This window comes from Schistocerca americana, chromosome 3 (assembly GCF_021461395.2).
Source record: "Schistocerca americana isolate TAMUIC-IGC-003095 chromosome 3, iqSchAmer2.1, whole genome shotgun sequence".
Taxonomy (NCBI): Eukaryota; Metazoa; Arthropoda; class Insecta; order Orthoptera; family Acrididae; genus Schistocerca; species Schistocerca americana.
Window position 1 is genome coordinate 933,627,335 of NC_060121.1, and position 144,179 is coordinate 933,771,513.

General features: G+C 40.9%; 1 protein-coding gene across 4 annotated transcripts; it reads left to right on the top strand.

The window, feature by feature from the left end:
• Nucleotides 1–3,088: 3,088 nt before the first annotated feature.
• Nucleotides 3,089–87,452, top strand: LOC124605325. 4 transcript variants are annotated; one of them, XM_047136927.1, is made up of 7 exons: nt 3,089–3,221; nt 12,580–12,775; nt 26,909–27,056; nt 37,334–37,746; nt 62,435–62,690; nt 77,220–77,685; nt 85,751–87,452. In XM_047136927.1, exons 2-7 carry the CDS (start codon nt 12,643–12,645, stop codon nt 87,032–87,034), a joined length of 2,700 nt encoding a protein of 899 aa, XP_046992883.1. In that variant the 5' UTR covers nt 3,089–3,221; nt 12,580–12,642; the 3' UTR covers nt 87,035–87,452. The 4 variants fall into 4 exon arrangements, with proteins under 4 accessions (XP_046992883.1, XP_046992884.1, XP_046992882.1 ...); XM_047136928.1 differs by lacking the exon at nt 3,089–3,221 and adding an exon at nt 3,230–3,358; XM_047136926.1 differs by lacking the exon at nt 3,089–3,221 and adding an exon at nt 3,517–3,668.
• The last annotated feature ends 56,727 nt before the right edge of the window (nt 87,453–144,179 follow it).

Below are 144,179 nucleotides of genomic sequence, written 5' to 3' on the forward strand. Positions count from 1 at the left end.
TAGCCCTTTTTCTCTACCCTTCGTGGCGAGCCATCCTGCGCCTTGACTTCAGCAGGATACGCCCATACATGGCGAGAGTTTCTTCTGCTTGCCTTCGTGCTTCGCAAACCCTACTTGGCCAGTAAGGTTGTCAGATCTTCCCCAGTTGAGAACGTTTGAAGCATTATGGGCAGGGCCCCGCAACCATCTCGGGATTTTGATGATATAACTCATTAATTAGACAGAATTGCCGCGATATTCCTTAAAATGACATCTAGCATCTCTATCAGTCAGTGCCAGTTCGCTTAACTGCTGGCAGAAGAGACAGAGGTGGCGCATCACATTGTTGACTTTCCAAAATTACAAAGCTCTTTTTCTTGAATAAATCATCCAGTTTTCCCGGAACTGTAAGCATTTGTTTGTCAGTACACGAAGCTCACATCTACTGATTTCGGTCCCATTTGGATAATTCCTTAGATGTATGTCACTTCTTTGTCTTAGAATGTAGAAATATGCAAGATGCCTTGTTATTACAAGTACCACTGTAAAATCTGGCAACTGGTATCATTGCAATTGTATTGCATTCTGAAGAGCATTATTTCTAAATTTTTATGTTATCTACGAGATGCTGAAGGCACACCAGAAAGTTGGGTTGTTGTGCAACAGTTCGGCTTTGTTTTTCTATTCAGAGTTAGTCATGTCCTGATGGGTCACAGAGGCTGTAAATACACTCCTGGAAATGGAAAAAAGAACACATTGACACCGGTGTGTCAGACCCACCATACTTGCTCCGGACACTGCGAGAGGGCTGTACAAGCAATGATCACACGCACGGCACAGCGGACACATCAGGAACCGCGGTGTTGGCCGTCAAATGGCGCTAGCTGCGCAGCATTTGTGCACCGCCGCCGTCAGTGTCAGCCAGTTTGCCGTGGCATACGGAGCTCCATCGCAGTCTTTAACACTGGTAGCATGCCGCGACAGCGTGGACGTGAACCGTATGTGCAGTTGACGGACTTTGAGCGAGGGCGTATAGTGGGCATGCGGGAAGCCGGGTGGACGTACCGCCGAATTGCTCAACACGTGGGGCGTGAGGTCTCCACAGTACATCGATGTTGTCGCCAGTGGTCGGCGGAAGGTGCACGTGCCTGTCGACCTGGGACCGGACCGCAGCGACGCACGGATGCACGCCAAGACCGTAGGATCCTACGCAGTGCCGTAGGGGACTGCACCGCCACTTCCCAGCAAATTAGGGAAACTGTTGCTCCTGGGGTATCGGCGAGGACCATTCGCAACCGTCTCCATGAAGCCGGGCTACGGTCCCTCACACCGTTAGGCCGTCTTCCGCTCACGCCCCAACATCGTGCAGCCCGCCTTCAGTGGTGTCGCGACAGGCGTGAATGGAGGGACGAATGGAGACGTGTCGTCTTCAGCGATGAGAGTCGCTTCTGCCTTGGTGCCAATGATGGTCGTATGCGTGTTTGGCGCCGTGCAGGTGAGCCCCACAATCAGGACTGCATACGACCGAGGCACACAGGGCCAACACCCGGCATCATGGTGTGGGGAGCGATCTCCTACACTGGCCGTACACCACTGGTGATCGTCGAGGGGACACTGAATAGTGCACGGTACATCCAAACCGTCATCGAACCCATCGTTCTACCATTCCTAGACCGGCAATGGAACTTGCTGTTCCAACAGGACAATGCACGTCCGCATGTATCCCGTGCCACCCAACGTGCTCTAGAAGGTGTAAGTCAACTACCCTGGCCAGCAAGATCTCCGGATCTGTCCCCCATTGAGCATGTTTGGGACTGGATGAAGCGTCGTCTCACGCGGTCTGCACGTCCAGCACGAACGCTGGTCCAACTGAGGCGCCAGGTGGAAATGGCATGGCAAGCCGTTCCACAGGACTACATCCAGCATCTCTACGATCGTCTCCATGGGAGAATAGCAGCCTGCATTGCTGCGAAAGGTGGATATACACTGTACTAGTGCCGACATTGTGCATGCTCTGTTGCCTGTGTCTATGTGCCCGTGGTTCTGTCAGTGTGATCATGTGATGTATCTGACCCCAGGAATGTGTCAATAAAGTTTCCCCTTCCTGGGACAATGAATTCACGGTGTTCTTATTTCAATTTCCAGGAGTGTATATATCTTTTCTTACCAGTATTGTATTTAATTTTGTAACCAAACACTGTACTACTGTGCAGAACAGTTATCACTGAATGATAGTGCCAATACGAAACTGTTATATTTTTATAGAATTTTGTGAGTGTGAAGAGTAGTTTTAAATGTCTAAAGCTACAAATAAATTCTCATTTCACAGTAATATGTACACTCATAAACTGAAACAAAAAATTATTACCATTATACTAAAATAAAAAAATAAGTACGGTACCATATTGACTATTCCGCAATAATACCAACCTCTTTAATCCATTTCATCACTTCAAACACTGTTCCATTTAAGTGAATGTAAGGAATGGCAGAAGGCTTGGATGATGTTTCTCAAGCACTGTTTGATAACATTTTGCCGCTTTAGAAAATATTTAATTTCTTAGCAGAAGACTAAGTTAATTATTTGATGCGGTGCTAACTTTCCACGTACATAAACGATTCTAGATAAATGCTCCCGTACGAACCAGAGCAGAATGAGAGCAAATCCACCTATCGGCAGATGCTAAAGCTCGCAGGCGATGCTGGGGAAAGCGACATCGAGCATGAAAGTAGAACTGCTTTCAACTATCGTAACTTGCATTGAAGTTGGTATGACAGTGTGCAAGTATATGTTTCCACATGTACGCTCACTTACGCATGCAGGGCGTGGGGCGAGTTTGCACGTGTAAGAAATTCATGTCTGCTGATACCTGACTGTGATGTGTAGCGGTTTTTCTTGTCCGGCAGTACACGGTTCTACAGTGGTTGGCCACTATCACTTTGTTGCACATTAATAGAACAGTATTTTGCAGGTTTTTAGAAAGAAGTATGACATTATATGAGTTTCTCTATATAAAATTTGTGGTCTGGGCTTGAATTATTTGTTACAACCGAATATAGTATATTTATGTCAAAGATAATTCTTTTTCAAAAAGCCACTTCGGGTTGCAGCATCTTTGGAAGTGTCAGAGAGTGCGGCTTTATAAAAATGATGTATGGAACTGCGCATTATAATTTAATGTTTTTATTACGTTGACACTAAAAACAGCTGTTGGTTTACAACTTATCCATGTACTCAGCAGGTGATCTGATTTCATGTATATTTTTAAAATACAGCTGTTAGATTGTAATTGGTTGTTTCAAAGTGAAAAAGGGGTTGTCTGGGATTCCCCGGTAACGTAGTAAAAATAGAAAAAAAAATTATTGATTAAAGCGGAAGGTAAGCACAACTGTAGTCTTCTTATATTTTTTGAGCGTAGTTGTTTTAAATAATCAGTTTCGCAGTTAGTGTTGACACCAACCAGAAATATCTAAATAGAAGTTTGATTTATAATTAAAACTTGATAACACATCTCGTGTCAGTGTTTGTAACACTGGGGCCGTATACTTAGCAATAGTGTTGGCGTGAATGCGTAGTAATTGTGGGGAAAGTCTTGCTTAATATAAATTGTAAAGTAAGGAATACGGAGTGTAGGCAGTGGCAGAGCGTCTAAGGAGAAGCACTGCATTGATGTATATATATCACAAAGGTGTGTCATATTCGAGTACGATACAGTAAAGTTAGTGCTTTAGTTCCATTTGTTTGCTCGTCTTGTCCTGAAAAACCATGTCGCGACGCGGATTTGTGTGAGTTATGATTTTAATAACGGTTAAGGGAAGCAATAAAGTTTGCCTTATTTTAGATGATTTGCAATTGTTGGTGGAATCTCGTAGCTTGTTAATTCAGTGCCCGCGTAATTTTTTTTTTTTTTTTTAAATTGACGTGGTGACAAGATGTAACTAGTAGACGGAAAATTTGTTGGCATACCGGGAAGCTTTAATGTGCAATTGTAAAACTTGTGTTTCAGTTACAGCTGTTAAAAAAAAGAAGTGGTAATATACTGATTCACGATCTACAGCTCAAGATGCTTACTTTCATCAGTTTTATGTATATAACTAAATATACGTAATATACAGTAACTGCCCACCATTGTACTGTATTTGGAGTGCTATTACTGTCGGAATAGGAATTTAAACATAGTCCATATATTATACAACCTTTTCGTTTTCATGTGGGAGTACTTGTTTACCATCCATCAGTTAACCTGTAGATCATTCTACAACAGCATTACAGAGATTCGGTGGAGAGGGTTCTGTGTAATGTTGAAAGAAGTCAGGGTTGTTCATTTTATTTAACAATGAAATGGCTTAATATTTTGACATATTGTTGTATTATAGTGTCTCTGATACTTAAAAATGCCCAAAAAACAGTAAGTGTTTATGTTAAGGCAATTTTCATTTTAGTTGAAGAAGTTGTGCAAATCAGATGCAGTACAGAAAAGGTATTGTGCTGATCACCATTGCTCGAATCAAGGCTGCTATATTATGTCCATCCCAACCTCGTTGAAGTGTTTGATGATATGGAATCATTAGCAGATGCCAGATTTGTGTTTTAAGTTGTATTCGTTATTATGCGTTGTTTCAGTCTTCATATTGTATTTGAATATTAGCTTTTTGCTTTAGTATAAATGCAAATCTTCGGCTGACTTCTCAGGGGCAAGAGACAAGCACTGTTTTTCTGTACAGCAGCTGTTTTGCCTTTGGCAAATGAAACTGGTTTGTTTGCCTTTGTAAACAGAAAATTGAAGGGAACCTTCTCGCTTGCCTCATTTGATACATTACATGCTAAAATACTGTCAGTTTACTCATGGCAGTTCTATGTATTCCTCGACAAAAGTTATGCTAACTTCACTGTACATCAAAAGATTGTGAGGAAAAAAATTATAGGCCTACAATAATCTTTCAAACTGTATTGGAATTCATAAATGTTCATGATGCGGCAGTGTACCACATCTGAAAATTTTTCTATCATGTTAATAAGACCCGTTACTTCCATAGATCAGTTTTTTTAAGACAAATTTGCATTCAGCATAGTATTTGCAATATCTTCCAAGAGATCAAGTGCAGTTGCTGTTGAATCCTGCTCTCCCTCTTTCTCTTTTTTCATATTTGACTCATTATGCAGAAGCATAATGTATTTTAGTTCTACATTTTTTTCCTTTCAATTTTCATCCCACCTTTGTAAGATCGGCTTTACAAACTGTACCATCTTACTCATGTTAACCATTCACTGCTTCACACCATTCCTTGTGGGAAGAGAAAAATTTTCAATCCAGATGATCTTGGTAATCATATCATCAGTATGATTTCCTCCTTTTTCAGTAGTTATGTGCTTATGTGGCTTCTTCTATTTGTAAACATTGCTTGTTGAGCAGTTTTGACTTGATGTATCCCACTTGTTATCCCAGCCAAATACCAGAGTAATTTTATATTTTAAACACATTACTGTCATTTACCAGGTACTTTTAGCCAGCTTGTTTCATCAAGGCTGCAATGTTGATACTTCATGGTCAAAAGTGGAATCTCTATTGCTTTTATGTTTAACTCATGATGTGGCTACTTGTCATCTACATAGTCTCAAAAGTTTGTTTCAGAGTACCGTGGTTGATGATTGCATTTAAATAATTAGATTAATTAACATGGCCTTCAACTTGGAAAGCATACACGAGTTGTTACAAAATGTGTATTAATCTATACAGTAATTTCTTTGATTTCTTACACTTAATTTGTTGTAGATATTCACATTACTGTTAGCACGATGCTAATAACCTCACTGTTGGATGTCCTAAGTCCATAAATTCACACAGACATTATGTTTATTCATTGCAGATTATAAGGAAGCTCCTTACGAAACACTCCTGTAGAGGTTATTTGAATTTTTGGGTTCTGTGTTAGCAATGTAACAAACAATGTAGTAATTCTACATAAGTAATCATGCATATAGTATGTGAGTACAGTTTTCTCATCAGTAACGAATGCAGGCACATAATGTTACAGGTTGTTGGACAGAAGTAGAGTAGTATAACTGCCAAATTAGTGACATTACTGATAATTATGCAAGATATAGTTTGCTACCATTCAAGAGCAAATATAGTATGGCTGATGGCCCTGATAAAATAATCTCCCTAAAGTTGGTTATGTTTTTTAAAGTAGTCTACAGAATGTTAGTCATTGCTTCATTCGCTTGTAGTGGGTGTATATCTTGTCTTGTGTTTTACATTCCCGGTGGTTCTACCTGTTACTGTGATCCACATGACACAATGATTTAGTATTGGCCTATGTTATGTGTGTTGGTGAGTATATTTACAGAACCACTGCATTCATTTTCTTCTTTAGGAATTAACTTAACAGTTTGAGTAGTTCTGTTCTTATCTCTCATTCATTTACACATTGTCTTCCATAAATATCATTACTCATTTTATTTAGTTACTATACTGACCTCTTATACAGATACACAGTACAAGTTAGTACATAATTAAACATTACATATGGACAGTATAAGCCAATGCAATTTATGATGTCATCACTATAGACAATGAGTTTGACATTAAACATGTATAAATTACTGTATTGTCACAAACAATATTTGCAAGTACAATTCAGTAAGTGACAACAGTAATACAATATTTTAAGTTAATGTGACATAATTTTACATAATAAGAAGTCCACTTTTTCTCAATGAATTCACTTATGGTTTAAAAGCAGTGGTCCATCAGAAATAACTCCAGCCCTTTTTAAGTAGGCTTTCTTTCATTACCACTGAAGATGCTTGAACTAAAGCGAAACACGGCTGGTCCAACTAAGAATCCTTTACTGTTTCAAAAGGTGGAGTAAATCCCATATTACTTGTAAAACTGCAACTGGAGGGGGGCCTCAAAAACAAAAGGCAACATATTTAATTGGATATTGTTTGGTAGGTGATTGTATTATTATGTTCTACTATGAAAATACTATTCTGATATGCAGAAGTTCTGGATCATGAGACATGAGTATTATTAATGTTTATGGTTATATACTTACGCACAGACACAGTATGCCAAGATGCACTGGTTGTTACTGAATAGTCTCTAAGAAGGACTGTTGTTTCATGTGGATACAAGTATGGAAGATTCAGGATTTTTAGTGCAGGGAAGAAAGAGGAGGACATGAATCGTATCACTTTTATGTTACAAACGAGTCTGATAGTTTATTTTTGGGTTTTGAATGCAGTTTGACTACAGGATTTGTTCCCTCAGATTATTATTCCATACCTAATTGCAGACTGGAAGTATGCATAATATGCCTGTAACAGTGTTTGTCAGTTGCACCTAGTGTTTAGCACTTGAAGCGTACAGCAGATAGTTGATAGTGTAGCTGTGAGATCTTGAAAGTGTGTGTTTCATTTTTGATCACTCTGCATAGATGTACCTAAAAGCTTGACATCTTCAAATAGTTTCGACATTTGATGTGATTTTCAAAGAGTGATCATTTTCTTGCTTTGTGTGGTGTTTGTGAAAGTTCGAGGCTACAGTTTTTTTATTTAATAAACTTATTTTATTTCTGCTAGCCAATCAGTCAGTACACTCAGTGAATTGTTTGCTCATGGCTGAAAGGCTTTTCTCTCCAAACACATCATGAAATAAAGCCTTCAGGGATGTTGAATGAGTCAGAATGAAGTTGGGGTCTAGTAGTTTTATTCATTCATGGTTCATTTTTATAAGAATATTTTATTTGTTGTGGTATTACATTTTAAGAACAAACAACATAATCTATGTATTCAGACATTTACATACATACTTATCTGTACTATCTTTTATAGCAGAAAACAGTTGCTTCACATACCACTGAGCTGTTGTTTTTTATCTAATGCTTCAGAAACACTATCAGGCATCTGCATACTCAGAATTTTAAAAAATATATATATTGATTTAAATAAATGTGCATACATTAGTATTAAGCAGAATTTACATACCTGAGTCCAAGTATTCTGATAAATTGTAGGAGGAGTTGCCAACATGTATTTCACTATTTTGGTATTTTCAATTTCCTACTGATGTCTTCAAATAAACTGCTTAACTCTTTGCATTGTACCTCTTCGGTGCACTCGTAGCGTCTAGTGGTAGTCCTGTACACCAACTGTAACTTCTATTTGTTGTGAGGGATGGCTTTTAGTGCCAAGGGAAGTATGCATCCCATAAAGCTCTTGGGAAGTCTGCTTCTTACCCAAGTAGTTCCGCCAAGGGGCTTGGGAGCTATACTTACTGCATACTTGCCACCAACTTACAGGTTTTACAAATGTTTTGGGAGTACCACCTCTGATGTGCCTGACATCTTGTGGTAGTACACTGTAACGGGGAGGGGGGGGGGGGAAGAAGGAGATGCTACAACAATCAATTTCTGTTTGTCTTTAGGGCACTACTGTTGTCACTTGTAAAGTTGAAAAAAGTTGCTTCTTTTCTGCTGTGGAAATACTTCCTACCAAAATAACAGCTCACAAAAGGGCTGTGGGAGGTGTACCGCCATAGTTTTTGGTCCTAAATAAAATTATCAAAAAATATTTGTCAGTTGACCAGTGTTCTAATATGGAATTGTTTAAGGCTTCTGTTTTTACTTTAAATACTTTGGTTGTGGTTTTCACAGTTCATCACAAATTCATTACTACTGTTAACCACACATACCTTAATAGATTGAATAAAAGAACTTTTTCATTGACAGATGTCAGCATCAGGGGCATTGTTACTGGCTGTATTTGACCTTCTTTCTGACAACCGTTGCAATTTGCTTCATCTTATATGACTCTGCGCATACCTACAAAATAGGCTACACAGTGAGCATCTGGAGCCGAAGAAAGAAATGCATTTAAACTGATAACTTGCCCATATCACTTGAGTCAATGAAACGTTTTAGTGATGTATGGGCAGTAAATGTAGTGATATCTCAATGTAAGAATTCTGGTGCGAAAGCCTACAACAAATTCCCAGTAGGTACTGGGCAGAAGAATGTAAATCATCGAATATCAATAAAAAAAATAAGTCCCTTAATACAAATATTCATATGAAAGAGGTTGACACAAGACTAGTTGATAGACTTCCAATCTGAATATGAAGTGCTCATAAGTCTGCCGGGTAGAGATGTGAAATGTTAATTTTGGTGTATCAAGAACAACATTTATCTTATAATAAATTGGGTCACTGCAGCACAGACAGAACAATCCAAACATATAATGAAATGAGGCAAAATGATAGTTTACAAGTAGATATATCAGTCAAGCTTCATAGGTAACTGAGCAAAATCTTTGTCGGAACAAACAGTCATAGAGCATCGCACTGAAATTTAATCAAAGTGCTCTTGGTGGCCAGCGTGCAAACTGTTTTGACAGCTTAGCTGAACGCACTAGCTGACAAGTTGTGATCAGAGTGTCTCGACGTATGATCCTACACCAAGCCCCTCAGGAAGAGCGGAGCATCGTCCACGAGTCGTATAGTGTAGTGTAGGCGGCATCCAGAAAGTGTATGGTGCTCTAGTGGAGCTTCTGCTTACAGTGGAGATTATGTGCAACACAACCAGCTCTTTACACTCTTGCAGTGCTGAGTGCTATTGACATGAGATTTAAAATTTAATCCAAATTTTTAGATTTCCAGAAGACTTTTGCACTGTACCACACAAGCGACTTGTAGTGAAATTGTGTGCTTAGGGAATATCCTCTCAGTTATATGATTGAATGATTTCCTGTCAGAGAGGTCACAATTCATAGTAATTGAGGGAAAGTCATCGAGTAAAACAGAAGTGATTTCTTGCCTTCCCCAAGGTAGGCCCTCTGCTGTTCTGTATTTGTATAAATGATTTAGGAGATGGAGACAATGTGAGCAGCCATCTTAGGTTGTTTGGAGATGATGCTGTTGTTTATCGTCTAGTAAAGTCGTCAGGAGATCAAAACAAATTGCAAAATGATTTAGGAAAGATATCTGTGTGATGTGAAAATAGGCATTTCACTGTAAATAATGAGAAGTGTGAGGTCATCCACATGAAGGCGGAAAGGAAACCATTAAACTTTGGTTACATGATAAATCACTCAAACCTAAAGGCTGTAAATTCAACCGAATGCCTAGGAATTACAGTTAGGAACAACTTAAATTGGAAAGAACACAGAAAATGTTTGGGGGAGGGGGGGGGGGGGCAAACTGGAGATTATGCTTCATTGGCAGAAAATGTAACGGATCTACTAAAGAGACTGCCTACACTACTCTTGTCCATTCTCTTTTGGAGAACTACTACGTGGTCTGGGATTCTTAAAAGATAGGATCAACAGAGAACATTGAGAAAGTTCACAGAAGAGTAGCATGTTTTGTATTATTGTGAAATAGAGAGAGAGAGTGTCACTGACTTATGCTGGATTTGGAGTGGACATCATTAAAACAAAAACATTTTCTATTGAGATAGAATCTTCTCATTTCAACCATCAGCTTTCTCTCCCGAATCCAGAAATGTTTTGTTGATACCAACCTGCATAGGAAGAAACAATCATCATAATAAAATGAGGGAAATCAGAGCTTGTACAGAAAGATATAGCTGTTCGTTTTGTCCGTGTGCTGTCCGAGCTAGCGGAATAGTAGAGAATTTTGTCAGAAGAGACAATTGTATAACATCATACAACAGCAAAGAACCAGCACACAGTCTGTGTTGACAGCTTTGCCGAACAAATCAGCTGACAACTAGTGATTAGAGTTTATTGATGTCTGTTGCTGCAAGGTTTTCAACAATTTCAGTACATAGACATCTGTAGTTGTCTGTGAAAATCACTGAAGTTACATAAAATGCGTAATGCGAAGTAGCTGGTTAGAAGATAAGAAGCAGTAAATGGTTGTATTCCACTATACTTACAAAAGTTGTAAAATAATTTTAATAATTGTCAGTGTGGTTTCAGTTGCCTGAGACTGCAGTCGTGTGTGTGAGTTGCATTTTTGTGTGTGTGTGTCTATTGTTGACAAAAACCTTAATGGCCAAAAGCTTTAATTGTGAGTCTTTTTGTTGTGCTTATCTGCAACTCGGCATCTCCGCTATATGGTGGGTGGAAACTTCCCTTCTCAGTATATTGTTACATTCCATCCTGGATTTTCCATTGTTTGATTTTTGTCAGTGCGATTAAATTTGGGTCATAATTTGGATTAAATTGATACTGGTCATAATTTGTAGTCAGCAGTTGCTACTTCTGCCTGTTAATGTAAACTTCAGTCATTCCACATACGTGGAGGCTTTCCTTCATGAAGGTATTTATGGAGTATAATGTGTTAGTGAATAAATGAAAGTAAGTTCTCTTGCCGTTGAAGGTTTGACTTTTCTTTGCGTATTTTTTCGGAAAACACGAAAAGATCGTTACTTCGCGAAGTCGCGCTTAGGCTTAAATTTTGTAAACGTGTTTGTTTCTTGTTTCACGGTAATTTAACTTGGGTCCTTTGTTGTTCTTAATATATATTAATGACTTGCCATTCAATATTCATGAAGAGGCGAAGTTAGTTCTCTTTGCTGATGATACAAGTATAGTAATCACACCTGACAAACAAGAATTAACTGATGAAATTGTCAATACTGTCTTTCAGAAAATTACTAAGTGGTTCCTTGTAAACGGACTCTCACTGAATTTTGATAAGACACTGTACATACAGTTCCGTACAGTGAATGGTATGACGCCATTAATAAGTATAGACCTTAATCAGAAGCATATAGCTAAGGTAGAATATTCCAAATTTTTAGGTGTGTCCATTGATGAGAGATTAAATTGGAAGAAACACATTGATGAGCTGCTGAAACGTTTTGAGTTCAGCTACTTATGCAATAAGGGTCATTGCAAATTTTGGTGATAAACATCTTAGTAAATTAGCTTACTACGCCTATTTTCACTCATTGCTTTCGTATGGTATCATAGTTTGGGGTAATTCATCACTGAGGAATAAAGTATTTATTGCACAAAAGTGTGTGATCAGAATAATAGCTAGAGTCCACCCAAGATCATCCTGCAGACATTTATTTAAGGATCTAGGGATATTCACAGTAGCTTTTCGGTATATATACACTCTTACGAAATTTGTTATTAACAACCAAACCCAATTCAAAAGTAATAGCAGTGTGCATAACTACAATACTAGGGGAAAGGATGATCTTCACTATTCAAGATTAAAGCTAACTTTGTCACAGAAAGGGGTGAATTATACTGCCACTAAAGTCTTTGATCACTTACCAAATAGTATCAAAAGTCTGGCAGATAACCAACAAGTATTTAAGAAGAAACTAAAAGAATTTCTGAATGATAACTCCTTCTACTCCATAGAGGAATTTTCAGATATAAATTAAGGGGAAAAAAATTATTAAAAAAAGTAAAAAAAATAAAAGAACAAAAAAAATTAAAAAAAGTTGTTATATTAACTTCAGTATGTTGTTAAAAACTTAATTATGTCATGTACTGGAAAATTTGACTCGTTCCACATCATTACGAAATATCGTATTCATGATCCATGGAACTAGTATTAATCTAATCTAATCTAATGAGCACAGATTTATTTCTTTACTTTAGTTAATATTTTTCAGGTACAGTGAAAACAAACTGCACAGCAGGAAGTTGAAGGCAACTACTCAAAGCAACTAAAGAAAATGTCTGAATCAAATGCTGTAACACAGCTAAATGTTGAAGGAGAAAGTGTAAGAAAGAATGAGAGCAGTGATTCAAAAGAATATTCTTCTCTTACAAGACATCCAGAAGCGCCGCAGGCAGAAATAAGCAAAGGTTAGTATGCTAATCAAATAGAAATTGGTAGCTATGGGGCAGCAAACAAAGAAAACATGAGAACAGTGGTAGGTTTTTAACACCATTAAGGTTAAATAGTAGAATATAAAATTCAGGTTTTTCAGAAATACTCCATGAAAATAAGATCATATTTCATTCCTTCAAATAGTGTTTTTATGTTTGAATGTTAGGTATCTGCAATACATATTTCATTGTAACGCCACAACCATTACCAATACAAATTTTAAACGAATAACATTACTGTTACAAATTATCCTCTTCTCATCTGATTGTTGTTTGATATTTTTTCTATAATACATGGTGTCCCACTTAAACCTCCCTGATTTCAAGGACCTAAGAGAGAAAAACCACAGTAGATGTGACAATGAAAAATGCACCACATTGTAGAGCATCTCAAAGAATTTATATTCCTGCGTCAGAAGTGTCAAGTATTGTCGCCAGAGTGCACCATGGTCACATAAGTGATAATGGCGACTCCACAGCAGCGCGCGCAAGGAGTAGTGTTGTTTGCAGAAACAAAATCGCCGATTACTGTGCAAAGAAATTATCGCCATGTGTGTTTGAATGCGATCCACCTGATGTGAAAACAATTAAGGAATGGTATAGGAAGTTTCTGGCAACAGGAAGTGTTCTAAAACATTCTGGCAGTGCACGTTATGGAGATTCAGAAGAGACAGTCGAGGACATCAAACGTTTCTCAGAAACCCACATAAGTCAATTCATCAAGTGTCTAAGCAACTTGATGTACCTTGATCAACATTGCATCGTGTAGTTCAGCAGCATCTTTCTATGTATGCGTACAAAGTGCAAATTCTGAAACATCTTATGCCAGACGACAAACCATGCCGACAACAATTTGCTGCGGATATGCTGCAACGTATTGATATGGATGCCAGCTTCATGGAAAGATGTTTTTTCTCAGGTGAGGCAACCTTTCATGTATCCAGAAGGGTTAATAGGCATAAAGTTTGGATTTGGGGTTCGCAGAATCTGCACATTGTCATTGAACATGTTCGTGATAACCCTAAACTAAACGTCTGGTGTGGGCTAATGCACAACAGGATTGTTAGACCGTTCTTTGTGGAACAAACAGTAAATGGGTCACTGTATCTTGAAATGTTGGAGTAGTTTGTGTACCCTCAGATACAAGACTTGCAACGCAACATCATTTTTCAACAAGATGAAGCTACGCTGCATTGGTCAACAGCTGTTCGCAAGTTCCTGGATAGGAAATTTCCCAATCGTTTGATCGGACATGGAGGACGCATTGCCTGGCCACGACGATCACCAGACATTACGCTGCTTGATTTCTTCATGTGGGGATTTGTGAAGGACAGCATGTATGCAACCAAAGTGGATGATATTCCTTCGTCACGACATTGTATCACTAATGCGATTGCAACAATAACAGAGGAAATGTTACAAAGAACTTGGCAAGAAATTGAATATAGACTCAATATTCTTCATGCTGCAAATGGTTCACATGTAGAGGTGTAGTGATGATAAATAAATTCTTTGAGAAGCTCTACAATGTGGTGCATTTTTCATTGTCATATCTACTGTGGTTTTTTCCCCTGTGTCTTTGAAATCAGGGAAGCTTGTGTGGGACACCCATTTTGTATGGCAGTGCTGAAATTTTTACCTGGCTTAACCGCAAAGGTGGAAACCAGCGAATTCATTGCAATGACAGTTACATGCTGGGACAGAAACGGCTGTGGAAAAAGTGGAAATGGGGAAGTGAGCTACTCAAGCCTTGCATGCTTGTTGTGATCGATGTCCAGCTGTTCCTGTGACCTAAATTTTGGGCATCGGCTTAAATTACATGCATCAATACCAACAAAACGGCTTTGGTGGCAGCTCTCATCAACATCTTGGGCAGTGTTGGATGCAGGTTGCATCTTCCCCCTGAAATTGAAACTCGCAAATCACATTTATTGATTGACAGACAGCATTATAGCATTGGGCAGTGACACGGCGGCTGGCACTGGGTCATTGTTCCCACAATGTAGCACTGTGCGAGGGCGGCAGAGGTGATGGACGTGTCCGAGCGGCCTCATGCAGCCAGCAGTGATGGTGGCAGCAGCTCTCGGTAGATTGGGCTGTCAGCCCAGACGAAATATGTTAAGCACTCATCTACTGTCACTCAGAATAAATGTCCACACAATGGTTTCATGCATCTGCTCATGTCTTAGTAATTTGTATGCAGCACTTCAAAGCTGAGAGTGAATTTGGCATGTCACTTCTGGTGCCAGTTTGTACAACCCCTCGGAGGTGTAATCAGGATAAGAAAGCAGTGTAATCAAGATTGGAAAGTGATGTGGGCATGTAATTAATACACGGTACTCAGGTTTAGAAAAGGAAACCATGGGGCGGGGGTTACATGATGAGGGTTGCTAGGGGAACAAGAGAACCTAATTCCAGTGGCCCGACGCCCAGCTTGAAGAAGAAGCGAAAATTATAGGTGAGTAACTAAGCCAGCAAGACTTTTTCGGTCGTGGTGTTGAAGAGTCCTTAGTCTCAATCGTCAGGTGATACGGCGAAGTGATTTTGATTGACAAGGCTGCTTTACTGACGATTTGGCCTATTCTGGCATGGACTGGTTGATTGTCACATCATCTGAAACTCAATGGACTAAAAAAGACTGCCTCTTTCCAGAATTTAAATAATAATAACAATATTATTATTACTCGTATTTGGGGCCTGAGGCCCCATGTATATCTCATTGTTCTCTTCTGTGTTAGTGAGTGCAGTGTCACTCTGAGGAGCCACCGTCGTTTCCTCTGTTCGTTCTGATGTGGCAATTCTTCTTGAATTGGCAGCAAAAATCATAAACAGGAAAAGAGAACACACACAAGAAGGAAAAAGCCATTTAATTATTTTCAGTAAGTTTTCTTTTTTAATGTAGATCTCAACAGACACCCAAAAATCTTTTGCGCAAAATTTCCAGGGTTAACTGTAAAATTTTTCTGACTGATACAAACCAAAAAGCACAGAAATTAATAGGACAAATGTTATACAACACATTTAGGATGCACTCCATTCTTCAAACTAACATATTATTCTTAAAGGGGTTTGTATGGTCCACATTCTAGTCTAGCAAGGGCCAGGTTTTTTGGTCAGACCAATAGACTTTGTTTCCAGAAAGAAAACTTGTTGAAAATGATTAAATGGATTTGTCATTATGTTGTGTGTGTGGTTTCTTTATGACTGCAATTTCTGTGACCAACTAGGGTATATCGCCAGAGACCACATCTGCTATCAACCACAGTGTTTGGTTTTTCCAGTTGTTAGGGGCAGGTGTAATTGTAGGAGTTACACTGGTCAAATTGCTTGTCGTGCAGCATTGCAGTGTAAATTAACAAAGCACCCTCTTTACAAATAACTCTTTAAAATTCAAAAGTTTGGGCAGGCTGTAATGTAGGAATTCCAAAGTTTTGGCAGGCTGAAGACCTTCAGTAAAGTAATTAGTGACATCACTTTAACTGTGCTATTCTCCTTGAAAATAGCATATGATCTTGGTACTTTGGGTCATAATGACTTGATTGGCAAAACTCTAGGAGATTAAAATATTATTACATGAAATTTAATATAATTCGATCCTTGTTGGTATAGAGCCTGATATGGAATAGTCCCGTGTTTGTATCTATCTCACAATAGCAGTGGCTATTGCATTTTGTAGCAGTCATTTCTTGTCTTCCGTGCACGGAGTAACAAGAAGTCTTCCTAGATCCTCGAGGAATATTGTTCTTTTGAGAAGAATATTTATTTTCAGCTCTGGATTGATTTCTTTCCACAGTGCAAAAGCATTGTAGGCAGTGGTGTCAAGCATATTATAAAATAAAATTACAGGCCAGTGATGAGTATTTTCCTCGCATGTTTATGTGGCAGTAAGCTGGTAGTGCATTTCAACTGCACCTTTTGTAGCATTGCAATCTAATATAACTTTTACCTTTTCATCTTCTCTGTTGCTGATTTGTGCTCCTTTGAACAGCATACTTATTTTTCTTTGGATTCTAGTAAACTATTGTGGTATCTTAATCAGAAACAGAATTCTGAACTGTGGATGTCTTGGCATAACTTACAGTCTTGTTTTTCCTGAGTGTACCCAACATTGTAACCATTCTTTTGAGATATTGGATGTGAAAATTATTGTGTGTAAAAGAATTACCAAATACAACATTCTGTTCTCTTAGCTCATGACAGATACATAACGACACGCATGCCTTGGCTTTTCTGAAGTGGTACACCAGGTGGTTTTTCTGTGTAGATTTGTATTTGCAGAGCATTCGAACTAGCACTGTTGCACAGTGTCTGCATCGTTATCCCATAGTTGGTGGGTTTGCTTGGAATATATTGTTTGGATAGTGACCCCTAAAGCCCACCAGTTGCTCATCAACAACATTTAATTCAGGATTACAAAATTTTGCAATTATTTCCAGCCATTGAACCTTATAGGTGCTAATTTGTCGTTCGTTCTTTGCACCTGCCAGTCAGACTTTTCATCAAAACATGACACTGGAGAAATGTGAAAGAACATCTTTATGACATTGTAGCAGGAAAAGTTGATCTGCCTGATTGTGGATACTATTAGCTGCCTATTGATTCAACATACGATTAAACACCAGCAAGCAATAATACACCAATATATGCTTCTAAACTAAATTCATCTAAATCTCTCCATTTGTCACCATACACTCTTTGGCCTTCAATATTAGTCATTTGCAACAGAGTAGTGGAGAGAGTTTTGTTCATAATTACTTGAAAAGCAAGTGGGACCAGCTGTTTCTTTCATTTTGTTTACACTGAATGCCTTTCCATTATGTGGAAAGGGTACCAAACTCCGACCGATGCTTGTACCTTTCAATTTAACTACTTCTACAGCCTGCAAATTGCCACTACCAACCTCATTGTCTGAAGCAAATTCTTCTGATTCTGATGTAAGGGTGAGTGCTATCTTCATTAGTAAGGTTTTCTTCTTTTGAAATGTCCTCCCCACTATTAGATCCTACCCCCATGAACCATGGACCTTGCCGTTGGTGGGGAGGCTTGCGTGCCTCAGCGATACAGATGGCCGTACCGTAGGTGCAACCACAACGGAGGGGTATCTGTTGAGAGGCCAGACAAACATGTGGTTCCTGAAGAGGGGCAGCAGTCTTTTCAGTAGTTGCACGGGCCACAGTCCGGATAATTTACTGATCTGGCCTTGCAACACTAACGAAAACGGCCTTGCTGTGCTGATACTGTGAACGGCTGAAAGCAAGGGGGAACTACAGCCGTAATTTTTCCCGAGGGTATGCAGCTTTCCTGTATGGTTGAATGATGATGGCGTCCTCTTGGGTAAAATTTTCCGGAGGTAAAATAGTCCCCCATTCGGATCTTCGGGCGGGGACTACTCAAGAGGATGTCGTTATCAGGAGAAAGAAAACTGTTGTTCTACGGATTGGAGCGTGGAATGTCAGATCCCTTAATCGGGCAGGTAGGTTAGAAAATTTAAAAAGGGAAATGGATAGGTTGAAGTTAGATATAGCGGGAATTAGTGAAGTTCGGTGGCAGGAGGAACAAGAATTTTGCTCAGGTGAATACCGGGTTATAAATACAAAATCAAATAGGGGTAATGCAGGAGTAGGTTTAATAATGAATAAAAAAAATAGGAATGTGGGTAAGCTACTACCAACAGCATAGTGAACGCATTATTGTGGCCAAGATATACACGAAGCCCATGCCTACTACAGTAGTACAAGTTTATATGCCAGCTAGCTCTGCAGATGATAAAGAAATTGATGAAATGTATGATGAGATAAAAGAAATTATTCAGGTAGTCAAATGAGATGAAAATTTAATAGTCATGGGTGACTGGAATTCGAGAGTAGGAAAAGGGAGGGAAGGAAACATAGTTGGTGCTTATGGATTGGGGGAGAGAAATGAAAGAGGAAGCCGTCTGGTAGAATTTTGCACAGAGCATAACTTAATTATAGCTAACACTTGGTTCAAGAACCATAAAAGAAGGTTGTATATGTGGAAGAATCCTGGAGATACTAGAAGGTATCAGATAGATTATATAATGGTAAGACAGAGATTTAGGAACCAGGTTTTAAATTGTAAGACATTTCCAGGGGCAGATGTGGGCTCTGACCACAATCTATTGGTTATGAACTGTAGATTAAAACTGGAGAAACTGCAAAAAGGTGGGAATTTAAGGAGATGGGACCTGGATAAACTGACTAAACCAGAGGTTGTACAGAGTTTCAGAGAGAGCATAAGGGAACAATTGACAGGAATGAGGGAAAGAAGTACAGTAGAAGAAGAATGGGTAGCTCTGAGGGATGAAGTAGTGAAGGCAGCAGAGGATCAAGTAGGTAAAAAGATGAGGGCTAGTAGAAATCCTTGGGTAACAGAAGAAATACTGAATATAATTGATGAAAGGAGAAAATATAAAAACACAGTAAATGAAGCAGGCAAAAGGGAATACAAACGTCTCAAAAATGAGATTGACAGGAAGTGCAAAATGGCTAAGCAGGGATGGCTAGAGGACAAATGTAAGGATGTAGAGGCTTATCTCACTAGGGGTAAGATAGATACTGCCTACAGGAAAATTAAAGAGACCTTTGGAGATAAGAGAACCACTTGTATGAACATCAAGAGCTCAGATGGAAATCGAGTTCTAAGCAAAGAGGGGAAAGCAGGAAGGTGGAAGGAGTATATAGAGGGTCTATACAAGGGCGATGTACTTGGGGACAATATTATGGAAATGGAAGAGGATGTAAATGAAGATGAAATGGGAAATACAATACTGCGTGAAGAGTTTCACAGAGCGCTGAAAGACCTGAGTCGAAACAAGGCCCCGGGAGTAGACAACATTCCATTAGAACTACTGACAGCCTTGGGAGAGCCAGTCCTGACAAAACTCTAGCATCTGGTGAGCAAAATGTATGAGACAGGCGAAATACCCTCAGACTTCAAGAAGAATATAATAATTCCAATCCCAAAGAAAGCAGGTGTTGACAGATGTGAAAATCACCAAACTATCAGTTTAATAAGTCACAGCTGCAAAATACTAACGCGTGTTCTTTACAGACGAATGGAAAAACTGGTAGAAGCCGACCTCGGCGAAGATCAGTTTGGATTCCGCAGAAATGTTGGAACATGTGAGGCAATACTGACCCTACGACGTATCTTAGAAAATACATTAAGGAAAGGCAAACCTACATTTCTAGCATTTGTAGACTTAGAGAAAGCTTTTGACAATGTTGACTGGAATACTCTCTTTCAAATTCTGAAGGTGGCAGGGGTAAAATACCGGGAGCGAAAGGCTATTTACAATTTGTACAGAAACCAGATGGCAGTTATAAGAGTCGAGGAGCATGAAAGGGAAGCAGCGGTTGGGAAGCGAGTGAGACAGTGTTGTAGCCTGTCCCCGATGTTATTCAATCAGTATATTGAGCAAGCAGTAAAGGAAACAAAAGAAAAATTCGGAGTGGGTATTAAAGTCCATGGAGAAGATATAAAAACTTTGAGGTTCGCCGATGACATTGTAATTCTGTCAGAGACAGCAAAGGACTTGGAAGAGCAGTTGAACGGAATGGACAGTGTCTTGAAAGGAGGATATAAGATGAACATCAACAAAAGCAGAACGAGGATAATGGAATGTAGTCAAATTAAATCGGGTGATGCTGAGGGAATTAGATTAGGAAATGAGGCACTTAAAGTAGTAAAGGAGTTTTGCTATTTGGGAAGCAAAATAACTGATGATGGTCGAAGTAGAGAGGATATAAAAGGTAGACTGGCAATGGCAAGGAAAGTGTTTCTGAAGAAGAGAAATTTGTTAACATTGAGTATAGATTTAAGTGTCAGGAAGTCGTTTCTGAAAGTATTTGTATAGAGTGTAGCCATGTATGGAAGTGAAACATGGACGATAAATAGTTTGGACAAGAAGAGAATAGAAGCTTTCAAAATGTGGTGCTACAGAAGAATGCTGAAGATTAGATGGGTAGATCACATAACTAATGAGGAGGTATTGGGGAGAAGAGGAGTTTGTGGCACAACTTGACAAGAAGAAGGGACCGGTTGGTAGGACATGTTCTGAGGCATCAAGGGATCACAAATTTAGCATTGGAGAGCAGCGTGGAGGGTAAAAATCGTAGAGGGAGACCAAGAGATGAATACACTTAGCAGATTCAGAAGGATGTAGGTTGCAGTAAGTACTGGGAGATGAAGAAGCTTGCACAGGATAGAGTAGCATGGAGAGCTGCATCAAACCAGTCTCAGGACTGAAGACAACAACAGCAACTATTAGATGCATTGCCTATTGTTTCTAATTCATTATCAGACAGGCAGTATTTGGCTATGATAAAAATACACCACTATTTAGTGCAAGAGCTAAAAATATAATGTCTTCCTTTAATGCTCAGTCGGATGTAACGTCTTCAGCAATACAGTGTCTGTTGTTGCAAAGCAAGCAGTGGACTCCATGGTTATGTTAACTGATATATGTGTGGATTGGATATAATGGATTGTAAACAAGTGTATAAATGAGTATTTAAAAGCAATTGGGTCATTATGATCCAAGGAATGCAAGTGTACATATTTCAGTTATTAAAAAACAGGGTCATGTTTTTCAACAACGCCGGGGTTTCTAAGAGGTAATTACGAATAGAAACAAATACATAAATTTACAAGCACCAGGCATTAACCTAGTAATAGAAAGATAAATTTATTGTCGGGTCATATTGACCCAAGGACAACAGCAGAGTTAAGTAAAAGACTGTGTGGTGGCAGTTGAGCCTGATCTCTGATGTACCATGTTGCCGTGAACCCGATCTACGATATTTAATTTCACATTTCATTCTTCAAGGTGCCAAGGAATTCTCATTGTTGCTGAAATGTTCCAGCAATTGTAACTTGTGTATGTTTTGTTCGGGTAAACTTGAACTAAAACATCATTATGACAGCCACTACTCATCTGCCCTTTTCTTTTTTGGGTCACTCATATCCTGTCTTCATATAGAGGAGCAAAATGTCAGCAGATGTGACACTCCTCAGCATAGAATCTCCAAAAACTGTAGATTCAATAGTAATGACAGGTGTTCTCAAATACTTTTATAGCACTCACCCTTAAAATTTTCTAACCAACCACCTGTTCCACTGTTATGGTGGTCCGTGGAGTAGGGAAGTTAATTTACTTTACAAAATTTGTAAAGCAGTGTTACAGCTAGTCAGTGCATATAATACTTATAACTTATCAAATGCTTTGTCAAAATTTTATGAAAACCTAATGAAACTGTTTTTAAAGCCTCTACTGCGTACCATCCACCATGAAAGCTGGAATGCGGAATAGTGTGCGGTAGGGTCAAGATTGACTACCCTGCAGCTCTGTTTATATTTTGTATTTTTGTTTATTTTTCCCCCCTCAAAAGAGAGTTGAACCATTTCATGCCTTCCAGAATTATATAGGAATCACTTGTCTATGTGGGACAGGATTCTCTCTTTCTTTCATGCAGCACGTCCTACAACATGCTTGATTAAAAACTGTTTCTCTTAAAATGACTTAGGGGATAACTATTAACTGATGAGAGGATTTTAGTTATAGGAACAGAAGCAAAGAAAAAATGCAAAAATGTTTGTTAACACTAATGCCTGTAATTACTAATATTTGTGAGACTACCTCATACATTTGTCGTCTCCATAGTTTGCTCCACAGTGTACATAAAGTCAAACACAGTAATTTACCACAGAATCACTTAGCATCCTGAATATTTTTTAACTATCTTCAATAGTGATTTTTGTCGTAGATATACTGTACTCACCATTAGTACAGATTTGTCCAAATAAGACTTATTTAACTTTTATTTGTGAATTCAGCAACATAGCTGTAGGTCTTAGGACAGATGACAAAGAGGGTGATTTGAAATTGTTGACAGATTGTAAAAGTTGCAGAAGTAATTGAAATACATTTCATGAAAACACTTGTGAAAACCAAGTAGTGATGAGTTGTGAGTTACTGTAATTGTTACAGATTTCTCAATTTCACAGAATGGTTTTGGCCGAAGGCTACAAATATGGTAACCCCCAACATAATTTGATGCATCCTCAGACAGGTTGCTGTTACCCTGAAAATGTGTTGCCAGATGTCATATGACGTAGGTTGCCTGTTTAAAGATATATTTTTTTTAATTAATTACCACCATATAAGAAACTTGTTAGGTCATATGTAAACCATTTTCCTCCTTTCCTAGGTTATGTTCAAATTTTCTTTGGCCGTTGATGTTATTATGTTTGTGACTGTATGCTGTCTATATTCTTGATATTTTTCTTTGCTTCTAAAATACTACAACCACATTCATGGCACTCTGCCCCAGCATATCATTTCTTTAATCTATTGTGTTGTAGTTACTACTTTAAATATCCTACAACTCGTGTAAATTACTATAATCTTCAGTAAATGAAATTACCTTTTCAGTTATCCATTGCATATCATGTGCAGCAAGCTGTATGGATCCACTGACTGACAGTTGCTAACAAGATGCAAAATGTTATGTCAACAGCTGGTTCATGTGGTTGACAGTAATTTGCCAGGTGCCACATACTATAGTGCCACTGGCCATATGTTGCTTTATTTTACCCAGATGTTGACTATGTGGAATTATGCCTTTTGACCAAGAAACATTTCACCATTTATTGAAAATGGCTCATAAGTCAAAACCAGCACACCTACTGAAATATTTTGCACTAGTATTGGACTGTCATAAACTTTGCAGCTGAAGCGTAAACAAGATTGAAACTTTTGCTAGCTTTCAAGCAAAAGGTTAACAAGGATTTCAATCTCTTTATATGCCTGTTGACTGCTCGATGCCTCCATTGTTTGGTGAGTGATTACCGTTCCACTATTTACATTCCAGTCAGGATTTTGCAGCATCATATTAATAAATCCAATTTGTTAGATGCAACTCTGTTTGCACATAAATTAAAGAATTGGAAGACTGTGACTGATGGTAATTGGCAAGCTATTGTATAAGTCACATTTTCATGACATTTTGTAGAAGCTGGATGTAGGTGCCCCAGTAATTCACCAAAACATGTTTACTTTGCATGCATAAATTTTTTGGTGTCATATGGGGTAGTAAATTGGAAGGCAATGTTTAGCAAAAAATTAGCCATCAGGGTCATACGTGGAGTTGTGCATGATGAATTGGGAATTCGGAGTTGTGCCTGATTAATTGAGAATTGCGTTAGTTGTGGTGACATTATTAAGTAATATTGGAAAACCTACTACATACTTTTTAAGGCATTCACAAGAGTTGACAACTGTTTGTGACAAAACATTTGTTTTTAACCCAAGTAGATGCTTTTGTGGCAGACAAATTGTTCTAATATAAAAACAAAAAAATCAATTTTTGCCAAAATAATTTAATTATATAGATAAAAAATCTACTCACCAAGCATTGGCGGGAGAACACACACATAAAAGAAGGTTGTAATTAGTCAAGCTTTTGGAGCTAATACCTCCTCCTTCAGGAAGAAGGGTTGAGGGAGGGAAAGGAAGAGGGTTGAAGCAAAAGGACTGGAGAGGTCTAGGAAAAGGGGTAGATTTCGGGAGAGCCACCCAGAACTGCAGATCAGGGGAGATTTACTATATGGAATGAGAAGGAAAGACTCTGTATCGGACGAGATTTGAAAACCTGAGAGCTTAAAGGTGGAAGACAGGGTAATATACAAGACAGACGTTACTGCTTCAACATCGTGCATGAGTTAATAAGAGTTAAAAGCTAATTGCATTGTACGTAACAGAGGTGGGAGGGGGTTGATGAAAAATAGATGGGTAAGACAGTGAAAGATGTAGAAAACTGAAACAGAGTGAAGAAAAGAGTAGTTACTGTGAAGAAATGCTGAAGTGGAAGAAATTAACATAAATTAAGGCCAGTTTGGTGGCGAGATCCAAGGACATGTTGTAGTGCTAGTCCCCACCTGGGGAGTTCTGAGAAACTGGTGTCTGGGTGAAAAATCGAGATGTTGCATGTGGTGAAACAGACACTGAAGTCATGATTGGCATGTTTTAGAGTGTGCTCTGCAACAGGATATTGTGTGTTCCTATTATATACCCTCTGCCTTTGCCCATTAATCCTAATTGATAATATGTTGGTAGTCATGCCAATGTAAAGGCTGGGCAGTGTTTACATAACTGCTGATATGACATGCCGCTTCACAAGGGCTCACCTTTGCCAGTTACAATGTGGCTATAGGTTGTGGTAGGAGGGTGCATAGGGCAAGTCTTGCACGGTCACAAGGATAGGAGCCATAGGGTAAATGGGTCCAGAAGGAACATAGGATTCTTCAAGAACATTGAGGGAATTGGGGCGGTTACAAAAAGCTATTCTAGGTGTGGTGGGCAAAATTTCAGTCAGGCTAGATCTCATTTCAGGGCATGATACTAGGAATGCATGGTGTTATCACAGTAGCTGATCAGTACATTCCAGACCAGGATAATTCAGTCACCAGTGGTGTGCTCTGAAGTTGTTCTTTGGAGGGATCAGCAGTACCAGGATTGGATGTGATGGCCTGGGAAATCTGCTTTTGAAGTGGAATGATGTACCTGCAGTGAAGACTGAGGTGAAAATGGTGATGTATTTGTGTAAAGTTACCTGTGGAAGTGTACTGGGATGTGGCAGGAACAGGATAGTGGGTTGTAGCATCGAGAGTCTGTCGCTTGAATGGAAAAGGGAGAGGAGAGAGGCAAGGAAGGGAAAGGTTTATGAAAGTGTGCTGCTGTTGTAGCAACCATGTGTGAGGATGGAGTGGGAGCAGGTAAGGGGATAGAGGCAGATGGAGACAGGGGCTAGAGAGACTGGAGGCCAGAGGGGTCACAGAAACAAGGATATGTTGTAGGTAGAGTTCCCACCTGCGCAATTCTGAAAAGGTGTAGTTGGTTTGAGGACTCCAAATGGCCCAGTCTGTGTCCCAGTTATTGAAGTTAAGCACATAGTGTTGTGTGACATGTTCACAACAGGATGGTCCAGCTGTCACTTGGTCACAGTTTGGCTATGGCCATTGATCCGGACAGACAGATTGTTGTTACCATGCCCCCATAGAGTGTGGCACAGTAGTTGCACCTAAGTTGTTTGGCCTCATGATTGCTTTCACAGATTGTCCTGCCTTTATTGGGGTAAGGGATGCCTCTGACAGGACTGTAGTGGGCAGTTCAGGCTTGCCCACATGAAAGGTCAGCTCCAAATGGTGATAAAGAGACAGCAGAAGCACTCAGTTGCCCCTGCACAACATTGTATGCCTCAGTTCAACTACTTCACAGTCTTTGTTATCTGCGTTCTTCCCATCAACAACAGATTTTCAGAATTGTGCATCCCGGAATTGCTACAAAGATAGCCCTTGTTCTCATAACACCTGCATTGACATAGATACTGTGTGATCCACTGTACGGCGTGGAGGTTACCCCTTTGGCCTCAACCTCTACTAGTCCCTGTCCTCAACCTGCCTCTACCTTCTGCCACTCCAGCCTCACACACTTGCTGTCCCCCAAACATACCTGTGTGGTCCTTCCCCCTCTCTCCTGTCACATCCTCCTCCCCCCCCCCCCCCCCCCTGCCTCCCAGTCATCCTTAAGCTGTAACTAACAGCCCACTGCCCTGTTCCCTCCACATTTTTGCACACACACTGCGCACTTACACAGGCAGCACTATAGCACCTTTCCCTACCCATACCCTGCTATCCTTCCCCGACCTGTGCCTCTTTTGTGTCCCTACTACGCACCCCACCAGAGTTGGCTGCTCATCACATTTGGGCCTCAGTGTTAAGAGACAACAGTGGCCATGTGGTGTGTTTGTGTGTGTGCGTGTGCATGCGCGCACTTGCATCTGAGGAAGGACCTTCTCTGATAGCTATTTGTATTTTTAAGTGTACTTTACATTTGCCTGTGTTTCGCTCATTACCTCCTGTGTGTGGTGAGTAGTAATGTATTGACGTATCATATTGTTTTTTTCACCGTGTCACAGAAAATTTTTGTGTTGTTGTTGTGACATATTTTAAATTTTTGAAGTTTATACCTCTCGTTTGACTTAAAATGGTAATGTTGGAGATGTAACATTAATATGTTCACATTTGCAGACTCAAAAATTGATGAACTTATTGGTTCAGTTGAGAAGATATCCCTAGGTGATGAGCTTCAGCACCAGCTCGATGCCTTGCAGTGCCCATTCACTTGGGAAATGAAAGATATGCTGATTCACAAATCGCCAGTAAATGTCATAACGAGGTATTGTATTTGCCGTGCACAGGCATAAATGCTGGTATCTTAATTACTTGTAATTTTCACAGACTGAAATAAAATCATACATAAACTCAGAGAGTTGATGACAGGTACTTCGTGTTTTTGCAGATGTGGTGATTAATGGGAAATAGTGAGGTGGTGAGTCTTTGACGATAAGAAATGCTACGTGTGAAGTACTGTTCATTAAGTAAAAGCTGGCCTCAGCGTGAAAGTTGGCTTGAAAACCTCAGTGATTTTCTAGTTGTGTTCCTATTGGAGCTAGTATTACTTTCCCTTCCCCCCTTCCTTGGAAGTGACTTACCCAGCCAGTTACAATAATATCTATAAAATGGGGTATTTGCAATAATATTAGATAAGTTATAGACACTAATTTGCCAGTGAACCTTCTTTGGCTGTTTGATATGAAAAGACGTTGTTGGTTTCCATGTCTTCTGGCAGGTATGGTTCTTAAAGTAAATGTTTTTGAAGCTAGCTGCAAGACAGTTAAAGGTACAGTTCAACAATCTACTATATAATGTAAAACAGATGGCTTCAGGTTACACAGAACCAGGGCTGTAAATGAACATAATTCGTGCATTCAAGTAATGGAAATTGTTGGTATAGATTCCGACTCACAGTAAAGATGATACATTAAGTTGCAGACAGACACAACATAAAGACTGTCACACATTTAGCATTTGGCCAAAGCCTCCTTCAGAAAGAAAATATTCCCATAAGCAAGCAAATCTCACACTATCTCCATTAGCTTGAACTGGAATGCAACCGTCACGTTGAGCGGGATTCTGGAGTTGGGCAGGGAAGAGGGAGGGATAGCAGAGGCAGGGAGCAGAAAAAGAGGGGAGCAGGGAATGGGAATGACAGGCAACTGCTTTGGCAGAAGGCAGCATACAGTGAGGGTGAGGGGATGGGAACAGGGAGGAGGTTATAGGACAGAGGTGGTGGAAACTGTTGGATAGAGGGTGTGAGCGCTAGGTTGAGGCCAGTATAATTTTGGGAGCAGAGAGTGTTGCAAGGATAACTCTCATCTGCACAGTTCAGAAAATCTGGTGGTTGAGGGGAGGTTACCATCAGGTACGAGTTTTGCATTTCAGTTTTCCAGGATGTGGCAGAGAACCTTTTTCTGAATGACTCGTCTTTTTGAGCAAATCAACGGTTTGTGTATTGGGTAAAGTAAACCACCATAATGTAAGAATTTGAAGGTCGCAAAAGCCGCCATTGAACATGAAAGAGTCTCGCTGAAACTGAATGTATTTTGTGGAGGAAATTGCGACAGAAATGTTATGCTGGCCTTCTTTGAATTTTCTCGATGTAGTCCGTTAATCCTGTCAGGTAAGGATCTCAGACTGTGCAGCAGCACTCCAGAAGAGGACGGACAAGCGTAGTGTAGACAGTCTCCTTAGTAGATCGGTTACATTTTCCAAGTGTTCTGCCAATAAAAGTCATTTTTTTGGTTTGTCTTCCCCACAACATTTCCTTTGTGTTCTTTCCAATTTAAATTGTTCGTAATTGTAATCCATAGGTATTAAGTTGAGTTTACAGCCTTTAGAGTTAAGCGATTTATAGCGTAATCAAAGTTTAATGGATTCCTTTTAGAATTCATGTGGATGACCTCTCACATTTCTTTATTTAGGGTGAGTTGCCAATTTACTCACTGTTCACATATCTTTTCTAAATCGTTTTGTAATTTGTTTTGATCTTCTGATAAGTTTACTAGATGATAAATAACAGCATCATCTGTAAGCAACCTAGGACGGATGCTTAGATTTTCTCCTAAATCATTTATATAGATAAGGGACAGCAGAGGGCCTGTAACACTACCTTGAGCAACTCCAGAAATCACTTCTGTTTTACTCTGACTTTCCATCAATTACAACAAACTGTGACTCCCCCCTGACAGGAAATCACAAATCCACTCACTATATTCCATAAGCATGCAATTTCACGGCAAGCGGCTTGTGTGGTGTAGTGTCAAAAGCCTTTTGGAAATCTGGTAAAATTGAATCCATTTGAAATCCCTTGTCAGTAGCACTCAACACTTGCATGTTTGTAAAGAGCTAGTTGTGTTTCACAAGAACAATGTTTTCTAAATCCATGTTGACTGTGTATCGATGGACCGTTCTCTTTGAGATAATCCATAATGTTCGAATGTGTATATGTTCCAAAATCCTGGTGCATATTGAAGTTAATGATAATGGGCCTGTAATTTAGTGAATTATTCTTACTACCTGTCTTGAATATTGGTATGACCTGTACAACATACCAATCTTTGGGTGCAGATTTTTTGTCGAGCAAGCAGTTGTATATGATTGTTAAGTATGGAGCTATTGCATCAGCATACTCTGAAAGGAACCTAACTGATGTACAGTTTAGATCAGAAGACTTGCTTTTATTAAGCGTTCTTGATTTGAATTCCAGAATATTTGCTCTGTCTTCTTTGTTGAAGGGATTTTGAAAGGCTGTGTTTGGCAACTCTGCTTTTGCAGCACTGTCGTCAATAGTTTTTCCATTGCTATTGTGCAGAGAAGGCATTGACTGCATCTTGCTGCTAGCATATTTTACATACAACCAGAATCTCTTTGGATTTTCTGCTGTGTTTCGAGACAAAGTTTCATTCTGGAAACTATTATAAGCATCTCGCATTGAGTGTCTGTAAAAGATTGCCAGTCTTGGAGATTTTGGATTCATTTAAGTTTGGCGTGCTTTTCTCATTGTTTCTGCAACAGTGTTCTGAACTGTTTTGTGTACCAAGGGGGGACAGCTCCGTCGTTTGTTAATTTATTTGATATCAATCTCTCAATTTCTGTCAATACTATTTCTTTGAATTCAAGGCACATCTGATGTATACCAACATTGTTGGTTTGGTAGGAGTGGAGATGGTCTCTCAGTTTGTCTCTCAGGAAGGCATTTTTATCTGCTTTTTTGAATAGATATATTTTTCGTTTATTTTTGGAGGATTTGGGGGTTACAGTATTCAATTTGCTACATCAACCCTGTGTTCACTAATCCCTGTCTGTTTTGATGCTCGTTGTTAGGTCAAGATTATTTGTTGCCAAGAGGTCAAGGTGTATTTTTACAACCATTTACTATTCGCGTGGGTAACTGCTTGAAGTAATTTTCAGAGAATGGGTTTAGTGCAAGTTCAGATGATGTTTTATGTGTACTCTGTTTGTATTTTTGCCAACATATTGAGAGTAAATTAAAGTCACCACCAACTATAATTGTAAAATAACAGAAAGTTGTAGTTGCAAGGTCAATGTAATAATTTTTTTTCTTTGCGAGTATTATTTACCATCATATAGTGGTTACTTTCTGAACTACCCTCATATTTTTGGCAGTTGCTTTTCGTGATCACTTTTCACTCTGTCTCTGTTTGTTATGTTTTCTGACATCTTTATTTTGATACATTCCTTAATTATGCTGTCCCGGAAACTGAGTGTTTGCACCATGTTGCTGGCCTCATCGTACTTCATTTCATGTTTATATCCGCGGCAATATTCGTTTGACAGCTGATTAGACCTTGATCATGGATGTAAGTAGTTATTTGACTTAAGCCATCTGCATAACTTACTAATTGGGAGTACAGAGGTGCCTCTAAATCATTAATGTAGACCAGCAAAAGGAAAGGGCCCAATATGGAGCCCTGAGGTACACGTTTTATTGTTTCATAGCTGGATTGGAAATGTTTGATCTGATAATTAATTTCATAATTCAGCTTTGTACGCTGCTTATGATTGGTCAGATAAATGATCAGTAGTTTTATGGATGTGGCATTTATATTGTAAGTTGGCGGCATCTCATTCAAGACGCGGAGGAGGCTCTACCGTCAGCTATCGAACGTACTGGGTGCAAATTGCTGCTCATGTCAGCGTGAATGACACCTGCCGCATTGGTTCTTAGGCAATTCTCAGTACCTTCCAGCTGACGACCAGTTTGATGAAGGCAGTTACCACTGATGATGCAGGCTAAGCTCATTATTTGTGCATCATACCCAGAGTTGATTGCGATCCTTTGGTTTGGAGCAGAGTGGAAAGTCTAAACCAGAGGCTCAGACGATTCTGCGATGGTATCTCACGTAAATTTCTCTACCTCCATTATTGGGTGGAGAGTTGCACTTTTTTCAAGTGTACCTTCCACCACCCCCTTGGGATCAGTGATGAATTGCTGGCTGATATCGAAGAGAGCTCAGCCACATTATTCTCGGAGAATGCTCATCCTCACAGATTGGAAATAGAAAAGGGTTATATGATACAGGTAAACTGGAGGAACATCCATGGTGAGGTCTCAGAATTAGTGTTCCATATTAAAGATAATCGTGTCCACAGATAGTATTAGGAATAGGAAGTTGGTTGCAGCTGGAAGTGAATAGTAATGAGATACTAGCTTCAGATTTGAATGTTTATCATAAGGATAGTCCGTTAGAAAGTGAGCTTATGGCCAACAAGGCTTTTGTTAATAATATGCTATACACACACACACACACACACACACACACACACAAGCACACGCACGACCACAGTCTCTGGCTACTGAGGCCAGATGGTGAGCAATAGCGCATGATGGGAGATGCAACTAGGTGATGGAGGTAAGGAGAAGGCTGGGGTGGGGTTGGGGAGGGATAGTGGGGTAGGGTTGGTGGGTTATTGCTTGTGGGAACATACAGGGACAAGGTGGAGACAGGGTAGGGCAGGTAGGTGCAGGTTAGATGGAGAGGGGGTGGGGAGTGGAAAGGGGAGAAGTAAAAAAAAATCTGAGGGTGTGTTGGTGGAATAGTGGGCTGTGAAGAACTGAAATGGGAACAGGGGTGAAGCAGTCATTGAAATGAAGAATGTGTTGGGCTGCGTGCTCAGCAGCGGGGTGGTCCAGCTGTTTCTTGGCCACAGTTTGTCGGACAGATCACATGACTAGTTTCATAAGTGACCCTACCTTTGATGAGATAAGTGATTGGACTGGAGTAGGTGGTGGTGGTGGTGGTGGGAGGATGTATGGAACAGGTTTTGCATCTAGATATATTACAGGGGCGTGAGCCATGAGGCAAGGGGTTGGGAGCAGGCATTGTGTAGGAATGGGCAAGAATATTGTGTAGGTTCAATGGGTGGCAGAATACCACTGTGAGAGGGGTGGGGATAGTGGGAAGACATTCCTCATTTCAGGGTGCGATAGAGGTGGTCGAAACCCTGTCAGAGAATGTGATTCAATTGCTCCAGTTGTGGTGGTATTGAGTCATGGGGGAATGCTCCTTTGTGGCTGGATGGTGGGACTTGGGGAAGTGGTGTTGACTGAAGAGAGAAGGCATAGGAGATCTGTGCTTGTACAAGGTTGGGAGGGTAAGTACGGTCTATGAAGGCCTCATGGGACCCTCAGTATATTTCAAGAGGGACCGCTTGTCATTACACATGGTGGCTACGCTATATGGAAGGGATTTCTTGGTATGGAATGGGTGGCAGCTGTTGAAGTGGAGGTTTGCTAGTGGTTCGTAGGTTTGATATGGATAGAGGTACTGATGTAGCCGTCTGTGAGGTGGGGGTCAGCATCAAAGAAGGTGGCTTGTTGGGTTGAATACGTGCTTGTTGAGTTGAGTGGGACCGGATGAAGCAAATCGAGGAGAAGGTGTTGAGGTTCTGGAGGAATGTGGATAGGGTGTCCTCACCCTCGATCCAGATCACGAAGGTGTCATCAGTGAATCTGAACCTTTAGGAAAGATTCCTGTAGTTGGCCCATGAATAGTTTGACATAAGATGGTGCCATGCAGGTGCCCATAGCTGTACCCCAGATTTGTTTGTAGTGAATGCTCATTTGCATGTTGAGGGATTTGGGGAATGATGGTGAGGCAAGGTTCAAGATTAAGAAATTCTGGAAAATTAACAGGGGGTGATTGTGGGCTGTGGGGGTGGGTCATGGTTGGATGGAGGAGTGAACTGAATCAGGGAGGGTTCAACATTCGTCATAGTCAACGGCTATGGGCACCCACACGGCACCATTCTGTACCAACCTGTTCATGAGCCATCTAGAGGAATCTTTCCTAAACACCCAGAATCCCAAACCCCTCACCTGGTTCCGATTCATTGATGACATCTTTATGTCCGGATTGAGGGTTTGGATATCCTAGCCTCATTCCTCCAGAACCTCAACACCTGCTCCCCTATTTGCTTCATCTGGTCCTACTCAACCGAACAAGCACCTGGTCCTACTCAAACCAACGAGCCACCTTCCTTGATGTTAACCTCCACCTCAAAGATGGCTACATCAGTACCTCTGTCCATATCAAATCTACCAACCACCAGCAATACCTCCACTTCGACAGCTGTCAACCAATCTATCCCAAGTAGTCCATTCCATATAACCTAGCCACCCGTGGGCATTGAATCTCTCAAAATAGACCTTAGACCTTAGACCTTAGACCTTAGACCTTAATTACCCTCCCAACCTTGTTCAAAACCAGATCTCCCATGCCTTATCTTTCCAGTCGCCCACCACCTTCCAAATTCCCACCATCCAGCCACAGAGGAGCATTCCTTTCATTACTCAGTACCAGATAGTACTGAATCACATTCTCTGCCAGGGTTTTGACTGCTTCTAGTGATGTCCTGCAAAGAGGAGTGTCCTACCCACCTTCCTCCCCACTCCCCTCACAATGGTATTCTGCCACCTATTGAACCTACACAATATCCTTGTCCATCCCTGCACAACCCTTGCACGCAACCCTAGCCTCATGGCTCATATCCCTGTAAATGACATAGATGCAAGACCTGTTCCATACATCCTCCCACCACCGCTGACTTCAGTCCAGTTACAAGCATCACTTATCCGATCAGAGGCAGGGCTACCTTCGAAACCACTCATGTGATGTACAAGCTAAGCTGCAACCACTGTGCTGCATTCTATGTGGGCGCGACAACAAACAAGCTGTCTGTCTGCATGGATGGCCACTGACAAACTGGCCAAGAAACAGCTGGATCATCCCGTTGGTGATTACACCGCCCAACACAACTTTCTTCATTTCAATGGCTGCTTCACAGCGTGTGCTATCTGGATCCTTTTCACCAACACCAGCTTTTGTGAACTGAGCATGTGGGAACTCTCCCCATAACTCTCCTGGCCCCAACCTTTGCTAGTCATTGTCGTTACCCATTTGGCCCCTTCTCTGTTTTCATTCCACCACTACACAGCCCTCTATTCCACACACACACACACCCTCAGTCTTTTTACTTACGCTTCCACAAGCAGCACTTCATCGTCCCCCACCCCTACCTTGCTATCTCTCCCTGTCGCTGCCCCAGCCTCCTCCGTACCCCAACCATCTGCTTGCCTCCATCATGTGCGGCTACTCGCAGTCTGGCCTCAGTAGCCAGAGACTGTGGTGGTCGTGTGTGTGTGTGTGTGTGTGTGTGTGTGTGTGTGTGTGTGTGATGTCTGTTTTTTCTGTTGTTTGAATGTATCATAAGGTTAGGTTAAATGCCAGTGGTAGTGGCATATTTATTGTAGTAAAGAACACAATAATATCTAGCATTTTTCTCATGATCCTGGATGTGCATTAATGTGTGTGAAGTTAAGCATTCAAAGTTGGGTCAAAGATGGTAATCGACTGCTTTTGTAGACAGCTTCTTTCAGGAGCTGTAGTGATTGATCACTTCAGAGAGCATTTGAATTTAATGAGTAAATTTGCTATTGTAATAGGGAGTGACTTCAGCTTGCCAGATATAGAATGAAAAAGGGAGGCTAACAACAGGGATTTGGGTGATGTTATTCTGAATGTTTTGTTTGAAAATTACTTTGAGCAGATATTTAGAGAACCAACTCTTGAATGTAAAGTCTTGACCTCCTAGCAACAAACAAATCTGAACTACTCAAAGCAGTTAATGTAGACGAGGGCACCAGTGGTCATAAGGCAGTGATGGCATCAATGAATACGGCTGTTATAAGGACTGTTAAGAAAGATAAGGCAATATTCTTGCTTAGTAAGTGTGCCAGGATACAAATTGCTCAGTATCTGAGTAGTTGGCATCGAATATTCAGTGCTGAGAACAATCTGGAGCACAAATGGAAAAAATTCAAAAGCATTGTTCAAGATATGCAAGTGCGTTCTGGACAACGTCTTAAAGGATGGTGAAGATACTCAGTAGTTCAATAGCCACATTAGAAAATGGCTTTGTATGAAAAGACAGATTCATCGCAGATTTAAAAGAATTTAAAACCTAGCTGACGAACAACAGCAGAATGAAGCGAAAATGAGCAAAAGGAGAGCATCGAGAGGACCATTCAATGATTTTGAAAGTAAAATTTTGCAACCTGATCTGATTAAAAGCCCTAAGAGATATTAGTGTTTCATAAAACCAGAAAGTGATTTGAAACAGTTGATTCCGCCACTCAGTGATGATACTGGCACTGAAACAGAAGGTGGCAGAGAGAAGACCGAAATACTGAAACTGGTCTTCTAAATTTGTTTCGCAACGGAAGATCAAAATACGCTCAAATCTTTCAGTCGTCATACAGATGACAAAATGGCAGCTATTGAGGTAAACAATCACAGAATAGAAAAGCAATTACACTTGCTTACTAGTGAAAAGGCTTCTGAACCAGATGGGGTACCTGTGAGATTCTATGGACATTACGCGAAAGAACTTGCTCTGCTTCTAGCAGCAGTTTATCATTGGTCACTGGAGCAAGTGACTGGAAGAAATTGCAGGTAATCTCAGCAGTACCACAAGGAAGTGTGGTAGGACAATTACCGAGTGAGGTGGCGCAGTGGTTAGATACTGGACTCGCATTCGGGAGGACGACGGTTCAGTCCCGCGTCTGGCCATCCTGATTTAAGTTTTCCGTGATTTCCCTAAAATCGCAAATGCTGGGATGGTTCCTTTGAAGGGGCACGGCCAACTTCCTTCCCCGTCCTTCCCAAATCCAATGAGACCGATGACCTCGCTGTCTCATCTCCTTCCCCAACCCCTCCCCCCCCCCCCCCCCCCCCAAGTTACTGTTCGCCGTAAATATAAATGATGTAATAGAAAAAGTCAGAAGCCTCATAATGCTGTTCACAGATGATGCAGTTGTCTTTAAGAAGGCAGCAATACCAGAAGACTGTAGTGACTCGTAGAGGACTTGAACATTGTGGGAACGGTTGACTCCGATTGTAAATGACTGTAACACAGTGCACGCATAAGAGGATAAATAAATCCACTACTGTACAACTACACTATTGATGGAAAGATTGCTTGCTGGAAATAGTATCTACTGTAAAACATCAAAGATTAACCATCTGGAGCAACCTTAAATGGATTAATAGAGAGATGACGAAGTGGAACACCATTTGTCACAGGATCGTTTAGGTGGTGCGGAAGTGTTACATGTGCTGAATAGTGTGTTCCCACCCATGCAAGTCCAAAGAGCTCTTACTGGGAAGACAACAGGATGGGTATTGATGCTGCTGTTGAGGTCATTGGTGGGCTGGTTTGCAGAATTTTCAGCAAACAGGTGGTCAAGTTGGTAATTCGGCAGTGACTATTCATGTTGGTAGACAGCATATGACGTGTGTAGCAGTGCTTTTTTTGTATGTGGACCCTTCTTTAATTGTTTAGGGAGTTTCTGTGACTAGGTTGCAGCAGGGATTGTTTTGCAACTTGGCTGCATGTGAACAGATGGCACATGAGATTACAAGATATTAGCAGCGGTGCAAGGAGGGACTAGGATGCTTGATATATTTACTGAGCAATGGAATATCACATTAGGGATAAGATTATAAGGTTTTGTAGAGTGCAAGTGGTAGTTAAATTCCTGGTGAAGGATGCAATTTTAGTGTGTGTGTGTGTGTGTGTGTGTGTGTGTGTGTGTGGTGTTTTTTTGAGAGAGAGAGAGAGAGAGAGAGAGAGAGAGAGAGAGACAGAGACAGTCAGTTGGTGACATTCGCCATGCACCAGTCGGCTACAGGATGGTAATTGTCTTTCCTCAGGTTTGTTTCCTGCCTCCATCCTGGAATTTCCACATTCTATTAAAATCTGAATATTCCTGTGGGAGCACCAGCTAATGTGTTTGTACTGTAGTTACTTCTCTTCAGTTATAATTACTTTTATTGATTTCATTGCAGTTACAATTTTGTTAATATTGTGTAAAGTGTACATGATCCATTCTTCTGATGAACATTCTGTAGGATGTAAAAGCATTCTGGCAGCTTAATTTTGAGGTGCAATTTCTCCTTCTTATTATTACTACTATTACATATTTCATATGTAATTACTAGTAATGTATGATTTGTTTCATTTTATTTGTAGGTTAGAGGAGAAAGAAGAGGAGCTAGATGGTGAAGAAGGGGCATTTTTATTGCTGCGACAATGCGGTCTGCAGCTTGCTTTGTGTTACGAGAACTGGTATAAAGGCGATATTGCTGCAGCTCGTGAACGCCAGCACACTTGTGACAGTTTAATAGAAAATGAAGATGCTCCTTATTTGGATGGCCTGAAACATATTAGTAGATCTTGTGCAGTACATCTTGCGTATCTGTCAGGAATAGTCTCAGATGCTCGCACATTACTGAGGAAAGTTATTCCTTTCAAGGAACTTAATGATGTTAGTAAAGCCTGTGTTGTTGGAATGAGAGGGATTGTTCTAATGGAATATGGATATCAGGGAACAAGCCAGTCAGTACCATACATCGAACAAGCATTAGAACTGGATCCATCAAGTGGTCAGTACTGTGATTAAAGTACTTGTATCATTGCTTTTTCATTTACATTTAACAGTATCTATACAGTGTGTAATAATCCAAAGTGTAACTTGTTAGCTTGAAAGAGAACCTTCAATCAGAATTTAGACTTATGAAGGTAAAAGAATCAGAAATGTAAACGAGTAAGAGCATTTCAGAACCGTGGACTACTTCATCTAGAAACAGGCAATTTAAAGAGATTACAAACCACTCCCCACTAAAATTCTTTTAACACCCCAAGCAAGATAGGAATTGGATTCCTACACGACTTCCAGTAAAATGTCTCATTCACTCTATATATTTCACCACTTGTCATTAATTGGCAGTTGATTCAGAAAACATCTTTATTTAGTGTATGAAATTATTTTTCCTTTCGTCTTTCCCTCTCCTTCCCCTTTCCTGATGAGGCAACAGTTTGTTGCAAAAGCTTGAATTTTGTGTGTATGTTTGTGTTTGTTTGTGTGTCTATCGACGTGCCAGCACTTTCGTTAGGTAAGTCACATCATCTTTGTTTTTAGATAAATTATTTTATTGATTAGATAGAAAATCTAGGCACCAAGCGGTGGCAGAAAAAACACAAAAAATGGTTTTAACTGGCAAGCTATGGAAGCCAGTGGCTCCTTCCTCAGGCGACAGGGTTAAGGGGGAAGGAAGAGGGGTGAAGGAAAAGGACTGAAGAGCTCTGGGACGTTTCCAGCCCTTTTCCTTCACCCCTCTTCCTTCCCCTTCAACCCTTCTACCTGAAGAAGGAACCACTGGCTCCCAAAGCTTGCCATTTACAACCATCTTTTATGTGTGTGTTCTGTCGCTGCTTGGTGAGTAGATTTTTTTATCTGTACAATAAAATTATTTTATTTGGTTTATCCGTTTATTTGATTTGCAGTGGTCAACATGTTTGTCATTAAAAGAACAGGTTTTGCAGTTTTGAAGGTGTAGTAGAGCTTGGATATGCACATATTGGTTGCATATTTTTTCATAAAAAATTATGGATCTCTTGAAATAAATTTTTACTTTGCATAAAAAAGTAATATATTACAGCAAGACCTGTTATTGTAATGTGAAAGCTTTCAGAGCAATTTCATGATTTCTAAAATTTTGTTGTTGATATGCTGTTGTGGACTGAACTTACTTGGTATGCCAAATATTCTTTCTCTGTCTGTAGAGAACGTCTTTAGAAGTGGTGGAGATCGTATCTTTGAACCACAGCACACAGTGGCTTACTGCTGCCAAGTGAAATTTTACAGCAAGGTACATTTATGCGGGGACTTTAAATCATGTGTTTCTGAAATTTGAGTGTAGTTGGGATATACCGGTTGTTGTCACACACTATCCCTACCAGCCCTCTATGGAAGTCTGGCGCACTTCCTCTTTCCAGTTTGTGTACATAGAGAAAACTATAGCAAAACAGGCTATTTCATTAGTATAGGCTTGATAGTAGTTGATACAGTTTGCTCGGAGGCAGTAAGTGTATTAGCACTGGTGGAGCTATCTAAAAGTGATATTACTGAGGATGAGGGAAAAGCTAGAAAATGTCTGAAAAGGGCGTAATTGTATCATTCTCCCCAGTCACTAGGTTTGATTGTATCAGTCGCAGCATGAGATCAATTAGAGAGAGAGAGATGAACCGGGAGTTGAGTAAGGCCACACTAATGTAGAGCTCAAAACTGCAATTAATCTGAACACTAAAACAAGCCACTTTGGTTATACTACCACCGAGTCTATAAGAGGTGTTTAAAATATATAAAGAATATATTTGATAAGTAAATGGATTTTGTTTGTTTGCCCACTGAATTGCAAAGTTTATGACAATTTTATAAATACCTGTGGGCTGATCAGCACATTTTGTTTGGTAACTAAATGATGTAGTGGTGCGGCCAGACCACATTTTAGTGAGCTTTGATGTTGTGCTGTTCACCATTTTTGCATAGCTATTTAAATACTGCATTGGAAAGGCACATCTTTCAATCCCACAATACTCCTGGCCCGAACCTTTGCTAGCCCCTGTCTGACACCCACTTCTACCTCCACCCCTTTGTCTTATCTGCCGCCCTCCACCCCTCCCCCACATACACACACTTGATTCATTCTACAATCACAACCTCTCTCTGCCCCCCAATCCACTTCTCCTTGTCATTGTGCATCTCTTGCTACTTGTGCTGTCGTAAACTTGCAGATGTGACATTCCCCCTTCCAGTGACCAGCTACTCCCTCGCTCCCAATGCCTTTCCTCCTCCCTGTTTCCTTTCTCCACCCGCCCTATCCTTTTGATACAACCCCTCACTCTATTCAAGCTACAGTGCTAGTTATTTATACCTCACTAATAATTTTCCATTACATTATTTAAGAATAAGGAAGTTATTTAAAGAAGCATCTGCATATCAACACTAATAGGGGATGACACAGGGATGGGATAAAATTTGAAATTGGTACCGCATTGGTAGCAGAAGTGGGGTGTAAGGTATCAAATTGTGTGGCTGTAAGGGCATTTAGGTACCGTGGAGTGATGCAGACCGTGCAGTCTCAGTATGTGCGTTTTTCCAACATTGTGACTGTTTGACATCAGCTTGACAAGAGTTTTGATGCCACACTGTAAAGATCTGTCATTAAACACAGTCTCAGTGTTGATTCAAAACCTCAAAGAGACTGTTTCTGCTTTGAAGAGTGAGCGTAATGTGGTTGTACGCTCGTATGTACTCAAAAATGTTGATTCGTGCAAGCTGCCACAGAAAAGAGTCCTTGTTGTTCAATTACAAAAACTTGGCTTGTCATTGCAGCTCAACTGTCAAAGCATTCAAAAAATACTCGCATCAACTTAAGTTTCACCTCTACAGACTTAATATTGTGTGAATGTAGAATTTGTTAATTCATGGCTAAGTCAGTTAGGGTACAAACTTCATTCAAATTTTTTGGAAATCCGATCAAGCCCGTTTTCATGTAGATGGTTATGTTAATAAGTAGAACTTTCATTATTGAGTTTTAGGAAAACCTTTTCAGCTTCACCAGCCTTTTTTTCTTTCTTTTAAAAAATATAGGATGAATGAGGTGATGCAGTCACGGTGACCTCTGAACATTATGTCAGCACGGTATAAATGGGGGGTGGGAACCTTGTTTCACAAAGCGCCTAGTATCCAGCACACGTTGGTGTATCGATTATCCATAGATTTGGAAATGCATAACTGTTGGTTTTTTGAACATATTCTTAAGTTTATTTCTGAATGAATCATAAGTTGATTTTTGCGTGCATAGTGTACGTAATGTCTCTGCGAGGGAATCCCCATTGTATCTCGAAATAAACTTTCCTGCAGAAGGAAGGGGACGAGGCTATACAAGCAGTCACAGAATTAGTGGCGACAAGATTATTTGTTAGAACGAGGAAGGAGAAGAAATGGGGAAATGAGACAAATTATGGAAGAATATTACTATTCCAAATTTATGTAAAAATTTTGTAGTACTACTTTTTGATCTCAAGCTTGAGAAGCTGGAGCATATATTATATCCTGTTGTGCTAACAGAAGTGACCGTTTGTGCCAAAACAGTCTTCTTTACTTGGTGTGTTACAATCACTGCAGTATTGGACAGGTCTATTTCGTTTTACCTAGCAGACAGTGACAAAATGCACATAATCAGATCTAGAAACCACACCAGTATTGCTAGAAACCACACCAGTATTGGGTACTGTTTGTATTAACAGCTTTTTCAGTATTAGACGACGACATTTTGTGTTTTCATGTAGCAAAACCTATGATGAAGTTTGATGAGGTATTAGATCCTTTCACAGTAAGGAAAGCATGCCATGTAAAGCTGTAGCAATGTTAGAGAGAGAAAAAAATTCTAAGACTTAAAGGATTGAAGAAATGTGTACTTGTCTTGGTTTCATGTATCCTATATTTAATTTTATGTTACACAAAAAAAGCAAGCTGTTAGCTAACAGGCAATAAAGAGTTCAAATTTTCTGGAGAGTTCTTGTTCTCTGGGTTACAAATAATCCCAGCCAATATTAATTGCGAGTGTTCCCCCCCCCCCCCCCCCCCCCTTCCACTTTGGCACACTGAAGACCAAACGACAAGTCTTACATTTCCTTGAACACATGTTTTATATATCACACTCTTCAGAAAGATGTGCGCTCCAAAATGAACATATTTTTGAAAAGTCCATTTTTTTTACAACTTTTTGATGTCCTACCTCAAATCTCAAATGCTCTAGAGAGGAGGGGGGGGGGGGGGCACCACTATCTAGTATTGCCACAGTCTGGAAGTATCGTTGTGTTTACGTTTAGTAATTTTGCTGTTTCTTCTTTGTTTATTACTCACATGTCAAATGAAAACAAAATGGATTTCTGTGGCTGGGAGCTATCAAGTGAATTACGATACATTCACGTAATTATGGAAGGCTAAAATACATTATTAGTTTCAGATTTTATTTTATTTCCACTTTTCTGACAGTCAAGCATTAATCTCCCTGTAGACCAATGAAGTTAATTTTATCGGTTTGCTAAAGAAATTTGACTTTTATTTATCTTTTCCGCTGAGGCAGTCATTTTATTTGAAACAAAGTGTTTAATTTCCATCCTTGTAACCATTGATGCCACTTCCTTATACACAAATATTCCGCACGTCCAGGGCCTCGCTGTGATGGAGCATTTCCTTTCACGCCGATCACCTGCCACCCTACCTAAAACCTCTTTCCTCATCACCTTAGCCAGCTTCATCCTGACCCACAACTTCTTCACTTTTGAAGGCCAGACATACCAACAATTAAAGGGAACAGCCATGGGTACCAGGATGGCCCCCTCATACGCCAACCTATTCATGGGTTGCTTAGAGTAAGCCTTCTTGGTTACCCAGGCCTGCCAACCCAAAGTTTGGTACAGATTTATTGATGACATCTTCATGATCTGGACTCACAGTGAAGAAGAACTCCAGAATTTCCTCTCCAACCTCAACTCCTTTGGTTCCATCAGATTCACCTGGTCCTACTCCAAATCCCATGCCACTTTCCTTGACGTTGACCTCCACCTGTCCAATGGCCAGCTTCACACGTCCGTCCACATCAAACCCACCAACAAGCAACAGTACCTCCATTATGACAGCTGCCACCCATTCCACATCAAACGGTCCCTTCCCTACAGCCTAGGTCTTCGTGGCAAACGAATCTGCTCCAGTCCGAAATCCCTGAACCATTACACCAACAACCTAACAACAGCTTGCGCATCCCGCAACTACCCTTCCGACCTGGTACAGAAGCAAATAACCAGAGCCACTTCCTCATCCCCTCAAACCCAGAATCCCCCACAGGGGAACCACAAAAGTGCCCCACTTGTGACAGGATACTTTCCGGGACTGGACCAGACTCTGAATGTGGCTCTCCAGCAGGGATACGACTTCCTCAAATCCTGCCCTGAAATGAGATCCATCCTTCATGAAATCCTCCCCACTCCACCAAGAGTGTCTTTCCGCCGTCCACCTAACCTTCGTAACCTGTTAGTTCATCCCTACGAAATCCCCAAACCACCTTCCCTACCCTCTGGCTCCTATCCTTGTAAGCGCCCCCCGGTGTAAAACCTGTCCCATGCACCCTCCTACCACCACCTACTCCAGTCCTGTAACCCGGAAGGTGTACACGATCAAAGGCAGAGCCACATGTGAAAACACCCACGTGATTTACCAACTGACCTGCCTACACTGTGATGCATTCTATGTGGGAATGACCAGCAACAAACTGTCCATTCGCATGAATGGACACAGGCAGACAGTGTTTGTTGGTAATGAGGATCACCCTGTGGCTAAATATGGCTTGGTGCACGGCCAGCACATCTTGGCACAGTGTTACACCGTCCGGGTTATCTGGATACTTTCCACCAACACCAACCTATCGGAACTCCGGAGATGGGAACTTGCTCTTCAATATATCCTCTCTTCCCGTTACCCACCAGGCCTCAATCTCCGCTAATTTCAAGTTGCCGCCGCTCACACCTCACCTGTCATTCAACATCATCTTTGCCTCTGCACTTCCGCCTCGACTGACATCTCTGCCCAAACTCTTTGTCTTTAAATATGTCTGCTTTTGTCTGTATATGTGTGGATGGATATGTGTGTGTGTGTGAGTGTATACCCGTCCTTTTTTCCCCCTAAGGTAAGTCTTTCCACTCCCGGGATTGGAATGACTCCTTACCCTCTCCCTTAAAACCCACTTCCTTTCGTCTTTCCCTCTCCTTCCCTCTTTCCTGATGAGGCAACAGTTTGTTGCGAAAGCTTGAATTTTGTGTGTATGTATGTGTCTGTTTGTGTTTCTATCGACCTGCCAGCGCTTTCGTATGGTAAGTCACATCATCTTTGTTTTTAAATATATTTTACCCGCGTGGAATGTTTCCCTCTATTTTTTTATATATATATATATATATATATATATATATATATATATATATATATATATATATATATATATATATATAAAATAGAGGGAAACATTCCATGTGGGAAAAAATATATCTAAAAACAAAGATGATGAGACTTACCAAACAAAAGCGCTGGCAGGTCGATAGACAAACAAACATACACACAAAATTCAAGCTTTCGCAACAAACAGTTGCTTCATCAGGAAAGAGGGAAGGAGAGGGAAAGAGGAAAGGATGTGGGTTTTAAGGGAGGGGGTAAGGAGTCATTACAATCCCGGGAGCGGAAAGACTTCCCTTAGGGGGAAAAAAGGACAGGTATACACTCGCACACACACCCGTATTCAACCGCACATACACAGACACAAGCAGACATTTGTAAAGGCCTCTCATATCCAATGCAATTTCCATACCTATACAATACATTTTAAGCGTCAAATACTGTTTTGTAACTTTCCTCTCTATTTCCCCTGATTAATTCACATTTTCCCATTTCTCTGTACTGCTCTGTAAAAGCACTTTCTTATTTCAAATTGCATAATCTCCAGTACTAAAACAAGTGCTGATAACCAACACTATTCAGCAGATAATTGCAGTGAACTTCCAAGATTTAGGAAAATGCCTATAACATTTTCATGGACATTAATACATGATTTACAGCTAACTTACTTTTGTTAAGTTTCGAAAAGATTCACTGCATGCAGTTCAGATTATGAAAGAGGTTTTCACCCAGTAGATGCATAAATTATTAAAAAGCACCAATGACAGTTTTAAGTTCCTAGGATTACAACATGATAATATAAATTCAGTTGGGAGGAGCATACCAAAGAATTTCTGAAGTGTCTATGCAAATCTGTATGTGCATTGTGAATGTTGTCAGACGTAGGTAACATAAAGTGTCATATGGTATTTTGTGGTAGCTCTTCAAGCCAAAGAAAAGTTTTCAAGTCCAAATGCGTGTAAACACACATGATTGGTAATGTGAATTTGTGAGCAGTCTGAGGAAGCTTGTTCCCAGAATTCTTTATACTAACTACTGTTTCTCAGTATATTTGTTTTTTCATGAAAATTGTTGTAAATAGTATATTGCTTTTTCCAACAAATAGGATGTTCACGAAATCAGTAGTATGAACAAGAGCAATATACATAAATAGTTGAAGTCAATTCCTTTAACTCAAAAATTGGCCCACTAATTCAGGAACACACATTTTCAGTAACCATAAGAAGTTTAGCTTCAAATAAAGGTCAGTTTAAAAGAAGTCTGAAAGACTTACTTGTGGCTGACCACTTTGACTCTGCTGATGAACTTCTAAACAGCACCAGTTGATGTACTATATGTATCATTACTATTATTATTAATGTTTTTAAAATTAAAATAACATAATGAAAAAATCTTACTTATTCCACATACATATTCACGGAATGAGAAGTTCATCTAATCTAATCACATACATATTCACGGAATGAGAAGTTCATCTAATCTAATCTAAAGTCTTGATAATCGGACTTTGTTTTGTAGCTACCTTTTCTGGCCAATGAGCTCAGTATGATTCTCAAGTATTATTTGGATTGTGTCCCTACTGTCCCTGCTTATGATATTATACATGTAGTTCCTTTTTACCGGGTGCTCTTATATGTAAAAAAGGAGTATAAAGAGACTATTACAATCATAAGTACAATACATCAGGACACCAGATCCATGTCGTAATCATTCTAAATTCTGCAGTCTCAGAGAATTGAAACCACACTGCAGTGTGGTTTCAGATCTCTGAGACTGCAGGTGCGTGTGCAAGTTGTGTGTGTGTGTGTGTGTGTGTGTCTCCTGCTGACAAAGACCTTAATGGCCGAAAGATATAATTGTGTGAATATTTTTGTTGTGCCTATTGCGACGCGACATCTCCGCTGTTTGATGAATGGCAACTTTCCTTCTCTGGTATTGTTACATTCCATCCTGGAGTTTCCATCGTTTCATTCTAAATTCTTTTATTGTATTTCTCAGCCTTGAGTCAAACAAATAGTATCCTGACTGGGCTAGTTTTATTTTTAGATGTTCTGTTCAAAAAGAAAGAAAATAGGGAATAGTAAAATGCTAGTAAACTAAATTTGAAACCAAACTAACATCTATACACAAATGTATGCACTTAAAACTGTTACACAGTAACTCACAACAGATTAGGAGTGGTGGTTGCAGTGTCAGCAGCATGTGTCCACACTGATGGAAATGAATGCCACAGTTGGCTACATAGTAGTATCAGGTTGGTAACCCATTAAATCACAAATATAAGTTACTGGTGTAGGCCAGCTAGACGTGCACTAAAAGCAGGACAGTGGAAGCCCACCTGAAGGCGCGATCCATGAGTAGCAAACTTCCAGCTGCTGGCTGCAAGGACAGGGTATTTGTTTTGACTTGAGCAACTAAATGCCTTGGAAAATATGCATTCTGTGAAAAAAATGTTCCAGTTCAGAAATTAATATTTTCAAAGGGAACCTCTGTTTTTGATAAAACTGGCTGCCCTGAATCCCCCCTCCACCACAGAGAAATCAGCTTCTTATTTTTAAATCCCAACCCCCGATTTTATTCAAATGGGAATCCTCTTTTTATTTCTGATTTGGATTCTATGCCATAAAGTAACTAGAATTTCCCTGAAACATTCCTGTTCCATTTATGGTAACCAACACTATAATTGATAAATGTCAATTTTTTCCAATTTCTCAAATTAAGAACCTGCTTGTTTCATTTGTGATAAAGATGTAAACTTTTTGTTCTAAACAGTTGATGAGTTCCCTCATAAGTCATCATCAGGGTGAATGATTTCGGTTTGTTCTTCAGTCCAGTTGCCACAACACTTATGCCTGTCACTATGCAGTTACTGGTAGAATACAATCTACAACAATTGTAAGGAAAACAGTGATAGGCACACCTGCCACGGATAAACATACTGAGTGAACTCTCCCACATACTCGACCCACTGCTTAGTGCCCCACTGCAGTGTTGAAGCCATTATAAGCACGACAACCAAATGGCTGTGCACCATTCCTCTCCAGAGCATTTTCTGGCACATTTGAAGTGAGGGGTACTTTATCTGTAGAAGAGAAAATTGAAATAATATTAATTTATGGCAAGGCTACAAGAAATTTGGTTAGTGTTGTTGCTCTTTATGCCAAACATTTTGCTTATAGGCCATGATCTCATAGCACTATTTATCATGTTATAAATATATTTACTACTGAAGAAAGAAAATATTGAAATGATTGTTTGCTACTCACCATATAACGGAGATGGTGAGTCGCATTCAGGCACAACAAAAAGACTGCTAAACAAGTTAGCTTTTGGCTGATAGGCCTCTTTCTAAAGTACTCAACACACAAATATTCATTCAAGAGCACATTGTTCTTGGTCGTCCACTCTTATTATTCCCTCTTGGCTGTTGTACACATTGTATATGACCCATCTCTCCCTGTAGCTTACCCCTACTTTTGTCAGAATTTCAAACATCTTGTACCATTTTACATTGTCAAACGCTTTTTCCAGGTCAACAAATCCTACGAATGTGTCTTGATTTTTCTTTAGTCTTGCTTCCATTATTAACCGCAACGTCAGAATTGCCTCTCTCGTGCCTTTACATTTCCTAAAGCCAAACTGATCATCATCTAGGGCATCCTCAGTTTTCTTTTCCATTCTTCTGTATATTATTCTTGCCAGCAACTTGGAGGCATGAGCTGTTAAGCTGATCGTGCGGTAAGTCTCGTACTTGTCAGCTCTTTCCGTCTTCGGAGTTGTGTGGATGATGCTTTTCCAAAAGTGAGATGGTATGCCACCAGTCATACATTCTACACACCACTGTGAATAGTCATTTTGTTACCACTTCCTGCAATGATTTTAGAAATTCTGGTGGAATGTTATCTATCCCTACTGCTTTTTTGATCTTAAGTCCTCCAAAGCTCTGTTAAATCCTGATTCTAGATCTGGATCCCCTATCTCTTCTAAATTGATTCTTGTTTTTCTTCTATCACATCAGACATATCTTCCCCCTGATAGAGGCTTTCAATGTATTCTTTCCACCTATCAGCTCTCTCCTCTGCATTTAACAGTGGAATTCCTGTTGCACTCTCAATGTTTTCATCCTTGCTTTTAATGTCACCAAAGGTTGTTTTGACTTTCCTGTGTGCTGAGTCAGTTCTACCAACAATCATTCTTTTTAGATGTCTTCATGTTTTTCCTGCAGCCATTTTGTCTTAGCTTCCCTGCACTTCCTATTTATTTCATTTCTCAGCGTCTTGCATTTCTTTATTCCTGAGTTTCCTGGAACATTTTTTTACTTCCTCCTTTCATTGATCAGTTGAAGTATTTCTTCTGTTACCCGTGGTTTCTTCACTTCTTTGTACCTATGTTTTCCCTCCCAACTTCTGTTATGGCCCTTTTTAGAATGTCCATTCCTTTTCAGCTGTACTGCCTACTGAGCTATTCCTTATTGCTGTATCACAGCCTCAGAGAACTTCAACTGAATCTCATCATTCCTTAGTAATTCTGTATCCCACTTCTTTGTGTACTGGTTCTTCCTGACTAATGTCTTAAACTTCAGCCTACTCTTCATCACTACTATATTGTGATCTATGTCTGCTCCTGGGTATGCTTTACAATCCACTATGTGATTTTGGAATCTCTGTCTGACGATGATGTAATCTAACTGAAATCTTCCCATATCACCCGCCCTTTTCGAAGTATACCACCTCCTCTTGTGATTCTTCAACAGAGTATTCGCCATTACTAGCTGACACTTGTTACAGAACTCAATTACTCTTTCTCCTCTCTCGTTTCTTTTCCCATATTCTCCTGTAATCTTTCCTTCTGCTCCTTCCCCTACAGCTGCAGTCCAGTCTCCGATGACTATTAGATTATCGTATCCCTTTACATACTGTATTACCCTTTCAGTATCGTCATACACTTTCTGTATCTCTTCATCTTCAGCTATTGTTGTCGGTGTTGGTTTGCTGTCAGTTCTGATAATTCTCATGGTACCCTTCCCCTTATCAGCCCCCTCCCGGAGATTCGAATGGGGGACTATTCCAGAATCATTTGCCAATGGAGAGATCATCATGACACTTCTCCAGTTAATGCCACACGTCGTGCGGATACACGTTATGTGTCTTTAATATAGTGGTTTCCATTGCTTTCTGCATCCTCATGCCGTTGATATTGCTGATTCTTTCGCCTTTACGGGCAGTTTCCCACCCCTAGGACAAGAGTGCCCTGAACCTCTGTCCGGTTCTCCACCCTCTTTGACAAGACCGTTGGCAGAATGAGGGTGACTTCTTACGCCAGAAGTCTTCGGCCACTAATGCTGATTATTAACCAAAATTTAAGCGGGAGTGGGATTCTAACCCATGACCAAAGACGTTTTGATTATGAATCAAAGATGCTACCCCTAGACCACGGTGGAAAAAAGTATTTCAGGTAAACTGTAGGTATTTTCTGACATTGAATCTGAATCTACAGTCAAGATGTGGGGTTCCCATTTGAAAATATAAAGTTGAGCTCCCAGGGGGACGGGAGGCAGGATGGCCTCTTTTAGCACAGACAGATGTCTCCTTTGAATATATTAACTTTTCGTTTGGAACATTTTTTTCTCACAATGCATATTTTTTTAGATATTTAGTTGTTCCAAGTTAAAACAAATACTCAGTGTACACAGAACAGCTAGAATGAAACAACTGTTGATCAAGCTACTTTTTGACAAATATGAAATGATAGAAAAATTAAGCCCATAAAGAATGTGGCAGAACACAGCAAGAAGAGACATCATAACATAGAAATACATCCAAAAAGTCTTTGTTACAGAAATCGTTGAAATCAGTTAAAACTTCAAACTTCTTAGTGTATCAGACTGGCAGCCTTTAGGGACATAATGACAGACGTTCGGATGTTGATCTGTGTCCTTTACATTTTTTAAATTGTGGACTAGATGTTTTATTTCTGTCTAGATTCTAATGTTCTTCACAACAAACATCTAAAGACCTACCTATGTGACCTTTTTAAAATTCCAGATAGGTGCCACAGTTACCCTGAAATGCTCTACACTTTCACTCCTCTGCCCCCCTCCCCTCCTGCCCTCCCTCCCTTTCTACTCCTACTCCTCCTCCAACTATCTCTTCTTTGACTTTCATTGGCCCGAGTGTTAAGTCTTTATGTTATCCTAATTATTATTTATATTCTGAATCAAATTGCTCCCTTTGATTTATTTTATCACGCTTCCAGCCAGTCATTATCTAGTCACCATTTTCAGGTTTTTTCTTTTTCATAAATTTTGAAAATGCTGCTAGCTCTTTGAAGAAGGACAACATATATGGTGCCCAATGATCAGTCATCATACATTGTGGATTCTCAGTAAATAGACAGTTGCTTCTGCCAATATGGTGGCCAATCCAAACCGGTGCGGTCCTCGTGTACCCTGTCAACCATATGCCCCTGACAATGAAGGGCTACACAGGTAATGCTAGAGTGTTATCTATGAATGGTGGCCTTTCAATCCAGGTTGACGTTCAAGTGGCTGGGGGGGTTCCTGTGGGGAGAATGCTCAACTGGAATGCACGATGTCATGGTGAACACTTCACAAATTAAAATAACTAAAACTCACTCGAGCAATGAATGACCCTATAGAACAGGCTGTCTTAGAGACAGGAAGCAGAAAATTTAATGTGGAAACATACAATCGCTCAATCTTCTCTTCTACAGCTTACCATGGAGTGAAAGACATAAGGAGCAGGAGGGTTAAATCAATATGCACTTAGAACTAGGACATATGGTGATATTCCTTCACAAAGTATTAACTGATGTTTCTCATGGAGCAAATAAAAAATAAGTGTGGTGAAGTGGCTGTAGTGCTAAAAATGCAGAATTGATTCTTATTGTTTAAAGTAGCAACTGAAACACTATCTCTAGCACTTTGAGCCTGTACCAAGTAGGGTGATACCTCTGTCACTATTATTTCACATAGAAGCCTTGATGTGGTGTAAGGCTTTATTTATTACACAGGTCTAATGTTCCAAACTGACAAAGAACTCGGACCAAACTTGTAATGCCATGACTTTTAATTTTGTGTAGCACATATACAGAGGACCAAAAGAAAATGGAGGTGATACAGGAGCCTTCAAATAAGCATTTGAAGGACACATCTAACTGGAAAAATGTAAAAGACATTATATATAGCTATGCTTATTTCGTACCACCCACGAGGCAACTTGCTTCTGACGTAGCCAGTGTGCTCGTGTATCATATTACGGTATTTTAGAAGCCGTCTGTGGAATTTGTGGCAGGTCTTCACACGATGATCGCCTCAGTGAACTACCTCCACTGTGTACAAACAGTGTGGGCCATCAGCACCCCTGGTCACATTTTTGCCTGATTTTTAAAAAGAAAAAGGAGATACAGAATTATGAGATATTTGATAATGTATCATATTTTTAAGCCCAAAAAGTAGGAGTGGATGTAACAACAAATTTTTAGAAGTAGTAAATAGCGTTTGAAACTTATAAACCATTTGTGGGAGAAGTTGACACCTTCTTGAACAATACATGTACTTTGCCAGTGGAGACCCCTCTGCTGATCCAGCCACCAACGGTGGCCTTTTTATCTTTCTGTGGCATTACTGGAGAGGCCGCACACTGAGATTATTATTATTATTATTATTATTATTATTTGTTTTTTTGGTTTGTGATGATGCGATGGAATTACAACATTTATTACTGCCACCTGGCTGAACTTCAACATTGATGTTCCACCTGTACACATATGTGTTGCCTTGCAGGAATTGCAGTTATTGGAGATCACATGCCTACAGTCCAAAACTGTCACATTTTAGTAACAATTGAAATAATGTGATTAGTTTTAAAAGGATTTTGCGTGGTGGTGCAATTATCCACTTCTATCAAACGTGTGTTACTGGGTACCACAGTGAAGGTCACAGCCATTAGAATCCATCTGTGTGTCTTGATAACAATTTGCAGCTTACACCTCCTGCAAGGCAGATATTTATCTTATCAGTAAATGGAAGAACTATTGTTACCCCTCCCCTACATCATTCTGGATAATTTCAACACCCACAAATGTATGTGGTGTGGTAGAGTTAAAGAATAGGAGTGGATCCTAGGACCCAGTCACATATTATCGCCACCAACGGCACCTTCTTTGCAATTGACTTAATGCCCTGCAGTCATAATCTTGCATTTATCATGTGATAAAATTTCCACAGTGATTTGTGCAACAGCAATCAGTACGCAATAATTTTATCAATATAATATTCATCACCCACTGACACGTGACTTGGAGTGATTCCTGTTAAAAACCAAGTTGGGAAGGATAGTTGTCTGAACTGTATGTTGTGGTGCCACAAAAAAGGATGTTGACTAGATAGTGAATGAAACAATGAGTGTGATTATCCACCCAATGCATAACATTATACACTACTGTTTCCTGACCATTTCGACCCAAGTCTGTACCATGGTGGTCTCTATAAACGTTGGAGGCCATAGGAATTACACGAAGTGTGTTACAGCAATGCAGGAGATTTCTCTTCACTAATAATGTAATTTTGTACAAAGAACTATGAGTAGGGACAGGAAAAAATTGGTGTTATTTTATAGTCAATATCAGTGTTACTTTTTGCCCTTTTCGGTGCTATTCATCAGTGACATTTTCTGGCAAGCTTTTTCTATTATCAGTTATATACTTTTGTCATATTTAACCATTTTTCAATGCTGTGTTGAAAATGGAACTATTCCTAAGATAGGGTGGGCCAAACATGATACAAGTGTAGAGAAAAATTATTTTAACAAAATATTTTGACACGAATAATTATTTGGAAACAAATACCAAAGATAAAAATGAAAATATCCTTTTTTTTTGTGGCACCACAACATACAGTTCAGACAACTATCATTCCCAACAAAGTGAAAATAACAGTATGTTGCAGATATTTTATTCAAGACATGTTTCGCGCTTCGTCATACGTTCTTGAGCTGTGGAGACCACAGAAGAAATAAATAATCGAAATTCACACAGTGGTTGTTCATACGCGCTCGCAAAAGTCAATAGTCGAAAGGCCACTAGTGACGTCGAGACTGCAGAAAGTAGTACGACAGTTGAACATGGAACGTTTCGACATTAAATATGTCACTGAAATCGTTAGATTTACGACACATCTTACAAGGACCCAGAGAAATTTTGTTGGAAAAATGCCGTTTTGTGTTACTTCCTTAAAAACTGCTGAATTCGCGTTATTTCCTTAAAAAACCACCAAATTCGTGTTATTTGTCACTTTATCTTTTAAATGAATTTTTCCTGTCCATTACTATGTCAAAAGCATGTTACATTCAAACAGTGGAAGTGGAGTTGTGGGAACAATGTGTAGCTTCAATGAACATGCACACAACTGATATCCATGTGTGACCAAGTCTGCAACAACGGGCATTCAGCATACCAGTGGACAGCCAGCTTACCAGTGGACATTTTTTCCCTGTTGGAACACTTGGTGCTTTAGACTGAGGAGTACATTATACCAGTATGTTCAACATATCAAAGTTATTGGTGGTATAGTACGTGGACATGCTGAATGCTGAAAATTAGATAGGTAGATCACATAACTAATGAGGAGGTATTGAATAGAATTGGAGAGAAGAGAAATTTGTGGCACAACTTGACTAGCAGAAGGGATCGGTTGGTAGGGCACATTGTAAGGCATCAAGCGATCACTAATTTAGTATTGGAGGGCAGCGTGGAGGGCAAAAATCGTAGAGGGAGACCAAGAGATGAATACCCAAGCAGATTCAGAAGGATGTAGGTTGCAGTAGGTACTGGGAGATGAAGAATCTTGCACAGGACAGAGTAGCATGGAGAGCTGCATCAAACCAGTCTCTGGACTGAAGACGACAACAACAACAACAACAACAACAGTACGTGGAAGTGTCAGCTTTAAACAACTTCCACCCAGATTCTACTCTGCTTTGAATTCCAATAAAACATTGTAGTATGTCTTAGGAGATGCAGCAGATAGAGACCTATAACACCCATTGTACATACAGGGAATTCAGCAGTATACTATCACAGTGCAAGTATACAATCCCGCCCTTCCTTCACGCACACACACACAGGCCCAGAAATACACAACTGAATGCTTCACCACTTATTGACTGTTGAAAACTAATTATCCTGATGATGTTTAACAAGATTTGCCTAAAGGGGTCATTTTCTCACCCAGTGGACAGAGATTACTATTGTATTAATATTGAAACCCTTGTTAACTTGCTTAAAAAATAAAACATGGGTATGGGTCCAGAATCGTGGGTATAGTTTTTCACCTACAAAAACTGTAAGTCGTGCACTTTCATGTTAGGACAACTAATGGCTGGAAGTAGTAGACAACTTTCACTTATTAGGACTGCTTTTCAACTGCAGACTGATATGATTACCTCCCATAAAGCAGTTCAAGACAACCTGTATGTGGAAATTAAACTCAACATGCTTCTTGAGGAGTAGATTTTCATCTTCTAGTAAAATTCTACCAGTCGTAGATTTTTAATGTGATTTTACTGTGGATGTGTTGCTTTCAGGTAAGCAGCACCTGTCTTTGGCCTGCTAGACCCTCTGCACCACAGTGGAGGCCACTATGTGACAGAAACTAATTACCTTTAAAGACATGCCACCAGCAACTCTATTAATTAATTATGCAGTTAAAATTTACTGTAGGCCTGAACATCCATGTTAACATGACACTTTTCCAGATCCCAACTATGACCCATTCGAAAACGAGTAGGACAACAGTGGGTAGACTAAGGGACATATGATTCAGGAGCTCTTTTTTTCTCCTGATAACTACCCCACAGATGGAGATTTCCCATACTGTGTTCCTTAACCTCCAGTATGGCATTGAGGATCACACAGACCCTAATACTCATCACCATAGGCTCTATTTGGTCCTCCACAACTATGCGACATTCTGTGCAATATATACAGACAGCGCCAAAGACTACGTGAAATAAAATTGTGGAGTGGCCACTAGGCACATAGAACGTTCCTTTATTTTAGATGTTTCACTTGTCAGACGCAAGCATGTTCTGAAATTTAGTAGCCACCGGCCACTCGTTAAATGTATCTGGTTGTGTATAGCACTGATGTCAGACATATATGTCTGCTGACTGTGACAAAGTGAGCTATGCCTTGATCATCAGAAATGTTCTAATGACATTCCCTTCCTACAGTATGCAGCATCTACGAAACAGAATTATCAGCAATATGAAGAGCTTTCTCAGATGTATATCCACAACCTGCCAGAAATATTCTCGTGTGCAGTGACTCCCTCAGTATGTGAGCCCGTAGATTTTCCCGGCATCTTACATGTTTATGATCTTCACAGTTATGCTGCCAGATTTGATCGTCTTCACTACATGATATTTCGGCGATCCATCTGGCCACCATCTTCAGGTGTAATTGCTGAGTACACAATCGTGCTGGAACTGAATGAACGTCAGAAATGGTGGCTCCATTATACCCCAGGTCCAGGCCACTGTGCCTGCGCGAGGAGCAGAAGAGCTGCCTCCTGTGAAGCGAAGAATTGTAGCGCCGCCGGTGGTAGAAACTGGTGAAAGTGATCAATGGCAAATTAAAATGCAGCGTGTCGAAAACCAGACCATTGTTGTTTTATATCCGATAAAATAGGGTTCGATATCCTGCTTAAAGGAAAACTTTTATCTCTATTTATAATGTCATCAGATAATCGTATTTTGAAGGATTCCTTGAGCACACATATCCTGTAATGAGAAGCCGGAGCAATGATTTGTCTCTCTTTAAATGTCTGTTATTCCCTTCATTGGGACAATGTTCGGTGACAGCAGATTTTCCAGGCTGGAACAAACGTGTGTGACGCTGATGTTTCACACATTGGTCACGAACAGTGCGAATAGTCTGTCCAATATAGGCCTTTCCACAATGCCAGGTGATTTTATAAATTCCAGGCTTTCTCAATCCCAAATCATCTTTAGCAGATCCAGATAGGACTCTAGTTTTGGCCAAAGGCAAAAGATCACTTAATATCTTATTTCCTGAGATTCCTAGAAATTTTTGAAGAAATACCTCCAGCAAAGTGTAGAAAAGCAACTAATTTCTAGTATCCAGTGCTGGTTCTCTTGATGGTCCAAACTGAAAAGCACGATTAATTTGATGATCGGTATATCCGTTGAGCTTGAAGACAGCCTTAAGATGATCCAGTTCCTGTCACAATTTTTCGGAATCAGAAATGGCATTAACTCCCTTGACCAACGTACGTAGAACTCCTATGTGCTGATGTGGTGGATGACTGCTTGTAGAATGAAGATAGTGGTCCGTATGTGTGGTTTTATAGTATACGCCATGTCCCAAGGTACCATTTTCTTTTTTGTGTACTAGAACATCCAAAAAAAGGTAATTTTCCATCTTTTCAATTTCCGTCAAAAATTTGATGTGTGGATGAAGTTAGTTAAAATGATCTAAAATCCAATTAAGAGCTTGCATTCCATGTGGCCAAACATTGAATATATCATCCATTTATCTCCAAAAACATGTAGGATGAAGAGAAGAAGTCCTAAGTGCGATATCTTCAAAATCTTCCATAAAAAGATTGGCGACAATAGGGGAAAGAGGACTCCCCACAGCCACACCGTCAGTTTGTTAAAAAAATACATCATTAAATAAATAATATGTCGATGTCAACACATGGCGACACAGCTCAGTAGTTTTATCATCCAAAAGTTGGCCAATTAACAGGGACTCTTCCAAAGTTGGATGATAAAACTACTGAATTGAGTCGCCATGTGTTGACATCGACATGTTCTTTATTTAATGACATATTTTTTTTAACAAACTGACGGTGTGGCTGTGGGGAGTCCTCTTTCCCCTATTGTCGCCAATCTTTTTATGGAAGATTTTGAAGATATCGCACTCAGGACTTCTTCTCTTCAACCTACATGTTTTTGGAGATAAGTGGATGATATATACACTGTTTGGCAGGATATGGAACCCTATCTTATCAGATATAAAACAACAACGGTCTGGTTTTCAACCCAATGCATTTTAATTTGCGATTTATCAGTTTCACCAGTTTACTGCCAACGACGGTGGAATTCTTCGCTTTGCAGGGGGCAGCTCTTCTGCTTATTGTGCAGGCACAGTGGCCTGGACCCAGGGTATAAAGGAGCCGCTGTTTCTGATGTTCATTCAGTTCTAGCGTGATTGTGTACTCAGTGATCGCACCTGAAGATGGAGCGCCGAAATATCGTGTAGTGAACACTATTATATCCGGCAGCATACCCGTGAAGAATATAAACTGACTCCTTCAGTAATTTGAAGGTGACTGAAAATTACTTATTGTCTCATCCTTTGCTCTCCATCTTTCACGAACTTCTGTATGACCTCAACAGTATAGTAAATTCCATAGTGTTCCTCTGGATGCTAAACCTTGTAGATAATTTGACCAATGATCATGCTGATTCCGCTAGTGCAGAAAGCTTCTGCAATGAGTCTGCTGCTAATACAAATCCCAGAAGATGATCTGCATCTACATATCTTTAAAAAAAATGGGGAGAAGATTGGATGATTAACATCTGAACTGAAGATGCTGTCGTATCTCATGTCTATATTCTTTTACATCTGGCTCATACATTGCTGCATGCCATGGTTAGAGAACCATCCTTAGTGTCTCTCTTCAGTGACCCTGAGAGTCATCCACAATTTTGAAGCATGTCCATACCCATTTGACTTACAGCATTGATCAGGGTTAGCTACTGCATGCCAAACTGTCTGCGAGCATGATGTGTGGGCCGCTTGGAAGCTGAGGCTCGGCCTGTCTCCACTTTGCTTGATGCTTTTCAGAACTACTCGGTACAGCATGACATTGTGTTTAGCATTGCGGTCTGTCATTGACCTAAAGTGTGGATAATATTTTGGCCAGCTTAGATTACGTTTTGGCAAGTTTGTGCCATAAATCCTAGCTGATAATGCAACAAAAGAAACTTAGATTTTGACCTACCTGTGGGAAAGTGGGTATTAATATTGGACATAAAGCATACATTTTAGTAGTAGATTTATGTGGAGGGGACATCTCTGGCCACTTGGTATGGGAGTGGGGATGGAGTCCACTCAGCTACACCACTGCCCAGCCATAAAATCCATATCTTACCTTCCTATATTTGTCCATATTGCCTGTGATACATAGAAAGACAGTTATAACCTCACTTGTGCATGTCTTACGCCCTCTTTTGTTGATGCTTTCAGTTTACTGCCATTTGTAAGTCATTTCTTGTGACAGAATTATATCTTTACTCACAAAATGCATGTGTTGGTTCGCGGAGTATCATGGTAAGTGACTAATAACCATACTGTTAAGTCCTTTGCAGATCCCAGACATCATCATGAATGACTTGTTTCTTTGTTTTTGTTGTGGTTTTCAGACTGAATACTAGTTTGATTCAGCTCTCCACACTGCTCTGTCATGATACAAGCCTCTCCATCTCTGAGTAACTATTGCAACCCACATCCATCCAATACTAAATTGATGATTACTTGATGTCTTAGATTGTGCCTTTCAACCAATCTCTTCTTTTAGTCAAGTTATGGTACAAATTTATTTTCTCCCCAGTTCTATTCAGTACTTCCTCATTATCCACATTTCACTTAGGCTAATGTCCAGAAAGATGCCTTCAGAAACGACTCGCTAACACTTAAATTTATATTCAGTGTTAGCAAATTTCTCTTCTTCAGAAATGCTTCTCTTGCCATTGCTAGTATACATTTCATATTCTCTCTACTTTGACCATCATCAGTTGTTTTACACCCAAAATTATTTTATAATCTAAATAGCAAAACTCATCTACTTCTTTTAGTGTCTCGTTTCTAATCTAATTTCCTCAGCATCTCCTGTTTTCATTTGACTACTACCAATTATCTTTGTTTTACTTTTGTTGATGTTCATCTTACACTCTCCTTTCAAAACACTGTCCATTCTGTTCAGCTGCTCTCCAAGCCCTTTGCTGTTGCTGTTGCTGGCAGAATCACAATGTCATCAGCAACCTCAAAGTTTTTATTTCTTCTCCCTCAACTTCGATCCCTTCTCCAAACCTTTCTTAGGTGTCCTTTACTAACTGCTCGATGTGTACAGATTGAATAACATTGGGGAGAGGCTACAATCCTGCCTCTCTCCCATCTCAACATTGCTTTCCTTTCGTGCCCTTTGACTCTTCCAACTGCCCACTGGTTTCCGTACAAGTTGTATGTAATCTTTCTCTCCCCGTATTTTACCCCTGCTACCTTCAGAATTTCAAAGAGTGTATTCCAGTTAACATTGTCAAAAGATTTCTTTGCCTCGAGGGTTTCAACATTTCTCTGGAACTCAAACCGATCTTCCCCAAGGTCGACTTCTATCATTTTTCCCATTCTGTAAATAATTCGTATCAGTATTTTAGGCTTTTGTATTCGCTTTAGCTTGCTTCATTGGCTGCATTTTATATTTTTTTCCCTCGAGCAATGAAGTTCAGTATCTCCTGTGATATCAAAGGATTTTTCTAGGCCTCGTCTTTTCGTGTGTTTTATGCTCTTGTTCCTTTACTTGTTTAAAGTCTGTTTCTGAACTTTCTTATGATTATGTATCAGTATGAAACTTTCCTATGTCTGTTCCACATATACAATCTTGTTTTATGATTCTTAAACCAAGTGTTAGTGATGATTCAATTATGCTTTGTGCAAGATTATTTCAGGTGCTCCGTATTTCATTCCTTTCCACCAGACCACGTTCTCCTACTAATTTTCCCCTTCCTTCTCTTCTTCTTCCTTTTACGGTGTCCCAGTGATCCATTGCAATTAAATTTTCCTCTCCCGTAACTATCTGAATAACTTATTTTGTCTCATCAGAAATTCTTTCAATCTTTTCATCACCTACGGAGCTGGTAGGCATATAAAATTGTATCACTGGTTTGGGTATTGGTTTCATGTTTATCTTGGCTATGATAATGCATTAACAATGCTTTTTATGTAGCTTACCCACAGTCTTATTTTCTTACTCATTAATAGACCTAGTCCTGCACTACCCCTACTTCATTTTCTCGTATTTAAATCCACTTCGACCTATCCACTTCCCTTTTTAAACTTTCTAACCCACCTACCCGAATGATGGTTGTAACATTCCTCGCTAAGATCTCTAGAAGGCATTTTGTTTTTCTTAATGGTGACATGCTCCTGACTAGTCCTTGCCTAGAGATCTTAATGTGGGTCTATTTTACATCTGAAATATTTTACCCAAGAGGATGCCATTATCATTGAACTATACCATAGAGTTAAATATCCATCGGAAAAGTGATGGCTGTAGTTTTCCATTGCTTTCAGTCATTTACAGTAGCAGCACAGCAAGGCCATGTTGGCTGATGTTACAAAGTCAAATCAGTCATGTAGACTGTTGCCCTATGACTGCTTGATAAGACTGCTGCTCCTCATTGTGAACCATAAGTTTGTCTGGGCTCTCCACAGGTACTCCTCCATTGTTCTTGTACCTATGGTACTGTTCTCTGTTTTGTTGAACCATGCAAGCCCCCCCACCTCTTTATTGTCTGTAGTTCATGGGGCAGTCCATGTACATATGGTCCTCAAATTTTACATTCTATGTGTCCGTGAATTTCTTCTGCTAAACTGAGTGAGTGAGAATTATCTCAGTAGCATAAAAGCACCTTAAAATTTGTTCTGTGTGAATTTTACTGTTTAAATAAAGTTGTGTCCTGAAAATAGAAACTGTTTAGTGGTGAACTAAAAACTTTGGGTTATTTCTATTTTGTTACTTTTATGTTCAGCATTGTTTTCTTGCATTTCCTCCCCTACATCCCATTAAAGGTCAGCGTTTCAGTTACAGCACTAAAATTGCGAAACTGAAGTAATAGGCCATAGTTTCTTTTATTTTAATGCTGCAATAGTGGCTTTTTTCCATAAATATTGAAGTAGTGCAACAGTCATCAGATTGCCTTTTCAAGAGAAGAATCAACAATGTTTCTCATGTTTTAGGGGTAATATATGGAACATTAAAAGTACAGTTGTTTCAGGGGTTGTAACTAGGATTTAGTGAGGATTAGCAAAGTGAAATAGGAAGTGAGACTACTGGATAGTCAGCTGTAGGGTAATAACAATATCCTCATTGAATTGAATGATTATAGTTCGAAATGTTAGGACATACCAGTAAACCACAGAGTTGGATAGCATGTAGTGTGCAGTGACAGAATTAGTTCTTTTTCAGTTTAGAAAAAATAGTAAGAAGTTTGTTTATTCATAGGCCAGGATAGTGCTACAAAATAACTAGAACAATGTATAAATAAACTAAGAAATAAATAAAATAATTGAAGGAGGTAAAAATGTTACTGTAAAAATACCTAAAATATTTGAAATCTGATCCCATGGGAGACTGAATGTGATAACAAGCTACAGAAAAGGAAATCAGAATTTCGTGCATTGGAGGAACAAGTGTGAAGAAAAATGGTTTAAATTTGGCAGCCAGTTTCAACTATTTGTAGCTAAATACACTTCATCAGTCACTAGGGAAGAAGATAGGAAAAGGAGTAGAAGTTGCAGGAAAACACCTGTTCAATTATTCTGATCCTCAGTAATGTTCACTTTTATTAAAGGCATAATTTAATAGCATTAAAGACCATGGACCATGAAACATAAGACATTGAATTTATTCATTCCCAACTGTTATGAACGCAGTCAATTATCTGACATCTGCCTATCTGACTGAGGTGGTTAAATGGTTAAGGTAATTGACTGCTCAAAACCTTATCCCAACTATCCGTAGTTATGTATTCTCTGATACGCTAAATTAAGACAAAAGGCAGGACGGTTCCTGTGGAAAGATCATGGCTAAAATCCTTTGCTGTCTTTTTGTGTGAGCCTATGCTTCATCTCTAATGGCCTCTTAACCAACGTGAAGGGGGCAATTTGGAGCTTGCATTACTCTAATGTTTCACTTACACGTTTAGGTTTTTAAATACACTTCACTGATGTTCATACTGCTGCAGTCGCTTTTCCGTTTTTTGTATCTGAACGAGCTCACATTCTCCTTTGTGGATGCAAGTACTGTTGGTGCTATACCATGTAAAATGGAGATGTATTATTACTTATTGATTATAAATGTATGTTAAAATAAATATTTACTCTTTGTAAACAATTAATATTTAATAGCGGTATACATTGTGTTTATTTCAGTTTGCATTAAATTTCAGCTGAGTGGCACTTTTTGCTTGGAAAATCTCTTCGTCGATTGAGGAGATTAAATGCATTTAATGAAATTCCGGACAAAAGGGAATTAAAAGCATTAGAAAAAGCTGTTGAAATGTCACAGTGCTCAGGATATTGTACATTTTTGGCACAGACCTATAGAGAGACTGCTTTCAGAGTTTACTCACTAAACAGAAATGATCTTTCTCCCTTTAAGCAAACATTAGACATCATGAATGAGAAAGCAGCTGAATATTACAGGTATTTAATACATTTGATTTGCTATTTATTTTCAATAGGTGCTCCAGAACTGTAATGTGTTTTCTGAGTCATATTGGGAGACTTCAGACAGCTGCTAGGTGATTTTCTTTATTGAGCTACTACTTTTGGTCTATGATATCTCCATCAGGTCACAAGGTGATGTTTTGTGGCTTGATGATTATTTTGTTCAACACATCTAGTAGCACAATAGAGAGATTCGCTTAGCCGCTGTCAGGATATTTCCGGACATAACTTTCAATACATTTAGTAGTATTTGTACTTTTCCTAGTGAGTAAGATACTTGAAAGTCTCATGGGCATGTAGTTAAATGGATTATTTGATCTGGATGAATTTTCACTGTCATAATGTGACACCATTGTCAGGTTACTACTGCCGACAGACGTCATCTGCCTGATTTTGGGCTATAGGTACTTTCCGCGCCTCCTTGCTGCTGCACTTGAACTGATATCTCCTGGACCAAGTGTTGAGTGGGTGATGCTCTGGTCAGGATGGATCGCTTCCAGGAATCAAGTGGTGAACCTCACACTGCCTTCATCAAGCCCAGTGTTTTGTCCTTGGTGTGTTTGGAGCAGCTTCAGTGCCAGGAAACCCATTTGGAAGCTAGTAATAGAAATGCTCTAAATGCAGCAAAGGCAGAATAACGAGCTGGACAAAGGTGAAGATCAGACAAGAGGTCGAAGGGAATAAGCCACTGCAACCAGCACATTGCACGGGCTAGGAGTGGGGAGAGCAATGAAGCAGATATGTGTACCACACTCTCTAGCTCATGATGTCAGTTGTCAGGAGTAGCTTGATGATTGTGGCACATTATGCTGTGGAAAAGTTGTTCAGAAGTGGCCAATCCGTCTAACCGCATGCGTGAGAGATTTTCGAGCATTTGTATTATTGATTGTATTGTTTAAGAGGAAGAGATTATATTCCATATTCTTAAGTATAAGCTTTGAAAATTTGAACTTTATTTTCCCTAATGTAATGTTATTTGAAAGATATGCAGTTTTTGTGATTTTAAAAATTAAAGAATTCTGATTATTGTCTTGGTGGTTTTTTTTTTTTGTATTTGAGTTTTGACCCTCAGTTTATTTATTTATTCGAATAACCCTTTTGGAGGGTACAATAAATCAGCTTTGATTTATTTTTGTTGTGCTTAATTTTCATTGCTCCCAGACTTCCTTCATCCTTCGTGTCTTTTGTTTTCATCTTGGGTCCACTTCCCAACGTTTGCAAACTTCTTTCTGTCCTGAAATCTTGTCTTCTGTCTTGCTTCTCTAAATACTGTTAAGTGTTTAGTAAGTTGAAATATCTGCCTAGTTAGTCTGCTATTATCCATTCGTTTTATGAACTGATGGAACTGCAGTCTTCTTTTCCTCATTACATCTGTTAGCTTTTCCATTTCCAAATACAACTCATCTGTTTGATCTACTATTACTTTAAGATTCCATATTTTACTTGAAATTCTTCTTTCAACTTTTTCCAGTTTTTCAAGATTCCCAATTCGTGTGAGTTTTAAGTTTTTTTTGCTGCTCACAGTGTTTCAGGCATTGCAACTGTTTGATAGTGTCTTAGTTTTATATGTTCCATGACAAAGGTATTATGAAACTTTGTGGCAGATTAAAACTGTGTGCCATATTGGCAAGGAAACCGTCGAGTTTGAGGCCGAGGCTGCATGTTCAGTTTTTAGTAAGGCTCATTTGAAAGTGTTGTGTTAACAATTATGATAGAAAACATATTAGCTGCTAATGACTCACTATGTGCAACAGGAGGGGACATCACATTTCGGACATCGTTGACATTCAAGAAACGTTCAAAACAAACTATTAACTTGCACCATGAAAACCAAATGAAAATGGCGCACCACAGTAACAAAAAAGGTTCGCACCATCGAGATCAAAGGGAACACCTTGAGAGTTGCAAACTGTGCTGGGTGTTCAGCTACATATCCACTCACAAAGAATGCATATAGAATTGTGTTGGCGTAACAGGGTGATGAGAACTGATGGAATATGATGGCTTGCAACCGAATGTGAAACAATGTTTCATGGAGCTTTCGTGAAATTGACTACCCTGTAAGGCATAGCTGCAGGTAGTGTGATAATATGTTTTATAGGCATGGAAAAAGCAGACATCCATAGGCTGGATTTGTTCAGTGGTTCCAGGTGGTATCAACTGCAATGCCACACACTTCAGGAGGGATGGTGTGCTGTAAAGGAGTACGGTTTTTGTTTGTAGACCAGGTATCAAACAAAAGAAAGTTATTTTGACCAACTATATGCCAAAAGAAGTGCTCATACCATAGTTATAGTTCTCTTACACCCATTTTCCTGACTTGCTTGCTGTGATGTAAATATTCCTCACTGTCCTTGCAAGATCACACACACTAGAAAGAATCGCAGGGGGCAGAGCATCTCCAACTTGTCACAGCACAATAAATAACATTCCATCCAATTCACCATCCTCGGTTGGTCTTGTTACAACTCTCTTGGTACCTCTAATTTCCAGGATTCTTTTCATATGCATTTCCTCTTAAAATCCCGATTGGTTGGAGTTGAAAACAAATTTACTGAATAGTGGGATAAGTTTGTTTAATCTCATCAACAAAGTTTTGGACCGATTCTGAAGAATGCTGTGCACCATCGAGTTGAGTAAATGTTTGAAATTTCGTTATGTCTTTAAATTATGTTGCACTGTTTAAAGTTACATAACCATTGTCTGCTTCCCTATCAATAATTCTAGCTGTGTCGTACACAGTTGATGTGTGTAATGTAGTAGGACACTGTCATGCACATCCTGTAAATTTTATTGAGCATCCTTGAAATATGTAAACTCCAGTTTTTGCAACAAGTGCACCTTATCCTCACTTGAATATCTGTCGTTTTTATTATGCACTACATGATCATATTGCTGAATCTTTTTCGAAATCTGTTCACAATTTACACACACACACACACACACACACACACACACACACACACTACGCTGTGAATGATCTTCCATGTGCATAATATGTTAAGCATATATTGTCATCGTTGTTGTGCTCCTCATGTGCATTGTCCACCCGGTTAAGTGTATACAACACTACAAATTCCACTAACTCATCTTGCCAAAATGCTAATATTTCCTCTGCTACTTCTTTATCACTCTGACAAATTCCTTGGGTTCCTTTCTGACAAAATGCCAACTTTGACAACTGTTGTTATAGCTATACTGCAGTGTTTGCTTTGTTTATTGTTGCCATAGCTCTGCTTCGTGTCAACACCCCTAGCACAGTTGTGAGTTACTTGTCAGTTAAGCAGCTCAGCTACACTCTGTAACCTCATGCAGTGCTCTCAGTTGGGATACTTCCAGTCCTGTCCCCTTTTTTTCCATTAGCAGCCAATATTGTGGTTGCATGGTAGACAATATGTAGGGTATTGAATGCCATAAACATCATTGACCTTTTGCAACCTCACACTCGAGGTTAGTCCTGCATATTCCTTTCACCTTTCAGCCTTTCCTTTCTTTGCGTAGTACTTGCCTGCCATCTGAACTCTTCATATACATAAAGCTGCTTAATTTTTTGACAGATGTTTCTTTAATTTTTGTATAGATGGCATTTATTGCCTCTATAGTCAAGCATAATTCTACAGCTTTACATTTCTTTTCTAACCATTCCTACTTTACACAGTCTGTCACCTAGCACAGTGTATCAGTCTTATTTTTTAGTTGTCTGTATTCCCTTTTGTCTCTTTCATTTACTGTGTTTTATATTTCCTCCTTTCATCAGTGAAATTCAATAAATTGCTTTTTATGAAGGGACTCTGCTTCTGTGTACGTATAATCCTCTTTGCTGCTTTCACTATTTCATCTTTCAAAGATACCCATTCTTCTCTTATATATTCCTTTCCCCTTTTTGAGTCAATTATAGCCTAATGCTCCCATTGAAACACTTACTGGTCTATGGTTCTTTCAGTTTATTCAGGCTCCATTTCCTAAATTTCCTATTTTATATCTTTCTGCAATTTCTTAGGTTGTAATCTGCAGTTCCTAACCAACAAAATAAGGTCTAAGGTCTCTGTAAATATTCTGCAATTTAACAACTGATTCGGAAATTTCTTTTGTACCATTATGTAATGTGTCTGATATCTTCTGGTGTCTTCATGTGTCTTCCACATATATGCCCTTGTTTCATGATTCTTAAATTTAAGTGTTGGCAATGATTAAATGTTGCTCTGTGCAAAACTGTACCAGATAGAGTCTCTTTTTATTCCTTTTCCCTGGTTCTTGTTCTCTTGCTGCTCCTCCTCCTCTTGCTTTTGCTACTATCGAATTTCAGTCCGACATCACAGTTAAATTTTAATTTTGCTTAATGATATGAATAATTTATATTATCTCATGATATATACTTTCAACCTCTTAATCATATGCGAAGATAGTAGGCATATAAACTTTGTACTATAATGTTACTTGTATATTATTCAAATGAATAAGCTTAAATACCATGCAGTGTCATAATTTAAAAAAAAAAAATCAGATTATTGCTGATGGAAAGTCATTCTAATTTGGAAAGATTTATAAGAAGTTAGCTTCTTCATGTCCAAAAGTTAGAGAATGAGTGCTGTGCCGCTTTTCATGATGGTCGATTTAAAGGATGTTCCAAAACTACAGTAACAGATAAAAATTTCAGTTACATGCACAATGTCCTACTGATGATTGGCAAGTAAATTTTATGTGAAATAGCTCTGATGCTTGTACATATTAGAAACAAGGGTATCGTAAATTATGCATTAAGAACTAAAATAAAGCTTTGTTCTGTGTAAGTGTGGCAAAAGGAGTTTCTAGATAATGATTTGATGATTTAAGCAATAATCTAATTGAATTTGTATGCCGAGTTGTCATTATGTACGAGACATGGGTCCAACATTTTGCACCAGAAACAAAATATCAATCGAGGGAAGTGAGTGGAAGCTGTTACGGCCTTTGCAGAAAACATAGTTTGTTGGCCAGAAAACTGTTTACTGAGATACAAAAGAAAATTTTTGTATTAATTACTGAGCAAAGGGTCAAATTGTAATTGGTAACTGATAAACATTACACATTTGTTCAATTCAACTGGATGAAGAATACTTGAGTAGTGACCTGGAATGGAAAAGAAAAAGAACTTCTTTTTATTAGAAGGAAGTATTGACCACAAGGGCTGGTTTGAAAAAACTGAGAGATCTAAGCAGAAATTGTCGGAACATCCACCCTATTCACCAGATATGGCAGTCTCTGACTTTAATAGATATTTGTGATTGTAAAACATTTCATGTCCAGTGGGGATGCTGTGACAACTGAAGAAGGACCTGTCAGCAGAGACATTTTCATATTGGTGCCAGATTTTTACTATGGTTCATGCCTATAATCTTTGATACGTAACTACTGTCTTCACTGGTGTTCTCTCATCCACCACTACCACAGAATTATCGACCTAATGCCTCAGCAAATAAAAAACATATTCTTTTTGTCTGTATGGCTTCTGTACTTTCACTGTCTTGACTTTGATATGCATTTACGTCCTACATAAGCTGAAGGAGTTGAAGCTGGTACCAACACTCCAAATGCTGTCTGCAGTAGGCTCTCTGGAACGTGCTGAATAGCGATTTGGTATCTGAAATCATATTTTCAGGTGCAATGTGGTCTTCAGATGCTGAATATGATGAAAAAGCATCTTGGTGTGACACTGTGCACTGTGCTATTTGCATTCTTTTTTCCATGTTTGGATCGCAGAAGTTTCTATGTGGCGTTTCCCATGTTTCTGGTGGTTTCTGTTCCTCTTTGACAGCTTACCCTTGTCACTCAATGTTTTAATACTGCTACTGGTTTTTTTATTGTTATTATTATTATTATTATTATTATTATTATTATTTGTTTTATGGCCTTCATTGGACCACTCTAGTCAAAAATACAAAGTTGTAAACAAGTTGTTACACAGGGATACAATTTGGTTCAACAATAACTTAATATGATATTTAGGTAATATAATTATTAGAGTCTATTCTTATATGAAAGGTGTTTTGATCTTCTGTCTGCCCAATATTTCTTCATTCTTTCAGATATTTTCTTTCTTTCGTCATCGTCTCTGTTTATTGCTTTCATTTGTAGTCTGGTTTGCAGGTCTTGCAGTATTCTGGTTTCCTCTGTCTTGTTTTTTAGGTCATCTACTGTAATTTGAAGTTCTTTTATATCTTCCTTAATTTCTTTGATCCATTTAATGTCGCTCTTGCTATTCCACTATTTTTGTATTATTTTGTTACTAATTCTGTTTTCTGGAGTTCTCGTCAGATGTCCAAAGAATGAGATGCGTTTCTTCCTGATTGTGCTCATGACTGGTTCTATTTTCTTATATACTGTTTCATTTGATGCTATTCTCCAATGTCCATTTATTTTATACTGCTAATTTATACATGTCCTAATTATTATTCTTTCTACTTTTAGTATTCTGTCAATTTCTGCTGTATTAGTTGTTTTGAAGATAGTTTCAGCTGCATACGTTATTTCTGGTTGTGTAACTGTTTTATAGTATTTTAATTTTGTATCTATAGGTAGACTTTTTTTGTTGTATGTAGTTTTGGTAATGTAATTTGCGTAGTTCAGTTTTTATATTCTATTCTGCCATGATGGCTTATCATTTAGATTGTATGTTATTATTTCGCCTAAATATTTAAATTTATCAACAATTTTGATTTCCTGTTCTCGTATTGTAATTTTGTTTGCAAGTGGTGGATCAGTTAGCATAATCTCTGTTTTTCAAATGATATTCTAAGGCCTACTTTCTCTGCTATTTCTTGTAGTGATTTCACTTGTTGCCTGGCTTCTTGAACGGTGTTGGCTAGGAGAGCAAGATCATCAGTGAATCCCAAGCAGTTTAAGCTAATATCGTCTTTTGCACTTCCAATTCTTATCATCTTTGGATTGTCCTTGTACCATTCTCTCATTTTGTATTCCAGTGCACAGTTGAACAGTAATGGTGATAGGCAGTCACCTTGCCTTAAGCCTGTTTTTACGAGGAATGGTTCCGAAATTTCTCCTCTAAACTTCACTTTTGATTTGATGTTGGTTAGAGTGAGTTGTATTATTTTAATTAGTTTTGGATGTAGTCCTAGATTTCTTAAAATTTTTAATACAGAAGGTCTGTGGAGACAGTCATATGCCTTCTTAAAACCTACAAATGTTATTGCCAGAGGTTTGTCCCGTTTCTTGTAGTATGCCATAATCATTTTTAAACTAATTATCTGTTCTGCACAGCTTCTCCATGGTCTGAAACCTCCCTGATATTCCCCTAACTCCTGTTCTAATTGCTCCTTGATTCTTTCATATAGGATCTTGGATAGAATTTTGTATGTGCAACCTAGGAGAGAGATTCCTATGTAGTTGTCTGGGTTGCTCTTATCTCCCTTTTTGTGTAGTGGGTGGATGATAGCTGTGGTCAAATGTTCGGGAAATCGTTCTGTTACCCAAATTTTTGTTAGAGCTATGTGTAAGGAGGTCTTGACTGTGTCACTTGCATATTTCCACATTTCAACAAAAACCTGATCTTCTCCACATGCCTTATAATTTCTTTGTTCTTTAAGAATTTTTTCTACTTGGAAAGTTGGAGGGTCTAGTTTGTTAGGTTTGGTTTTTATTGGGGTATTTATGTTGATTTGTAAGGGTTCTTTGGGTTCCTCGCAATTTAGAAGTTTGTTTATTGCTTTTGCCATGATTTCTGCGTTCTCCTTGTTACTGTGTGTCATTCTTCCATCTTCATCTTTCAGTATTAGTGTAGGGGCCTCATATTGTTGTAGTTGTTTCCTAAAGATTTTATAGTAGTTCCTGGGGTTGGTTTTATGATAATTGCCTTCTATAGAGTTTATAATATCTTTATGAAATCCTCTCTTGATTCTTCTGATATTATGTGTGAATTTTTTTCTTTCATTTTTTAGGTTGATGGCATTTTCTTCAGTTTTATGTGTTTGAAACTTTAACCATGCTTGGTGTCTATCTTCATGGAATTTGTCACATTCTGATGTCCACCTTATATTTTTCCTTTGTGGGTTCAAGGGAGCTAGATTCTCTGCTTCTTTCTTAAGATTAGGCACTAGTTGTTCTAGATCATCTGTTAATTTGATGGTTTGTGTTATTTGTTGGTACTTATTATTTTTAATTAGCTGATGTGGATCAAACCTCCTTTTTATTTTATTAGTTTTTCCAGTCCTCTTCTTTAACGGAGTGAATTTGATTTTAATTTTAACCATATAATGGTCTGAGCCTGTGTCTACTCCTCTCAGTACTTTAACATTGTGGATCTCCTTACGAAAATTTTTGTCCATACAGACATGGTCTAGCTGCCACTCGCCCTTCCTCCAGTCTGGATGTTTCCATGTTTTAAGTTTACTTGGCTTCCTCTTAAAGTATGTTGATTTAGATATGAGGTTGTGTTCTCTGCAGAGTTCTACAAGTCTTTGACCGTTTCTGTTCGTAAATTTATGTGGACACCATTTTCCAATTATATCTTTATATTTCCTTTCTTTTCCCAACTGAGCATTGAAATCTCCCAATAAGATTTTTACATTCTTTTTATTTACTCTGTTCACAGTTTGTTCTAGAAGGTTCCAAAATTTATCTACCTCTTCCTTTGTTTTTATATCTAAAAACAAAGATGATGTGACTTACCAAATGAAAGTGCTGGCAGGTCGACAGACACACAAACAAACACAAACATACACACAAAATTCAAGCTTTCGCAACAAACTGTTTCCTCATCAGGAAAGAGGGAAGGAGAGGGAAAGACGAAAGGATGTGGGTTTTAAGGGAGAGGGTAAGGAGTCATTCCCATCCCGGGAGCGGAAAGACTTACCTTAGGGGGAAAAAAGGACGGTTATACACTCGCACACACACACACACACATATCCATCCACACATATACAGACACAAGCAGACATATTTGGAGTCGTCTCCAAATATGTCTGCTTGTGTCTGTATATGTGTGGATGGATATGTGTGTGTGTGCGAGTGTATACCCGTCCTTTTTTCCCCCTAAGGTAAGTCTTTCCGCTCCCGGGATGGGAATGACTCCTTACCCTCTCCCTTAAAACCCACATCCTTTCGTGTTTCCCTCTCCTTCCCTCTTTCCTGATGAGGCAACAGTTTGTTGCGAAAGCTTGAATTTTGTGTGTATGTTTGTGTTTGTTTGTGTGTCTGTCGACCTGCCAGCACTTTCATTTGGTAAGTCACATCATCTTTGTTTTTAGATATATTTTTCCTACGTGGAATGTTTCCCTCTATTATAATCTTCCTTTGTTTTTGTTAGACAGTTTTTTTTCATTTGTTGGGGCATGAGCATTTATTATTGTATAGGTTTTATTCATTGTTTTAAAGCTTAGAGTCGCAATTCTTGGTGGTACTGCTTGGAAATCCATTACTGAATCTATTATTTTTATGTTTACTAAAAACCCTTCTCCAAACTGGGGACATTGTTTCATTGCCCTCGGTCCTGGTTTCCCATTATAAATTCTGTATCCTTGTGATTCGAATGGGTCCTCTACTGTGTTTCTCATTTCTTGAATCCCTGTTATTAAAATTTTTTATTTATTTAGTTCATCTGTGAGCTCCTTGAGTTTTCCAGTCTCAAGTAGTGAGTTTATGTTGTATGTTGCTATATAATTTATTTGCTCATGTTTAATCTTCTTTTTGTGTTTTAGTGTGCATTTGGATGGTTGCAAATGCTCCGATTCTTTGCTGCCTTCTAGTTGATTACCCACCGAATCCGATGTAGCCTTTTCCTGCCTTTTTGAGCAGGACGGTGGAATTTTTTTCCTAAAAGACCTTTCCATTTTTGACTTTCGAAGGTTGTCAATCTTAGTTGGAGCAAGCTCCGATTTACAACTATTGTTGTTAACTGCAGAGGGTGTGTTTGGTCTGCGAGAGCTATTTTATTTCACTCAAGTCCACCAGTAAACCGGTGAGGACTTCCCTATCTGCCACCTGGGACACGCCACGTAGGAGTATCATCTCTCCTCCTACTATGACAGCATAGTAGGTTCGTGGCTACTGGGTTTTATTACATTATTATCATATTTTCATTTCAAGCAAGTACTTTCATTGCTACTGAGATTGTAGTTTTGTCATTGTTATGCATTCTGTGGCCTCTCAGGTGCTTTTTTTTCATAATTTACTTGCATGAACTTGGTTTGTAATTGCAAATTATGTATTCACAGGAATTTTTGAAATTGAGTCTTAGTCATAACAAAAAATTTGTTGGAGACACACGTACAAAGAGTTGATTTGCTAAAAATGAACAAAAAGGATTTGAATCAGTTTCCAAATATTTCAACAATATACAACAAATCATTACAGTGTTTCTTCTTTCATCTAACAGAATACTCACCATGCACTATACCTTTCACATTGTTAGATAACAGACACAATCCAATACAAAGTGAATTTCTTTAAATTTAAACTCTTGGATTATCATGCACACACTCAGTGGCCTTCCCATATTCGATATACTGATTTTCACCCAATCACGGAAGACAAACAGTGCCGGGACTGGTTAGTACTCAAATGGGTGACCGCCTGGGAACACAGGGTGCTGTCAGTTCAAGGACACACATCACCGAAGTGGTACCTGCTTGAAAGACTTGCACCAGGCCATCAAATTGTACAGGATTATTATCAACATTATACTAAATATTATGGTTTGAAAGTTCTCGTCATTGGTTTGGGTCGGTGTCAGACGTCCGACACTTTGTTAGTCTTAAAACATCTTCGGGTGATTGTTGGACCCTACAACAAATTATGGTGGCACAGAGTCTTGCCATGAGACATGAGAACTAAACACAGTTTTGCTTGAGGAACAATCTACACACCCCAAAAATGTGGAGGTAACAGAGCTGTGTCACCTACCTTGTGTGACATTACCCATCACTCGACTTCTTGTAATTGACTGAGAAAATCAGTTCCAATTATTAATTGTGCACAACTTGTACATGTGAATTTTTGTCAAACAATGTAGATATGAAAGGCTAAGAATGGTGAATAGCACAAGGATTACATTGCACTTGACCCTTCATTTTCATATAAACTACACACACACACACACACACACACACACACACACGCACAGAAGCGCGCACGCACGCTCATTTTCAAGTGTACCTGCATTGTTATGGTGGTTCAGTGGAACATACTACTGTCTCCAACCACAAATGGGGCAATGTGGCTTGCGTACACTCTCCAGCCTGTCAACATGTCTTGAACGGTCATTTTAAGCATGGACCCTACACACAATGGATTGTCATGACATAAATTTTATACTTGATCATAATTCAAACATTCAGCCGCTATTGTGAAGAACAAAACTTTGAAGATCTACGTCTAACATTCTGCAAGCCACCTTATGATGTGTAGTGGAAAGTCTTTTGTATACCACTGTCGATTCTCTCCTTTCCTGTTCAGCTGCAATTGGTGCACGGAAAGAACGGTTCTTGGTAAGACTCCATGTGAGATCAAATCTCTCTAATGTTTCTTTCATGATTTTTTTTTTTTTTACAGTTATGTAGGAGGAAGGATTACATTGCACTTGACCCTTCATTTTCATATAAACTACACACACACACACACACACACACACACACACACACACACACACATTACATCACCATATAGAGCATTGTTTATGATGCATAAAGACATCATTTCTCGTTACCAGTAATGTTACAAGATAGGAATGGTCAGTGTTGTTCATAAGCCAATTTATGGCGAGCAAGCAGAGATGCTCGTATGGCCAACAGCTGGTTTTTGTGATTTTGAGTTGGAACATGCGGTACCTGATTTTGAGTGAGAACATGCGGTACCCATACAACTGACTTTTGATCATTCCCTGATGCATGCAAAGGTCACACAAGTGGAATGATCTAAGTTCATCACGTTTTCCAGTTCTCGAGTACACTGACATGGATCATTGTGGATTAATTGTGTGAAATTATCTTCGTCAAATCCCAAAGGCCTTTCTGAAAATGGAGAGTCAATAAATGTCGAAACAATCCTGCTTAAAATGAGAAAACAATTTTGTTACCATGCTCTGTCCAATGCATTATCCTCGTACATGGCGCAAATGTTTCTGGCTGCCTCCGTTCGTGTTACCCCTTTTATTGGACTCAAACAGAAGGATATGTCAGAAATGTTCTTATTTCTTCACTTGGCACACCATTTTCTAGCGTTCACAAGCTCCCTTCACTATCTGTAAATGACAATGTGGTAACTGAAATAGCTACAGTGAACTATAAAATAAAAAAAAATTACAATCTATAAATAAACCCATAGCAATCAGAATAGCAACATGCAAAACAAAAATGCTATGACAGTATGCACCAACCTAATAGATTACCAATTGGTGGATGTAAAACTGTCAAGGTTCCTAATTTTCCACATGCTTACAGGAAGGTCGTGTAGCCTGGAGCCTTCCTGTTTGTTACATGATAAATGATAGCTTTGACTTCATCTGTTGTGACACCTGAAACTGTGACATTGCTGTTTGGTATTGATGGGTGAGAGAATTTGATATCATTGGATACTTCACTTGAAACGCTCTCTCCGATGTTGCGGAATCATCTTGCCACTGAAGATTTTCACTTTTTATACACCTGTAGCATTCTACATCTAGACCTGCTCTACATCATGTTTGGGACCATTTGCAGATGATTTTGTCCTCTTCATTAATTGTTTGCTGGTTTCGATGGTGATTTGGTGTGGCCTCCGGAAGAGCTAGTTTTGCCTCCTCCTTGGTGGCTTTGTAGTCTGAAGGTTATCCTCATTCTGGGAAGTTTGTAACTGTTTAAAAGTGGTTTTTTACTTTCTGTCCTTAACCATGCCTATTAATCAGTTCTGCACATACCTAGCTGTGTTACACAAAGGGCAAGGGCAACTTGAACTATACAAGATGGCATAGTTGTTAAAAAGTGGCTAAGTGTGAACAGCCTCTTGGAGCTTAGTGGATAGTAATGGCTGTCTAACACTCCATTCCAGTATGTCCGAAGTTGTAGGAATAAAACTATCCATGGGAACAGCAAAAATGGTAGCCAGAGACTTAACTAAGGCATATCCCCTCCATCTTTTTAATGTAATTCCATCACTCTGTCTTGTGTTAGTCCTCATTCAGCAAAAATAGAAGCCTATTGGATAATAGATATTTGCTTCAGCACCTAAGTACCAGCAAGCAGTGAGCTCACCAGCCATGTGAACCAAGTGCAGCTGAAGGAACATTTGTTTCCTTCCTGACTCTAATGAGAAAATAAGCAACGTAATACAAATTACACTGAGTGGGACATGTAGTATGCTGACAGTTACCCTACAGGTGTAGGAATGAAACTTGGGGTTGACTTCTAAGAATGCAAACATTACTTTATTTTAGTGTCTAAATGACATGACAAAAAAACTCTGGAGATATTTCTGGACCAATGTCTACAGTTCCAAAAATGAGGCTGTAGGATACTGAGTTGAAATAACGGTGCAAGACCTGTCGCTTTGGGGGCAGATAGGAGGGCCACTGGCTAATGTCCGTAAATCACACCCGATGGGAGCATGTCGTGTCACTGCACTGATTATCTCTCCACACACTCAGTAATCAGGCACTGTTACCAAGGGGATGAACCAGGCATCCCGCATCAAACTTCGTAGAACTGTGAGTCTTCTGAGGAAACGTGCCTCTAAAATGAATCTCGAGAGATGCAATAGAAATCCTTTCGCTCACTGGTCTGTGAGAAAACTAAGGTAATGGAGACTTAGTATGAAATTTTACCAACTTTACCATTAGAATAAACTCTGATGAGACACGGTGGTTAAGGGCACAAACCTCGTGGCATTCTGCGAGCCACCCTGGACCACAGCCAGGACGTGTTGTCTCCTCAGAGGGGAAACAAAGGCTGGTGGTGACAGTTAAAAGAGCGTGGCTCCCACAAAACGTGGATGTCAAAGAGATACCTGCATTGGAAGTTACCAGCATGGATACTAGAGAAAAGCAGTAGTTCACTAGTTTACAGGAGCTTCATTGGCTGCCGATGTTTGGCGAGTGCAGCGTGTCATCTGCTGCTGTTATTTTAGGTGAATGAAGGGAGTTGTCACACAGCCATTGCCACATAAACTCTGTGTGGTAACTATGGTCTCTTGCCAAGCTTGTTGGACTGCAGTTGCAATGAAAGTGACACTGCATCAGCAGTTTTCATTTGCAGCTACGGGCTCAGTGAAATACCACTTACTAGCTGTTAGTGACGTGTCGGCTGATGTTCCCATCCTAGCTAAAGCTTTAGTTGCTCTGCAATGTAATAAACTTACTTTCAGCAGTTGCTGTGTTACTTTTTATGCGCAGAAATGAATTTACATTTGTTGTGAAATGTTTCTTTAGAATTCATGTCACAAGTGAACTTGGTGATAAATTAAAATCAGTGATACTCAAAATTGTACTTCCATAGTAGTAAGTCTCTAAACCTCACACTTGTGTTTCCTTTTCTTTTTCAGAAAGTCCCTAATGATGGCACCAGACTCATCGCACATTAATATCCGTTGTGCACTGGGATTCCTGACTCTGCCACATCCATACCGTGATGTAAAATTGGCCAAAAGTTGCATTGATAAAGCTCTTAAATTGGCGCCAAACAACACAATGGCTCATCATGTAGAAGGAAAGTATTTTGAGCGAATAGGTGACTTGGAGGCAGCAAAAAGTTCATATAAAACTTCAGGAGAGTATGGTGCATATGGTGCATACATGGATTATTTACGGTTGGAGTTCAAAACGAACCCAAAGTTTGATCCAGCGCCATTGTTTAAAAAAATGATGGAAGTTTTTATTGAGGAACCTTACAGAGTCGGAACATTATCACAGATAGGGTGCTATTATTATCTTATAGAAAATAAACTGAAGGAAGCTGTAACCTATTGGCTACAAATTATAGATGAGAAGCATGATACTGCTCGACTAAGAGTAAGTTGATATTAATAACTCTCTTTCTTAGTGTCAATAAGTGAGTTTATCTTTAGAATTTATATTGTCAAACTAGTCCAGAACCCTGTTTTCCATCATCTTCAAGTGCACCTAGAGATGGTGAGGCTTATTAGCTTTACCCAGTTCTTAAAATTGCAAACACATGTTTATTTTTGCAATGAATGACATTGTAATTTCCATACTTTGGTCTCAAGAATGGTGCAGAAAAAGTCCTCTTAATCTCTAGGTGAGCAACATGCTTAGGGGAAGCTAAATGTTTTGGAAAGGACCCACTAGCATTAAGTCGGTGGATAACCTGGACGGGCGCTTTTCTGTGTCTTGATATTGATGAGTAAACTCCATCAATGACTAGATGGTTTGGGACTCAGTATAGGTTTTTTTGTGTACAGACAGTTCATTCTCCTTGGAAATTCAGTGCCGAACTAGAGGCGTAGTTGGCAATGATCCTGGATGGTTAAACAGTCCTTGTATTTCTCCAGTAATCTTTCCATGTCCACTCTATCATGTCCTTTCAGATGTGACATGTTTCCCCTTGGTACAGTTAAATTGACAGACTGTCTCAGCATCGACTGCTCTATGCTGAAGTCCGTGTTAACTCATCCTCCACTGACCCTTCTAGGTTAGCTATGAGTGTAGCTCTTGATAGCTTCATCTCTTCAGAATCAAAATTTTTTACACTGATGTGCACCATTCGGCTTTCATCAATTGCTGCACAAATGATGAACTATACCATATGAAACGTTGTTCCTGATCCAAGTCCTTGCTTTCCTGAAAGGGCTCTACTACGCATAAAGTACGATGTCGCACCCAGCTCCACTGTGCACTGTTGTAGATTGACCTTAACATGATGTTAAACCAGGAAGCCAAAGAATAATGTTGTAGTTTATTCCCATATTAGGGAGAACTTCCATACATTCCTGGAACTCCCTTTTCCTCATCCGGAAATGCAGCAGTGCTGAACAGAGCACTTAGTCTACAACACGGTAGGCTCAGACTTTTGGCACCAAATATACTCTTGTCTCGCTACAGACACCTGTGATTCTGTATCCAACAAAAACTTACATGATGTTCTCTCTACATAGCCAGTTAGACAAATGTCTGCCTCTGATTTTGCACAAGGGTGTCCTGTGGTCACACTTTCTGGGAGCATTGTGCAGTGGGTGCACTGCCCCCTGCCTGTTCAGTGTAGAGACGCAAGTGTTATCCTGATTCCACTTTCCACGTGGCTATGGAATTTTCGAATGTTTCCACCTTTGCCACTGTTTCTACAAAACAGCTGAATGTTGGTGGGAGAGCCAATTGTACAGGATGTACAAGGCCTGTTCAAAAAATTCTGGAGCATTCGTAATTTCGTGCCAGTGGTGTGTTGGAGCAAAATGCGGTTGGCATCCCTGCACACTCCTGTGTTTAATGTATAACTACTGTAGGTTTCATGGTTGTTTATCTTTATTTATTGTTCAGTGCTGTATTGAGTAGAACTTTGAATCACACAGTTTGCAAATTTTGAGATGGCAGAGTTAGAGGGGCAGCGTGTTTGCATTAAATATTGCATGAAATTCAAGAAAACGCTTACAGAGACACACCAAATGATGCAGGAAGTCTACAGTGATAGTGTGTAAACCATACTCCGTGTTACAAATTCTCATATGGTTGGTTCACACGGTTTAAAAAATTGCTGGTCGAAAGTTAAAGATGACACTCATCCAGGACACCCTTCTATGTCTACCGATGATGTTCACGTCAGGAACGTCAACGAAATTGTGTGTGCCGATCGAAGACTGTCCGAGAGATTACAGATGAATGTAACATTTCAGTTGGATCATGTCATGAAATCCTGTTACAGCATCTTCGAATGCGTCTCACAGCTAATGAGTCAAGACCAGAAACACTTTTGCCCCACAGTTTACGAAGAGCTTTTGGATCACGCAAATGAGAATGAGATGTCCCTTAAGGGAATCATAATTGGTGATGAGAATGAGATGTCCCTTAAGGGAATCATAATTGGTGATGAGACGTGGGTCTATGATTATGGTGTTGAGACCAACGTTCAGTCTTCACAGTGGTTTGGGAAAGATTTTCCAGGACCAAAAAAAGCTTGTCAGGTCAGGTCAAATGTCAAAGCCATGCTGATAGTTTTCTTTGACTTTGAAGAATAAGTTCATCATGAATTCATGCCACAGGGACAAACCGTTAATTGATGGTACTGTCAGGATGTGTTGTGACATCTGCGAGAAAATGTGACATGGAAACGGCATGAAATGTGGTTTCATGGCTCTTGCATCTCGATAATGCACCTGCACATTCATCCCTGCTGATGCGTGACTATTGCACAAAAAACGAAATCACTGTGCAGCCTCATCCTCTCTACTCTCCAGACCTGGCCCCAAAGGACAGAGAGTTTTCTTTTTTTTTTCTTTTTTTTCCAATGATAGATAAGATAAACCAAAATTCACAAACACCGCTTTTCACAATCCAGCAAGGGCAAGAGGCGTACCAATACTGCTTCTGGAACTGGAAATGATGTTGGGAGCAGTGTATTAATTGTGGAGGAGAGTATTTTGAAGGAAACCATGCACAATAAGTAAAAGATAAGTGTAGAAAAATTAGGTGGACAAAGTTACGGAATTTTTTGAATAGACGTATAGCATACCGATAATTAATGTTGTAAGCACATAGAGTTGAAAGTACCTGATACTAGAAGCAAAACAATCTCGGTAAAGGTGGGCTCTAAATTGCATGCCTTAAGAGCTATGAGCTTTTCTTCGTCTTCGATACTGTGAAACAAATCTCTTCTACTGCAAGCATGTTTTGAGAGATGGTAGCATGGACCAAAACAAGGAAAAAAGTGTAGTAACCACGGGCTATAAAGTGTATATCTGAAGAGTTATGAGCACTTCTTCAAGTTCGCTACTGTGAAACACATCTTTTGTACTGAACATGTGTTCAGATCTCTTGAGGTGTGCACTTTAGAGCCCATGTTAACTGGACATTTTTGTTTTGTTTTGTTTTGGTCCAAACTAGTTGCTCCCAAAATATGGAATGCAAAGCACTTGCTGTAGAGGAGATCTGTTTTCACAGTATTGAACATGACGAAGTACTCATAGCTCTTATGGTAAGCATTCAGAGCCCACATTTGCTGACATTCCTTGCTTCTGGTTTCCTATGTTTACAGCTGCATGCCTTTATGCCATTAATTATGGTACACCCTTTGTAATATATACTTCTCATTTCCCTCTTGGTCTTGTCACCGAGTTAATTTCAGCCAAAGCTGCTTGCCGCAGTTGCTGCTGCTTTGTCCAAAATTTATGGAAATGTTCTGCTTCCATGGCTACAGTGGCACAATTTTTATCCATCAGTTCATACATATGAGTATTGATTTTTCTGAAACATTCTACCAAACTTTTATGCTGATTTCCTTTGTTTTTGATCTATAGCATCAAGTTGTTCCTGATAACTTCTGACGAGAGTACCTAAAAATAAACAAAAAAATTGATTATGTAACTTTATTTATTTCCAAGATTACAATTAAACACTCAACTACCCGTACCATTTGATACAATTGTGGTACTTTCTGTAGAGCGAGTTTTGTGGAATTATTAAGCAACATCAGTCTCCGATGTTCTCTGTATTAATCATATTGTACTGAAAATGTCTGTTCAGAAAGCTAACATGTTCTTGTACACTAAGGTAGTGGTTCTCATAAGCACTTCTGCATACAGGTTGTATGTTCAAGAGACAGCTTATCAAGAAGGTATAAACAGTATTTGAACCCATGTGTGTCTGAAGCCCCCAATACACCTTCAACTCCTGCCTGGGACACAGTACATGACCAGTGAAGTGGGCCTTGGTCTCATGAGCAGCAACTGGCTTGCAAGTACAATACTTCTGTAATATTGTCTATGGAGATTCTTTTACGTATTTGAAGAACCACCAAAACAAAGGGTGACATTACTGACGGAAAGTCAAAGTGTTCTTCCCCCATTAGTTTTGTGTTCTTGCCTCTCACCTATTGTTCATGTTTACTAATGTGATGGTATGCTCAGTAAATTTTCTGGAGTATGTTCCTTTTGATTTTCTTGGTCTCGTTCAACTCCTTCATATGCCACTTATTGTAGTAATGTTCTGACTCCCTTTGAACAACAGTCGAAGGTGTGAATGATTGAAATCCTCCATTTGAGAATGTATGCTTTTTGATTGGAGGACAAGTAATATATTATGAATCCAAACCTAGTATCATTAAATGCCACTGATCTCCCAGGATGCCTCCATTTACATAACCGTCACAGATGTATCATTCTAATAACTGTGCCTGTTTTTAGTTCTATCTTGTAGATTGAACAGAATGTGAAAGAATGTTACCAGGATATGAGGGAAGATCAGAAAATAATGCACAATAATTTTAAGTGAACTTACATGTTTTACCTGCTTTTCTGCAACCTTCTCAACAGATTTCTCCCATCATCGTACCAGTTTCCATATGCTCTGTTCGTAGAAGCCCATTTGGTTGCAGTATAGCCATCTGTGGACTGCTGATTTCACTTCCACATCTGTCGCAAAGCGTTGGCGGGTCGGAAGTTTCTTATAGGACAGAAGCGATGAAAGGCTGGCAGTGCAAGGTCCAGACTGTACAGTGGATGCTAGAGCAATTCCCACCCAAGTTTGGCAGTTTTCTTATTAAATGGAGCAGCGACATGGAGGTGAGCCTTGTCATGATGAAGTTTGACACCATTGGTATTAATGTTGTGGGTTTTGTCATGAAGGACACGATGCAACTTAACCAAAGTTTTAATGTAGGCGGCAATACTCACAGTGGTCCCATGTTCAGCAAAGTCCGCCAATAACCCAACATGCATATACCAGAATAATGCCACAAGCACTGTCCTAGCAGGTTGATGATTTTTTTTTATTGTACTGGGGAACCAGCATGTTTTCACTCCATGGAAGCTTACTTGGTTTCGGGCAGATAGTGGTGCACCCACAATTTATCGCCAGTATGATTCATTTCAGAAAGTCATACCCTTCTGTGGCATAATATGTTGAGTGATACAAGCATGTCATTTGCTTGCCATTTGTCTGTCAGCTTCGTAGGCACCCAGTGAACATTAACTTTACGAAATTTCAACATGTCATGAACAGTATCATACACAGCACCTTACGAAACGTTGAACTGCTGTGCTAAGGTTCGCAGTTGCACATGCCTGTTATTCAACATTGCTACCTCAATAGCTCTGACATTCTGCAGTGTTGCAGCTGTTACCAACTGCCCAGAGTGTGGCGAATCACTAAGGTCCACACGGCCCTGTTAGAAGAATGCCCATCACCTGGAGACATTGCTGTGGTCCATACAATTGTCCTTGCACATGCTAAGCATGTTCCTGTGAATTTCACTTGGTGGATGCCATGTGGAAAAAAAAAAGAAACTTCAAACTATGTTGTCGTGAAATTTCAACATTCAAACTGCAATACCGGGAGGGGGGGATATTTTTGCGTTATTTTCCGATCCTCCCTCGTGTGTGCTCTGCCAGACAAATCAGTATGCTGCCTGTTTTACAACAGAGTTCTGAAGTTGGTGGGTGTCTTCAGTCAGTCGACCCACAGTGACTCTGGTGCAGCAACATCAAAATTTTCCAATTTAACCAGTTTCCACACAGCAATGACGGTGCAGTAGGTTACAGTTTGGAGAACCCCGTAAGCTCTGGGAATATGAGCAACTTCTGTTGAAACAACATGTGTGTTACTATGCAGTATTTATGCTACATCTTTATGTTATCAGCTACCTAGTGCGACTGCTCACTGACACGTTATTTTCTGCCCCCATCTCATAACAGACCTGTCACATTCTTTTCTCCGAAAATTCTTGAGGCTGGAATTAATTTAAATTCGCACGGGTGTACCAATGTGTGCCTTGTCTAGAGGATAAGGTTTTTCTAATTGGTGAGTAATATACGCATAACTTACATTTCAACTTACATGTGACCTGCTACTGGTTTCACAGATGGTATTAATAACTGTTTCCAGAGAAAATGTGCAACATTAAAATCTCCTCTGTTGATAGTCTTAAGAAGGGAGAAGACTAAAGATAATTGGGAAGTGGCAATAAGTAATAAGCTCACAATATTAGTCACCACCTTAAAAAAGAGCAAGCTGGTCACTTTGGAATGCTTTATGTGGTGTGCAACTGGTACCAGGCAGTCATATGACTCTCCATTGGTGGTGAATATCATATCAGTGAAGTGATGTCTATGTGACAGTCACGGGCGAGTGTGGAAATGTGACAGAATGGCAGATTTTTAAGAGCTATTGTGTTTGCCCATCACTACATAATGTAAGAAATTGTCCAGGATGTTGGTCTTTTAATATGAACTGTCTATTGTGAGTACAAGAAATGTAATACTCACAATCATGTTACATTGTTTTGGAACAGTGGTTGAAAAAAGATCCTGTGTGACAGGGACTAGAGAAAAGTGACAGTTTCAGACCCAACAGCAGTTACTGCTGTCGTTATATGCATTCCCCCTACCAGTTCTGAGTGTGAATTGTGAAGGAAACTGCATGCAATGGATTTTTGAGTTAGATGCATCGCAAATGGCCATTGTTTGCAGTGGCGTTTGAAGCTGCTTGCCTTCGGTGGAACAAACAAAACAGAAACTGTACACTAGTTGACTGGAGGCATGTAGTATGACCCAAAGAGTTGTGATTTTTCATCTTTTCAAATGATGCATGGCCTCAAGTGCACCAAAGCTTTAAAAAGACATTTAACGTGCAGTGTGTCGATGGCGTAGTTCTGTGATGTTTTTCATGCACTGATTTGGATGCACTCTTCAGGGTTACTGGATGTGGAAGCACTATTTTGGGTTACTGTGAAGGTGAACCAGGATGTCTGTTCCAACATTTTTGGTGACCCAGTATTGCTCTGTCTTCATCTTCGTGATGGGTATGCTGTGGACAGATCTTCCAAGATGCCAACGGCTGTGTTCACAAGGTTACGTGCATCTATTTCTGGTTTCAGAAAAACTCAGGCACCCTATTGCACCTTAACTGGTCTACTAAATCATACAATCTTTATTATATAGAAAATGTCTGAAACTATTTAGAACAACAGGTTAAATGTAGCAATCAAATCCCCACAGTTTGATAGTTTTATGAGTGGCTTTTCCAGCTCGTAGACAGTAAACATGGTGGAAGAGGGCCACCTGGCTAGTAGCCAACTTCACCTGTGCCTGCTGCCCGTAGACGAGCTGATGGGCTCTCGCAGGTGCCTGTGCATCCTGAGGCAATGATGGAACAGCTTGCTCTGTGAGATCTGATGATTAGTGATGTGTGAGTGGGTTCAACTGGATGTGGCATACCTGAAGAAACTTGGGGTTCTCTTCACTGCTGAACTGGTGCAATTTTCAAGATCAGAGGCATGGTACATAAAAAAAATTATCAACATTGACGTATACCAATTTTTAATTTATATCTGTTCTAAGCCGCTATAATCGACCTCATATGAAGTCATCTGTCCAGAGAGTTACTGTGGGGTTTGGGGTAGGGTCACACATCGATATGATTGCTTGTTGAGGCTGCTATTAAATGAGATTGTTCTAGGCGTCACCTTCACCTTAACAGGAAAGAGGAGGTAAAACTGGTTTGGTTGATAGCAGAAAACATGGAAGAGGGTGGCACTGTCATGATTGGTAAAATGCTGGTGGTTTTAAGTGCCAGAGCAGTAGCTCTCCTAGGACAATGAAGGTAAAAGAAACAATAGTTTTAAGATGAGTTAAGATTGAACCAAACATCAGTTTGAGAAAGAGTACAGCATCCATGCAAACAGCTGTTGAAAATTTTTGGTAATCACCACAAATTATATTTCCATTCAATTATATTTTGGTCTATGTAAAATGTTGCCTTTCCTTATAACATCAAAATATTCAAATACTAATGAGTAAAATTAATGAATTACTTATGTACTTTTTTTGTTGGTGTTTAACAGTTGCGTTATTTGTGTAATTACATTCAATGTCTTGGATCTTGAAGTAATGTATAATCCTCTCTTTCCCAGGCATATAAGCCAGTCTGTGTGTTTATAAAGAAACCATTTGATCTCCTTCAAGTCACATTGGATGAGGTACGACTGGCTCTATGTAAAGAGAATGTACCATCTGAAGAAAGAGATCTGTATGAGAGACTGATTTCAAAGTTTGAAGGCACTGAACTACTGGATAATCCGCCAGAATCACACCGTCAGCAGATATTGGAAGAATCAGAGAGTGTGTTGAGGGAAGAAGAAGAACGTGCATCTAAATCGAGAGGAAGAGAAAGAGGTGGAAAGAGAGGTCGTGGCAATTATCAAGAGTATAGAGGAGGTAGAGGGAGAGGGCGTGGCAATTATCAAGACTATAGAGGGAGAGGAAGAGGTACAAGTGAAAGAGGAACAGGTAGAGGTTCAGGATATTACCACAGTAGTAATCGTCGAGATTCTAGTTGTGAATCAAATAGTAGCTCCAGAAGATATCGCCGTGACTCTAGCTGTGAATCCAACAATAGTAGCAAGGATTGGAGGACAATTAGGAATAGGAGACCATCTGAAGAAGAAAGCAGAGGGCCAAATTATGAGTTCAGAAGCAGTTCAAGAAATCGTACGAGCCAGAAAGAATTTGGAAGAGGAGGCGGCTATCGTGGCTCCTACGATCGCGATTCGAGCTGTGATTCCACTGGAAGCCAAGGATCCATTCAGGGAAGAGGTGGTAGCAGAAGACAGTTCCAGGACCGTGATGGAGATTATGACAGAATGCGTGGATCCAGCAACTGTTTTCAAAGGGATACCAAATTTAATTGGAGAGAGGGCGCAGCTGTCCGAGAACCTTCCTATGAAAGGCAGGAGAAGCCAAACCATTACAGTCCAAGGAACAGGGGCAATTGGCGTGAAAGACCTTCCTATAATCGTGAGAGGAATGACGGAGGGAGCTATGGAGACTCCTCACGAGGTAATCGACAGGCTTACAGGAACCACAGTTATAACAGGAATCGTGATTCCAGTGCTGATAGTTATTCATCTGATAATTTGGGTGAACAATATAAGAAGGGATATTCTAATCAGAATTTTCGAAAATACAGGCATGAAAGTGGTTCAGACCATGTAAAACAAGAAGATAGTTCATTTAACAGACGGTTTAAACTTGCCCAGACCGATGACCAGCAAACATCAAAAGATTCACGGTCTGCTAGAATGGGCACAGGAGGAAATGATGAAATCCAACAGAAACTTAGAGCCAGAAAGGAAATGTCACTCAGAATGAGTGACCAGAACGTGAATAAAAATGAAGGGAGGGAAAGTAGTACCTAGCTCTGACATTAAATAACGATATTCAGTGCCCATGTTGAGAAAGAAAACAGCTAAATAAATGTATGACACCATAAACAAGTCAAAGTAAGCATGCAGATTATTGTGATAATGTGGCTTTCTAATGCAACATGAATGTATAATTGTGATAAATGTCTGTGATATGGATTTAATGATTGACGCGTCACTAGTATATATATATATATATATCTGTGTCTTTTATTACATGCATCAAGAGCACTCTAGTTAACCTTGTTGTTTTGAGATTGTTTATCAGTAACATTGAAGAATCATTGCTCTTCTTGCATGCGCTAAAAGAGTAAAATGTGTATTTGCTCCATTGTAATTTTGCTGATAGTTTTATCACATTCATCTAAGTGTTGTATTTCTGAATCTTAAATAAATTTAAATTTTTTCATAATTTACTTCACCTTTGCTTCTTATCGTTAATATATGAAATTGTGTAGAAATTGCAGATACATGGACCCTCTCACTGAAATATGACAGAACATGTAACTGAGAACGGTGTGTGCAACATACTTACGGCCATCTTTTGTCTTGCCTAATTGCAGTGGGTAAGACTCATTTAGAGCTGTCACCCAGAGTAATGTATTAAAATGGGAGATCTGTAACACTCTCACTCCGTAGTATTTTAATTTATATATGATAAGAACAGTCACCATTTCTTGAGGGCACATGCTGTTTTGAACTAATAAATTATCAGCATAAATTTCTTTCACTATAAAGAAAGAATAATCACCTGCATTAAGATTTGAAATTGTGACCTACTGATTGCTGTGTGTGGTCTCGGTGTTGGTCTCATTTTAGATTTAGAGCAGAAATTTTCCATTAGCTCATTATTCAGAATATTTATAAATTTTAAATGTGACACAGGTTTAGTATTCCGAACAAGAAGCTAACATCCTTATAAAGTATGAATGCATTTACTGGTGCTATGTCCCTGAAGTAATTGAAAATTTTCATCCACGCACTCCTGGAGGAGAACGCAAATTCACAGGAACTCTAGTACTGAATGGTAGTAAAAATGTTTTGGTGTTGAAAATAACATGGATTCACTCCCTGTTCAGAAAACTGCTGATATGGGGTAACTACAGGGATATTAGAAATTTCAGAATCTGTTTGACTGAACTCCATCAAAACTCAGTTGTGTTTAGTGGTCACTGGTGTCCCTGGAAGTTCCTACTACAACATCCTCTGCACCAATGTCTCTTCCATACTCACAATTGGAGCCAATGTTCTTTCTCAGAAGGGCCCAAGCATGATTTTCTGCAAATCTTTGTTAGGCGACACAATACAGTGTATTGAGTGAAAGTGTTTCAAGTGAAGTGGGGAAATATAAGTATTCTATTTACCGAAGAGTATTCTTGTATGATTCATACGTGCATGCAGAATCGGCACATGCAGTAAGGAGACTATTTCGAGAGGATCTTCATGGTGTTCAATTCATAATTAGAGTGTGACTCATCAACAGGTAAACAAATTTTGTGTTCTTGACAGGAAACTTAGACTACCATATATAGTACTCACAAAACTCTGTATAGCATTGGACATACTGTGGAAAGGTCTCCTACAATGGGAGTTCAGAATATTTCTCATAAAACAGGAAGTTGCTATGCCTCTGTTCAAATGGCTACAAAGTTACTGAAATTTCAACCCAGTAAAATAACTGCAGTGCGAGAACGTGAACGTGAACCCTACAAATAGGATGTGGTTTTGTGAATGGATTTTGAACTGGGTGCATAACAGAGAAATTGACCCTCACTTAACTTTCTTCTTGGAGGAATCATTGTTCCACCTAAGTGAAATATGTTAATTCACCAAATAACCCTTATTGGACTTAAGAAAAGTGTAATAATGCATGAGGAACATCTACTTGAGAAGAAAATAGGAATTTGGTGTGCTATGATAGTGGAAGAATAATAGGCCCCAGTGACTACTTAACTCTGAGAGAACATGCTTTTGTGACCCTTCAGTAGGGCTCTGCAATGGCGACAGTTTTTGTCTCCGGGGAGAGGGGGGATTAAAAAAGAGAGTGTACAAATCAAATCCACATACTTAACAATGAAGGGATGTAGTTCCAGCATCTCCTTGTGTAACATATGCAAGTAATTTACTTTTCTTTTTAAGTGTTTATGTTATGTGTGTTAGAAATAAGTTTCGCAACAAGCAGTCCTATATTTACTGCGGGTCTCTTGTCACCTGCACCATGGACACAGCAGCCGGTGTCACCGGCCAGCTGCGCGCTGTGAAAGTCATTGCCTTGATGATTGATCACCCTGTAGAAGCAAGAATGCAGATTATAACTGTTTACTAGTGCAATACTATTATTTTTAAACTGTTTGCTAAAATATCAAGTAAATGCAGAGGTACTATAATAACACAAAATAACTTGTGCAGATATATTTATTTGCATTTGAAAATATTATGATAAAGTTGCAGGAAATTAATATTATGTTCATATTTTTTTCCTGCAACTTTATCATAATATTTTCAGATGCAAATAAATATGTATTATTAATTAATATTATGTACATATTATGTACATATTTTTGCTTCCCCCCATGAACCATGGACCTTGCCGTTGGTGGGGAGCCTTGCGTGCCTCAACGATACAGATAGCCGTACTGTAGGTGCAACCACAACGGAGGGGTATCTGTTGAGAGGCCAGACAAACGCGTTCCTTAAGAGGGGCAGCAGCCTTTTCAGTAGTTGCAAGGGCAACAGTCTGGATGATTGACTGATATGGCCCTGTAACACTAACTAAAACGGCCTTGTTGTTTTGGTACTGCAAACGGCTGAAACCAAGGGGAAACTACAGCCGTAATTTTTCCCAAGGGCATGCAGCTTTACTGTGTGATTAAATGATGATGGCGTCTTCTTGGGTAAAATAGTCCCCCATTCGGATCTCCGGGGGGGGACTACTCAAGAGGACATCATTATCAGGAGAAAGAAAACTGGCGTTCTACGGATTGGAGCCTGGTATGTCAGATCCCTTAATCGGGCAGGTAGGTTAGAAAATTTAAAAATGGAAATGGATAGGTTAAAGTTAGATATAGTGGGAATTAGTGAAGTTCGGTGGCAGGAGGAACAAGACTTTTGGTCAGGTGAATACAGGATTATAAATACAAAATCAAATAGGGGTAATACAGGAGTAGGTTTAATAATGAATAAAAAAATAGGAGTGCGGGCAAGCTACTACAAACAGCATAGTGAACGCATTATTGTGGCCAAGGTAGACACGAAGCCCACGCCTACTACAGTAGTACAAGTTTGTATGCCAACTAGCTCTGCAGATGAAGAAATTGATGAAATGTATGATGAGATAAAAGAAATTTTTCAGGTAGTGAAGGGAGATGAAAATTTAATAGTCATGGGTGACTGGAATTTGACAGTAGGAAAAGGAAGAGAAGGAAACCTAGTAGGTGAATATGGATTGGGGCTAAGAAATGAAAGAGGCAGCTGCCTGGTAGAATTTTGCACAGAGCATAACTTAATCATAGCTAACACTTGGTTCAAGAATCACAAAAGAAGGTTGTATACATGGAAGAACCCTGGAGATACTAAAAGGTTTCAGATAGATTATATAATGGTAAGACAGAGATTTAGGAACCAGATTTTAAATTGTAAGACATTTCCAGGGGCAGATGTGGACTCTGACCACAATCTATTGGTTATGAACTGTAGATTAAATCTCAAGAAACTGCAAAATGGTGGAAATTTTAGGAGATGGGACCTGGATAAACTGAAAGAACCAGATGTTGTGCAGAGTTTCAGGGAGAGCATAAGGGAACAATTGACAGGAATGGGGGAAAGAAATACAGTAGAAGAAGAATGGGTAGCTTTGAGGAATGAGATAGTGAAGGCAGCAGAGGATCAAGTAGGTAAAAAGACGAGGGCTAGTAGAAATCCTTGGGTAACAGAAGAGATACTGAATTTAATTGATGAAAGGAGAAAATATAAAAATGCAGTAAATGAAGCAGGCAAAAAGAAATACAAATGTCTCAAAAATGAGATCGACAGGAAGTGCAAAATGGCTAAGCAGGGATGGCTAGAGGACAAATATAAGGATGTAGAGGCTTATCTAATGAGGGGTAAGATAGATACTGCCTACAGGAAAATAGAGAGACATTTGGAGAAAAGAGAACCACTTGTATGAATATCAAGAGCTCAGATGGAAACCCAGTTCTAAGCAAAGAAGGAAAAACAGAAAGGTGGAAGGAGTATATAGAGGGTCTATACAAGGGCGATGTACTTGAGGACAATATTATGGAAATGGACGAGGATGTAGATGAAGATGAAATTGGACATATGATACTGCGTGAAGAGTTTGGCAGAGCACTGGAGGACCTGAGTCAAAACAAGGCCCGGGAGTAGATAACATTCCATTAGAACTACTGACAGCCTTGGGAGAGCCAGTCCTGCCAAAACTCTACCATCTGGTGAGCAAGAAGAATATAATAATTCCAATCCCAAAGAGAGCAGGTGTTGACAGATGCCAAAATTACCGAACTATCAGTTTAATAAGTCACAGCTGCAAAATACTAATGCGAATTCTTTACAGACGAGTGGAAAAACTGGTAGAAGCCGACCTCGGGGAAGATCAGTTTGGATTCCGTATAAATGTTGGAACACGTGAGGCAATACTGACCCTTCAACTTATCTTAGAAGAAAGATTAAGGAAAGGCAAACCTACGTTTCTAGCATTTGTAGACTTAGAGAAAGCTTTTGACAATGTTTACTGGAATACTCTCTTTCAAATTCTGAAGGTGTTAGGGGTAAAATACAGGGAGTGAAAGGCTATTTAAAATTTGTACAGAAACCAGATGGCAGTTATAAGAGTCGAGGGACATGAAAGGGAAGCAGTGGTTGGGAAGGGAGTGAGACAGGGTTGTAGCCTCTCCCCGATGCTATTCAATCTGTATATTGAGCAAGCAGTAAAGGAAACAAAAGAAAAATTCGGAGTAGGTATTAAAATCCATGGAGAAGAAATAAAAACTTTGAGGTTTGCCGATGACATTGTAATTCTGTCAGAGACAGCAAAGGACTTGGAAGAGAAGTTGAATGGAATGGACAGTGTCCTGAAAGGAGGATATAAGATGAACATCAACAAAAGCAAAATGAGGATAATGGAATGTAGTTGAATTAAGTCGGGTGATGCTGAGGGAATTAGATTAGGAAATGAGACACTTAAAATAGTAAAGGAGTTTTGCTATTTGGGGAGCAGAATAACTGATGATGGTCGAAGTAGAGAAGATATAAAATGTAGACTGGCAATGACAAGCAAGGAAAGCGTTTATGAAGAAGAGAAATTTGTTAACATCGAGTATTGATTTAAGTCTCAGGAAGTCGTTTCTGGAAGTATTTGTATGGAGTGGAGCCATGTATGGAAGTGAAACATGGACGATAAATAGTTTGGACAAGAAGAGAATAGAAGCTTTCGAAATGTGGTGCTACAGAAGAATGCTGAAGATTAGATGGGTAGATCACATAACTAATGAGGAGGTATTGAATAGAATTGATGAGAAGAGGAGTTTGTTGCACAACATGACTAGAAGAAGGGATTGGTTGGTAGGACATGTTTTGAGGCATCAAGGGATCACCAATTTAATACTGGAGGGCAGCATGGAGGGTAAAAATTGTAGAGGGAGACCAAGAGATGAATACACTAAGTAGATTCAGAAGGATGTAGGCTGCAGCAGGTACTGGGAGATGAAGAGGCTTGCACAGAATAGAGTAGCATGGAGAGCTGCATCAAACCAGTCTCAGGACTGAAGACCATAACAACAACAACAACATATTTTTGCTGACACAAGACAAAAAGACTCATTTCACAGCAATTTGCACTAGATACTGTGAAACTGTAGGCATTATTATTGTTTAACATGTGTATATTACACTATAATAAATTGATTTAATTTTGTAAAGACTTATCAACAAAATTCAATGCAATCCTTACACTCATCCCGATCACGTAGGGCTCCCAAAACTGGATTTCATAAACTGATTTCCCAATACCGTTTCTGGTTGGTTATGTAAACACTTCAAAATCAATTCTGGAAATCTGCTTTTACAGTTCCACAATTGATTTTCACTCGCATGTAAATTCAGCTGGTTTTGAAACGTGCTTGAGCAGTCAGGTTTCATCTCACTTTCAAAATTTTTTAGTTAATATGGACTGACTGAAGCTGTTTATGCCTTGTCTAATTGAAGAGCAATAGCAGTTGTGCTGACTAAATTAGAAACTTTAACAAGTTATTTACCAGATGCCATATTTAACTGGGCTAGCAAATCCGCTTCAGATCTTAACATGTAAACATGACAGCAATAAATGGTTTCCGAAATTCAGTTTTTGTCTTTTGGAAGATGTGTCTCATGTAAACGTAGTGACTGAAAATTACTTCTTCGGCCTTGACCTTTCTATATTAATGCGGGAGTCGTGTGTAAAATTGCCTATAAAATCTGATCACAGTGCTGTATTTTAGAACAGTTTGATAAACGTGTCAAGTAAATATTGAGTTACCATAATAACATAACTTTTGCAAAAAGTATTTGATTATAAATGAAATGTTATGTAAACTCAAGGGGGGGGGGGGGGGGGGGAAATCATTTCTCTGTGAAACTATAGGTAGATTAATGTCACCATGTTTACATTACACTATAAAATAATAGATCGACTTCATTTTGTAAATGCAAAGGCTTACCAGCAAAATTATGAGACAATCTGTGTACTCAAAACTGAGACATCTCTGTGGTAACTTTATTGACCACAAAGAAGAATAAGTGCTACCAATTGCTGACAAAACAATGTATGCTCATTGTGATTGCTTTGTTGGTCACAAATCGATCCCATGCAGTAGCTGGATGTGATAGTCATGTACAAGCCTCAGATTACAGAGATTTTGAACCTTTGTGGTGTGGTTAGTAATATCAACCACGAACCTATAAACGATTAAAGCGCCAAAAGCAACCATCACAGATTCATCAAACCCCTATGTTTTTTTAAACTGCGGGTCCGGGAGTTAGAATAGGCGCAAGGTATTCCTGCCTGTCGTATGAGGTGACTAAAAGGAGTTTCACATGTTTCGGCCTTCATGTGATGGTCCCCTGTTGGGTTTTGACCTCCATTCTTAAAAATTTTTCCGAAGAGCGAGCCAACTGGGGAAGGCCGCCTTACAAGGTGCATCATGTCCATCGTGCATTGAGATCTTTAGCCCACTTACTCGTCGTCGCATTGCAGTCCTGCCCATTCTCCATCTCTTGGGCAAGGACACCTTCCTGGATATGTTTTCCACCATGCACTGTGCAGTGTCGATTTCTGCGTCGATGATGACCATGGACTTCATTGCATCTGATATCCAGCACGGTAGCCAGTCCGTTGTGGTGGGGCCGCCATGTACCCTGTTGGTTGTAGCCCCTGACCACACAGGGATCGCTGTTAACTCCCCACGTATGCCAAGGTGTAGATGCCCATCCCCCTGGGGCATTGGGAATCCCGGCAGAGGCCATCCTGCCAGGTGGCCTTTGCTGCGGCTGGGTGGCCCCCGTGGGGGGGCCGCTGGTCGGAGTGGGTGGCATCAGGGCGGATGACACGCCATGAAGTGTAGTCCATCATCTCTTGCTGGTGGTGCAACACCAGCAGTCTCTAAGTGATCACAAGCTCAATTCAGTGCACAGAAGTACGACCCCAAATCGTTTCCCTCCCCTGCCATCCTTAGCCGTCAGGCTAAGGATGGCAGCAGATCTTATTCGCCCCGGTACCTTGTATGTTCGAGAGCTGATGGGGAATCTTTCATGACGAAGAGGCCGCAGTTTTTTGTTGAGCATTTAGAGGACAAATTCGGGGAGGTGGAGGGCTTGTCCAAAATGAGATCTGGGTCAGTCTCGATCAAAACAGCATCCTCTGCCCAGTCGCGAGAGTTACTCGCTTGTGACAAGGTGAGGGATGTTTCTGTAACCATCATGCCCCATAAGAGCTTAAATATGGTCCAGGGTACCATATTTCAGAGACCTTCCTTTGCAGTCCGACGATGAGCTGCGCGCCAGTTTAGAGCAGCAAGGTGTACATTTCGTCTGGAGTGTCCAACGGTGTCCGATAGATAATCAGGTTGCTACCAGTGGTTCCATCTTGGCCTTTGAGGGCGATACATTGCCCGAGAAGTTCAAGGTGATGGTCTACCAATGTGATGTAAAGCCCTACATTCCAGCCCTGATGCGGTGCTTTAAGTGCTGGAAGTTCGGCCGTATGTCTTCTGCTGTACTTCCAGCGTCACATGCCAAGATTGCGGACGCCCATCACATCCCCATACTCCAGATGGGAGGTGGGGCACCTCCCATATGTGTCAACTGTGGAGAGCACCATTCTCCTTGCTCGCCTGACTGCAGGATTCTCCAGAAAGAAAGGAAAATCATGGAGTACAAGATCCTGGACAGACTGACCTACACTGAGGCTAAAAGAAAATTTGAACGTTTACATCCTATGCGTATGACATTGTCTTATGTCGCTGCTACAACAGTTCTGGCACCATCAGCTCCGCCAACCCAGGTCACCTCTCAGAGCCGGAAGACTACACCTGCCCCCTCGGTGGGGGGCATTTCCCTCCATGTTGCTCCTGCACCACCTACTTCGGGAGCAACACCCCCCCCAACCATTGGGGGCATTCGTCCCCACTTCTAAGCTGGAGAAGCGTAAGTCTTTTTCAGCTTCTCTCGCTAGGAAGGGGTCCCTCGAGTCGCTCCCTCCCCAGGTTTCTTCTAGTGGGAAAGACGACACCCGCCAGCAGGTGAAGAGCCCAAAAGCAGCTGGTCTTACGGCTTCACACTCATCCTCAGTCCCGGAGACTGAGCCAGTGAAGTCCTCCCAGCCAGGGAAACCCAAAGAGCAGCAAGAGAAATCCAAAAAGAAACCCCTAAGACCAAGGAAATTGCGGTGGCACCCACACCACTGCTACCTACAAGCTTTGCAGCTGAGGATGGGGTGGAGACGATCTAGATATCGCCGGACCCTCAGACACAATGGATATAAACTGCTCAGGCAATAAATTGGTGGCAGCAGGTGACTCTGAGGCGTTAACTGCCTCACTGAATATTTCCATGCCTTCCCAGTATCACGATGTCATCCTCCAGTAGAATTGCGGCAGTTTTTTTTCCACCGCCTGGCTGAGCTATGGCAACTGTTAAGCTTTACGTTTGCTATCTGCATTGCCCTCCAGGTAACCAGGTTCCCAGCAATGCGGACCCCTGCCCTCCGTGGCTATAAGGGATGTTACAGGAACCGTGGTGACTATAATCAAGTGTCAGGTGGAGTTTGTGTTTATGTCCTAAACTCAGTCTGTAGTGAACATGTCTGCAATGTATATCTTCCTCCAGATGGTGCAGTACCCCTGATTGTATTAGCTGCACCGATTGAACAGCTCCCAAAACCTTTCCTACTTGTGGGAGATTTTAACGCCCATAACCCCTTGTGGGTTTGTACTGTGCTTATTGGTTGAGGCAAAGATGATGAAACTTTACTGTCGCAATTCGACCTCTGCTTCTTAAATACTGGGGCCGCCCCACATTTCAGTGTGACTCATGGTAGTTACTCGGCCATTGATTTATCAGTTTGCAGCCCAGGACTTCTCCCATCTATCCTCTGGAGAGCACATGATGACCTGTGTGCTAATGACCACTTCCCCATCTTCCTGTCACTGCCCAAGCGTCAGGCACACGGACGCCTACCCAGATGGGCTTTAAACAAGGCGGACTGGGGAACTTTCACCTCTGCTGTCACCGCTCAATCTCCCCCACACGGTAAAATCGATGTGATGGTTGAGCAGCTGACTAGCACAGTTGTTTCTGCTGCAGAAAATGCGATCCCTCTCTCTTTAGGGTGCCAAAGGCATCAGGCAGTCCCTTGGTGATCGCCGGAAGTCACTGAAGCAATTAAGGAGTGTCAGCGAGCTCTACAGCAGCATAGGCGACACCCTTCTCTGGAGCACCTCATAGCCTTTAAACAGCTCCGTGCCCACGCTCCCTACCTTCTCAAACAACGGAAGAAGGAGTGTTGGGAGAGATACATCTCCACCATTGGGTGCCACACATCACCTTCCCAAGTCTGGGCAAAGACCATACGTGTTTTCGGGTACCAGGCCCCAACAGCTGTCCCTGGTGTTACCATGAATGGCGAGTTATGTACCAACGCAAACGCGATTGCCAAGCTCTTTGCTCGAGCCTCTGCGTCGGAAAATTACCCCCAGCCTTTCGCACACTCAAACAACGGCGGGAAGGGAACGTCCTCTCATTCACTACACGCTGCAGTGAATCCTATATCGTCCCATTTACAGAGTGGGAGGTCCTCAGAGCCGTTGCACATTGCCCGACACAGCTCCTGGGCCTGATCGCATCCACAGCCAGATGATTAAATATCTCTCATCTGACTACAAGTGACATCTTGTCATCTTCAACCGGATCTGGTGCGATGGCGTCTTTCCATCGCATTGGCAGGAGAGCACCATCATTCCGGTGCTCAAATCCAGTAAAAACCCACTTGATGTGGATAGCTATCGGCCCATCAGCCTCACCAATGTTCTTTGTAAGCTGCTGGAACGTATGGTATGTCCGCGGTTGGGTTGGGTCCTGGAGTCATGTGGCTTGCTGGCTCCATGTCAGGACGGCTTCTGCCAGGGTCGCTCTACCACTGATAATCTTGTGACCATTGAGTCTGCCATCCGAACAGCCTTTTCCAGACGGCAACACCTGATTGCCATCTTTTTTGACTTACGTAAAGAATGCGATGCGACTTGGTGATTTTTATCCAAAACTTCCTGTAGCTCCGTACTTTCCGTGTCCAAGTTGGTGACTCCTATAGTTCCATCCATATCCAGGAGAATGGAGTCCCGCAGGGCTCTGTATTGAGTGTCTCTCTCTATTTTTAGTGGCCATTAACGGTCTAGCAGTAGCTGTTGGGCCCTCCATCTCACCTTCTCTGTATGCAGACAACTTCTGCATTTCGTACTGCTGCTCCAGTAATGTTGTTGCTGAGCAGCGCCTCCAGGGAGTCATCCACAAGGCGCAGTCATGGGCTCTAGCCCACGGCTTCCATTTTTCAGCCACAAAGTCTTGTGTCATGCACTTCTGTCAGTGTCATACCATTCATCTGGAACCCACACTTTAGCTTAATGATGATCCACTCACTGTAGTGGAGACATATCAGTTCCTAGGACTGGTTTTCGACACTCAATTGACTTGGCTCCCTCATCTTCGTCAGTTTAAGCAGAAGTGCTGGCAGCACCTCAATGACCTCCATTGCCTGAGCAACGCCAGTTGGGGTGCAGATCGCTGCTGCAGCTCTACAGAGCCCTTGTCCAATCCCGAATTGACTATGGGAGTGTGGTTTATGGTTCGGCAGCGCCTTCAGCATTGCATTTACTCGATCCTGTGCACAACTGTGGGGTTCGACTAGCGACAGGAGCTTTAAGGATTAGTCCGGTGACCAGCGTACCGGTGGAGGTTGGTGTCCCTCCACTACAGATCAGATGTGCGCAACTGGTCGCCAGTTACGCAGTACACATTCATAGTTCCCCTGCACATCCGAAAAACCGTCCCCTTTTCCCACCTGTGGCAGTCCATCTCCCACATCGGCAGCCCAGATTGGCGCTAACGATTGCGGTTTGCGTGTGGTCTCTTCTCTCCGAACTGGAGTCCTTCCCTGTATCACTTCTGCTTGCGGCCCGTTCACATACGCCTCCATGGTGTACGCAGCTTCGTCTGGACCTTTTGCACGGCCCTAAGGATTCCGTTAACCCTGCCGCTCTCCACTGTCACTTCCTCTCGATTCTTGACGTGTTCCGGGCCTCTGAAGTGGTTTACACAGACGGCTCAATGGCTGATGGTCACGTTAGGCTTCACATATGTACATGAGCACTCCTTGCCAGTTGGCAGCAGTGTTTTCACTGCAGAGCTGGCGGCCATATCTCATGCTCTTGAATACATCTGCTCATGCGAGTCATTTCTCCTGTGTACTGACTCACTGAGCAGCCTGCAAGCTATCGATCAGTGATACCCTCGCCACCCTCTGGTAGCGTCCATTCAGGAGTCCATCTATGCCCTGGAACAGTCCCGCCGCTCTGTGGTGTTCGTGTGGACCTCAGGACACGTCGGAATCCCCAGCAACGAACTTGCCGACAGGCTGGCCAAACATGCGACGCGGAAACCGCTTCTGGTGATAGGCATCTCCGAAGCTGACCTGTGTTCTGTCTTACACCGCAGGGTTTTCCGGCTTTGGGAGACGAAATGGCATAACAGCACGCATAACAAACTTCGTGTCATCAAGGAGACTATGAATGTGTGGAAGTCTTTCATGTGGGCCTCTCGCAGAGAATCAGTTGTCCTCTGCTGGCTCCGCATTGGCCATATGTGGCTAATGCGTGGATACCTACTCCGTCGCGAGGAACCACCTCAGTGTAGCTGTGGCTCCCAAATGACAGTTGTCCACCTCTTGCTGGACTGCCCACTTTTAGCCACTCTGCGGCAGACTTTTAACTTTCCCAGCACCCTACCTTCGGTGTTGGGCGACAATGCCTCCACAGCAGCTTTAGTTTTACGTTTTATCCGTGAGAGTGGGTTTTATATTTCTATATAGGTTTTAGTGCATGTCCTTTGTCCCTCTGTGTCTTCCACCCTAATGCTTTTAGGGTGGAGGTTTCAATGTGTTGCTGAGTGGCTGGCTTCCCCTTTTTATTCTCATGGTTGGCGAGCCACTGTAATCTGCTTTCATGTTTTACTCTCTTCTGTTTGTAGTGTCTCTGTTTTCTTGTCCTCTTTTGTTTCTTTTAGTGTTTGTTGCCTTCCCTTCGTTCTTGTGGCTTTTCCTTTCTTTCTGTTTTGTGTTATATGTTTCATCTGTTTTATTCTCAAACTTGTGGCACTGTTTTATTAGGAACAAGAGACCGATGACCTCGTAGTCTGGTCCCTTCTCCCACTTTTAAACCAACCAACCAACTATAAGAGGTCTATATCATCTCTCTTTACGTGTGTCTGAACAGTTGGAGGGGATGTTAATGTTACAGTTGAATCTATACTCCTCAAGACGTCTTCCACTGTGTTGGAGAGGAGACTTGTGGTACCACTGTTTCCCCTCCTCTTCGGTTCCATTTGCAAATTCTGAATGTGAAGAATGACTGTTGATAAACCTCCTTATGACTTGTAATTTCTTGCAATTTTTTTTTTCAATGTGGTCAGCTTGTGAGACGTGGGGGGAAATAATGTGATGCTCTTCTCTTCTTCAAATGAATGCTCTGAGAATTTAAACAGTACACATCTCTGTGATAAGTGATGTCTTTGTTAAAATAAGTGTCAGCTACTGGAATGCTCCCATGACAAAATTTGCCACTTTCATTGCATATTCTCTGCCTTTTTCTGTTAATCCAACCTGATAAGGAACCCTGACTAAAGAAAACTCAGTAACCGGATATAATGTTTTGTTAGCCAAGTGTTTCGTAGATTAATTACAGTTTTTTTTAAAATTCTTCACATGAATGTTAGCCAAGCATTTACTTTCTCTACAACTAGTTTTATATGTTCACTCCACTTTCATTTGTTCTTTTTGGTTGCTCCTTGGTATTTTATCATTGTTACCACTTCCAACGATTTGACAGCAATAGTGTAATTGAACAGTAATGGATGTAATATATTACATTTAATTACAATCAGTACAATTGCCAGTCTTTGCACCCATCATTGATCCTGTCCAGGCCTATCTCATTTCTCTATAGTCTTCTGGCATAGCAACTCCTATAGACATCATAATCTATGAACAGCATCATGGAACTTTTGATTTTATCCAGCACATCACTAGTATATATTGTAAAGGCCCAATAACACTTTTTGTGATATCACTGAAGTTACTATCATAGTTGTTGACCGCGTACCGCTAAGAATTGTGTGTTGAGTTCTGTGTACTAAGAATCCAGTCACAAATCTGCTCTCATACTCGATAATCTCATATTTTGTTCACTAAGTGAGACTATGGAATTGTAATTAATGCTTTCCTGAAGTCAAGGGGCATGCCATCAACCTCGATGTCAGTGTCTATGGCACTCTGGATCTCATAGACGAACAAGATTCAGTGCTTGGGCTGTAATTAATAGCAAGGAGTTTAATCAGTCATTTTTCTCTGCTGTGCCACAAGGGTAGAGCGGCCAGCAATTCCATTGTGAAGTCAAAAGTGTTTAATATACAATGAAGTGTATGTCCACTTGTATTATCACTTTCTAATATATCAGTATCATTCTCATATTCAGTTGAATTGGGCAGTAAAATCCTCTTGTAAGGACCACACAGTTAACAAAGCTTCAACTTCCTGGTTTTTGACTGAACCAGAGAACAGGTATTTGAAAGGCCATCCTAAAATAGGTTTCCAGTGTCATCCAAGTCACATGAAGTGATTTATAAATGTTTTCTTCAACAACCACTTCCACTTTGTTGTTCAAGTGAATTAGAGTTCTGTCTTACCTTCTAAGTCATTCACCATTGTCCATTGACCAGACATGGAGCCATGGTTTGGTTCTGGAAGGGGGGGGGGCACCATTTGTTACTCTCTACCCCTTCCTGACACAAATATAAAATACTGTGACATTTGCATTTAGAGTTCAACAAGGGCCTACAGTTTTAGTAATAATAACAATAAAATACATTAAATGTTTAATATATAAATAAAAATAGTGATTTTTTACATCAGTACTAACTAAATTGTTTTGCTACAGTGTCCAAGAAAATGTAAGTCAGAAAAGAGCATGCAAAAGGAATTCTTCTGAAAATTTGAGCAGTAGATGTTTCATGCAATTAATTTAAGTCTGCTATAGTCCTTTCAGTGCATGATAGTTTCAAATTTGTTCGTCCATGTTGTTCCTGCGTGTTTTCTAATGTCATCTACCCACCTCCCATTTGGTTGCCATCTCAACCTTTTCTTTTCTCAGAGAATCCAGCCAAACACTTATTTATCCCACCTACTAGCCATTCACTTGTCTTCATTCACAACCACTTCCATTAAATTTCGATCATAGTCAGAATTATGTCATTCTGTTACTCTGTCACCTGATGCCTTTTTTTCTTTTTCTGGCTTTCCTCCTCCTTCCCAGTATACACGTATCTGTTTCTCATTAATGAATCCCTAGTTTTTGATTGCTTTTCATATTTAAAGTTCATGCGCCACTGTCACAAGTCAGAACCTTTTAGACTGTACTGATTGTAAACTTTCCATTTCAGGTGCATTGGTAGCTTAGTTTTGAAAACCCTATTTTGTTGCGAAAATCACTTCACACCATTTTTACTCTTCTGTTCATTTATTTATTTTTACCGCTTTCAGACATTGTCATCAAGGCCCTTAATACAAAAACTCGTCTACTGATGTGTGCCTTCATTATTAATATTTGCCTTTTTCTTTTCGATATGTTCCTTATACATTGCTTTACTCTTATTGCAATTAATATTGAGCCTTCTTTCAAACTTGCTCCTAGATCTTGAATTTATTGAAGTTTATATACAATAGAGACAAACAGTAAAATGTAATCTGCAAAAGAAAGCTAGTTCAGACATGTTCTGCTAACGCATATTCTTTCCTCATTTTTACAGTTTAAAAATCTGCAAATTCACTCTAGGACTGCTAAGAATAACTGAGAAGAAATGGAATATCTTTGTCTGACTCCTCTTTAAATTCTGACTTTCTCAGTATTCTGGTGCAATGTAATGGAAGCATAGCATTTTAGTGTACTCATATAGGTAAACCATTGCCTGTTTCTCTTGGACTGGTAGAACAGATTGTGGTAAAACTGAGTCAAAAGTTTCCTTTACATTTATTAATCCCAGACAAAGTAGTAAATAATATTGAATTTTCTCATTTTGAAAGTACTGATGGTGCAATCTGTTTTACTTGCGGAAAAACATTTAGCAGCCGAGATTGCATGAAATATTTCTTTATTTAAGACAGCCGGTTTCAAGAGACTTTGCTGTCATCTTCAGGTATTAAAAATCTTTTTGTTGTAAAAGTGTCATGTACATTCATCCATTTGACAACTCAGCGTGAAGTTCAACTTAAAATGAACACATTTTACAACAAAAAGATTTTTAAGTCCTGAATATTACAGCAAAGTCTGTCGAAATGGGTTGCATAAATAAAGGAATATTTCATGTGATATAGACTGTAGAATATTTTTTAGCTATTACATGATACTTGGCAGTATCTGCACCCACACTCCGCTAGGAGAGCAGCCACATGCGCTCCTGCGTACCGTGGGTGGTCCAACCTCAGGTGTCGTGTACTTCCTGCACAGGCATCTGCGTGCCAGCTGCGACCACAACACTTCCAATAACAGTACAGCTTCTTATCACAGAGAACTCAGGATGCCACCACTGCAGGTGTACTATAACTGGCTGGTGGTATTCTAATCAAAAACAGGAGACACAGCCAGCACAGGACTGTTTCTCTCTGCAAGTCACATGCCTGAAAATAGTCCATCCTGTATACCTCTGCCACAGCAGTACTTAGGCTGGTGCATGGCCTCGCAGGCCTTGGACTACGCTTCACTGTTAGTGCTCCAGCATCCTACAATGGAATTACTAGTGTCATATAGTAACTCCCGAGGTGGTTACTTGCAAAGTGTTGTATCTTCCTGTAACTATGTCCTGAATAAACATGTTATCACTCCCAGGCTAGTTGACTGCTGTTTCATCTGTAAGTACTGGACCCCAGTACATAACAATGCTCATTGCTGTGTTCTATAATTTTGTTCACGACTTGCAAATGTTCCATTGTGCTATAGCCACTTGTAAAAACAACTTTTTCCTTGCAGCATTCCCCTGTAAATATTTGTGCATTCAGATTCAAATTTGTAATTGTCTTGAAGTTCTGAATGGCTGCATGTGTGATAAAACTTTCTTCTTTACTGTGCTGGAGAACCTTGATTAATTTCGTTACTGATGTAGCTGTGCTTGTCCTTTGAATTTTATGAACTTTAACGATCTTTGTGTTTTAGAATAGAGTATGAATTAATTCTTTTAATAACAGTGTTATATCATATTCCAGTGTACAATCACTTACTGTATTACAACATTTAGTAACAGGGAACATGTTTTTATGTACAATTTCAGATTGTGCATGGACTAATGACTATTTTGATAGTCCTCTAGACGTCTTCTGTTCTGCTGTGATATTTTAATGCATTATGACAGTGGCACACCACACTACTCCAAACTAGGACACAAACCCCACACAGTTAACAGCAACTCATGATAATACTGCAGTCAGGGTCCCACATTGAAGAGATACGACATCCATTTGTACAAGTGTTACATGCAGAAAAGGTGACAAAAAAGCCACAAACAGTTTTCTGTTTTAAATTATAGAACAAATATATGGTCTTAACTATCACAACCATCGTTTGTCGGCTAGGTGGACGTAGGATTACAAAACACCCTGCCTAGTGATTTGTTACACCACAATCTCCCACTTAGACAGATGATGTCACAACAATTACAGAAATGTACATAAATATTCAGCATTACCAATACCTGAACTATTGGTCTTTCAGTTTATATGTTAGTTTAATATCATCTTTTTATGTACACCATTACAACAATTATTCATTTCAATTAGAACCTGAAAACTGTTATTTTCTGTTATGACACCAATGTTAGGGTACTTTGTTTGGAAGCTACTTGAACCTTGCTCCAAAGTGAACACACACATTATCCAATCTTAAATTCGGTAAGTGTAGCCACACCATAAAAATAACTTTACATAATCTATCTGTATGTTGCTTCAATTCATCAAAACATGTGGACTAATTTACAGTAACGACTTATTAGCCAGTTACACACTTAACTTTAATCTTGAAGCCTTCAGTTGAATTTTGTAAAGAGACGTGTTTATACGTAAAACTATACTCCACAAAATATTCCTCCATTGTATGTTACTGGTTGGGTACAATCAGTATTATATACAGGGTGTTACAAAAAGGTACGGCCAAACTTTCAGGAAACATTCCTCACACACAAAGAAAGAAAATATGTTATATGGACATGTGTCCGGAAACGCTTACTTTCCATGTTAGAGCTCATTTTATTACTTCTCTTCAAATCACATTAATCATGGACTGGAAACACACAACAACAGAACGTACCAGCGTGATTTCAAACAGTTTGTTACAGGAAATGTTCAAAATGTCCTCCGTTAGCGAGGATACATACATCCACCCTCCGTCGCATGAAATCCCTGATGCGCTGATGCAGCCCTGGAGAATGGCGTATTGTATCACAGCCATCCACAATACGAGCACGAAGAGTCTCTAAATTTGGTACCGGGGTTGCGTAGACAAGAGCTTTCAAATGCCCCCATAAATGAATGTCAAGAGGGTCAGGAGAGCGTGGAGGTCATGGAATTGGTCCGCCTCTACCAATCCATCGGTCACCGAATCTGTTATTGAGGAGCGTACGAACACTTCGACTGAAATGTGCAGGAGCTCCATTGTGCATGAACCACATATTGTGTCATACTTGTAAAGGCACATGTTCTAGCAGCACAGGTAGAGTATCCCGTATGAAATCATGATAACATGCTCCATTGAGCGTAGGTGGAAGAACATGGGGCCCAATAAAGACATCACCAACAATGCCTGCCCAAACGTTCACAGAAAATCTGTGTTGATGACGTGATTGCACAATTGCGTGCGGATTCTCGTCAGCCCACACATTTTGATTGTGAAAATTTACAATTTGATCACGTTGGAATGAAGCCTCATCCGTAAAGAGAACATTTGCACTGAAATGAGGATTAACACATTGTTGGATGAACCATTCGCAGAAGTGTACCCATGGAGGCCAATCAGCTGCTGATAGTGCCTGCACACACTGTACATGGTACGGAAACAACTGGTTCTCCCGTAGCACTCTCCATACAGTGATGTGGTCAATGTTACCTCGTACAGCAGCAACTTCTCTGACACTGACATTAGGTTTATTGTCAACTGCACGAAGAATTGCCTCGTCCATTGCAGGTGTCCTCGTCGTTCTAGGCCTTCCCCAGTCACGAGTCATAGGCTGGAATGTTCTGTGCTCCCTAAGATGCCGATCAATTACTTCGAACGTCTTCCTGTCGGGACACCTTCATTCTGGAAATCTGTCTCAATACAAACGTACCGCGCCACAGCTTTTGCCCCATGCTAATCCATACATCAAATGGGCATCTGCCAACTCCGCATTTGTAAACATTGCACTGACTGCAAAACCACGTTCGTGATGAACACTAACCTGTTGATGCTACGTACTGATGTGCTTGATGCTAGTACTGTAGAGCAATGAGTCGCATGTCAACACAAGCACCGAAGTCAACATTACCTTCCTTCAATTGGGCCAACTGGCGGTGAATCGAGGAAGTACACTACGTACTGACGAAACTAAAATGAGCTCTAACATGGAAATTAAGCGTTTCCGGACACATGTCCACATAACATCTTTTCTTTATTTGTGTGTGAGGAATGTTTTCTGAAAGTTTGGCCGTACCTTTTTGTAACACTCAGTCATTTCAGATACTTTTATAGTGTTTTTCTTCCCTGGGATACAGCATCATTCAGTATATTTTCTTAATCCTAAATATAGGTAACTTGTACTGTCTTGTACGAGCTTTATTATTTTACGTTACTGCAGAGTAGCTGGTTAAGTTACATTTTGAGCAGCTAGCAACTTTTGAATTTTGTAAACTACTGTAGAGTCCAGGATGTAATCCCTACAGAGGTTGGTAAATTGGCTGATGGCATGTTGCGATCGAGTGCCATTTCCCTGTCGATATGGGCTGTGGAGGTGGTGATGACATATTGAACAGTGAAGTGTAAGTAAAACGTCCCTGATTAAGAAAGGAGTTATTCGTGTCAGTTACAGGGACTAAATTTTTGCTGGAGAGAGGTTGTTGTTGTCGTCTGTGATATAGCAAGCATCAGTTGCCTGTCGTGCAGGTGTCACCATTTCTCACCAGGCAGACATCGTACACTAATGATGGCAGTGATGGTATCAGTGCAGCCACGTAGTGCTGATGTAAGGCAGTGTGCCGCTGTTGGTGGATGTGAGAGGCAACGCCTCGTTGACCATTCGCTTCATGGCCACAGCGTACAACATGGACTGTGTTTAAACTGTGGTGCCTGATATGACTGAAGACAATGGGTGTGCCTTCTCCAGCCATTAGCAACAGTGTAGGTTCACACACTTCAAAGAACAGTGACAATTTAGCTCCTAACCCAGGCTTGAACAGAGCCCCAACAGAGAGATGGCTGACAGCAGAAGGTATTTGCCCAGTGGTGCGAAAACATCAAGTTAACCTCGTGGAGACTAGTCCAGGTGGTGCGTCATCTTGTACTGTAACAGTCTCCATCTCGTAGTCGTTAGCTGGCACAGATTTGTCATTCAGCATACCACATACACCTGGTTCCTTCTGTGCACAAGGAACATTGAGAATGAGGGTCTTACGTAAATTGTATGTATGTGGGCTGGCTGGCTAGTGTTTCTCCAACAGCAGCATTCTTACCCCAGAAACCACAACAGGCTGGTGCACCCTGCCATAACTATGGTGAATTCGGCGGGAAACTTCCTGGTAGATTAAAGCTGTGTGCCAGACCAAGACCCAAACTTGGGACCTTTGCCTTTTGTGGGCAAGTGCTCTACTGACTGAGCTATGCAAGCACGACTCGTGACTCTCTCCTTACAGCTTTACTTCTGCCAGTACATCATCTCTCACCTTCCAAACTCCAGTCGGTAGACTGCTTGCCTTTGAATGATAAAGGTCTTGAGTTTGAGTCTCGGTCCGGCACACGGTTTTTATCTGTCAGCAAGTTTCATAATAGCACATACTTTACTGAGAGTAAAATTTCTTCATTAATGGTAAATTCATTTGGACCAGTTTTCTAGTCTAGTCAGCTCTTCCAACTGCCCCACCAGTGCTGGAAGGTGTCACAGCTTTGGCTTTCAGAGATGCTGGGCAGTGTGCTCCTCAGCGTTGGCTTTCTGAATGAATGTTCTTTCGTACTGAATATGCGCTCTTGCCCCTAGCTTCTGGTCTATCTGGCTGATGAGGATTTCTGCCCTGTGATGTTGTTCAGTGAAATCGATGCAGAAGTAGTTCATTACCACCGGCCAAACACTGGTGCGACACTTCAATCCTTTAAACCATGTAACTTTCATTCTTGGCCAGTACACAAAACTCAGACTTATCTGCTTATTAATAATGTCCTAACTCAGTGCATTTATTTGACTGCTGCAACTCCGGTGGTTCCTCTAATTTGCGACTTTGGAGTAAGCCTGAAATTCTTTAGGATAATGCTTATGTAGAAGCTTTTACAATAAAACATCTTTTCCCTCGATCTGTACAGTGTTGTTGTCCCTACACCACTTTCCTCACTTCAGGTGTAGTTCCTCTTTCCATGTATTATTGAATACAAGTGGAATAAAATGCTTGCACTTGCCTCCTAAAATCAGAAACGCTAACTTGGCCTTGACTCTCCAGCATTCTTAGTTCTGTGTGTGTTATTAAGGCTAATAGAGCCTTTAAGTGTTTTAAAAGCATCTACCATGATAACATGCTGTCCCACATCATTTATAGCAGTGTGAAAGAGGTATGCCTGGTTACTTGAAAAATGTGACCACACTTCTGACACAGGACCATCAAAAAGCTGCTTCAGTACAATTGGCATTTGTTTTCAGATAGAAAATATGACTTCAATGCTGAAAATATTTTCATTGTCATACTCGTTCAGTTGAAGGCAATCATAATAATCACTTTCTATAAAATTCTTGAATAAGACGATAGCCGAACTTCGCAGGGTAATATTGAAATGCAGGATATTTTAAAGGTTTTCCAACCCCGTGGTTAGCCGCGGGTGAGTCATCCTTACGTTACTGTCTGTAAAGTATAGGTCAATTATCCGAGTAACTAAAATACCACACCAAACATCATCACTTCACTAGTGTTGATACTCGACTTGCCTTAACCAACAGGGAGTCTCCACCGACTGATAATGCGGTTCAGTTAACCACAATTCATTACAGTTGATTCATCAGAGAAGTATCTGTGAAATAAAAGTATCATAAGCTGCTAGTTGTATACAACTGCAAGGATTCAAGCAGTTTTGCAAATCGTCCCCATGTAGTTCTTAATGCAACGAAAAGTGATGTGGATGGAATTTGTGTTCATGCAGTATGGGCAAACCCTCTGCGAAGTTCTTAAAACTTGTGCCCTTTGCCGAGAACTAATGTGAGGATTTGGAACAACTACAGCTAAAACATTCATTTCAGCATTTTCATTTATCACAGCACATGGTCAGATTCTTGTGTTTGGTTTGAACACTTTCAATTTCAATAAACAGATGGATAATACTGCTATGAGTCATTACAGAAGGAACGTTCCTATCAATGAACAGGCTCACATGTCTTAGACAATCTTCTACATGCCTGTGTGACTCGAAAGTAAGAGGGAAGCATATCTATTCTCCCTGCAATCATCAGCATCGTAGAACAATTAGGAAGAGATGTTTGCAGTTCGAATGCTTGAAGTAAAGTGGAAAGCGACCACTTTGCGCTACTTTTCCCTTGTTCACAGTTCACGGTATGACCAGATCCGCACTCCGGACATTGGAACTACTTCCTTGAAACAGGAAGTGTTAACCTACAGTAGGAGTCCGACCATGGACTGTGATGCACGATCAAATCCTTGCTTCATGGACGGTAATTTGAATGGTAAAAAATGTATCTCAGAAAATGATCGCTATTTTGAATATTTGCTTACCTATTTTCAACTGTTTTTATCCCATTTTGATTTCTGTTGACAGTGCCATCTATCATGTAATGAAAGCAACGTTATATACAAAACTTCCCTATTTTTTCGTGGAAAATCTGAATCTGCAATAAAAAAGGGGTTTCTGTTTAAAACTTCAAAGTTCAAGCCCCCTCCCATCACTAGGGGTTGGGCCAGAGGGTCGAGTTTGTTGTCATGGGATGCCCTCTTCGTGATGAACAGTTTGTATTATAACTCTTTTTTTTAATCGGATTTGCAGTTTTCCAGCTATTTCCAAAAACAGTTTTAAATACTTCTCTCACACCCACCCACCCACCATAAACATTCCACATGGGAGAAATATATTAAAAACAACGATTCTGTGACTTGCCAGACAGGAAAGCGCTGGTAGATAGACACAATAAAAAAAACACACAAACACACACACAAAATTTCAAGCTTTCGCAACCCACGGTTGCTTCATCAGATACAGCTGTATATGTGTGGATGGATATGTGTGTGTGTGCGAGTGAGTGTATACCTGTCCTTTTTTCCCCCTAAGGTAAGTCTTTCCGCTCCCGGGATTGGAATGACTCATTACCCTCTCCCTTAAAACCCATAGTCTTTCGTCTTTCCCTCTCCTTCCCTCTTTCCTGATGAAGCAACCGTGGGTTGCGAAAGCTTGAAATTTTGTGTGTGTGTTTTCTTTATTGTGTCTATCTACCAGTGCTTTCTCGTTTGATAAGTCACAAAATCTTTGTTGTGTGTGTGTGTGTGTGTGTGTGTGTGTGTGTGTGTGTGTGTGTGTGTGTGTGGTATAGGCATGGGATAATAGATATAAAACACATATAAAACACAATGTGGTACAAGAACACACTTCATTTACATAAACCAGTACACAATAAGACGTGTGTCGGTTCAAGGATATATGAAAGCACAGAATTCACTAAACCTTCACAGACAATACCAGAGATCCACTATTGTCTAGCCAGATCGATAGTCAGCGAGGTTACATGACATGTGTCCCCACAGACCCCACCCCACCCCACCCCACCTCGTAGGGCACAGCCCTGAGGGAAGGTGGTTGCATGTAATGAAGATTGTAGTTCTGAAGGTATGCAGGGAGATGCCGAGTGCGACCATAGTGAGATTGTGGTGAGATGTCAGCTTGCAGGTGAGTTACATCGGGGTTGGCTTGTGGCGGGTACTCTTTGTGCTCCTTCATTGCAGCAGCAGAAGTTGTGGTGTTCTGGGGATGGCCGTGGTGAGAAAGTTGTAAGGAGATAGCCGTGGTGTGATGACTGCTGTGTTAACATCAGTGAGTAGTATGTAAGAATGTGTGAAGCGGAGGCTGACAAACTCACTGCATTCAGAGTGTTGACCTTCGGTGACAGGGAATTAGTCAGTTAGTTTGATGCTCAGGCCATCGATATGGAAGTCGTCAGTTTCGAGCTTTACCAGGAAGTCAGCAATGGGTACGATGTGACCGGCCGCACTGTCGTGGAGATTGGTGGGGGTTGACGGTGGGTGGATCGTCTTGAAGCGTCCACGCAGCTTTCAAACAGTTTACCGATACTGTGCGAGTTTTTCTGTTGAGGAGTATGTCAAACATATGTGCGCTATATTTTAGCACGTTCTGCGGGCCTTAGTAAGGAGCAGATTGTATCACAGCAAAGCATGAGTGCAGTTTACAAGTGCTTCATCAATGAAAACTTTAGAAGTGATGTGTAGTTGTGGCGGAGGGATTTTAAAACATGTGACATGTTCTTTCACCCTTGTAACAAATGCAGGAAGTTCAGTGGTTTCCACTGGCGACACTTGAAACAAGAAATTGTCAGGAAGAGCAAGTAGTTTGCCGAATAAGGCATTGATGAGGGATGCACAGAGTTCCTTCTTGTGGGCATTGTGTATGCCTTGAAGCACCCATGCCAAAGCCTTTGTCCAGTTTCCTCTGTGGCACATAAGAGCGGCTTTTAATGTGTGATGCTACCATTCTGCAAGGCCATTACTTTGTGGATGGTAAGCAGTAGTTTGATAACAGTGGGTACCACAGATAAAAGTTCATTAACCAGGATGCAAGTAAACTGCCAGCCCCAGTTGGTGCTTATGGAACCAGGCATCAGTTCAGGAAATCCAAGTGCCAATGAATGCTCTAGCTGTTGATTCTGCCAATATGTTGCATAGTGGGATGGTCTCTACCTATCACGTTATGCTGTCAGTGAATGAGAGTATGTATTGATAACGCCAGATTCAGGGAGGAGTTCCACTGGGTGAAGGTGTACATGTTGGAAATGTTCTTTTGCTATTGTAAATTTTCTGTATGGTGGCTGTGCATGGCATCCCACTTTGCGGGTGCTCACTCTTTGTAGTGTTATGTGATGTTTGGCCACTCAAAATTATCTGTGATAGGTCATGCCATTGGTAAGAAGTGGGGGTAACTAGCCAAAAATGGTCTAGCATAATGGCTGACGTACTAAGGGATAAGTTCGATTTTGTGAGACATCATAGGTGGTGTTCAATCTTGAGATCTGTAGTTGTAGGTCTTGGAGCCATTTATCCTCCTTTAGCGCTTCCACAAATTCGCTATAATCGATTTGTGTGGAGATAGCATTAATCTGTGTTAGATAATCAGCAGTGACTTTGTCTGCACCCTTCAGGTGACATAAGTTGTTTGTGAATTGTGCAATGTAGCCGATGTGGTGAAAACATCTGGAGCACAAGTCTTTCAATGGATTATGAATTGATTCCACTGGTGGCCAATGATCCATGTAGATGATTAATGGTCTGCCTTCCACATGGTCCTTAAACTGACGGATTGTCTCGTGGACTGTGAGGAGTTCATGGTTGTGGGCTGACCATTTGCTCTCGGAGGGAGTCAGTATCCGAGGGGGGAAAAAAAAAAAGAAAAGAAAACGGCTGTTGGGCCCCTGCTGCACCTTGTTGGAATACCGCGGTGGTTGCAAGGTCGCTCGCATCTTCCGTTGTTAATTGTGCATGGGGAAGTAGGTGTGCCAGGATTGTTGCTCAGATGAGACTATCTTCTAGTTGTTTGAAGGTTGTCTGCGTGTCAGTAGTCTACTTCAGTTCTCGATTTATCATTGGCGTTTTTTTTTTTCCATATGCGGCTTCTGTGAGCGGAACCTGAATGGTAGATGCTTGTGGTATGTGGCGGCAGTAGAAGTTAATTATCCCCAGGAAACGCCTTCCAAAAACATCGATTATGATGAATGAAATTAAGAAATGATATTTTTTGAATGGGTATCTTGTTTACGAAAGTGGGGGCTACTTTCATAAGGGAAAATTGAAGTTTATTCGCTCATCATCAAATGATTTCGTAGTTATGTCCTCGCCGTTTAGCTAATGGTGCTAATTCTGGTGGACACTTTGAGCTCTTCTCGCTATCCACGGTTTCACAAACAAATATTTCCAATTGTCTTTCTTTTCAAGCTATGTGCTCGCCACCAACATTAAATTAGATGCCGCTGTACAGATAATTAACTACTCAGCAACCATTCCCGAGCGACTACAACGAAAAATTTTATGATAATGTAACTCCAATGAAGTAGTTTGGTCAAAAAGTTTGAAAAATCTTTGGCTAAGATCTCGTAAAATAAGAAAGAATTATTTGTGATAAATCTTCAATATGCCGGTGCTTTGAATTGGCCTCTGCCGACTTTCAAAGCTACACAACAGAAAGGAACACCCTGGATTTGCAAAGAGTCGTGGTTGTGTGACCATAGAAACATCTATCACATTGCTCAATAGACTATCTTCCCCATTTCTGTTAGCCCTAGAAGCCTGTAAAGGAGCACTGGTCACTCTCACTCTGTATGTAGGCTCTCTGCTTCAGGTCTTTTTTAGACAAGCTATACTCAGTGTGTCACCAGTCACCAAAGAATGCTTGCGAGTTAAAGCAGCATGCAGAGCTACTTGAAACTGAAATTTTGAAAATAGACTGAATCTTGGGCACCACATGTGTAGTGTCGAGTGTCAGAAGAGTGTCAACAGTATGGAAAATCTTAAAACTTCACAGCTATAAAAGATGATTAAAGTAGGTAGTCAACTGACAGGTGTATATGAAGGTTCATTGAAGGGTATCATTAAAGCTGATTTCATTCTCAACTTAGGTCTAATCTCTGACGGCCTTCAAGAATTATTATCAGAACTAAGTCTTGAACTACAGCCACGAGACATCACGCTGTATTCCGGTCATCAGAAATCAGCTGATGGCGTTCGAAGAAAGGAAACTGGGCTGTGGTTCTCATTAATGCGAAGCAGTCAAAGAAGAAGAAGATCTGGAAATGGGGCAAGAAGCATATGTCTTCAGCCAGCACTAGGATGAATTTGCCGTATTCCATGGTCACCATACTCCCTGGATTTAAACCCAATCGATAATCCGTCAGGCCGCTTCGATCGGGCTGCACACGCCATGGATTCTCACCCGAGAAGCCTAACACAGCTGGTCTTGGCACTGGAGTCAGTATGGCTCCATATCCATGACGATACCTTCCATAACCTCATTGATACTCTTCCTGCATGTCTCGAGTGGTGTGTGTTGCGAAAAAGGGTTATTCAGACTTTTGACACATGGTTACAGTAATGTAACGGGATAGTGTGTGTGTGTGTGTGTGTGTGTGTGTGTGTGTGTGAAGGTGTTTCAAGTATACTTGTACAAACTTCGGGGTGTTGTAAAAAATACCTTTATAAACGTTTGGGACAGGTTCCTTCCACCAAAACAAATAAAAATGCCCGTGTAGACATATGTCCACAAATCCTCCATTTTCGAGTTAGTGCTGAAAGTTTATAAATTAGGGCATTGAAACTCATCAACACACAAACTCATAATAAACACTCAAAAAGTGCTCCTTCTGCTTCTAACCATGGTGCATGCATTCACTGAATCGTGGACTGCTGCACCCTTTCAAATACTCCCATACTGTTTTGAACGGTTTTGCAGACTTCCATGACACATCAATCAAGAGTTTTTGCATCCGTGTGTTATGTTGCATAGACCAAGTGTCTTAAGGTACTGCAGAGATAATGATCCACAGGACTGAGATCGGGGGGAATATGCAGACTATGGAACTGGCCCTTCCCTACCTGTTGTGGTAGAAACCAGTCATTGCATCTCAAACATGGAGATTGAAGTATGCATGAGTTGCATCATGCATCTTTATCATCATCTTCTATTACCTCTTGGACGGTGTACTGAATAAGTCCCTATAGATAGCACATGCAAGACTTGCTGGTAGGACATATGACCCTACAGGCAGTTGCTTATAATTCTAGCCCACACATTAATCTTAAATTAATGCTGGTGTCTAGCCTGTAATATAGTGTGAGGATTGTGATCAGCCCATAAGTGTTTGGTTGTGGAAATTTGCCATCTCCTACAAACGTAGCCACATTTGTAAACAAAACTTAAGAGACAAACAATGGATTGACAGTTTGTGCAACAACCCGTTGGTAAAAGTTCTCTTGTGGTGGGTGATCGGAAGGCTAAGGCACTGCACATGAAGATGACATGCATACCTGACATGCTCATGAAGTAGCTATCCTCCATACTGAACTTGGAGATGTACCACATGGCATGGCCGCTTGTGTTGCACTGATGCCTGGCTCTTCATCGACATCCTGTAGAACATGCTCTTCCTGGCCAGATGTACGAGTAACACATGGTCTTCTTTGGTCAGTAGTCTGTGGTGCTACGGTCTCGTAGCTGTGTAGCCTTGTGTCCATTACCATTTGTGCAGTCGTACATAAAAATCATGTCTGCCTGCTCACAGAATGAATGTCCTGCCATGTTCGAACGGAGCACTTCATCATCATTGGCAATGAATAAGAGTTGTGGATGTCCTGTGAAGAGCAATGTGGAGCACTTCCAGTTAACTCAGAACCTGTACTACATATACACAATGGACACCTTGAAGACAGACAGATGACGAATGCAAACAAGTCTCTCTTGCAACACAACGCCATCTAGGATACAATGAGACGACAGGTGCATTGATAAGTGAAGTGTAGAAAACGAAACACTAAATAAAATTTAAAAAGTCACAAGTGGACGCAACAGAAGTTAAAAGTGTATTTTTTCATGAAGGACTGGAACCAAACTATGAAGAACGTAAGGAAATTTGTGAAGATTATGATTAATGAAATTGAGCAATAGTTCAATGACAAGGCTGTGAAAACGACTGAATTAAGTTCATATTTTACAGGTTTTTAAAACACTTCAAGTATTTAGTGATAATGACTGTTAATAACTGTGTGTGAGTTTGGACTTGAAAAGAATTTTGACACTGTTATAGCAGAGTTGCGTTTTTTTACGTACGTTACTCACAATAAACCAAAAATTTCGTCTTTCATGTTTAGATGTTTATTTGTTAGCCTTTCAGCACGTTTACCATCCTTTATCTTGAGAGCTGATATGGGGTACGAAGCATTAAGGACTCTCGCTGAAAGTGAGCTGTGCATTCCTGTTTCCAGTTCCAGTGTAGAAAGGTCATTCAGCACAGTGAATAGGGTGTTGACAAAATTAAGAAATAGGATGGGTTAGGATACACATCATGCTTGTTTGAATGTGTCAAGAGAAGGGAACGAGGAACCTACGGAAACTGTCATTGCTGATCTCGTCAACAGATACGTTATAGAAAAACCTCGACGCATTAGTTTGCTGTAAATGTGAGTTATTGGATGAGATTATTTTATTGATCCTATTTTTTTTCTTTAAGATGATTAATTAATTTAGGCCGCGCCTGTTTAGCACTTACGCACAATTTAATTATATATCAAGTATCAAGGGAAATTTTTAGTCATTAGATCCATCCCTCCTTTTTTTTATTAAGGTATCACTAAAATCTGAAGGTTATAACACTCCCTCTCTCGGCCCTTTCCTTATGTCAAGCGTGGCATCCCCTCTGAAAGAAAGTGGCTGTATTCATCAGTGCGTGAAACTACTAATCTTGATGGAATTTATGGAGCAAAGTGTGTGAACGAACGAATGAATAAATAAAGTGACTGGAGCTGAGGACGACGAATGTCTTCCACCTCTTGATAAATGTTACCAAAAGCGTATTGTGGCCTGTGGAGATACCTGTCGATTTTGGCCAGGCACCAAAAGCTTTTGATGCGTTTTATACCCATTTGACGGACACACTGACACATCCAAGTATTCCCTGTTATTTAAGGTACCTGTCACAGCGCAAGTGTGCTGGAGTACTTACAGGCCGTAGAGTATGGCAGTGTTGCTCTCTGTTGCGTTTCGTGAGGCAACAGACAGGCTGCACGCCACAGTGTCGTGACGAAGCTGTTCCTCTGTGAATGGTATCCCTCCTGCGGAGTCTCAAGGTCAGCCGAGCGGCACCTACCACAGTCTCACGCAGTGTGTGCCTGATAAGGGGCAAGAGGAGGAGCAAAGAGAAAGAGAGAGAGAGAGAGAGAGAGAGAGAGAGAGAGAGATACACCACCGAGGCACGGCTGGCACCGTACATTACTTTTTCCGAGAAAATAATAAAGACTGGGCATATTCATTAACCAGTGATTCAGCCATCTGGCTGGTTTGTCCACACTAGAAAAGATCTTAAAATGGCCACGGCAACGAGCTCTCGCTTCTTGAGTTGCTGCGTTCATGTTTTACATTATTTACTTTTTCAATCAGTGTGTGTCGTCTCCTTCCTCGACGTCTGTTCCTTCCCAAGGTAATGAGGGTGAATGGTGCAGTTATGGTCCAAAACGGCGTTACATTTTTTTTTCAGTGCATGCACCAACAAAATTAGGCTTGCCAGAAAGTCTTTGCGCCTGTTTTTTTTTTGCGTGAAGCTGTCATGAACCCCAAGGCTGCTGTGAACTCCGCAGTGCTTCACTAGATAGGGCCCTGCTATATGAAGGGCTTATTTCAATAGTGGTAAAAGTCCATTACCTCCACTTTTCTGCCTATGATGCTTCTGCAATTAATGATGCAAACAAACAGGAAGAAATGTTCATCTCTAGCAAGAAGCCATATGCTTGGATATTTCAGGTATCTCAACTGCAGATTTTTCAGCGCTCATTTAACTTCAGGACTCTGTATCTCACAATGAACAAACATGAACTACAGTTCAGTGTGGACTTTGAATCATAGTTGCGACTTGGGATCTTACACAACCGAGGAGTCATCAGTAGCGGTTAAAGAAGCGATAGGTGACAGAAAAAAGTCCCATGGTGATCGAGTACTAGACTTGTGGACTTGTAGTCTAGCACTGAACCACCAAACAACTGAAGTATTGTAAACCATGATACCCCGTGTTATTAAAGAATAAAAGTACTCTAGCCAATAAGCTCTCTCTCTCCCTCTATCTCTATGTGGATAGCGCGTCGTCCGGATCTTTCGTCATCGAGCGGGGCGCGACATACGGCAAGAGACGTCGCGGCTTGTGCTACCCGTCTGTCTGAACATACAGCTATAGTCCAGTTCACAGGTGCTCAAAACTGAGACGTACTTTTAGTGCTATGCATTTTATAAGTGTGCTCCTTAGAGTAGGATCCAAATTTTAACACCTAGGAACCTGTGCCAGCTTCGGGAAAACCAAAAGTCACGAAATTTTGACAATTTATCCCCTTTTTTTATCCATAGTGTAGGATCCAAGTTTTCGAGCTCAAGAACTGTGCACTAACTTGGCTGAATTCTAAAGGCCACGAAAGTACGGTTTTTTTTTTTCAGTTTTTTGTATATAGCTTTTCCCCATAACCTTCTACGACTTTTCCTTGTAGTGCGTTAAATTTCATACATCTGCACTGGTTACAAAATTTCGTAGGACACAAAGCTAAAAGCTAAAGTCTGCGGTGCAAGCCCACGACCAGGCTATTGGCCTGTTTGTAGGTAGAGTACATCCTTTCTTTGTAATGGCACTAGAAGTGGCAGGGTGGTAGGTCCATCTCTTTAGATGCTCTTTATCCCAGGAAAGATTGCCGGTACTCATTTGATAACAGGATGAGTGGATATGGGGCTGTCCTGGAGGGACTGGAACGAGGAGAAGTCTCCGCCTCTATCTGGGACTAAATACGAGACCTTCAGGACAGTGTCTAGAACTCTACCCTCTCTCTACACCACTACAATGATGTAGTTCACGCCTCATACTTTATGAAACTATAAAAAACTGCAAAAGCATTTTAACTTAAATTGTACAACATATTTAAAATTATTAGGGTACAAGCCTCTAATGGTAAACATTTATCAACCCCAAGAAGACCCCACCCTCCTAGTTAATGGGATGTTTATTGCTTCCTGGGTTGGAGAGTTGGCTGGCCGGATGTTCTGATGGTCTCGCATCACTTCACTGATCGAGGAATGCACGAGGGCACAAAAGTAAAGTTCACTGTGATATTAAAAAAGAAGTGACCTTGGCATGCGGAAATATGCAGTAACTGATGATATTTACCTCTGCCAGGCATTTAATTGTGAATTGCAGGGTAGTCATGTACAGGATGTCCCGTAAAGAACGCAATTTTTAAATTGAGATCCTCTTTCAGTTTGTTAGGTTGCCGGACCTGAAATTTAAGCGACTTTCATCTGCTGCTATTGTGAATATCGACTGTAAATGTCAGTTGGCATTTGTGCGTATTGTTATTAGCAAAAATGGAGCGTTACACGATGGATCAACACGTCCAGATTTTGAACGTGCATTTCAAGTACGGTGGACGTTATGTGGAGACCGTTCGAAGACAGTGTAATTTTTGGTAGGCGAAATGCTCCTAGTGTGTCAACATTGCAGAGACTGGTAAGGAAGGCATTCTTTTACAATCCAACTCACACAGGAACTGAAGCCGATGGACCATCTGAAGCGTGGAACATTTGCCGACCGTATATTCACAAATCAATAATTCGATAATTTGCATAAGAAAATAATCTTCAGTGACGAGGCTTACTTCCAGTTAAATAGTTACGTTAATAAACAAAATTGCCGGATTTGGTGCACAGTGATTCCTCGCATGGTGCGTGAGAAGCTTCTTTATTCACATCGAGTTACTGTTTGTTGCAGATTAACGGATGGCTGACTAATTGGACCGTACTTTTTGAAGAAGAGACTGGAAAAGCAGCAACAGTGACTAGTGATCGCTGTCGCCACGTGATAACACAGTTTTTATGGCCGCAATAACAAGAACTGAATGTGGAACACATGTGGTTCCAACGGAATGGGCTAGCCTGCCACACTGCCGTTGAAACAACAAGGTTGCAGAGAGGATTCTCTGCTCATTACATCTCTCTCAGTGGCGATCAGAACTGGCCACCGAGATCGTGTAATTTGACACCATATGATCTTTCTTTCAAAAATGGTTCAAATGGCTCTGAGCACTATGGGACTTAACTTCTGAGGTCATCAGTCCCTTAGAACTACTTAAACCTAACGGACCTAAGGACATCACACACACCCATGCCCGAGGCAGGATTCGAACCTGCGACCGTAACGGTCGCGCGGTTCCAGACTGTAGCGCCTAGAACCGCTCGGCCACCCCTGCCGGCGATCTTTCTTTGCGAGGATATGTCAAATATTGTGTTTATGTGAACAATCTTCGAACCATCTCTCAACTCAAGGCAGACATTAGACGTCTCATGGGTAAAATGCAAGCGGAACTTTGCTCTAGAGTCGTCGAAAATTTTGTCCACAGAGTGGATATATGTAGACGATGCTTGATATTTTGTTTCATGTCTTTGTATTTCATATTGACATAATAACACTAGTGATTATCAAATACATATGTGTTTCATTATTAAATTAAAAATTGTGTACTTTATCAGACAGCCTGAAGATGTACGGAAAGTTGCGTGGAGTACAACAGCCACATTCGAGTCGGTGTGGAAGATCTACGAGGGCCGTTCGATAAGCAATGGAACACAATTTTTTCTCAGCCTATTTCGATTCAAAAAAAATTTTAATTTTGTTTGCAACAACCTTAAGCATTCCAGCGTCATCTCAATACTTCCAGTAATCCCCAGTAGATGGAGGCGCTACAACCTGTCTTAGTAATGGCGTCAGCAACTGAAGTGCATTCCAAGCAAAGGGCAGTTAGTGAATTTATTTTGACTGAAAACCAGGTCGCCACGAATATTCACAGGCCTTCGTTTCTCCAGCGATCTACCATAAATTCCTGCTAGAAGGGTAGCAAGTTCTTTCACATATCTTTGGAGGGTGTCCCACATAAAACCAGTAAGCCTCATGCACGAGATTCAAGTAACAGTGAACTAACTAAAGAAGAATAAGTAATAGTAAGGTTAAAAAACAGTAGTTACCTGTTTATAAGAGATGCTGGAACTGGTGACCAGGGCATTTCGAGACAGTGTTGCCACTTCACAAGCAGTTCAACTAGAGATGATAAGCCGGTAAGTGAGGCGTACCGCTTTTATGTGGGACGATGAATGGTGGTCACTTTCAACGTCTGCCATAGTGAGATTAGTATTGTATTTTCTTTCCTCTGCTGTAGAATCTCATAGGTATCTCATGCGTTGTTGTTGCCTTTCCGCTATTAAGTGACTGTAGCTGCTTTTCTATTCCAGGATTGATATTATACCTTTTAATGAGTAGATTATAACATCATTTTAAATTTTTCAAATGGGACAATAATTTTATGAAATAATAAACATAAAATTTTTGTTGCCCTTAAAAGCCGATAGATAGGCAACCTGCAACAGGAACTGGCTGACAGATTTATCCTTTTATTAAGATACACGGTGGGGCAAATACGCTACTGGCCATTAAAATTGCTACACCACGAAGATAACGTGCTACAGACGCTAAATTTAACCGACAGGAAGAAGATGCTGTGATATGCAAATGATTAGCTTTTCAGAGCATTCACACAAGGTTGGCGCGATTGCGGTTTATCGTATCGCGACATTGCTGCTCGCGTTGGTCGAGATCCAATGACTGTTAGCAGAATATGGAATCGGTGGGTTCAGGAGGGTAATACGGAACGCCGTGCTAGATCCCAACGCCCTCGTATCACTAGCAGTCGAGATGACAGGCATCTTATCCGCATGGCTGTAACGGATCGTGCAGCCATGTCTCGATCCCTGAGTCAACAGAGGGGGACGTTTGCAAGACAACAACCATCTGCACGAACAGTTCGACAACGTTTGCAGCAGCATGGACTATCAGCTCGGAGACCGTGGCCTGCGGTTACCCTTCACGCTGCATCACAGGAGCGCCTGCGATGGTGTACTCAACGACGAACCCGGGTGCACGAATGGCAAAACGTCATTTTTTCCGATGAATCCAGGTTCTGTTTACAGCATCATAATGGTCGCACCAGTGTTTGGCGACATTACGGTGAACGCACATTGGAAGCGTGTATTCGTCATCGCCATACTGGCGTATCACCCGGCGTGATGGTATGGGGTGCCATTGGCTACACCGTCTCGGTCACCTCTTGTTCGCATTGACGGTACTTTGAACAGTAGACGTTACATTTCAGATGTGTTACTATCCGTGGCTCTACCCTTCATTCGATCCCTGCGAAACCCTACATTTCAGCAGGATAATGCACGACCGCAGGTTGCAGGTCCTGTACGGGCCTTTCTGGATACAGAAAATGTTCGACTGCTGCCCTGGCCAGCACATTCTGCGGATCTCTCACCACTGAAAACGTCTGGTCAATGGTGGCCGAGCAGCTGGCTCGTCACAATACGCCAGTCACTACTCTTGACGAACTGTGGTATCGTGCTGAAGCTGCATGGGCAGCTGTACCTGTACACGCCATCCAAACTCTGTTTGACTGAATGCCCAGGCGTATCAAGGCCGTTATTACGGCCAGAGGTGGTTGTTCTGGGTACTGATTTCTCAGGAACAAAAGCAAAACGAGGATAATGGAATGTACTCCAATTGAGTCGGGTGATGCTGAGGGAATTAGATTAGGAAATGAGACAGTTAAAGTAGTAAAGGAGTTCTGCTATTTGGGGAGCAAAATAACCGATGATGGTCGAAGTAGAGTGGAAATAAAATGTAGACTGGCAATGGCAAGGAAAGCGTTTCTGAAGAAGAGAAATTTGTTAACATCGAGTATAGATTTAAGTGTCAGGAAGTCGTTTCTGAAAGTATTTGTATGGAGTGTAGCCACGTATGGAAGTGAAGCATGGACGATAAATAGTTTAGACAAGAAGAGATCAGAAGCTTTCGAAATGTGGTGCCACAGAAGAATGCTGAAGATTAGATGGGTTGATCACATAACTAATGAGGAGGTATTGGCGAGAAGAGAGGTTTGTGGCACAACTTGACTAGAAGAAGGGATAGGTTGGTAGTACATGTTCTGAGGCATCAAGAGACGTGAATTTGTGGCAGTATTAGCGGGGGGAGGAAAAGACTATAGTGATTTCCAACAGGGTGGAGCAACTGAGCTTATAGCCGACCAAACCTTGGAGCACATATACACAATCTTCATTGCCTGACAGAGTTGTTGGGAGAGGTCAGTCTCGTCGCGGCCCCAGCTGGCCACCCGAGTCACCTGATCTGTGCGACTACTTTGTGTGGGGAGCAATCAAGCCTAAGTGTACCGCAACAACCCGCACAGTCTTTGAGAACTGCAGCAGAACATTTCGGATGATACTGCAGCAGCTGAAGCAGTTCACCTTCGATCTGCCTTCAGCAACTTGCTCACTAGGGTCCAAAAGTGCCAAGAGATGAATGGTGGTCACTTTCAACGTCTGCTATAGTGAGATTAGTATTGTATTTTCTTTCTCTGCTGTATTTCTCTGTGCCCTGGAACGCTGTTCTCCGGGCCACTTTTATCTGCCCCACCCTGCATGTGTAATGGCCGAATTGTTGCTGTGAGGGCGGGTTGTGGGGCCTGCATGGATACATCGATTAATAAGACCATCGCCCGTCAAAGCCAAGGTTCTTTGTCCCAGCAGTATGCTACACAGTTTCAATTTGCCAGCAAGTTACGAAGCAGCCAACAACACGTGTCTGCAAAATACAAGATTCGGTGTGGAGATTAAAACTTTACGTCGGGCTAGGACTCGAATTGAACACCCCTCCACTCCGCCTCCTCCCCCCCCCCCCTCGTGCCCCCCCTCTACACACACACACACACACACACACCCACACACACACACACACACACACACACACACACTTGTCATTCATATTTTGTGTGGAACAGTACTATTACAGCAACGAATATGAAATAAACCCAGGTGTGTACGATACATGTAACATGTGAGAGCATCAACTGCCAACCACTTCTTGATAGCGTGTTTGAATGAAGAAAAATGGTCACGTAGAGAAAACGTGAGAGAGCCACCTGTTTGCTGACACGTTTCGAGACTTGTGTGTTGGAAGCTTCGTACAGTGATAAGCTCAGGGACAGGCGATAGGATGGCGCCAGCTCTGCTCGCCTTTTGCGTAATCCAAGTCTATTGCAGATAATCCTGTGCTCTCTCCGGTTAAACAAACCACTTCTTAAGACGTCAAGACAAGAAAGATAGTGTGAACTTCTCGGAAAACAACTTTCAACGCTACAGCTAACATGCGGCCAAGTTATTACAGGAATCAACAACAGAAACAGTCCCAGTGTTCGCCGGCCGCTGTGGCCGAGCGGTTCTAGGCGCTTCAGTCCGGAACCGCGCTGCTGCTACGGTCGCAGGTCCGAATCCTGCCTCGGACATGAATGTGTGTGATGTCCTTGGGTTAGTAGTTCCAAGTCTAGGGGAGTGATGACCTCAGATGTTAAGTCTCATAGTATTTAGAGCCATTTGAACTATTTAAAAGAACCATATTTGAGTACCAGTGTTCAAAGATTTCTTTTAATGTTTGCTTAGTGAGATGAACCAGGAACAAAGCAATAAATAATGCAAATCATAATTTTTCGAAAGTACATCTACCTCTTCATACATACTCTGCAAGTCAACGATAGGGTGCGCGGCGGAGGGTACTTTGTGTCACTGCAAGTCATTCCTGCTCCTCACGTAAGTGGAGCGAGGTATAAATGACTGTCTACATGCTTCCATGCGAGCCCTAGTTTCTCTTATCTTGTGTTCACCGTAATTATGCGGAATGTACGTTGGTGACAGTGTAATTGTAGTGCAGTCAGTCGCAAATGCCGGTTCTCTAAATTTTCTCGATAGTGTTTCGCAAAAAGAAAGTCGTCTGTCCTCTAGGGATTTTCATTTGGGTTCTCGGAGCACACTCGTGTGCTGATCGACCTACTGGTAACAAATCTAGCAGCACATCTCACAATTGCTTCGATTCCATCCTTTAACACAATGTGGTGGAGTCCCCAAACACTCAACCATAAATTTTCCTTGATACATAACCTACACTTTCCTAGAATCCTCCCAATACATCGAAGACGATCATTCGCCTTCTGTACAATCGACTTTCTGTGCTTATTGTAATTCATATCACTTTGCAACGTTAGGCCTGGACTATATTAACCAGCAGAGCACAGATACTGTATTCGAACATTATGTGATTGTTGTTTCCACTCATTTGATTAACTTATATTTTTCCACATTTAGATCACGCTGCTACTGATCACACCAAATTGACGTCCTGCCCATCTCATCCTGTATCCTCCCACACTCACTCGATGACACTTTTTCCGTACAGTAGAGCTTCAGCAACAAACCTCACCGTCAGATCATTTATGTATATAGCGTACAAGAGAATTCTTACCACTCTTCTCTGGTGCGCTCCTGACGATAGCTTTGTCTCTGATGAACTCTCTCCATCCAGGATAACGTATTTGATTCTATCTCTTAAAAAATTATTGAACGTCTAACATATCTGAGAAACTACTCCGTATGCTTGGACCTTCGTCAGTCTGTTACGTGACACTGTGTCAGACGCTTGTGGAAATCTAGGAATATGGAATCTACCTGTTGCCTTTAATCCCTATTTCACAGGACATCGTAAAAGGAAATGGCAAACTGAGTTTCACATGCGCGAAGTAGTGCCGAGTGAAGTGTATAAAGTCATTCGAGCTTCGTAGGAAGGCAGTGACTTGTAGGTATTAGTGTTTCAACAGAAATGAGTAAAACAGGAACAGAAACGATATAAAAGAAATTTGCAAACTTGTTTTCAGAATGTCTGCAGAGGAAGACACTTTCCCAAAACTGGAACATTGCTGTTATTTAGGAAGATTTTTCTATTTAAGAAAATTGACAAAGAACAGATTTCAGATTACCTGACAGATCAACATGAAAATTTCATGTCGAGCACTTACAATGTTGATCATTAATGATCAAAGTGAAGAACTTATACAGTACGCTTCAGATAGGTATGTGCCAAGCAAAGATGCAAGGAATGGAAAAGACCCGCCGTGGTGACAACTGTATTAGAAAGCTGCTACAAAAGTAAAGAGAGTTTCACTGTAAATTAAAACGTAGCCAAAGACTCGTAGACAAAGGAGGGCATGTGTGAAGCGTTCAACGAATTTGAAAGAAAAATTCTATCTACCGACTTCATAGAATATCCTAAGAAGTTTTGGTCTTACGTTGATCAGTAAACGGGTCGAAGCCATATCTCTAGACATTCCGTGACTCTGTTGTTGCTGTGGTGGTGGTCTACAGTCCAAAGACTGGGCCGGCCGCTGTGACCGAGCGTTTCTAGGCGCTCCAGTTCGGAACCGCGCTGCTGCTACGGTCGCAGGTTCGAATCCTGCCTCGGGCATGGATATGTGTGATGTCTTTAGGTTAGTCAGGTTTAAGTAGTTCTAAGTCTAGGGGACTGATGACCTCAAATGTTAAGTCTCCGTAGTGCTCAGAGCCATTTGAACCATTAAAGCAAAGACTGGTTTGATGCAGCTCTCCATGCTACTGTATCCTGTGCAAGCCTCTTCATCACCGAGTAACTACTGCAACCTACACCCTTTTGAATCTGCTTACTGTAGTCATCTCTTGGTCTCCCTCTAAGATTTTTACCCCCCCCCCCTCCCCTGCGCTTCCCTCCAGTACTAAATTGGTCATCCCTTGATGTCTCAGAATGTATCCTACCAACCGATCCCTTCTTCTAGTCAGGTACCACAAATTTCTCTTCTCCCCAGTTCTGTTCAGCACCTCCATCCAATCTTCAGCGTTCCTCTGTAACACCACATTTCAAAAGCTTCTATTCTCTTCTTGTCTAAACTGTTTATCTTCCATATTTCACTTCCATACATGCCTACACTCCATACAAACACTTTCAGAAAGGATTTCCTGACACTTAAATCTGTACTAGATGTTAACAAATTTGTCTTCTTCAGAAACGCTTTTCTTGCCGTTGCCAGTCTACATTTTATATACTCCCTACTTCGACCATCATGTTATTTTGCTTCCCAAATACCAAAACTCCTATACTACTTTAAGTGCCTAATTTCCTAGTCTAATTCCCTCAGCATCCCCAGATTTAATTCGACTACATTCCATTATCCTCACTTTGATTTTCTTGGTGTTCATTTTATACCCTCCTTTCAAGACACTGTCCATTCCGTTCAACTGCTCTTTCTGTCTCTGAGAGAATTACAATGTCATCGGCAAACCTCAAACTTTTTATTTTGTCTCCATGGATTTTCATTCCTACTCCAAATTTTATCTTTTATTTCCTTTACTGCTTGCTCAATGTATAAATTGAATAACATCGGGGTCAGGCTACAACCTTGTCTCACTCCCTTCTCAACCACTGCTTCCCTTTCGTGCGTCTCGACTCTTGTAACTGCCATCTGGCTTCTGTACAAATTGTAAATAGCCTTTCACTCCTTGTATTTTGCCCCTGTCATCTTTACAATATGAAACAGGGTATTTCAATCAATATTGTTAAATGCTTTCTCTAAGTCTACAAATGCTATACACGTAGGTTTGCCTTTCCTTAACGTATCTGCTACGAGAAGTCTTAACGTCGGTATTGCTTCGCGTGTTCCTACATTTCTTCGGAATCCCAGTTGATCTTCCACGTGGTCGGTTTCTACCAGTTTTTCCATTCTTCTATAAATGATTCGTGTTAGTATTTTGTAACTGTGACTTATTAAACTAATGGTTCGGTAATTTTCACACCTGTCAACATCAGTTTTCTTTGGATTGGAATTATTATATCCTTCTTGAGATCTGAGGACATCTCGCCTGTCTCAAAACATCTTGATCACCAGACGGAAGAGTTTTGTCACGGCTGGCTCTTCCAAGGCTATCAGTAGCTCTGTGACTATAATGGCACTGAAACGGTGGACGATGCAGAAAATGCCGAAATACTAAACGTGTTTTTTCAAAAATTTTCACAGAGAAAAGATCAAGCTGTAGTGCGTCCTTTAAATCGTCGCATGAGCGACAAAATAACAGATATCGAAATAAGTAAGCAAGAGATGGAACAGCAACTGAAATCGGTCCATAGAGGGGAGGCCACTGCACCTGATGGGATAGCAACTCGATTTTACAAAGAATATGCGAAAGGACTTGCCCTCTCCTAAGAGCAGTGTACTGTAGGTTTCTGGAGGAGCGAAGAGTTACCGATGGTTGGAAAAAACCATAGGCCATTCCCGTTTTCAAGAAGGGTCGTCAAACACATGCACAAAACTATGGCCTATATCTCAGACGTTGGTATGTTGTAGAATTCTGGAACATGTTTTAGGCTGGCGTATTATGACATCTTGCCGACTTTCGGAAAAGCATCATCCACACAATTCCGAAGACGGCAAGAGCTGACAAGTGCGAGAATTATCGCACAATCAGCTTAACAGCTCATGCATCGAAGCTGCTTACAAGAATAATATACAGAAGAATGGAAAAGAAAATTGAGAATGCACTAGGTGACAATCAGTTTGGCTTTAGGAAAAGTAAAGGGACGAGAGAGGCAATTCTGACGTTACGGCTAATAATGGAAGCAAGGCTAAAGAAAAATCAAGACACTTTCATAGGATTTGTCGACCTGGAAAAAGCGTTCGACAATATAAAATGGTGCAACTCTTGTACGGGCAGTGTGGGGCCTCGCATTGTCATGTTGCAAAAGGACACCTGCTAACAGCAATCCACGTCGCTTTGCTTTTGATTGCAGGCCGCAGATGATTTTTTAGGAGATCTGTGTATGATGCACTAGTGACAGTGGTCCCTCTAGGCATGTAATGCCTCAAAATGACGCATTTTTCGTCCCAAAAGAGAGTCAGCATAACCTTCCCTGCTGATGGTTCTGTTCGAAACTTCTTTGGTGGTTTTGGTGATGATGAATGGCGTCATTCCTTGGTCGCTCTCTTCGTTTCCGGTTGGTGGAAGTGAACCCAGGTTTCGTCCCCAGTAACGATTCTTGCAAGGAAGCCACCACCTTCTCGTTCAAAGCACCGAAGAAGTTCTTCACAAGCATCAACACGTCGTTCTCTCATTTCAGGAGCCAGCTGCCGTGGCACCCATCTTGCAGACACTTTGTGAAAGCGGAGCATATCATGCACAATGTGGTGTGCTGTAAGCGTGCTGCAATGTCATTCAGTGTCACTCGGCAGCTTTCCTTCACTATGGCTTCAACTGCTGCAATGTCCTGTGGAGTCACAACTCGTTGTGCCTGACCTGGACGAGGAGCATCTTCCTCTGAAGTCACACCATTTGCAAACTTTCTACTCCATTCGTAGACTTGCTGCTGTGACAAACATGCATCGCCGTACTGAACCTTCATTCGTCGATGAATTTCAATAGGTTTCACACCTTCACTACGCAAAAACCGAATAACAGAAGGCTGTTCTTCCCTGGTGCGAGTCGCAAGTGGGGCGGCCATCTTTATACTGATACTACGACGGTATGAGTGGATCTGCACTATGCTGCCACCTACAGCAGATTCTGCACGCTGTTTGTAGCACGCTTATCAACTTACAGGGTAACGGCGGGAAATTTCGATTTGTTATTACAAATTTAAGGTTTTCATTTGACTCATCCTCGTACTTGTAATCATTCAAGGCCACAATGAATTCTTCAGACCTCACGTTTTCTTTAATGGCAGTGATCTTAGGGAAGTGGACTGTGTTTGTCATAATGTGTCGTTTCCACATCGCGATTTCCTTTTTAAATGCATTCTGATCAAATCAGAAAGAATCTGTTTCACACCTTGCAATGTCTTACAGTGGGCAGCGTGCAGTCAAGCCCATTTGAAATACAAGGTTTGTAGCCCATTCCAGATGTTCTACTTTTCGTTCCTCTATTTCTTGTACCATCATAAATTCAAGAATAGCAAGTTTTAAATCGAAAAATCGTTGCAGACATCTCACTTGATTTAAACAACGTACTTTGCAGTAATATACATATAATGACTCCGCATTCTTCGCTCACTTCCATCGAAAACTATTGCAACTGACAGTGAATAATGCGTATGACTTCAGAAATTTTACTGTTTGTACCAAAAATTTCTTCACGTGCTGCATGCCTGCAAATTTAGCACAAAGTACTTATTGATGTATAGAACAATGAATCCCATTTGTCGACCGTTTAATTTTTTGTTCTTTCACTGTAAACTAAATCTTTAATTTCTTTCCCCATGGAAGTGCAATTTCGTTTCATAGCAAATTTGCAGTTCGCATCGCATATACGACTGCATAATACATATTGAGAATTCTCATCCCTCTCTTCCGTAATTCCCACTCATTTTTAAGTCGTTGTGGCGATAGATCGCTAGACTGCTTGTTTTTATGCAAATAGTCACTGGACGCGTGAATGTCCTTCATACCTGGACAATAGCGAAGCTGACACTATGATTCTGCCGAAATGAAGAGCGCTGTGTCACAAAAAAAAGGCCACATCGCAATACTAAATAAAATGTCGCGCTGTACCGGCTACTTCCGAGAAGACACGAGCAAAGCCGAGGTAGGCCGAACCTTGGCCCGCACACCCGGCCCACATGAAGTTGGCACGCCATGCCTGGCCCTAGTTTAAAACATCATTACGTCTAGCGTATAGCAGTTTTTCAGAAAAAAGTTACTTAATAATGTAAAAAGGTAATGTTACACTGTTCGTTCATTTCTCACTCCTAGTCACTGGATGCACTATGCACGCATTATTTCATAACGCACACACTATCGCCGACGACAGTACCATACCGACAGTGTTTGGTTTCCGTTTTGTGTACCGCAACTTCCCATTTGATAGTCTGGGAAACTCAGCCGCTGTAATGGTGGAGATGTTCAGCTTAAACAGAGGATAAGGTGGTAGCATTACACATCGCATAGCTTAGGGAGTAAGGTTTTTCCAAAAAAAGGGAAAGAAAGCATAGTGCAAAAGTGTAACGTGAAATGATAGATGTTTTACTATCGTTATTGTCATTTATGTACTGTATGAGTACCAAGAGCTCAGATGGAAAAGTCCTAAACAAAGAAGGGAAAACAAAAGTGGAGGGTTTATGTAGACGGTCTACACCATCAAGATGAACTTGAAGGCAATAGTATAGAGATGGAAGAGAACGTAGAGGAAGACGAGATGGGAAATATGATACTGTGAGAAGAATTTGGAAGAGCACTGGATGACCTAAGTCCAAATGAGGTCCCAGGAATAGATGGCATTCCGTCAGATCTGTTGATAAGCTTTTGAGAGCCAACCATGACAAAATTCTTTCATCTGGCTTGTAAAACATGTGAGACAGGCGAAATACCCTCACGTTTCAACACGAATGTAGTAATTCCAATTACAAAGAAAGCCGGTGCTGACAGGTGTTAATATTATTGAACTATCAGTTTAATAAGTCATGGATGCAAAATACTAACACAAATTCTTTACAGTAGAACAGAAAAACTGGTAGAAGCCGACCTCGGGGAAAATCAGTTTGGATTCCGAGAAATGCGGACACACGCAAGACAATACTGACCCTTGAAATTAACTTAGAACATAGCTTAAGGAAAGACAAACTTATGTTTATGGCATTTGTAGACTTAAGAGAAAGCTTTTGACAGCGTTGACTATAATTCTCTCTTTGGAATTCTAAAGTTAGCAGGGGTAAAATACAGAGAGGGAAAGGCGATTTACAATTTGGACAGATGCCAGACAGCAGTTATAAGAGTCGAGGTGCATGAAAAGGAAGCAGTGATTGAGAAGGGAGCGAGGTTGTTTTGTAGTCTATCCCCGACGTCATTCAGTCTGTACTTTGAGCAAGCAGTAAAGAAAACCAAAGAAAAACTTGGAGAAGGAATTAAAGTTCAAGGAGAAGAAACAAAAACTCTGAGGTTTGCAGATGACATCGTAAATCTGTCAGAGATAGCAAAGGACTTGGAAGAGCAGTTGAACAGAGTGACCGATGCCTTGAAAGGAGGATGTAAGATGAACATGAACAAAGACAAAACGAGGATAAGGGAATGTAGTCGAATTAAAGCTGATGGTGCTGAGGGAAATAGATTGGGAAATGAGACACTTAAAATAGTGATGCGTTTTGCTATTTGGGCAGTAAAATAACTAAGGATGGCCGAAGTAGAGAGGATACAACATGTAGACTGGCAATGGCAAGGAGAGCGTTTCTGAAGAAGAGAGGTTTGTTAACATCGAAAATAGGTTTTAGTGTTAGAAAGTGTTTTCTCAAAGTATTTGTATGGAGTGTAGCCATATGTAGTGTTGCTAAGTATGGAAGTGAAACATGGATGATAAACAGTTTAGACAAGAAGAGAAGAGATAATTTTTAAATGTGGTGCTATAGAAGAATACCGAACATTAGATGGGTTAATCACATAACTATGAGGAGATACTGAGTAGAATTGGGGACAAAGAAATTTATGGCACAGCCTGACTAGAAGAAGGGATCAGTTGGTAAGACACATTCTGAGACATCAGGGGATCACCAATTTAATATTGGAGGGAAGTGTGGGAGGTAAAAATCGTAGAGGGAGACCAAGAGATGAATACAGTGCGCAGATTTAGAAGGATGTGGGTTGCAGTAGTTACTCGGAGATGAAGAGGCTTGCACAGGATAGAGTTGCAAGGAGAGCTCCATCAAACGAATCTTCGGACTGAAGACCACAACAACATCATTCATGTGTGTATGAATCACGACTGTACAGAATGTTTCGATTAACAGGTCCTTTTTAACTGCCATTTCTATAAGTTAGTTTCAGTAATCTCTTTAATCCCCTTGGGCAATTTATTGTACCGTTTTATTCCTTGATAAAAGTGCTCTTTTCAGTTTTACGTTTATTCTTTCTTGTTAAATGTAATTTCAGTCTAGACCTTGTTCCATGGTCACGGGCAGGGCTGTTTGTGCAATAACTATCAGTGCTAGTTTTGATGTGTACAGCTAATAGTAAGTGTCCTCAGAGGGTGTGGTTAAAATCCTGTATTTTGAACAGATTTTTAAAATGAACTCGATTACTATTGTTAGTATTATTCTCATAGTCCTATTATGTGGTCTGAACGCTATGTTTATATTTTGTGAATTTGTTATCCCGGAAAGAATGGCCTCAATTCGACGAAGAAGAATGTCCGAGTTTCTTCGGGTATCCCACATCCAGTTGAAGCATTCACTGATGATTTAGATCCATTAGAGCTACCAAGTTGGGAGGACGAGGGGAAGGGAGAAAGAGGAGGTGTTGATTATTAGGTTTTAGCTACTATTATAAATGATCTCAGACATTTGCAATGAGACTGACACGATCGGGGTTTGATGAGTTGTTTTGGGTGTTCGGCAGACCAGAAGGGTATGTGCGTAATCGTGAGAAAACGGCGGGGCATCTTGCAAGATCAGAGAGTGCACAGCATACTCATCAAGAAGATGCAGAAGTGAGAGCATCCCATGTGTTCCGACAATCTTGAAATAAACATTTTGTTCCAGCGGCTGGTGTTGGTTTCTCCATCTTAAGCTTATTGTAGTTACAGAGTATTTTTCACCATACGCGTTTTGCTTTTATTCAATGGGCATCAATCTTCTGTGGCATTGGTGTTTTCGCCTCTTGTTTAAATATTCTGAAGTCCATGGCTTTTCCCATCGTTGTTAGCGTAGGCTGAGGCCGAAAGAAACTACGTTGCACAATTAATTTACGTAATTTATCTCTTATTTTGAACCAGCTTTTTTATGCTGTATTTGTGTTTCTTCCTCTCTTCACCTCACGTGTTAATGATTGCAGGTAGATAGCGCTCTAAGTCACACACTGTTGTACATGAGTTGTGTTGTGTTGGCAGAAGAGCCAACACCGTGTTACTAGAGGAGGCCGAAAAGCACGCGTTTTAGCTCACGCAGGATGGCGTGAGGAGGGAAGAACTATACTGATGTGGGGTCTGGAACATGACAAGGAATTAGTATTCAGAAAGCGGACGCAATTAGTTTTATACTTAACTTTAATCCATTAATGATGAACGTCGCTCTTGACGGTACATGATTCACAATATTATCTGTTCAGAATACATTATTGAATATAGTGATTGAATATGGCACCTTGCTAGGTCGTAGTAAATGATGTAGCTGAAGGCCATGCTAAACTGTCGTCTCTGCAAATGAGAGCGTACGTAGTCAGTGAACCATCGCTAGCAAAGTCGGCTGTACAACTGGGGCGAGTGCTAGGGAGTCTCTCTAGACTAGACCTGCCGTGTGGCGGCGCTCAGTCTGCGATCACTGATAGTGGCGACACGCGGGTCCGAGGTATACTAGCGGACCGCGGCCGATTTAAAGGCTACCACCTAGCAAGTGTGGTGTCTGGCGGTGACACCACGAGTTGAATGAAGGTTATACCACACAACTGATACACCCCGAGAGAACAACAGAAAAAAATGGTTAAATGCGTGATAAATGATCTGTCGCAACATCTCACTCTCTCTAGAATACATCAGTCTACCATTAAATCACACCCCGTTACAAGCACTCTCCACCGATTACTCCATCTGTTTTCTCTCATCCTTTAACGCAGACCCATGTTAATTTAGAGCCAAATGGTTCTCTTTTCCAGGAAAGCATCGAAGACAGCAGTCAACTTGTATGTATCCCTATTACCTCAATAGAAATACAGTATAATGTTGCTAAAAACCATGTAGCAACTGTTCTGTAAGGAATTTGTTAGCTGACACCGCACAGTTGTGATTTATAGAGAGTACAGAGAAGTACATTGTAAATACAGGGCTATTACAAATGATTGAAGCGATTTCGTAAATTCACTGTAGCTCCATTCATTGACATATGGTCACGACACACTACAGATACGTAGAAAAACTCATAAAGTTTTGTACTTCAGGTTTCTGTCGCCAGAGCGCTCGAGAGCGCAGTGAGACAAAATGACGACAGGAGCCGAGAAAGCGTATGTCGTGCTTGAAATGCACTCACATCAGTCAGTCATAACAGAGCAACGACACTTCAGGACGAAGTTCAACAAAGATCCACCAACTGCTAACTCCATTCGGCGATGGTATGCGCAGTTTAAAGCTACTGGATGCCTCTGTAAGGGGAAACAAACGGGTCGGCCTGCAGTGAGCGAAGAAACGGTTGAACGCGTGCGGGCAAGTTTCACGCGTAGCCCGCGGAAGTCGACGAATAAAGCAAGCAGGGAGCTAAACGTACCACAGCCGACGATTTGGAAAATCTTACGGAAAAGGCTAAAGCAGAAGCCTTACCGTTTACAATTGCTACAAGCCCTGATACCCGATGACAAAGTCAAACACTTTGAATTTTCGGCACTGTTGCAACAGCTCATGGAAGAGGATGCGTTCAGTGCGAAACTTGTTTTCAGTGATGAAGTAACATTTTTTCTTAATGGTGAAGTGAACAGACACAATGTGCGAATCTGGGCGGTAGAGAATCCTCACGCATTCGTGCAGCAAATTCGCAATTCACCAAAAGTTAACGTGTTTTGTGCAATCTCACGGTTTAAAGTTTACGGCTCCTTTTTCTTCTGCGAAAAAAACGTTACAGGACACGTGTATCTGGACACGCTGGAAAATTGGGTCATGCCACAACTGGAGACCGACAGCGCCGACTTCATCTTTCAACAGGATGGTGCTCCACCGCACTTCCATCATGATGTTCGGCATTTCTTAAACAGGAGATTGGAAAACCGATGGATCGGTCGTGGTGGAGATCATGATCAGCAATTCATGTCATGGCCTCCACGCTCTCCCGACTTAACACCATGCGATTTCTTTCTGTGGGGTTATGTGAAAGATTCAGTGTTTAAACCTCCTCTACCAAGAAAACGTGCCAGAACTGCGAGCTCGCATCAACGATGCTTCCGAACTCATTGATGGGGACATGCTGCGCCGAGTGTGGGAGGAATTTGATTATCGGGTTGATGTCTGACGAATCACTAAAGGGGCACATATCGAACATTTGTGAATGCCTAAAAAAACTTTTTGAGTTTTTGTATGTGTGTGCAAAGCATTGTGAAAATATCTCAAATAATAAAGTTATTGTAGAGCTGTGAAATCGCTTCAATCATTTGTAATAACCCTGTACTGTTTTGTTAGAGTTTAAAACACGTAAACAGTCTTTCATAGGGTCAAACATGCGATCTATTCTGTAGTTGTCTATTGCAGTCCCCCCGCTGGTAATACAATTATCTTTACGTGTGGACACTTTATAAAAATCTATAAGGTGGTTGCCGATAACTTTGGGAGTCACACCTGGGCTCGTGATAGGGCCTATATAAATTCATTAGCCCACATTTAGTGGTTATCCAAGTTAAACAATCTGTTCCAGCTATTTTACCGATGTCGTCAAAAAATGACTGTTTCCCTGGTTCCCACTGCTTCCATGTCAGCTGCTGAGAGAACCAACTTATGGATTGTATGGGATTATATAATGTTTTAGAAATCAATAGAAACATCAAATTTCTTACTGATCAGTTTGTTGTTTCCAATAGTGGTATTGCGAGTACACACACCAGTCGAACCCCATACCCTGTCTCTCGCAAATTGTTTACGGATATTCCATGCTGTTCAGCTGAAATTTGAAATTTTCAGCTACCTCCAGTGTGATGGATTTCCTGCCAAACGACCTACTTGCGTCAATATCCACCCAGGATACAAGGCAAATCCAGAAGGGGGAAGAGCAGTGTTTGGAAACTGGGTGGTTGTGAGACTGAATCATGAATAGTCCCACAATTTCCCACTGAATGTGCCAATACCAGTATCCAGCAATAGTAAGCAAGGAGAAACTGCCCCACATGGAAAGTATCGATTTAATTAATTAATCAATCAATTTGATAGAGGGGGGATAAAATGCATGTACTATTTTCAAGATTTCCACAGCTGGGGATTTACAGAGTATCCACTACCTTCAGTATGGAACCGCGCTACCACTACGGTCGCAGGTTCGAATCCTGCCTCGGGCATGGATGTGTGTGATGCCCTTAGGTTAGATAGGTTTAAGTAGTTCTAAGTTCTAGGGGACTGATGACGTCAGATGTTAAGTCCCATAGTGCTCAGAGCCATTTGAACCAATTTATCCACTACTTTGTGGATTAGTGCAGCACATGACAGAGACTTGCAGCGTTGGAAGTAGCCACTTGAGCGAGAGGGAGAGAGAGTGAAAAAGAGAGAGAGCATGTGTTTCGACAGGATTTTCCCATGTATCAATATCAAAGTGCTGCCGCCACCTGTATGAAAGAGTTTCTGCCACCTGATGCTTTGTCCAACAGGAAGTAACCAGAGGGGTGTGGGGGAGGAGTGGATTGAGGCATGAGGGGTGGGAAGGTTGCTTCTCCCAGTGTCATTTGCCAGCTGTATTGTGGATAACTCAGTCAGTATCTGCACAGCAGGGCGAGCACATAGAGCAGCTGCTTTCACTGACCTGGTGTGGATGGTGTGTATTTGGGAGCAGATTGTACAGGAGGTGCAACTGCACATAGCCACTTGAGGTAGGATTCCCCAGCAAAGGACGTTGCCACAAACAAATGGGTTGGTTCAAATGGCTCTGAGCACTATGGGACTTAACATCTGTGCTCATCAGTCCCCTAGAACTTAGAACTACTTAAACCTAACTAACCTAAGGACATCACACACATCCATGCCCAAGGCAGGATTCGAACCTGCGACCGGAGCGGTCACGCGGTTCCAGACTGAAGTGCCTAGACCGCACAACCACACCGGCCGGCACAAACAAATGGGGCCATGGCTGTGGGGTGACCTGGTTCTTGGATGGTCACAAAAGATGTAGTTTCATTCTGGTGTCATGGGCAGTGGAGCTCTTTGGGTGCTCTGTATGCATCGTGTAATTTCAGTACTAACAGCCTCTGTATGTTCAATGTGCTAAAACCGGGAGATGTGCGCTAAACACTTGATGGCTGGCAGTTCATCATGGTGTGTTGTGGTGTTGCAAGCCCGGGTGTGCCGTGGCTTCTTGTGGATGGTTTCTGCCTGCCTCTTGGCAGGCCGGGAGCATTGTGGTGGAGACCAGCACATGGCATAGCCCAGTGGATGGCATGTGTGTGTGTGTGTGTGTGTGTGTGTGTGTGTGTGTGTGTGTGTGTGAGAGAGAGAGAGAGAGAGAGAGAGAGAGAAGATGCAATCAGCATGTTTTTTGTGACATCTGTAACAGTGTAATTACATATGATGAGATTTGTTGACGTCGATTTCATGACGGAATTCCTTGTGCGATCGGAAAAAAATCGATCTATTTACGTATTTAATTACTTCATTTCAATGTATTTTACAAGACCTGCACCTTCCTAAATTAAATAAACAGCAGAGGATGATGAGCTTTTCCCACCAAATAGAGACCCAATCCTTCTGAATTGATATACAAATTGAATTTTATAAATAAACAATATTCTTCTTCTTCTTTCGAATAACCCATTTGGAGGGTATGATGAATCAACTTTGGCTACTCTTCATTGTATTAGATTTCCTTAGTTTCCAAATTTCCTTAATCCTTTTAGAGTGTTGTTCCCTTTCTTCTTGAGTCCACTTTTGTCTAGTTGTTTTCCTTCTTTCCTGAAATTCTGCCTTTTGAACTGCCTTTCTGAAATGTGTTCTGTTTTCTATTGTGTCTATTGTAATTCCAGCATTTTCCGTGTCCTTTTCAGTCTCTATGAACCATGCGGGCCCGGATTTGTAGCTATTGAGTAATGTGAATATAAAAAAAATATTATTATGCACTCTGCTATCTAATTAACATTGATTTCAATTTCATTTCGTGAAATCCTTCCTCTCCATCACAGACTGAGTCTTTTTCCCACAAATTCCGGTTTGTAGGAGGGGAGTGGGAATGGGGGAGGGGTGCTGAGGGATTTCCCTGCAGGGGAGGCATTAATTAATTTATTGACTTAATTAATTAGTCAATTAATTTGATATTTAAATGACTTGTTTGGTGAGGGAAGGATGGAGGAGTTGGTGATTTGTTAGATCGGGGAGGGGGTGGAAGAGGAGAAGGAGGGGGATGAGGTGGTGCGTTTCTCAGGAAGACGAACTATCCTCAGGGGGTCATAAATCAAACCCAGGGAGTCATAAATCAATAAACAGAACAATAGGTTGTGCCTGAATGGATGCTTACCCCTGATGTATGCAACACACGCAAAAAATGGCTCAGAACCGATGTTACGCTACTACTTAGGTGAACAGTTGGCTGATCAGGTCCACTCCATGGGAAAATGTTTGTTCTCCAATGGTGATGCTGTGTTCCAAGACGACAGGGTCCCTATTCATACAGCTAGTATTGCCCAGCAATGGTTTTGTGAGCACAAAAATGAATTGACCCATCTCCCTAGCCACCATGGTCACCAGATCTCTGTACTATTGAGCCTTTTTGGTCTACTTTGGAGAGAAGGGTGCGTGATCACGATCCACGTGCCTGAACGTCTCATTATTTTGCATGAAGAGTGATAGAAATTTCCTTGAAAATCAAACGAGACCTTTATTTATCTGTTCTGAAAGCTGTTTTGAATGCCAACGCTTTTCCTATGCTGTATTATGCATGGTAATTTGTTGCGTTTTTGGTGTTTCCGTGTTTTTATCGACGCCCTGTATAATAAAAATATTGTCTGAAAAAGCTACACAAATATCGAGTCGGATCTTGATAAAATTTCAAAGTGGTGCAAAGGCTGGCAACTTACTTCCTTTAAATGTTCAGAAATGTAAAAGTTTGCACTTCATAAAGCGAAAAAAGGTAGGATTCTACGACTACAATGTCAGTGATCACAATTGAGATCGGTCAACTCACACATCTACCTAGGCGTAAAAATTTATTGGGATATGAAATGGAACGATCACAAAGTCCCAGTCGTAGACAAAGCCGATGACAGGCCTCTGTTCGTTGATAGAACACTAGGGAAATGCAATCAGTCTACAAAGAAGATTTCTCACAAAACACTCGTGCTAGTCGTAGCAGATAGGACCAACAGGGGATACTGGACGTATACAGCTGTCCAGCACGGAATGAGCACAGGTTTGTTTGACACTTGGCACAGCGGCATGGAGATGCCGAAGAACTGAACTGCCAGACACATAAAGACAGGCGCAAATATTCCGAGTTTGTAGAATCATTTTTGAATGATGAATCCAGGAATTCACGAATCACCTGAATAGGGAGTGCAAAACCAGGATTAGACTAATTACAGCACGCACAGAGGCGTTTAAATAGTCATTTTTCCCGCGCTCCATATTGGAATCGAATGGGAAGAAATCCTAATAACTGGTGCAGTGAACTTCACAATGATTTGCAGAGTATGAACGTGGATGTAGCTGTAGATGAAGACTGTTCTTCCCTCGCAATACTCGAGATTGGAGCTCTAAAGAGGGGGGGAGGGGGTAAAATAGGTACCCATCGCCGCTGCCTATGAGGCGGAGTGGTTTGCAGAAAGACACACACACACACACACACACACACACACACACACACACACGCACACGCATAAACACGCACGAGCGCGCGCGCACACACACACACACACACACACACACACACACACACACACACACACACTGAAGTGCCAAAGAAATTTGTACACCTGCCTAATATCGTGTAGCGCCTCCGCAAGCACACCGAACTGCCGAAACACGACGTGGCATGGACTCGACTAATGTCTGAAGTAGTGCTGGAGGGATTTGACACCATGAAGCCTGCAGGGCTGTTCATAAATCCGTAAGAGTAGAAGGGGATACAGATCTCTTCTGAACAGCGCGTTGCAAGGCATCCCATATATGCTCAATAATGTTCGTGTCTGGAGAGTTTGGTGGCCAGGGAAGTGTTTAAACACAGAACAGTGTTACTGGAGCCACTCTGTAGCAATTCTGGACGTGCGGGCTGTCGCACTGTCCTGCTGAAATTGCCCAAGTCCGTCGGAATGCACGATGGACATGAATGGGTACAAGTGATCAGACAGGGTTTTTACTTAAGTTTCACCTGTCAGAGTCGTGTCTACAGGTATCCGGGATCCCATGTCATTCCAACTGCACACGCTCCACACCATTACAGAGCCTCAACAAGATTGAATAGTCCCCTGCTGACATTCAGGGTCGAAGGATTCCTGAGGTTGTCTCCATACCCGTACACGTCCATCCGCTCGATCCAATTTGAAACAGGACTCGTCCGACCAGGCAACATGTTTCCAATCATGAACAGTCCAATGTTGGTGTTGACGGGCCCAAGCGAGGCGTAAAGCTTTGTGTCGTGCAGTCATCAATCCTACACGAGTGGACCTTCTGCTTCGAAAGCCCATATCAATGATGTTTCATTGAATATTTCGCCCGCTGGCACTTGCTGACGGCCCAATATTGACATCTACAGCAATCTGCGGCGGGGTTACACTCCTGTCACGTTGAATGATTCTCTTCAGGCGTCGTTGGTTCCGCTCGTGCGCCGAATATAACACCACGTTCGAACTCACTTAAACCTTGATAACCTGCCATTGTTGTCTTATACAGACGTTGCCGACATCAGCACCATTTTCTGCCTGTTTACAAGTCTCTGTATTTGAGTACGCATGCCTACACCAGTTTTTTTGGCACTTTAGTGTATATAAGGTGTTCATTTTAACTGAAGACATTGACGTATCTCGAAAACTACACATCGAATCAAAAAAAGTTACAATGCCAATTCGCTTGTCTCGGAAGAGGACATCCAATGATACCACACTCGTCCCTCCATCCCACCCCGTGCATGGGTGGTGGGGGTAGCTTGCTGTAACAAGCGGAACAGCGGATTGAAAGTGAGAAAAGTCGTTTCTGAAGCCGTTAGTAGCTGACCAGATGTACCCGTGATGGAAAGAGGACACATTCTGGATGGTCGTCGGTATTACCGACTTATCAATATAGGTAACAACTTGCCAATTTTGCGAACGCCACCGTTATTTATACAGTCTACTAGAAGCGGAGGTAAAAAACTGCAAATAAACAGCTAGTGACCAGCATCACTGAAATCCGAATTGCGTATTTGACCAGCAGTCCCGGATCCACCAGTCAGTGATGAACGTCACTAAATCGCCGCTGATGCCATCGATCACCTTCGCAATTGTGACGCAGAAAACAACTGTAGATCAGTCCCCTCAGCAGCCATACTGTACCCTAAGGCTTCACTGTTATGGTGTGGGAGGCAGAGTATTACACTTACATGTTCCTTCGAAGATGAGGTCACACGGGACGGAACACAACTTCAGGTTGGGGAAGAAAATCGACCGAGTCCTTTACAGTGAACCATCTCTGCCTTTTGGATTTGGGAAAAGTACCACATACGTAAATCTGGTTGCCCAGACAGAGATTTGAACCCAATACTCCAGAATTCGTTGCATTATCTCTTATCACTGCTCCACTTCGTTCGATGTGCTGTGATCTTACAATCGATTTGGAGCACTCTGCTTACTCAGAGATACAGATCGTATATAATGCCTCATTTCCAAGAAATGTACCAGATATTCATGGGAACTCTGCGAAGGCAGATTCCTTATTCCTAGATTTCCAAAAAGCGTTTGACACGGTGCTCTACTGAAGATTGTTAACGAAGCTAGGAGCATACGAAATAGGTTACAAGATATGTGAGTGGCCCGAAGACTTCTTAGGTAACACGAACCTGTGCTTTGCCCTCAATGACGAGACTTCATCAGAGACAAGGGTACCGTTAGGAGTGTCCATGGGAAGTATGATAGGAGCACTTTTATTTTCTTTATACATAAATGACCTGGCGGGCAGGTGGACAGCAATCTGTGGCTGCTTGCTGATGATGCTGTGGTGTACGGGACGGCACCGTCATTGAGTGACTGAAGGAGGATACAAGATGACTTAGACAAAATTTCTAGTTGGTGTAATGAAAGTCAGCTAGCTCTAAATGTGGAAAAATGTAAGTTAATGCAAATGAGTATGAAAACAAACCCGTTATGTTTGAGTATAGCTTTAGTAGTGTGCTGCGTGACACAGTTGCGTCGATTAAGTAGGTGGGTGTAACGGTGCAAATCAATATTAAATGGAACGAGCGTGTAACGACTGTTGTAGCGAAGGCGAATGGTAGACTTCGGTTTATTGGGAGAATTTTGGGAAAGTGTGGTTCATCTGTAAAGGAGGCTGCATATACAACACTAGCGCGACCCATTGCTGGGCACTGCTCGACTGTTTGGGATCCACACCAGGTTCGAATAACACGAGCTTCGGGAATTCAAATGGGAATCCCTGGAGGGAAGGTGACGTTCTTTTCGAGGAACTCTATTGTGAAAATTTAGAGAACCAGCAATTGTAGCTGATTGCGGAACGATTCTGTTGCCACCAAAGTAAATTCTGCGTAAGGAACACGAAGATAAGAGAAATTAGGGCTCGTACAGAGGAATATAGATAGTCGTTTTTTCTCACGCTCTATTTGCAAGTGGGACAGGTAAGGAAATGACTAGTAATAGTGCAGTATACCCTCCGCCACGCACCGTACGATGGCTTGCTTAGTACGTATGTAGATGTCGATGTAAAAGTATCGCTACCTGTCTTGATAAAATCGTTGTGTAGTCTCCGGGAAGTTCGTAGCTCCCCAGGATTCAGTCTACATCTACATTTACATCTACATCCATACTCCGCAAGCCACCTGACGGTGTGTGGCGGAGGGTACCTTGAATACCTCTATCGATTCTCCCTTCTATTCCAGTCTCGTATTGTTCGTGGAAAGAAGGATTGTCGGTATGCCTCTGTGTGGGCTCTAATCTCTCTGATTTTATCCTCATGGTCTCTTCGCGAGATATACGTAGGAGGGAGCAATATACTGCTTGACTCCTCGGTGAAGGTATGTTTTTGAAACTTCAACAAAAGCCCGTACCGAGCTACTGAGCGTCTCTCCCGCAGGGTCTTCCACTAGAGTTTATCTATCATCTCCGTAACGCTTTCGCGATTACTAAATGATCCTGTAACGAAGCGCGCTGCTCTCCGTTGGATCTTCTCTATCTCTTCTATCAATCCTATCTGGTACGGATCCCACACTGCTGAGCAGTATTCAAGCAGTGGGCGAACAAGCGTACTGTAACCTACTTCCTTTGTTTTCTGATTGCATTTCCTTAGGATTCTTCCAG

What these genes read in the sequence shown, in the direction of transcription:
- LOC124605325 (XM_047136927.1), top strand. Translation starts at nt 12,643, where the DNA reads ATGTCTGAATCAAATGCTGTAACACAGCTAAATGTTGAAGGAGAAAGT. An exon ending in CCAGTAAATGTCATAACGAG is followed by an intron (nt 27,057 to 37,333) that starts GTATTGTATTTG and finishes TTTTATTTGTAG; the next exon opens with GTTAGAGGAGAAAGAAGAGG. An exon ending in AGAACTGGATCCATCAAGTG is followed by an intron (nt 37,747 to 62,434) that starts GTCAGTACTGTG and finishes ATTAAATTTCAG; the next exon opens with CTGAGTGGCACTTTTTGCTT.